This window comes from Myotis daubentonii, chromosome 2 (genome assembly GCF_963259705.1).
Source record: "Myotis daubentonii chromosome 2, mMyoDau2.1, whole genome shotgun sequence".
Lineage (NCBI taxonomy): Eukaryota > Metazoa > Chordata > Mammalia > Chiroptera > Vespertilionidae > Myotis > Myotis daubentonii.
The window spans coordinates 111,954,901-112,099,079 of NC_081841.1; the positions used below are offsets into that span (position 1 = coordinate 111,954,901).

Here is a 144,179-nt window from a genome sequence, read left to right on the forward strand (position 1 = left end):
GCACTCCTGCTTGCGGGCAGTAGCAGCTGTAGCTCTCCTGATCCCTGAAGCAGTCAAGTTGACCTTAGGACGGGACTTAACAGTATACACCCCCCATACAGTGGTCTCTCTTTTAAATACCAGGGGAGGCCTGTGGCTGTCTGACAACCGACTTTTAAGGTATCAGGCCCTTCTACTTGAGGGCCCAGCTGTCCAGATCAAGACCTGCCCTGCCCTGAACCCTGCCTCATTTCTCCCTGAAGAAGATGAAGCGCTTTTACATGATTGTGAACTGATAATTTTACAAACTTATGCGGCTAGAGAAGATTTACAGGAAAAGCCTTTAAGTAATCCAGACTTGGTTCTGTTCACTGATACTAGCTCTTATGTTGAGCAAGGAATCAGAAAGGCTGGATATGCAGTAGTTTCTTTAAAAGACACGGTTAAGAGCCAGCCTCTTCCCCCGGGGAATAGTGCACAACTTGCAGAATTGATTGCTCTCACTAGGACCTTAGAATTAAGTCAAGGAAAACAGGTTAACATATATACTGATTCCAAGTATGCTTTCCTAGTGTTACATGCCCACGCAGCCATTTGGAAGGAAAGAAGTTATTTAACTGCAAATGGGTTCCCAATTAAATATCACAAGGAAATTGACCAACTCCTGTCAGCTGTTTTTCAGCCAACAGAGGTCGCTGTCATGCATCGCAAGGGGCATCAAAAAGGAACTGATCAAATAAAAGGGGGAAATCAGCGGGCAGATGTAGCAGCCAAGGCTGCTGCCTGAGAGCCATGGAAAATTGTAGAAGCCCCTCTAGTCTGGGAGGATTCCCTATGGGATATTAAGCCCTACTACACCCAGAAAGAGAAAGAATGGGCTGACTCCCGAGGGTATGCTCCCCTTCCCACTGGATGGATACGGACAGAAGGGGATAAACTCCTTCTTCCTAAAGCCAATCAGTGGAAAGTTATTAGAACATTACGCCAGGCATTTCATCTAGGGGGAGAAAAGACCTATCAAATGATCCAGCAATTATTTATAGGAAAGGATCTCATGAAAACTACCCAACAAGTAGTCAGATCTTGTGAGTTATGCCAAAAAAACAATCCTAACAACCAAAAATGAGCATTACCTGGTTTTCAAAGAACTGGAGGATATCCAGGGGAAGATTGGCAGATAGACTTCACCCACATGCCAAAAGCTAAAGGATTTCTATGCCTTCTTATATGGGTAGACACTTTCACTAACTGGGTAGAGGCTTTCCCCTGCAAGACTGAGAAGGCACAGGAGGTAGTCAGGACCCTAATTTCAGAAATTATTCCTCACTTTGGACTGCCACATTCTCTCCAGAGTGATAATGGCCCCTCATTCCGGGCCCAGGTTACCCAAGCAATCTCAAAGGCCATAGGAATAAAATATCATCTCCACTGTACCTGGAGGCCTCAATCCTCTGGGAAGTAGAAAAGGCAAATGACATTCTGAAAAGACATATGCGCAAACTTGTCCAGGAGACCCACCTTCCTTGGCCGCTAGTTTTACACATAGCCCTGCTAAGAATCAGGAATACTCCCCAAGACCTAGGACTTAGTTCCTACAAAATGCTGTATGGCCATCTCTTCCTTACTAATGATCTCTTAATAGACAGAGAAACTACAGCATTAGTACAAGATATTACAGCACTAGCTAAATTCCAGCAGACTTTACAACAGCACTCTGAAGCTAGACCTAGAGATCCCCAGGTTCCAACCCTAACACCTGGAGATCTTGGGCTCATCAAGGCTTTACCTACCCACTCCACCACTATGAAACCGCAATGAGAGGGTCCCTGCCCCATAATTTTATCCACTCCCACTGCAATCAAGGTCAGTGGAGTCGACTCCTGAATACATTTGTCTCGAGTGAAGCTTTGGACACCAGCCCAGGAGGAGAATGAAGCTGTCTTACCATCAACTGAATCACCAGATTCCTACTCATATGAACCTCTAGAGGACCTGAAACTTCTCTTCTGAAGGGATCCTGGGAAGATAACGAGTGCCTGATAAGTACCATACTCTGCTATTTCTAAATACTCAGTATTTTAATCCTTTTTACAATTCTTATTCTGTCTTTTTATAAGTGTCTTCTAAACCCTGGGCTGGTACCTGGAGGAGACCTTCTCTGTCCTTACTGGGATCCAAAAACACCACAAGATACTCCTACTTATAGCCCCTCTCTGTAAACCTGGTATAGTAAATTTCTCAAGCCATACTAGCTCCCCGAATCCCTAACTACTAAGTATATTCAGAGTAAAACGTGTTAAATCTTGGTTTATAGGACAACCTATGCTACCACTATCACCAATCAAAACCACTTCCTCAGGCCTTAGTTTATACTGTTTTATTATTGCCCATCTTTAACCATTGCTTGTTATGTTTCATATTCTCCCATTTAGAAGCCCTAAAGCTACAACTGGTTCTCCACATGGAACAGCAAATGAAGGCGCTGCTACATCCATGTTCCATGGACCCTTAGTAGCCCACTTCTGATGGGACCCTGACTGCCGCCCCAAACTATGACCCCTTTGCCAGCAGAAAGACCCGGCATCCACTGTCCCCAGCAGTAGTTGGGGTTTCCTAATCAGAGGGGGGACTGAAGCAGGAATTTTAGGGGGAATATAGGCAGGATTAGGAAATTTTAGAATTGGGGTCCATGGAAAAAAAACAGGGCCACAGACTGGGAGAAGGCACATTTCCATAACACAAGGAAGACAGGTGCAGTTACATTTCCATAAGACAAGGGAACTAGAAGTAGCCAGGAAAGGTCTATATTTACAAAAAAGAGAAGGAAGCCCTTCATTCAGATGGAAAAGAAGAAAGCCAAGAGGGAAGGAGGGGGGAGAACCTCACATGTCAAAGGGGAATATTGACCAATCAGAGGGGATATCATGCACCAGGATCTGCAGTCTTTATAAGCCATAGGGAAAGGAACCCAGTGGGACTCTTCCCCCTCCCTACATGAGAGTCTGTACTTGTTCTTCAATATATCTCCATCTTTGCTATACCACTTTCTGTCCGTGGACTCATTCTTCGACAAAGAATTCGGGTTCCAGCCCAAAAATTCAGTATCAGTTATAAGTCAACAGTAAGAATCTGAGGAAATGAGCTGAGCAGGCCACCTGAGGAGCTCTTCAAGAGACTTCAGTCATTTCTGTCTCAAAATGAAGCTGAAAGTTGAGGCCTCTACAGAACCAAATAGGAAGAGGCAGAGATGAGCCATCTGCTCACAGAGATGGGGGTGTGGAGATGCACAGGAAATTGGCTTAAGACCAGAGGCTTATGGTGTGTGCCTTGAGCGCCTGATCCCGGCAGGGGGGGTGGGGGGGGGGCACACACACAGAAAAAGTATGAAAGAAAGAGGGGACTGGCCAGGAAGTCAAAGATCTCCAAAGGGAAAATGATACCACTGTAATGAGCCTAGTTGTTGAAGTATGGTAGCAGCCATTTCAGGTGGAAATTGTAGTATAACTCTAACCCTGTTGTTTGGCTTAACAATATAAAAGTTACTTTGATTTTCTAAATTGTATAAGTCATCCCATTCGATTAAATGCCTTATCGATTGAATGACTATCCCATTGATAGTTATCATACTGGTCTTAGAGAGCACATTCTTCTGTACCTGGAAACAGGACAGCACAATTACCCTAAATTGTTTTAGTGGCCACAAGTGGTGCGTTCCAGCTGCCTCGGTGGTCCTGAGACCAGGACAGCACAATTACTCTAAATTGTCCTGACAACTCAGTTGTCGGGAGACCCGAGGGCTCCAGATAATGTGTTTCTATCAACTCAGTGATCCAGAGACCCAAAACTGTAATTTAGATAACATGCCTAAGTTTAACCCAGGTTACCCAAGGACTCTAGATAATGTATTTCTGTCAATTCAGTGACCCCGAGACCCGAAACTGTAATTAACATGCTTAATTCTGCTTCTGTAATTTGCTTTTTTGTGAGCCAGGTGCCACATTCCAAACCCTGGGATGTAATCAATACCTTTGTGATTTTTGCCTATATAAGTCTGGTTTTGCCACGATCTTATTGCTATGAGATTTGGGGATGACCCCTCATAGTCCCGGATTGCAATAAATGTGACTCTTTAATTCGACTTCTTGAGGCGTCCTTCTGTGATTCGCGGGGTACATTACAACATTGTTAAAAAACTGGAAAGGAGCCAAATATTATAGGCATGTTATTTGTGCAGCTTTGCCAAGAAGTTACCTTAAACACATGCCCAATAAAGTCTGGGTAACATAGGGAAAGTATTTGTCTGTCAGTCACACCTGCAAACACAGGAAGATTTGAGAAACTTAAGTTCCTAAAGAAAAGAATTTACTCTCTTGCACTCGTGGTTCACACAGGACTCTTGAACTCTTGTTGCAGGGTGTCCCAGTTGACCCCAAATTCTATTAATTACATATTCTGCCTTAGCCTGGTCAGGACAAGCACAGGTGTCCGAGGGTCAGGATAACAACGTCCCCCTCGGATCTTTAAGGCCTAAGGCAACCGAGCCAAGTCATAAACATCAACACACAGAAACAGAAGTTAGTCTGCCATCACACAGGGGTTTACTACCACTTCCTAGTGGGTCCCAGCACCAGCACGGCCACCCGGCGATGCACACCGACAAGGACGAAGACCAAAACGGGAGCAGCCGTGACTTGGTCTCAGTCTCGGTGGAGCACCTCGGGATCGTCTTGCAGAGTGATGTAGAGTCCTCTCTCGGGCAGGCGACACTGAGTGTCAAAAGTCTGGGGTTTTTATGTGGTTGAGTAAACACGATGGTCCTTATCGGTGGCTGACGGCTGTGGTGTGCTATACTGGTGCAATATGGGTCTAGGGTACAAGTTCTGGGTGTTCACTCATTTGGAAAAGTACATTCGGGTTTTGTGGGTCTCACACTGGGTTACAACTTAATATTGAAATATGGAGGTCATTACATACTAATACAATCATAACTATAACACAGGGGGTGCCACTATCTTGGCCCACATGGCCCACATTCATGTGGACCCCACACAGTGGATTAATGGCGTATAACTAGCCTAATGCTGAACTGGACCCAGCTCCAACATGGAACGGAAACTCTGGACATTGGCTTTTCTTCTAGCTGCACTTCTTCCAGGACTGGAATAAGTGAAATGGGATTTTTGTTTGTTTGTTTTTAATAAATTTTTATTGATTATTACAGAGAGAGAGAGAGAGAGAGAGAAACATCAATGATGAGAGAGAATCATCCATTGGCTACCTTCTGCATGCCCCACACTGGGGATCGAGCCCGAAAACTGGGCATGTGCCTGATAGATCCTCCCTTCCCCCAACTGGTAGGCGGAGTATGACGTAACCTGCAGCCCGGAAATACCTGAGCGACTAACCATGTGCCTTATATGGACTATACATTGGACCACCAATCCACACCTGCCAAATACCCTAAGCCAGTGGTCGGCAAACTCATTAGTCAACAGAACCAAATATCAACAGTACAACGATTGAAATTTCTTTTGAGAGCCAAATTTTTAAAACTGAAACTATATAGGTAGGTACATTGTTATTAACTTAATTAGGGTACTCCTAAGCTGGCCTTTGCTAAAAACGTCCTCAATCTGATTGAGGTACGTTCGCTGAGGTTGACACCCGTCTTGTATACTTGTTTCAGATAGACGAGTGTGGATGGGAGAGTTGGAAGAGGTCGACCTCAGCGAATATACCTCAAAACAATGTACCTCTCCCATGCTGCATATCCCGCGGCCCGCCTGCGCCACATCTCCCGTCGCCCAACCGACCGACACCCCTCACCTCTTCTAAATAGACTGCCCAGGCCGAAAAACGACTTCTGCGCATGGGCCACGAAGTTTCAATCGCACTGTATGTGCACGCCCGCACGTGGTATTTTGTGGAAGAGCCACACTCAAGGAACTAAAGAGCCGCATGTGGCTCGCGGGCCACAGTTTGCCAACCACTGCCCTAAGCCCTTGTTCCTATATGGACCATACATTAAGCCACCAATCAGCATGTGCTGAGTACACTAAGCCCCCATTCCTTCCCATTCCACCCCTCAAAAGGCGTGCCCACCTCTGCACATGCTGCTGTTCTCCCCTTGCAAGACAGCCCGGCAGGTCCTTCTCCTCTAATAAAGCCTGTAGTCCTGGTTTTCGGCCTCTGTCTGATCTTTCAGTGCCCTGACCAAGAATCAAACCATGACCTCCTGGTTCATAGGTAGATGCTCAACCACAGAGCCACACCAGTCAGGCAGAAATGGGATTCTGGAAACCCAAAATCAGTCATCCTCCTGTACAAGTCTCAGAAAATTCTTTTTTGCAAGATATCTTGAGGACCCAACTATGATCACCCAGTGGGAAATGGGATATCCCACTCCCACTAGCCAGACATCCACACATTTCTCTGATAACAAAAGGAAGTGATCCTTTTAGGTAAGAGTATGAACAAACCAGAAGGTCAAAGGGAATAATAATGGAGGACCTGAAGTGGAATTTCTTTCTTATCAGAGTAACAAGGTGGAACAGAGTGGCTTGGGGACAGGGTGGCAGCTTATACTTCTGGTGGCATAACCTCAGGGGGTGTTAGGTTTGATCAAGCAATTGAGTTGATACCCCTCCTGATACTGGCTTTTCAGGTTATTTCACTATAGATATTCCCTTTGCTAAGACCACATTTCACTTGCGGTGACCACATTCCATTATCTCCCCTCTGGGTATGCATAAAGAAGTCTCCGCCCAGAAAAAAAAGCCTGCCAAAAGTCCTTTAAAAGCTGCTGACTCCCATCACTATTTGCTGGAGCCATCCAAGTTTAGCCACCTGGTATGTGGATGATCAAATAAATTCGTAATCCCTCACCATTCTGGTCTCCTGTGTTCCTCCTTTGGCAACCTTCAGGGGGGTACCACTTACATCAACTTGAGGCTAATGGTGCTTCCAGGAGGTATATAGTATGGTGGAGCAATGGAAGTACATATGGGATGGTCAGAGGTCCTACAGAAAAGCTGAGGATGCTTTTGGAGGAATTGAGACTAGCCAGGTATGGCAATGATTCAGATTCACAAAGTCAAACTAAAGTCTCCATTTTCTGGGCCACCAAGGCAAGATGGTGTTATGCCACCTAGCCAACTTGTCACTAGCCTTGGAGGTGTTAGAACTAAAAGCAAAACAAACAAAATTTAAATACAGGGGAAGGAACCAAGATGGCGGCATAGGTAAACACCGGAGATTGCTGCCTCGCACAACCACTTCAAAAATACAACTAAAAGACAGAACAGACATCACCCAGAACCACAGGAAGGCTGGCTGAGGGGAAATTCTACAACTAGAAGGATAGAGAAAAGCATACTGAGACTCAGAGGAGGCGCAGTGCGGAAAATACTAAGGTGTGGAGGTGCGCGTGGAGTGGGCTGGCGGCTGAGGGTGCGGTTGTCTGTTTCAATCAGGAGGGAGTCTCAGGCTCTGGGCTCCAGTTCCAGGTGAGTCTCTAGGGACCCAGACTCCAACAAGAGAAGTGGGACTGTCTGGCATTGGTCGGAACTCGAGGGCAGCTTTCTCTCCGAGGTTTGCAGTGGTTGCTGGGACTCTGAGAGGCAGAGCCTCTGGGGACAGGACTGAGAGCAGCCATAACTGCTCGCTCCGCCTGCCCTGTTGATTCTGTGCGACCCGCCCCGCCCAAGCCCTGCACAGAGGCATTTGCCGGATAGCCTCAGGCAAAGGCTAGATTAGCATCTCCCCAGAGGACAGAAGTTCTCCCACTGCAGACACAGCTGATTCTCACAGCCAGTTGGCCTGGAGGTCAAATCGCCCCCCAGCATTACCTACAACAATCAAAATTTAAAAACTATCAGTGGTCACATGGAAGAAATAATGTTTGTGTGAAGTTAGTCACTGACAGCTATTGATTATGTGGCAGAATATTAGAAACAGATCAGCAGTCCATCAATAGGAGACAGGGTAAGTAAATTATAGTACCCATTTATGGAGTGTTATGCTTTATAGAAATAGATGAAGAACTTTCTCTATGCACTGTAAAAAAAGCATCTCCAAGTGACATTTAATTTTAAAAAGAAAAAAAGCAAGACGCAGAAGTACACAGTATGCTACCTTCAATGTAAGTAGGTGTTATAATGATGTTATGGTCATAAGGAAACCCCTCTAATGTGTGGAAATCATTAATGTGTGAAATGTTTGCTGTGTAAAGACCCCAATACTCTGTAACTTCCAAAATGTGGTGAACGCCCCACTATCTTGATGTGAATTCCCTAACCAGTGGTTGGCACACTCATTAGTCAACAGAGCCAAATATCAACAGTACAACGATTGAAATTTCTTTTGAGAGCCAAATTTTTAAAACTGAAACTATATAGGTAGGTACATTGTTATTAACTTAATTAGGGTACTCCTAAGGCTTAGGAAGAGCCACACTCAAGGGGCCAAAGAGCCACACGTGGCTTGCGAGCCGCAGTTTGCCAGCCATTGCCCTAAGCCCTTACAGCGTAAACACCCTGCTCCTAGCAAAGGCACACCGTCTGGCCCACACTGATAAGACACAAGTTGTTTACTATCGGCTATATAAGCACAAGATTTTTCTCCAGTCATTATCTCCTGCCTGAGAGGAGGACTCCACATCACTCTGTGAGACAAGCCCCTGATTGACTGCTCTGCTGTGTGAGCCTGAACCAACTGTGGCCACCTGTCTGTCTCTGTCTTCGTCATCCGTCTTTCAGTGTGTATCGCCGGGTGGACTTTGCTGGAGCCTAGGACCCACTAGGAATAGGTAAATAAACCCTGTGTAATTGCATACTAATTCTGTCTTGTGTGTTCATGTGTTCCGGTTCAGCTCAGCTGTCTAGACATTGAAGTACCAGGGGATAGGCCATTATCCTGACTCCTGGTCATCTACGTTTGTCCCACTAAGTCTAGACAGATAATTAATTAATTACTTGGGGCATAATTGGGACAGTAGGGAAAAGAATAATGTTCATATTCATACTATGTTTACAAAAACTAACTCTGGAAGAATACACAAGAAACTAAAAATAGTGGTTAGCTGGTAAGGATAGGTGAGGGACAAGGTGGAAAGAATAGGAAGTAAGACTTTTTTCCGTAAGTATTTTTATGTTACTTTGATTTTTTCCCCCAACCATATTATTTATTCATGGTAGGCAGAAGGCTCCCTAAAGATGTCCACAACCTAATCCTTGGACCATGCAACTATGCTGTACTATATAACAAAGGGAAATCTGTAGATATCATTAAAGTCATAGACTTTAAAAATGAGGAGAGAAGAAAAAAGAAATGAGGAGAGACCTGGCCGGTTTTGCTCAGTGGATAGAGCGTCATCGTTGGCCACGGACTGAAGGATCACAGGTTTGATTCTGGGCAAGGGCAAGTACTTCGAGTGCAGGCTCGACCCCCAGCCCCAGGGCCCATGCAGGAGACAACCAATTAATGTATCTCACAGCAATGTTTGTCTCTCTGCCTCTCTCCCTTCTTTCCACTCTCTCTAAAAAATTAATGGAAAAATATCCTTGGGTGAGGATTTTTTAAAAAGAGATTACCCTGAAAAAATAAAAATAAACAAAATAAAATGAAGTTACCCTGGGTAGGCCCAATCTGATCACGTGGGCCCTGACCAGCAGGCACTCTCTCTGGCTAGAGTCAGAGAGATTCAACAGAAGGCAAACATTGGAAGTATTAGATGGACTCGGGTTGCTATTGCTGGAGGGACCACATGGAAAGCCTGGGAAGAAAATAGGCACCTCCTCAGACCACAGATTATCCTACAACTGACAGCAAGCAAGGAAACAGGGATGGCCACAACATGAGTTTAGAAGCAGACTATTCTCCAGAGCCTCCAGGCAGGCACCTTAATTTTGGCTTTGAGAGATGTGAAGCAGAGGACTCAGCTGAGCCCACTGGGTCTTCTAACCTACAGAAATTGTGAGAAAAAAATATGTGCTTTTAGGTTGCTATGTTTGTGGTAATTTGTTACATTAGCAATGGAAAACTATTCAATATTTTAAAAATTACTTTTTTTTATTTGGTGCTCAGAAAATCTCTTGCTTACTTGTATTTTTTGTTCCTTGAATGAAATTTAGACCTTGAGTCAAGAGGCCTGCAAAAAGTCAGGCTCAGTATCATCTACATCAAGTATGTCAAACTCGCAGCCCGAGGGCTGCATGTGGCCCACAACGAATATTTTTGCAGCCCAGCCAATATAACGGTATGTAAGAAATGTTTTAATAAAGATTTCCTAACTTAATTTTTACAATATTCTGTTATACATAATTATTAATAACAAACTATAACGTTCACTAATGACTGATTACTATAAACGTGTTGCATTCATTTCCCTTACACACCTTACGCACAGGCCATTTCTCTCCACTAATACCAGCAGCGAATATTTTAGCAGTCAATTGCCACGCCATTAGTCTTGGACCGACTTGTTTGGTGTGCGCAACAGGAAATATTTCACTTTCAGAGAACAAGAAAAATAGGTTTATTTGCATTACACTTATTAATTTGTGCAGTTATTCAGTGTCTGGTAAGTTAATGTTCAAGAAAAAACAATTTTTATTAAAATGTTCTATTTTATGTTAACAATTACTCATTTATTTCAGCCCTTTGTATTCAGCATGTCTGTATTGAAATAAACCTACGTTTCTATGAAAATTGAAGCTAAAAAAATTGGGTTTTTTGCGGCCCACATAAACTTAAACCTTGTTTATTTGGCCATGTTAGCCTTTGAGTTTGATATGCTTGATCTACATCTTCTAACACCCACTGTTGTTTCTATTGTGTCGATTCCTATCCATGACCCTGATCCATTCTCAAGAGAGTGTTCATGAAAGAATGGAAAAAAATTAAATACTTAGTTACACACACTCAAAGAGATATCACAGTCTATTATTTTGCCCAGGGGTTCTCAAAGTATGGGCCCTGGACCATAATCATCCGCATCAGCTTTAAACTAGTTAAAAATGCAAAATCTCAGACTCTTCCCAGATCTACTAACTAAAAACTCTGAGGGAGGTGCTCAGGTATCTGTGCTTTTACAACCCCCCAAGTAATTCTGATGCATGTTCACAGTTGAGAACCATCATGTGCCCTAGCCTGTTTACCACCTTCCTTTAAATGACTAGGATGCCAGATGGAGTTAGTAGAGGGGGAGAGGGGAAGCATTTCAGAAGGTGGGGAGGGTCCTAGACTTGTCTTTTCAGATCTCCAAGTGGCCACTACGTCTCAAGGGCTTAAGGTAACAACAGAAACTTTCTTGGTGTTGGTTAAGTACAAACATAGTGCTATTGTACCCTGCTAAATTAGATAAACTTGGCGAGTAATGAGGGAGGTGGCAAATTGCCCTTTCAAAGGATCAGCTGTCACACCACACCCGCAGACAGCCAGATAACACACTCTGCCTTGGAGTGTGCACTTTCCCTTTCCATGGAAGACTAGAGACTGTTTCCCTGGCTGGCTGAAATAGTGAAGACTGGCACAGGGCAGAGAGGAGTGGACCAGGGCAGAGCAGAGCTGTCTAGAAGGACAGGGGCCTGGCCTTCCGGCTGCCTCACAATCATGCAGATCCATAGCTGTGCTACATAACTGAGCTGTAACACTACTGAGCTGTTACACAGCTGTGCTGTATCAAATTGAGCTGTTTGCATTGAATTAAGTTTCCTTCTTTGCTGCACCCCAAATTAGGAATTTCTGTTGGTGTTGAATTGATGCCAATAACCATGGGTTAAAGTAATCAAACCTCCTTAAATTCCTAAGAAAAAGGAGCCTCAATCTGAGTTTCTCAAGAAATGCTACTTTGTTATATGAGATGAGATGTACCCTATTGTTTAGACCACTTTTAGTTACACATTCTGTTATTTTAAACCAAAAACAACCTGACAAGAGTATAACAGTCTAATCATGAATCCTGTTGCCAACATTAGGATACTTCCCTGGTTTCCACCATTTGCTCAATTCATTAACCATAGTTGAGGTGGATTTCTCATGTATAAAGCTACATTCAACCATTAAATATTGATGTTTGTTTTTAAATCTCAAGAGGTGAGCTCTTCCTCATCTTACCTCTAGAGTTTATTGTAAATTATATGCCCTAAGAACTGTATTACAAAAGACAATGAGGTTAACCAAGGAAACATATGACAAAGTCACAAACCTTGCCACAGCAGATGCACTTCCACTAGCAATCCTGGATTAAATTAACAAGCAAGCAAAGAAGGTCACTCTGTATAACCAACTAATGGTGGCCAACTCTAAAGACCTATGAAATGGCTTTGTTTGCTGCCAGCCTCCGCCCACTGGTTTGCTTTAATTAGAGAATTAATAGTCCCTTATGTCAGAAGGTCTACAGCTGCTTCAAGCTCACCCCACCCCAACACCTGGGGGAATAGTATTCAGTCACCTTATTGTTGGGGTGTAAAGGGGGCAGCCCCAAGTACTGGCCACTGGCCCATTATTGTGCCTAAAGCTTTACTCATTAACATTAGTTTCCACCTACTGAATACCCACCCATGTGCCTGGTGCCTCTGGCCCATTAGTAGTTTTAATCCCTAAAACTACTCTGATAAATAGGATAATTACAGTGCCCACTTCACAGATAGAGAAACCAAGGCTCAAAGAGTTCAAGTGAATTGCCCAAGACCAAAAGCTGACAAATTGCACAGTTCAATCTGTCTCCAAAGTCTGCCCTTTTCCTTACATCATACTGCACCACTGCCACTCAGATCTAGGACAAGGAGTCAGAACTGTCACCAAGCTATGAGCAACCTGGAACTGCAGCTCAAGGTTATCGGGACAACTGCTTCCTGCACTGGGGCTCTTAAACCAGAATACTAAGCCTAAGCCCACTTCTTAAGCCCCAGTTGGTGAAGAAAAACCATTCTGCGATGGTACATATTCTGAGATTTGTTATAGTCACCTGCCTAGGGAAGGCCCAGGCTGCTCCCAATCCACTTTCTGCCTCCTTTCTGCCTGTCTTCCACCCTGGAAAGAGACTCCCAATGACAGCCTCCATTATTTAGAGCCATGTGTTCTTGCCAAGAAGTTTTCATCAGGATCTAAGCAAATCTTTAAGATCTAACTTTCAGTTTACAGAAAATATACAGATAAAGAAACAAGTTAAATAACATAAAAGGGAAATAATTGGACAAATTCACAATATGAAATATTATACATTGAGAACTGATCTTTCTTTTCAAGAGTCTCTCAATGGATGGTTGTTGGTGCCAGTTCAACACTAATAGGAATCCCCAATTTGGGATGCAGTGAAGGAGGAAACTTTATTTAGTACAAAACAGCTCAATTGTGATATAGCTTGACTGTGAGACAGCATGGCTGTGAGAAGGCCAGGCAGCTCTGCTCTTGCTCTCTGGCCTATCTTGGTCTGCTCCACTCTGCTCCAGCAAGACATCTTTAGTGTTTCAGCTCAGCCAGGAAAGCACAATCCTCAGTCTTCAATGGAAAGGAAAAGTGCACGCCCAAAGCCAGAGGGGAGCTATCTTATATAGATAGAAGTCCCCACACCTGGTTCATGATTGGTCCATCCTCATGCAAATGAGGACTCCAAATTCTCAGTTTGATTAGACCAAAAGGCACTGTCCTGATTGGTCAGACTTGAGCCACTCTGATTAGTTGGTAAATAAGCTGATGGGGATATAGCTGTGTAGCTCCAATTGTATGGGGAAAGCCTCAGTCCTATTGGTTAAAATAAGGTTCCAGGAATCCTATATAATAAAGAGGTAATAAGCAAATTGACTATCACTCCAACACACAAGATGCCCACCCCCATGTGGACACAGATGGCCACCACAAGATGGCCAGCAGGGGAGGGCAGTCGGAAGGGACCAGGCCCGCAGGGGAGGACAGTTGGGGGTGACCAGCCTGCAGGAGAGGGCAGTTGGGGGTGACCAGGCCTTCAGGGGAGCGCAGTTGGTGGTGGCCAGGCCTGCACGGGAGGGCAATTGGGGGCAGCCAGGCCTGCAGGGAGGACAGTTAGGGGTGACCAGGCCAGCAGGGGAGCAGTTAGGCATCGATCAGGCTGGTAGGGGAGTGGTTAGGGGTGATCAGGCAGGCAGGCAGGCGAGCGGTTGGGAGCCAGCAGTCCTAGATTGTGAGAGGCCAGTCGGAAATCCCTGAAGGGGTCCCAGATTGGAGAGAGTGCAGGCTGGTCTGAGGGACACACACACACACACACACACACACACACACACACAGCTGTGAATGAATTTTGTGCACTGGGCCTCTAGTTTTCTTTTTTCTTTTTTTTTTTAATAAAAATTAATATTTTTTTCTTTTATTTTTTTATTTATTTTTTATTGCTTAAAGTATTACAAAGGGTATTACATATGTGTCCATTTCCCGCACCCTCCCGCCCCCGCCACCCTAGACAGTCCCCTAGCCTCCCCTATCCCCCAGTGTCCTATGTCCATTGGTTATGCTTATATGCATGCATACAAGTCCTTTGGTTGATCTCTTACCCCCTACCTCCTGCCCCCCAACCCTCCCCGGCCTTCCCGCTGCAGTTTGACAATCTGTTTGAGGCAGCTCTGCCTCTGTATCTATTATTTTTTTTCCCCTTTTTATTTTTTTATTTTATTTTTTTGTTGTTGTTGGTTTTCCATGAAATTAAATCTTTTTATTTAAGTGAGTCTTTTTTTTTTATTGCTTAAAGTATTACAAAGGGTATTACATATATATCCATTTTATCCCCCCGCCCTAGACAGTCCCCTAGCCTCCCCTATCACCCAGTGTCTTATGTCCATTGGTTATGCTTATATGCATACATACAAGTCCTTTAGTTGATCTCTTACCCCCCTACCTCCTGCCCCCCAACCCTCCCATGCCTTCCCGCTGCAGTTTGACAATCTGTTTGAGGCAGCTCTGCCTCTGTATCTATTATTGTTCAAAAGTTTATAATGGTCTCTATTGTCCATGAATGAGTGAGATCATGTGGTATTTTTCCTTCATTGACTGGCTTATTTCACTTAGCATAATGCTCTCCAGTTCCATCCATGCCGTTGCAAATGGTAAGAGTTCCTTCCTTTTTAGAGCAGCATAGTATTCCATCGTGTAGATGTACCAGTTTTCTAATCCATTCATCTACTGATGGGCACTTAGGCTGTTTCCAGATCTTAGCTATGGTGAATTGTGCTGCTATGAACATAGGGGTGCATATATCCTTTCTGATTGGTGTTTCTGGTTTCTTGGGATATATTCCTAGAAGTGGGATCACAGGGTCAAATGGGAGTTCCATTTGTAGTTTTTTGAGGAAACTCCATACTGTCTTCCATAGTGGCTGCACCAGTCTGCATTCCCACCAGCAGTGCACAAGTGTTCCTTTTTCTCCACATCCTCTCCAGCACTTGTCGTTTGTTGATTTGTTGATGATAGCCAGTCTGACAGGTGTGAGATGGTACCTCATTGCTGTTTTGATTTGCATCTCTCGGATGATTAGTGACTTTGAGCATGTTTTCATATGTCTCTTGGCTTTCTGAATGTCCTCTTTTGAAAGGTGTCTATTTAGGTCCTTTGCCCATTTTTTGATTGGATTGTTTATCTTCCTTTTGTTGAGTTGTATGAGTTCCCTATAAATTTTGGAGATTAGGCCCTTATCAGATATGTCATTGGCAAATATGTTTTCCCACACAGTGGGTTTTCTCGTTGTTTTGTTGATGGTTTCTCTTGTTGTGCAGAAGCTTTTTATTTTGATGTAGTCCCATTTGTTCATTTTTTCTTTAGTTTCAAGTGCCCTAGGAGCTGTATCAGTGAAGAAATTGCTTCGGCATATGTCTGAGATTTTCTTGCCTTTGGATTCTTCTAGAATTTTTATGGTTTCCTGTCATATATTTAAGTCCTCTATCCATTTTGAGTTTATTTTTGTGTATGGTGTAAGTTGGTGGTCTAGTTTCATTTTCTTACATATATCTATCCAATTTTCCCAACACCATTTATTGAAGAGACTATCTTGGCTCCATTGTATGTTCTTGCCTCCTTTGTCAAATATTAATTGAGCATATTGGTTCGGTTCGATTTCTGGGGTCTCTATTCTATTCCATTGATCTATATGCCTATTCTTGTGCCAGTACCAGGCAGTTTTGAGAACAGTGGCTTTGTAATACAACTTGATATCTGGTATTGAGATCCCACCTACTTTGTTCTTTTTCAGGATTGCTGCAGCTATTCGGGGTCTTTTTTTATTCCAGATGAATTTTTGGAAAGTTCGTTATAGATCTCTGAAGTATGCCGTTGGTATTTTAATGGGAAGTGCGTTGAATTTATAGATTGCTTTGGGTAGTATGGACATTTTAATGATGTTGATTCTACCAATCCATGAACACGGTATGTTCTTCCATCTGTTTATGTCTTCCTCTATGTCTTTTTTCAACGTCCTGTAGTTTTCTGAGTAGAGGTCTTTTACCTCTTTAGTTAAGTTTATTCCTAGGTAGCTTAATTTTTTCGGTGCGATGGTAAACGGGATTGTTTTTATAATCTCTCTTTCTGAAAGTTCACTATTGGTGTATAGAAATGCCTCAGATTTCTTGGGGTTAATTTTGTATCCTGCTACATTGCCAAATTCATGTATTAAGTCTAGTAGCTTTTTGATGGAGTCTCTAGGGTTTTGTATGTATAATATCATGTCGTCTGCAAATAAGGACAGTTTTACTTCCTCTTTTCCAATTTGGATGCCTTTTATTTCTTCTTCTTGCCTAATTGCAATGGCTAACACTTTCAGTACTATGTTGAACAGGAGTGGTGAGAGGGGGCATCCCTGTCTTGTTCCTGTTCTTAGGGGAAATGGTGTTAGTTTTTGTCCGTTGAGTATGATGTTGGCTGTGGGCCTATCATATATGGCTTTTATTATGTTGAGGTATGATCCTTCTACTCCCACCTTGCTGAGAGTTTTTATCAAAAAAGGGTGTTGAATTTTGTCAAATGCTTTTTCTGCATCTATTGATATGACCATGTGGTTTTTTTCTTTCAATTTGTTTATGTGATGTATCACGTTTATTGATTTGCGGATATTGTACCATCCTTGCATCCCTGGGATAAATCCTACTTGGTCATGGTGTATGATCTTTCTGATGTACTGCTGGATCCGATTTGCTAAGATTTTGTTGAGGATTTTGGCATCTATGTTCATGAGGGATATTGGCCTGTAATTCTCTTTCATTGTGTTGTCTTTACCTGGTTTTGGTATTAGGGTGATGCTGGCTTCATAGAATGAGCTTGGAAGTGTTCCTTCCTCTTGAATTTTTTGTAGTAGTCTGAGGAGGATAGGTTTTAGTTCTTCCTTGAATGTTTGGTAAAACTCCCCTGTGAAGCCGTCTGGTCCTGGGCTTTTGTTTGATGGAAGCTTTTTGATGACTGCTTCAATTTCTTCCATAGTTATTGGCCTGTTGAGGTTTTTAGATTCTTCCTGATTGAGTTTTGGAATGTTGTATTTTTCTAGGAATTTGTCCATTTCCTCCAGGTTGTCTAGTTTGTTGGAGTAGAGCTGTCCATAGTATTTTTTAACAATCATTTGTATTTCTGTGGGGTCTGTTGTTATTTCGCCTCTATCGTTTCTGATTTTATTTATTTGGGTCCTCTCTCTCTGCTTCTTGGTGAGTCTGGCTAAAGGTTTGTCAATCTTGTTTATCCTTTCAAAGAACCAGCTCTTGGTTTCATTGATTTTCTGTATTGTTTTTTTGGTCTCTATGTCATTTATTTCTGCTCTAATCTTTATTATCTCTTTCCTTCTGCTCACTCTGGGGTTTTCTTGTTGCTCTCTTTCTAATTCTTTGAGTTGTAGAGTTAGATGATTTACTACCATTTTTTCTTGTTTTTTGAGATAGGCCTGTAGAGCTATAAACTTCCCTCTCAGGACTGCTTTCATTGTGTCCCATAGGTTTTGGATTGTTGTGTTTTCATTGTCATTAGTTTCCAGGATGTTTTTAATTTCTTCTTTGATCTCATTGGTAACCCAATCAATATTTAATAGCATGCTATTCAGCTTCCAGGTGTTTGAGTATTTTGGGTTGTTTTTATTGTAGTTTATTTCTAATATTATGCCATCGTGGTCTGCGAAGACGCTTTTTATGATTTCAATCTTCTTGAATTTGGGGATACTTTGCTTGTGACCCAATATATGGTCTATTTTTGAATATGTCTTATGAGCATTTGAGTAGAATGTGTATTCCCTGGCTTTGGGGTGAAGTGTTCTGAAGATGTCTATTAAGTCCATCTGATCTAGTGAGTCATTTAGGATTGCTGTATCTTTGCTGATTGTTTGTTTAGAGGGCTTATCCAGTGCTGTCAGTGGTGTATTAAAGTCTCCTACTATGATTGTATTGTTGTCGATCTCTCCTTTGATATCTTCCAGGAGTTTTTTTATGAATTTGGGTGCTCCTACATTGGGTGCATATATGTTTACCAGGGTTATATCTTCTTGTTGTATTGATCCCTTTAGTATTATGAAGTGGCCTTCCTTATCTCTTGTTATGGCCTTCACTTTGAGGTCTATTTTGTCCGATATAAGTATTGCTACCCCAGCTTTCTTTTCCTTTCCATTTGCCTGAAAGATATTTTTCCATCCTTTCACTTTCAGTCTGTGTGAGTCCCTTCTAATGAGGTGGGTTTCTTGTAGACAGCAGATGTATGGGTCATGTTTTTTTATCCATTCAGCCACTCGGTGTCTTTTGTTTGGAGCATTTAGTCCATTTACGTTTAAAGTTATTATTGAAAGGTACTTGTTTGTAGCCATTTCTTTTTTGGTGTGGCTGTTTTCTTTCTGAGCTTTTTATTTCTTCTTTTTATACCAGTCCCTTTAGCATTCCTTGCATTGCTGGCTTGGTGGTGACAAACTCCCTTAGCCTTTTTCTGTCTGTGAAGCTTCTTATTTCCCCTTCAAGTTTGAATGATAGCCTTGCTGGATAGAGTATTCTTGGATTCAGTCCTTTGCTTTGCATCACTTTGTAAATTTCAGTCCATTCTTTTCTGGCCTGATGTGTTTCTGTTGAGAAATCATTTGACAGTCTAATGGGAGATCCCTTGTATGTGACTTTCCGTCTCTCTCTTGCAGCCTATAAGATTCTCTCTTTGTCCTGAACATTTGCCATGGTGATTATGATGTGTCTTGGTTTGGGTCTTTTCGGGTTCACCTTGTTTGGGACTCTCTGGGCTTGTGTGACTTTTTTCTTCCCCACCTCAGGAAAGTTTTCTGATATTATTTCTTCGAGTAGGTTTTCTAATCCTTGTTCATCCTTCTGTTGTTCTGGTACTCCTATTATTCGTATGTTGTTTCGTTTCATGTTGTCCCAAAGCTCCCTTAGGCTCTCCTCCTGTCTTTTAATTTTTTTCTCCAATTGCAGTACATTTTGGGTGTGTTTTGCTTCCTTGTCTTCTAATTCACTAATTCGGTCCTCTGCTTCTCCTAGTCTACTGTTGATACTTTCAATGGTGTTTTTCATTGCAGCTATATCACTCTTTATTTCTTCTTGGGTCTTACTTAAGTTGTTGATTTTTTTCATCTGTTTCTTCTAGCTTCTTGCATATGTTATTGATTTTTTCCTCCGTCCAGTTTATGAACTCTAGGACCCTTATTCTGAATTCTTTTTCGGTCATGTTGCATGCCTCTGTATCACTTAGCTGCTTTTCTGGCGAGTGTTCTTTTTCTTTCCTTTGGGGGTTTCTTTGTCTACCCATGTTTGATCTCACTGACATATCTAGACGTTGAGTCGTTCAGTGGCTGCTCCCTTGGTGGCAGTGACTCTTGGGCTGTGGTTGCTCTTCAGGCAGTTTCAGTAGCAGCTGCTTCTCAGTTGGCAGCAGCTCCTCTGGTGGGTGCTGTTCACAGCTGTGGTAGCTCTTCTGGCTGGTAGGGGGAGGTTTCACGTACAGCTGCTGTTCCTCAGACAGAGGGTGTGGTGCTCAGGGAGGCTGCTGTTGTTTGGATCTACTGCGTTGATTTAAAGGCACAAAATACAACACAACAAGGCACCGCGTACCAGGCACCACTCTGTGTTGTTTCTGGGATTCTAGTTTTCTTATAAGGGGTGGCTCAGATGGCAGAAACACAGTGCAGGCAGGCAGCTCAGTACAGGTTTCTCCCTGAAGTGTGGTTTGCATGAGAGGCCCCTGTTTAGAAATGGCTTCTAGGCTCCTTTTTTGTTTGTTTGTTTTTTGTTTTTGTTTTTGTTTTTCCTTTGTTTTTTAAAATTTTGAGCCTAGTTAGCCACCAAGAGCCCTTCTTAGTAGGTATCTCCCTCTTAGGGCTTACAAGTCAAAGACACTATGAAAGGAGAAGCAATTGTACTGGATTAAAATAAATTGAGAGAAATAAAAACAAAATGCAATGCATGAGCCTTGATTGGTTCCTGGTTTCAAGAAACCAGCTTCAAAAGATATTTGGGGGCAAACGATAACTTTAAATATGGCCTTATTATCAGATTAAATTAGATAATTATTTTGTTAAATGTGACAATGGTATCCTTACTTTCTGGAGATGTATTTGAAGGATAAAAGTCCCTATGTTTGTAATTTACATTAAAGTGATATATATATATATATGTATATATATATATATATATATATATATATATATGATAGGTGATAGATTGGTAGATAGGCAAATACATAAAAATGTTAACTATTGTTGAAACTAGGTGGTGGACATATGAATATTCCTTGTACTATTCTTTCTTTCTTTTTTTAAAAAAATATATTTTTATTTATTTCAGAGAGAAAGTGAGAAGAAGAGAGAGAAAGAAACATTAATGATGAGAGAGAATCATTGATCAGCCACCTCCTGCACATCCCTACTTGGGATGGAGCCCACAACCCAGGCATGTGCTCTTGACTGGAATTGAACCCGGGACCCTTCAGTCCACAGTCCAATGCTTTATCCACTGATTCAAACCAGCTAGGGCTATTCTTTCTACTTTACTGTGTTTATTTCAAATAGAACAAAAATGAAAAAGATTATAATAAAAGTTTACAAACTAAATGAAGATGACTATAGGATAAAGTCTTGAAGGTAGGCCTTCAAGTGTTCCCTACCTGGTCCCCTCTCTGAGGGTTCTGTCCAGCTGTTGGGCCCCCCTGCTGTTTCAGCCTGGACTCTGAGGCTTGAGTGAGCTCTGAGCTCCCTAGAACCAGATCAACAAGCACTGGAGGTGTACAACAATGCAGGATTTCACATTTGCATCTTGGAGATGAATATAAACATTTCTCCCATAAGGGCAGCCCAGGAGAGACAGACCCTCTACAGAAAAACAAGAGCCCCTCCTGAGCATCTCTCCAACATAAAAAGGAACAGAGTGAACAGCACAGCAAGAGATAAGTGTGTCAAATCAACATGTTGTACACCTTAAATTTACACAATATAATGTGTCATTTATATCTCAATAAAGCTAAAAAAAAAAAAAAGAAAGAAAAAGAAAAAGAAAAAGAAATAACACAGCCCTGGCCAGATTGCTCCGTTGGTTGGAGTGTCGTCCCATACTCCAAAAGGTGTGGGTTCAATGCCTAGTCAGGGTGCATATGGGAGGCAACTGATCAATGTTTCTCTCTCTCAAATCAATAAAACCATGTTCTCAGGTGAGGAGGGAGGGCGGGAGGAAGGAAGGAAGGAAGGAAGGAAGGAAGGAAGGAAGGAAGGAAGGAAGGGAGGGAGGGAAGGAGGGAGGGAAGAAAGAAAGAAGGAAAGAAAGAAAGAAAGAAAGAAAGAAAGAAAGAAAGAAAGAAAGAAAGAAAGAGAAAGAGAAAGAGAGAGAGAGGAGGGAGGGAGGGAAGGAGGGAGGGAAGGAGGGAGAGAAGGAGGGAGGGAAGGAAGGAAGGAAGGAAGGAAGGAAGGAAGGAAGGAAAGAAGGAAGGAAGGAAGAAAGAAAGAAAGAAAGAAAGAAAGAAAGAAAGAAAGAAAGAAAGAAAGAGAGGGAGGGAAGGAGGGAGAGAAGGAGGGAGGGAAGGAAGGAAGGAAGGAAGGAAGGAAGGAAGGAAGGAAGGAAGGAAGGAAGGAAGAAAGGGAGGGAGGGAGGGAGGGAGGGAAGGAGGGAGGGAGGGAGGGAGGGAGGGAGGAAGAAAGAAAGGCAGTAAAGTAATCAGCAGCAAGACTGGGCCCAGAAGTTAGAACCATTTACCAGGGTAGAAAGTCATTCAAAATGAGGTTAATAGTCCCCAACTCAATGAACAGACTTAGCACAATTTTCATAAAATACCAGCAAACAACTTTATGAACTTGACAAAATTACCACATAACTCATATGGAAAAAGTGAGCCAAAAATACAGGCCTGAAGAATATTTTTGGAGTTTGTAAGCTCCTTGAGAAGAACCATGCCTGGCTTGTCTATCTTTCCATCAAAACCCCCTTCAGTACAATAAGGTCTTATACACAATAGATACTACATAATTTTTTAATTCACTTGAAATAAGCAAACAACAAACTCAACCACAGAAGCCTAGCTGCCTGTGCTGACCAGACAGCCCTACATTGACATCCTTGTGAGGCACAGAGTAAGCAGGAACATCAGCAGCACAGAGAATCAAGGAGCACAAAAGCCGCAAAAGCCGGATTCCAAGAAATACAGCAACCAGATTAATCAGGGCTGGATTTCCAAATAAGGTGGTACAAATGCTTAAGTATGGACCACAGGGATCTGGGCCTTTAGGCATTTGCATATCAGATGCTGAGGCAAATACCACCTTCAATAAAGATTGGTCACTGCTGGAAATGTCCCTAGAATGCCAGCCATGGCTTTGGGGTTCAGTAGACAAAGTTTTGATTATTGGCTCCACCAAAAATTGGTTGTTCTTTGCGCATAACTTTCCTCATCTAAAATGGAAATTTGAATAAGAAAATGTTTAAATGTTTTTTATTGATTTTTAGAGAGAGAGGAAGGGAGAGGGATAGAGAGACAAAAGCACTCCCTATTGGAGATCAAGCCCACAACTGGGGCATGTGCCTGATTGGGAATTGAACCAATTGAATTGCTGATCTCTTTTTTTAAAAAAAAATAAATCTGGAGAACCAAGATGGTGGCATAGGTTAACGCCGGAGTTTGCTGCTTTGAACAACTACTTCAAAAGTGAAACTAAACGACTGAACGGACATCACCCAGAACCACAGGAACGCTGGCTGAGTGGAAGTCCTACAACTAGGAGGAAAGAGAAACGCATATGGACACTCAGAGGAGGCGCAGTGCTGAAGTCAAATTCTGAGGTGCGGAGTGTGCAGAGCAGGCTGGCAGCGGAGGGCGCAGTTGGCATTTTAATTATGATGTGTCTTGGTGTGGTCCTCTTTGGATTCCTTTTGTTTGGGGTTCTCTGCGCTTCCTGGACTTGTAACTCTATTTCTTTCACCAGATGGGGGAAGTTTTCTGTCATTATTTCTTCAAATAGGTTTTCAATATCTTGCTCTCTCTCTTCTTCTGGCACCCCTATAATTCGGATGTTGGTACGCTTGAAGTTGTCCCAGAGGCTCCTTACACTATCTTCATATTTTTGGATTCTTTTTTCTTTTTGCTTCTCCGGTTGGGTGTTTTTTGCTTCTTCGTATTTCAAATCTTTGACTTGATTCTTGGGATCCCCTAGACTGCTGTTGGATCTCTGTATATTATTCTTTATATTATTTCAGTCAGTGTATGCTTAATTTCTGATTGGTACTTTTTCATATCCTGGGGGTCTCACTAAATTTCTCGGAGATTTCTAGAAGATTCTTGAGTAACCTTATAACTGTGGTTTTGAACTCTATATCCAGTGTTTTGCTTTCATCTATTTCTTTTATTTGTGACTTGTTTCTTTGTCTCCGCATTTTGGCTGCTTCCCTGTGTTTGTTTCTATGTACTGGATAGTTGCTAAGTCTCCTATAGAGCCCAAGGCTCAGCCTCCCCAGTCACCTGAGGTGGACACTCTTGGTGCACCCCTTTGTGGGCTGTTTGCACAGTCTTTTTTTTTTTTATTGCTTAAAGTATTACAAAGGGTATTACATATGTATCCATTTTATCCCCCCGCCCTAGACAGTCCCCTAGCCTCCCCTATCACCCAGTGTCTTATGTCCATTGGTTATGCTTATATGCATGCATACAAGTCCTTTGGTTGATCTCTTTCCCCCCTACCTCCTGCCCCCCAACCCTCCCCGGCCTTCCCGCTGCAGTTTGACAATCTGTTTGAGGCAGCTCTGCCTCTGTATCTATTATTGTTCAAAAGTTTATAATGGTCTCTATTGTCCATGAATGAGTGAGATCATGTGGTATTTTTCCTTTATTGACTGGCTTATTTCACTTAGAATAATGCTCTCCAGTTCCATCCATGACGTTGCAAATGGTAAGAGTTCCTTCCTTTTTACAGCAGCATAGTATTCCATCGTGTAGATGTACCACAGTTTTCTAATCCATTCATCTACTGATGGGCACTTAGGCTGTTTCCAGATCTTAGCTATGGTGAATTGTGCTGCTATGAACATAGGGGTGTTTGCACAGTCTTGTTGTAGTTAACCCTTGATTGCTGTTGGTATCACTGGGAGGAATTGACCTCCAGGCCAACTGGCTGTGATGACCAGCTGTGTCTACACTGGAAGATCTGTTGCGCAGAAGACACCCTTATGGGACAGGACTTGCTGCAGTAGGGCTTTGGTTCTAACTGAGTCTGCCCCTTGAGTGCATCTCTTATGATGTGAAGAGTTGTAATCTGGTATGGTCTCACTCTGACCACTGGGTACACTGGCTCTTGGATCTCCAAGGAGGTGCAAAGTCAGCCACTGTCTGGGGCCACCCAGCAGGAGCTACAGAGAGATCTGCAGATTCCTCCTCTTTGTATGGGGTTTGGAAGTGCCCAGACGAGGCCCAGCTGTGAAGCAAGGCAGGCTGCTGCCGCCGGGCCTTGGGCCTTCTTTTGGAAGCTCTGGAGTTCTCTGACCCAGCTGCAGTTTGACAGGTTTTAGGTGAAAGGACAGGCCATTCATATGCAAAAGCCAATGGGCACAGCTTGGGTGGGGTTGTAAATTGGGCGGGGCAGGGTCTCTGAGAATCACCACAGCAGAGCAAACAGCAATGGTTGCCAGTCAGCCTTAAACAGAAGTCCCTGGTTCTCCGCGTCCCATGCCCCTGTGCAGAAACAATGATCGCTGCAAGCACCTCTGAGAGAAAGCCGCCCTCGCATTCCTGTCCTGATGCCAGACAGTCCAGTTTCTCCCTTTGTGTGCCTGGGTCCCCCAGAGTCTCGCCCACAACTGGAGTTCAGAGCAAGCAGGAGCTTGTATCTCCCTCCTGATTAAAAGAGCAGCACATCCAGATGCCAGCACTTTCTGCGCCTCCATTCCTCTTACCAGTCTCAATGTGCTTTCTTCACCTCTCTAGTTGTGGAACTTCCACTCAGCCAGCTTCCCCACGGTTCTGGGTAGTAGTTGTTCTGCCATTTAGTTGTGGTTTTGATGTGGTTGTGAGAAGTAGCAAGTATAGGTGATTACCTATGCCGCCATCTTGGTTCTCTCCTTGAACTGCTGACCTCTTGTTTCCTGAGTCAACACTCAACCACTGTGCCACACCAGCAGGGCTAAAGTGGAAATTTTAATAGTACCTCTCCCATAAAAGACTCCAATAAGATAATATAAATGCAAACCTACTGCCAAAATGCATGGTTCATATAGCAGGCAATCAATAAAAAATAGTAGGTAGCCCTGGCTGGTAAGTTTAGTGGTTAGAGCAGCAGCCCATGAACTGAAGGGTTGTGGTTCGATTCCCATCAAGGTGTTACAGGATTCCAGGGCAGGAGGAATAGGGAAACTGAGACAGGAAAGTTAAAACAAGGCCAAACAGTGTGGGCAATTTGCAGCCAGCTTGTAATTAACAAGCCATTATCTTCCCCAGCCAAGGACACAGAGCAAATGGCTAAAAAAACACAAAACAAAACCCTCCCTAATGAGAGAATGCAGAAAGGGAGGGGGAAAGGGAAAAGGAAAAAAGGGCAGTTTTACTCCCTAAGCAGAGAATCCAGCAGTCTCAATGCTTGGCACGATAAAGTTGCCAGGTGCTGCTCATGAATTCTGGGAAGGTCACAACAAAGTGAAAAAAGGGACCTTGAGAATTACGTAATCTGCACCAAAGTAGTCAGCAGAGGAATTTTGAGACCTACAGATAGGAGGGTATATTAACACCTCAGACCCCACCCAACTTGCTCTTCAGATTAGCTGAGAGCCCATCTGTGCTTCATGAGCCAGATGTATAGGTTTCCTGCTTTGCTTTTTCAATAAAGGTGCATGCTTAAATTGCTTTAATAGATTGGCTTTTCACAGCATAGTCAAGGTCTCTCGTATAAACTCATTTATATAAGAAAACAAGGATCAAGGTTGCAGACAGCCCTCTCCACTGACTCTGGGAGCTGTCCTGTCCGTAACACCTCTCTAGTGTTGGTGAGAGGTGCCTATAACAAACGGCATGTACCTGGGTTGCAGGTTCCATCCCTGGCCCCAGTCAGGGCCCATGTAGAGTCAACCACTCAATGTGTCTCTTTCACATCAATGCTTCTCGCGCTCTCTCTCTCTCTCTCTCTCTCTCTCTCTCTCTCCCCCCTTTTTTCCCTCCTTCCACTCCCTCTAAAAATCAATGGAAAAATATTCTCAGGTCAGGATTAACAACAACTGCAAAAAAATTGCAGGTATTATTGTTATGATTGCAAATGCAGTTAACAGGGCACTTCTAGGTGCAATCTACTAGAATAAAATGGTCAGCTTTCTTAAATATAAGGAAGAAATTCCACTATTACCTTTGAAATACATGTATTAGTCAGCTTAACGACTTCTTTTCCTATATTCTTTAAGTTTGTAAGGAGAAATGGGAAATGCATGACAGAATTGTCCTCTGTATAAGTTTTGGCCTACCAGCTCTATCAGGATCAGTATCAGGTCATATATGTTTTCTATATTCCTTTTAGTACAGCAATGTCAGTCACAGAGTAATTACTCAACAACCAAAGTTGTTAAATCAAACAAAATCCATCTGAAGGCAAAGAATACTGACTTTATTTTAAATAAAGTGGAGCTCAGGGAGCTTCTCTGGTTGGGAGGTGAGCATGGTGCAAGAGGTCTGGTGGAGAAGCCATTGACCACAGAAATCTGCACAGGAAACGCTAAAGAAGATGGTATCCTGGCTCTTCTTCCCTTTAGCACCCTTTGAAACAGGAATTTTGGGGGTGAAATAGGACAGGTTTAGGAAATTCTAGAAATTTTGAAAATTAAGGGGACCATGGAGGCAGCACAGGGCTGCTGAGCAGCAGAAGGTATATTTCCATAGAATAGGGAAGCTGAAAAGCTGCAACAGGTACATTTCCATAGAATGAGGGAGTTGGGAACAGCAAAAGATCTATATTTACAAAATAAAGAGAAGGAAGCCCTTCACCCAGAAGGAAAAGAAGAAAGCCCAAAGGGAATAAGAAAACAATAAGGAAGGATGGGAGAGAACTTCACATGTCCCATGTGAGGTTGATCTTTGAGCCTAGGAGTTACTATAGTAACCAGTCGAGGGAAATAGTGACCAATCAGAGTAGATATCAGGGCACCAGGATCTGTAGCCTTTATAAGCCATGGGGAAAAGGAACTCAGTGGGACCCTTTTCCCCCTCCCTACTTGGGAGTACATTCTGTGGGACTCTTTCCCTCTCCTCATATGGAAATCTGTACTTGTTCTTCAATAAATCTCCATCTTTGCTATACCACTTTCTGTCTGTGGATTCATTCTTTGATTCTGGAGGACAAAGGATCTGGGTTCCAACCCAAAATTCCATATCATTTTGACCTGAAAAGGGGGACATTTCCATAGCTTCCTTATGATGAAAGTTTTAACTGAAGCTACAGTTGGGGAATCTGGGTTCAGGGAAACAGTCATTCCAGCTGGCTGTGTTAACAACCACCATTAAGGGGTAATTTTATGGGGCTACCTGGTCTATGGAGAAGGAAATGAACTATAGAAAAATAAATGAACATTCTAAAAGGAAGAAAATCTGTAAACTAGAAAAGACCCCTGAGATGAGAGCCTCCAATCTATCACTTTACACAGGAAGGCCCAGAGAGGGTAAGTGTCTGGCCAGGAACACCTAACATGTTAGTAGCAAAGCAGGTACTAACTAGGAGTTAAGCCTCTGACCCCTTATTTACAGTTCTTCCCAGTCCAGCCAGCTCCCCCTCCTCTCCCCCCCCCCGCCCCCCGCCCCCCAGATAGTCCCTCTGCCTCACTGACTCACAGTTGAACAGACAGTCTCATTATTCCTCCTTCCTCTAATCTTCAAGTCAATCCTCCATAGCCTTCCCCATCCCCGCTGCCCTGTGGGCACCATATAGTCTGAGATGCATGAGACCTGGGCTCTTCCTGAATCCTTTTGGATGCTTAAATGAGCTGTCAGCCACCAACTACACTGAAGACAAGACAAAAGGCATTTGTGTTTCTTACACTCTCCCCAACTGCCAGGCCCAGTACTAGAGAAGCAGAACCTTTGTGCACCAAGGGGGCGTCAGAAAAAGTCCTCTGGGGGAGGAGAGAGAGGAAATTGTCTATGGAAGTCCAGTAAATGTTTTCATTTAAACAAACAAGCAAACATTTGGAATTGCACTGTAACTGATGCACAACTGTTTTCTAGATTTTCATGTGCTGGGAGAGGAGGTGTGTTTATTAACCTGGTCAAAAGACTGCAGGTAAGCCCTAACCGATTTGGCTCAGAGGATAGAGCTGTCAGCTTGCGGACTTAAGGGTCCCAGATTCGATTCCGGTCAAGGGCATGTACCGTGGTTGCGGGCATCCCTTCCTCTCTGTAAAAAATCAATAAAATATATTAAAATTAAAATAAAAATCATCATTATCCCCTAAAAAAAAAAAAAAAAAAAGACTTCAGGCTTTGCTGCCCCAGCCTTGTTCCCAAACCATTTAGCATGCAAATGAGACATAGGCACTGGGGCATGAAGGGGGGCACAAAGGGAACTGCCAAGTAACACTGCACAGGTCTTGAGCAGTTGGGGAAGGAAACCCAAATGGGGCTGCCCTGAAAGTGAAGGGAGGCACTAGGGAGAAGGGAGAAGGATGGGGCAGCCATCCCATTTCCACCAGGGACAATTTTCATTGGTTTGGTCTGGGCTGATACCAAGGCTAGGAGCTAGCTGGTTTGGTCCCCAAGGACTGTGCCAGCTCACATATGTGAGTACACCAGACTGGGGCCCAGCAGTACATGAGTCGGTGCCAATATTAACCCAGTGGGGCTACCTACCCAATAGTAACCACTGCACTAAGCCCAGGAGGGCATTGCAAAGGTGTTTGCATAACAGAAACTAGCACAGGAGACCCAAAGAAACCCTTCAGGATGGGTGGAGGGAGACTATACCTCCATAAGTCTCTGGTGGTTTTGCTTTGGTTTCAGAAAGACCAGGAGGGCCCCTGGCCAGGTTGCTTTTTCTCCTCCCAGCTGCTTCTGTCTCTCTCAGGCACCTGGACACAAAACAGCTGAGCAGATAAACAAGTCACCACCTGCTCCCTCCTCCCCCATGACACTGCTCCTGTCCCCAAGTCCCACCCCTTCTTTCTTGCACTCTCTCCCTCCACTCCTCCCTGAAGCTGAACTTTTCTAGCGGCAGCTGCTGCAGCCAGCTCTCTCCCCTCCTGTGCCTGTTTCCAGCAGTGCCCCCCAGCAGGGCCCCCCTCCGCCTCCTCCTCCCACCAAAGGCAAATGAGGAACATGTATACAGAGCCCTGGGCTCTCCCTCCTCCCAAAGACATTTCAAACAAAACAGTGTGCTTTCAGAAAGTAATTCCTGGAGCTTTGGGGTCCCCAAGTGAAATGAGTTTATGGCATCCACAGTCCTGGAGCCACTGTCTGGCCACTTGGCCCAGAGCCCCTGCACAGGAAAGCTGGAAGGAAGGGGTTAACCTGAGCAGAAACAGGAGGGACCTTGCTCCATTCCAAACTGAGGGAGGCAGAGCCTTAGGATGAGGGTGGCAGGAAGCAGCTTAAACCCTGAATAAAAGCCACCTTTCTAGTAACTGTGTGTGCACACCGGGTATGCTCATATTAACAAAATAAAGGTTATCACAACAGACTCTGGGTTTGATAGTCAGAAGCTCTGAGTTGGTGCTGTTTAATAAGTCCCCAGTGCCAATGGAAGGTTCCTGAGGGCCAAGATGGTGGTGGTTGGGAGGGTTGAATGAGGAACAGGTGACCCGGCAGTGCCTCCTCCCGGGGGAGGGGGGGGGTGCAGGGAGAGAGCCCCCAGTGGTTTCCCTGGCAATTTAGTTGAAATTTGGGTTACTATTGGCTCAACCAGCCTGTCTTTACCTCCAAGCTTCCATATTTCCTCAGATCTTTATCTTTACTGTTTGTTTGTTTTTCATTTTTATAAACCTTGTGTTGAGGGCTGACTTTTCAATAGATTACAGCAAGGGAGCTGCTCTGCTGCTATGAAATCCCGACCTAGAAGCAGATCCTCTACGAATGGTTTAGCACCAGGTTCCCCATGAACATGTGTTGCCTGACAGGTGAAGGGATGGCCCCCTTTCTGGCAGCACCCCGTTTTCCAGGATAAGGGGCTCTCCACACTGGCCCTGGCCCCATGCAAGGCGGGGCATGCCACACAACATGGGTGTGATGTGACGTCATGGCAGAAGACAGGCTATCTGAGGACAACTGAGACTCCGATTCTGACTTAGAGGCGTTCAATGGTAATCCCACAGATAGTAGCTTCGCCCCTCCCTTGTTTTGTATTCTCTGGGTTATAAAATGGAAACTCCAAATGGACAATATATAGTGGAAGTGGCAGGAGCAAAGGGGACCAAACAGTGATTCTGAGGAGGCACCTGTAGGCTCACTGGATGGGGAAGGAGGAGGAGTCAGGTGAAACTTCTCAGGAAGGAAGTTAGTGGACAGTTTTTGTAGAGCAGTGTTTCTCATCTTCAACATCACTGACATTTTGGGCCATGTACTTCTTTGTTGTAAGGGACCCATACATTGCAGCATGTTTAGCAACATCACTGGCATCTGTCCACTAGATGCCAGCAGCAGCCCTCCCTCAGTTATGCCAATCAAAATGTCTCTAGATACTGCCAAATGTCCCCTGGGAGGAAAATCAGGCTGTGCTCATAGTAGGGAGTCAGTAAAGAAGGCTAGAAGGATGGATGCTCACCCATACCTTTCTTCTTTTTTTTGTTTTGTTAATTCTCACCTGAGGATATTTTTCCAATTGATTTTTAGAGAGAGTGGGACGGGGAGAGAGAGAGAAAGAGACATCAATGTAAAAAAGACACATTGATTGGTTGCCTCCCGCACGCACCCCAACCAGGACTGAGGATCAAACCTGCAAACCAGATATGTGCCCTTGACCCCTTGACTGGGAATCTAACCCAAGAAAGACCCTTCAGTCCTCGACAGGGCTCTAACAAACTGAGCAACTGGCCAGGTCTGCGCTCGTTTTTTAAAAATTATTTTTAATTGATTTAGAGAAAGGAAGGGAGAGGGCGAGAGATAGAAACATTGATAACAGGGAAACATTGACTGGCTGCCTCCTGCATGCCCGCTACTGATGATTGAGCCTGCAACTCAGACATGTGCCCTGATCAGTAATCGAACTGTGACCTCCTGGTTCATGGACCAATGCTCAACCATTAAGCCACACTTGCCGGGCTGCCCTCATTTTTTGGCTCAACTAGTGAGCTTTATGCCCTTAGACAAACCATCTTCTCTCTCTGCAACTGCCTTTTTGTGCAGTATGGGAGTGGAATCCATGTTCTAAGTCAGTGGTTCTCAACCTTCCTAATGCCGCAACCCTTTAATACGCGGGGTACTCGTATGTGGGCGGACCCGCCTGGAGACGGCTAAAGGAGCAGTGTCTTGGTTCCTAAGACCATCGAAAATATGTGTTTTCCGATGGTCTTAGGCGACCCCTGTAAAGGGTATTCTTATGCCAAATGTTTGTTCTTTATGTATCTAAGATTACACATTGTCCCTAACAATAACTCACACAGAGCTCTTTGTAAAATCTGCAGACAAAGCAGCTCAAAAGGTATAAATACGGGAAGCTTCCTGTGTGACTTCACTCAGAGGTTTGGAAGAAACACCTCTCTCTGGACCATGCGCAATAAATGACTCCTAATTAATTAGCTCATTAAAGCGTCTCATGTCTATCCCGCTGATTTATGATACAACATAAGGTCCCTTCCAGCTATAAGCTCTAAGGTTCATGATCACCACAAAGTGATTAAATCAACTGGGTAGTCAGGGCATTGTAAAGTTCCATCTTACTGCACTATAAGCCAGCAGGATAATTCTCCACATATCTTTGTTAAGAACTATCATTGCCAAAAATATTTCATAAGTTCTTACCAAATGGAAAGCACTGTGCTAGCCACTGTGGGGCATAGAAAGAATTTCCCCCTTTCCTTCAAAGGTTCACAATCTAGTTAAAGAGAAAAATAATACCAAGAAAAGGTCATGAATGAAAAATGCCTCACATTCTCCAATGGCTTTGAAGTCAGGCAGGCTGAGTTTGACAACTGGTTCCACCACTATGAGCTCTCCTGCAAGTCACTTAATCTCAATTTCTTCATCTGTAAAGTGGGAATAATAATGGCACCTAGGCTGCAGGGTAATTGCAAGAGTTAAATGAATTTACACATGTAAGACAATTAGCATGGTGCTTGGCACATAATTAATTGCAAAACAAATTGTTTATAGCAAATTGTTATTGGATATTCTGCATAAGCACTGTGATAGGCCCTGGGAACATAGAGATGAGGAACAGGGCTCCTGCCTTGGAGAAGCTCACCAGATGGTAGAGAAACAAGTACCAAGTACAATGCCCTGAGAGGCCTGTGACACAGCCAGGTAGGAGGGGCATGGACACAGTGAAGGCTTATGGTCCTGACTACAGGACATTGAGTAGAGGTAAGTCTGTGCTGGATCTTGAAGCACAGCCAATGGTCTGCACCCAGGTTAAGGAGGTAGAGCATTCCTGGTGAGGGAACACATGTAAAAGAGCCATGCAATCTGTGCTTTTGCAAAAGTGAATGCACTTGAGCAAGGCTGAGTGTGTATAGGAAGAAGTGAGCCTGCACATTAGTTCCCAAAAGAAGGTATTTGCATAGGAAATGTTTCCTTTCTTAATCAGACACACGTTTTGACACACCCACAGGAAGCTCAGAGCTCATTTTTTAGGCTTAAATGTTATAGAATTTGCCTGAATCTAGGTTTTCTGGTGCAATTATTCTCTTCCCCTAGCTTCCTTTGCATTATGGACCTCAACCATTAGCCTGGTTTTTAGTTTTAGGGTATGGTACCATTAATTATAAACTGCCTTGAATCCTTTTTTTTTAATACAGATGGCATATAAATAAATAAATAAACTATATAATATGAAAGCATATGTATGAGAATGAAGTGAGAACCTGTAGGGTAAGCTCCCCAGGGTAGCAAGAGTTTGTCTTGTTCACATCAGTGTCCCCAGTGCCTAAGCCAGCACCTGGCACCCTATAGGAGCTCAATAAACCACTGCTGACTCAGAAAGTAACATTAGGGAATATTTCACCTGAAGGAATCCTTTTCCATAAGGCATACCAGGACTGAACTATGGGGCCATTTACTAGCCTGATCACATGTTGAGTTCCATATTGGACTTCTCTGTATATTGTCTCTTAATTGTTTGGGCTGAAAGCCTTGTTGCTCCAGCTAGAAGGCACACTATACCTCAGGGACAGATGCTTTGCCATATGTCTGTGTATCCCAGGACTGCACCTAGCACAGAGCTCATCCATCACAAAGCAACCTCCCCAAATTTCTGTGGCTTTAGCCTAATAAACACCCACAAATCTTTGTAGTTGAACAAAGTTGAAAACTGACCCCTCCAAGTCTGGCCATACATTTGACCATATAGAATATGGCACTTTCATTCATCCAGTTAGTCAATGAATATTTACTGAGTAAAAGAAGGAAAGAACTTTTTTAAAAGGAATCGTTTATTGACTTTTAGAGAGAGAGGAAGTGGGAGGGGGAGAAAGAAACATTGATATGAAAGTGTAATATCGATTGGCTGCCTACTAGAGATTGAGCCTACAACCCAGGCATGTGCCCTGACTGGGAATCGAACCAGCAACCTTTTGGTACAGCTAAGATACCCAGCCACACCAGCCAGGGCAAAAACTGTTTTTTATTGGGCCATGGTGAAGGCCTTGCACACATTTTTCTCAACAGCATTATTTGACCCCTTCACACAAAAGGTAGAGAAGGGAAGGAGGAGCTTCCAGCCTCCTACAAAAGGGACAGAGGCTCCTAAAAAGCAGAGATGGGGATGGTTAAAGCTGCTGCTCTTCGCACTGGGGAACAGTTTCTCTCTGCTATCACCAAGAGTCAGCGTCAGGCCAAGGACTGGGATAGGTCACACACGGAGTACTCATGTTCAAGCTGTGCTCAGTGATTTCTGTGAGCCCCTGGTCCCAAATGGCTTCTCACACACATTCCTTCCTTTATTTTTATTTTTCTCATCTCTTTTCTCTCTCTGCCTTTCTCAGTGAAAGGACTCCTTTAACAAGAGTTATCAGGTTTCAGTTGTCTGTATCCCAGGAAATTACAATATCCTTTCCCCTTTCTCTTTTTAACAACGATTACACATTCAGGGCAAGTTAGCTCCTGGGCCTGCCCAGCTACTGCTCAGTCACAGAATGGAAGCTTCTAAGCCTGCTCTCCCCTATTTTAAACCCCAGGGACTCTCCCACAGGAATTCTGAGAGCACCAGGCATCCTTGCAGAGGTGGATAATTCAAGCTGCTGCCTTTGGCCAGGCATTTGGCCACCAAGTCTCCTTCCACTCCATGGACAACTACAGCACGAGGGAAAAATGGGAAACACAAAGTTATTTGTGATCTGACTGCTATCATTTAGAAAGAGAAACATTTCCTCTAACTGTTTTGGCTCAGTGGATAGAGCATAGGCCTGCAAACTGAAGTTCTCAGATTTTATTCCGGTCAAGGGCACATGCCCAGGTTGTGGGCTCCATCCCCAGAAGGCAGCCCATCAATGATTCTCTCTCATCATTTATGTTTCTCTCTCTCTCCCTCTCCTTTCCTCTCTGAAATCAGTAAAAATATTTTTTACAAAAGAAAGAGAAACATTTCACTATATATACATCCAATCATTATGTTGTACACCTTATACTTACACAATATCATATGTCAATTGTAAATCAATTAAAGCTGGAAAAAAATAAAGACAAATAAAAGGCCCAGAGAATAGATGAATTATGAAAATATAGAAGAGGGGAAAAATGAGGGGAGAAGATAGAAGGGAGGGATCCCCATAAAGTCCCTTCAACCCTGGACTCTAGCTACCAAGAGTACAATGGAGGAAATGGGCTCTAAGGACAGGGCCCAAACAGGTCTTATTGAGAAAATTAGAAAAGATCAACATATTTATTATGGAAGTGTGGGAGACTGAGCAATGTTCACTGGATACAGCTCTGCTTTCCAGGACAATTGGGGCAAATTGTTCCTCAGTGTAAAGGTGCATACTGGGTTCCTTAATTTAAAAGGCCTAGGAACTGTGCCCTTTCCCACCATGCATGAGCAGTGGAGTTCATAGACTCATCACATATCGAAGGCTAGCATATCCAGAGCCCTCATTTTATGAGTGGGAACACTATGGCTGAGAGGTCATGTGATTTCCTAAGTTCACTCAGGAGCTGAATGATGGAAATCACTCTTTCTGGGGAGGTCTAGCCAGACACGTGTATCACCAAAGTAGCTCAGGGTGAAGGTTAGGGGCTAGCTGAAAATGGGAGGCTGTGTCTTTGGCTGTGATTCTGCCAGGGAATGGAAATACTGTAAGTGGTTACAGAGGGTGCAATCTGTTCCCTAGGAGATCGTGGGGGGCAGGGTGGTGAAGCTGGTTAATTTAGATGGGTGAGGGTGGGGGTAGGCAGGCACTGCCAAGCTTTCAGATCCAGTGTCATTCTGGTAAACAAGTGCAGCCTTCAGCTCCCTGGGGGGCCTGGGGAGCAAATGTGTGCATCTTGGCCCCTTTTCCAGCAGCTGTTTGCAGGATGATAGAGTCTCTCCACATTTCCCCAGCTCCCAACTCAGGAAGTGAAGATGCTGAGAATCTCTTCTCCGGCCTCCTCTCCAGCCTAGAGAGTTGTCTGCCTGAGCATTTCCTGGCCTAACTAAGATGGGTAATGAGTAGCTAAGAGGGAGGGGATAAATGCCCTAGGCAGCTTAGAGCTGGACAGTTTATGACAGGGGTGTCTGCAGTTGGTGACAATCTTAGGAAAGTTATTTCTCTGAATCCTGGGAAGTTGCATGCTGTTTTCACTGAGTGAGCCCCAAGGTAAGCACAGAGACTATTGTGTCTTCAGGGGGCCTGGCTAGGAATCCTGTGAGGGGATAGGTGAGTGGTGCTGAGGGTCTTGGGTGAGAGTTGATTCAAGTTTCAGAGCAGTCTTCAAACACCCAGGCTAATGCCCTTAACTTAGCCCCAGGCTGGGATGTCCTTGGCAATTCAATTTGACTCTCAGAGCTTGAGTTTGATATTTTCTCGCTTGAATGGTAGGACAGTGCACTGTGGGCAGTTTCCTAAGACCCTGTCTGGCTCAGAGTTAGGCAATTTGAGCTAGACACTGATCCTGACTCCCCTTCAGTCTTCTGTTAAGGTGCTAAAAATTGTGTCCTGGAAAATAACCAGATACTCTGGAAGCCAAGAATGGGCTTGGGGAGCTCCCAGGTAGGAGCCCTGTGGGAGAGGGAAAAGCTGACACCAGGCCAGCCATTCCAGAGTCACTTAAGGGCCAAAAGTTGATTGTTACCACCCCAACCTCTGTCACAAGAACTCAAAACCCACCCCAACCCTGCATCCACAGCCTCTGCACCCAGTCACCTTTTGCTTTTGCACCTGTGTCTGTTTTGTTTGTTTGTTCAGTTACTTTGCATTCCTTCATCAGTTGGCCAGGGCAGGGCTATGACATGTGGGAAGGAGCACCTGGTAGGGCCCAAGTTCTGAGGTTGAACACTGGAATGGGTTTGCTGCTCTAAAGCTGTGTGTGCTGCACCCATTTTTGGAGCTTTCTGCTGCAATGGTGGTGGAGGGGAGTAACAATGTGTGGGAACCACGACAGAGAAACCTGGTAGTCAAGGCTAATTAAAGCAAGAGGCCTTGTTGTCAATACGCCAGACTGTCCAAGGCAGGGGTCCTCAAACTACGGCCCGCCGAAAACATTTGTTTTTTTACTCCAAAATAAGATATGTGCAGTGTGCATAGGAATTTGTTCATAGTTTTTTTTTTAAACTATAGTCCGGCCCTCCAACGGTCTGAGGGACAGTGAACTGGCCCCCTGTTTAAAAAGTTTGAGGACCCCTGGTCCAAGGCCACTCTGTGCCCAGGCTAAGATACCATACACAGCTGCAAGGCCACAGTGATCTCACAGTATACTGTACCTTGCTGTAGCCAATATGATTGATGATGCCACTGTTGGCAACTAGCCTCTTTTGTGTAAGTAATCTTAAAAGTATCTTACTAAGGCCAGTGTGCTGGGCAGAGCAGAGGCTAGAGAACTCAGAGAAGCAGAAGCAGTAGGCAGACAGGATGTAGCTATCAGAGAGAAGAACTCAGACAGAGCTGAGTGCTGGTACTGCTATGATGTAAGGCTAAGAGCTCACAGAGAGCTCAGATATAGCTACCATGTTAACCAGCTAGAGTGTGCTGGAGAGATGGAGCTGGGAGAGAAGCTTGGAGGTAGTTACTATGTGAGGCTATAGAGACCAGCCAGTGCTGGGCAGGAGAGACAGGAGAAGCTGCTGAGAGCTTAGGTATCTGCGCAGCTGCTCAGGTAATAGCTGTGTATAGAGAGACTAATGCTGCTTTTGTGGGAAAGATATATCTATTTACCAGCCGGTGTTTGGCTGCCTGTCTGTATATGGGGCTTTGCTGTGAAGGACTGTTCTGTCTGATGGCTATATGGCCACTGGCTTCTGCAATAAAGACTCATTCTTATATTGTATACCCACAACTTCTCAGGGCTTCTCTGTCAGCCCAGCCACCGAGAATTGAATTGTACTCAGAGCACCAGAGCTGTGTCAGAGTTCTTGCTGTCTCTGTCACAGTGTCTAGGGATTAATAGCATGGGATTTAGCCTCAATCAAATCCAACTCTGCTGTTGAGTAATTCTGTGACCTTGAATAAGCTATTTCATGTTCCTGAGCCTCAGTTTCCTTAGCTGAAAAAAAAATAGAGGTAGTAATATCATTATCTTGGGAGGTTGTGATACTCTACATATATCCTTACATTAAAGCAGGTGAACATTCAGGAAGAAGCATCTGGCATCACCAATGTCAGGATAGAGCTTAGGGGGTTTTGCCTCCGAGCCAGTTACTGATTTCCCTCACCCCCATGTTTCTTTGAGTGAACCTTAAGAAAAGGAGAAAGTGCCCTAGCCAGTTTGGCTCAGTGGTTGCAGCATCAGCCCAAGGACTGAAGGGTCCCGAATTCGATTCAGGTCAAGGGCAAGTATCTCTGTTGCAGGCTCAATCCCCTAACTGGACTGGACCGGTTGAGGTGCATATGGGAGGCAACCAATCCATGTGTCTCTTTCACAACAATGCTTCTCTCTCTGTCTCTCCCGCTCCCTTCCACTCTCTCTAAAAAATCAATGGATGAGGATTAAAAAGAAAAAGAAAGGAAGAAAGAAAGAAGAAAGAAAGAAAGAAAGAAAGAAAGAAAGAAAGAAAGAAAGAAAGAAAGAAAGAAAGAAAGAAAGAAAAATAATATTAATGAGTTCCCATTGTCCATTGGGGGCATTCATACTTATATATTTCACTTAATCATTAAATTGTCTGTTGAGCTTTTGGGATATCAATGAGTAAACTGAGGCTGGAGCAGAAAGATAATAGGTAGTAAATTGCAGAGCGGATCATGCTATTATATTATCTACACTAATAAAAGAGAAAAATGGTAATTGGCGTACGACGATACCCTTTTCATTGGCTAATCAGGGCTATATGCAAATTAACTGCCAACTAAGATTGGCAGTTAACTGCCAACTAAGATTGGCAGTTAACTGCCAACAAGATGGCGGTTAATTTGCATATGTAGGCACAATGCAGGGAGGCGAAAGGGAAAGCAGGAAGAGGCCCCCTGACACTGACAGTGATCGGAAACCCAGGGGGGAGCTAAGAGCTGGGGGGCAGGGCAAAGGCAGCCCTGGGGCCGCCTTTGCCCTGCCCCCCAGCCATGATCAGAGAATCAGGTGCCTTTTCCGTTCTGGCCGGTGATAGTAGGAAGTAGGGGTGGAGCCAGCGATGGGAGCTGGGCACGGTCGAAGCTGGCAGTCCCGGGAGCTAGGGGTCCCTTGCCTGGGCCTAAAGCGAAGCCCACGATCGTGGGGCCGCTGCAGCTGGGGGTCCCCTGCCCAGGCCTGACACCTCTGCCGGAGGCCTCAGGCCTGGTCAAGGGGCCGATCCTGCGATTGGAGGGTGATGGGGGTCAACGCCTGAGGGCTCCCAGTATGTGAGAGGGGGCAGGCTGGGCTGAGGGACACTCCCCCGCCCCACACCCAGTGCACGAATTTCGTGCACCGGGCCCCTAGTAGATATTTAGGTTTGGAAATTTCAGAACAATACCAGCCTAGAGTGAGGAGGTGACCTGAATCTCAGCAGCTGTACCATGGTGCACAGCATCGCTTTCCAAAAGGGGATTGCAAAATGGCCTCCAAGAATGATTGTTTGGGGTGGCTGTCTCTCTTCCTATGGAGCACACATCCACTGACTTTTCAGTTCTGGAGCTAGTTGGTTCAATAATACCTTGTTTATGGTTTTATGCTTTGCTGTTTCCATTGTAGCAGTGTTTTCTGACAAAACGTACATTTCTTGAGAAGTGACCTCATTTTTCTCATCTGTAGGAAAACAAAAGTGATTCTATCCAATGGTGCTGTGATGTGGAAGTATGTCAGTAACTGAAAAATGCTCTCGCACTCCGCCAAGAAAAATTCAAAATGTTTTACAGCAGGTAGTGATAGTGGTGGTGTGTATATGTGAGGAAAACAGGGTACTTCCAATTCCATCCAGAGAGGGTATAAAACCCAATTACAAAAAATCCTAGCCTACTCATCAATGCCCAGGCCCCTCTCTAGAGAAACCCCTAGGCCTGGAGTCCCAAGCAAGATGAACCCCAAAAGACCCACACCAAGACATGTCATAATTACAATGGCAAATGTTAACAACAAAGAGAGAATCTTAAAGGCTGCAAGAGAGAGACAAAGAGTTACCTACAAAGGATCCCGCATCAGCTTATCAAATGATTTCTCAACAGAAACACATCAAGCCAGAAGTGAAAGGAATGAAGTATACAAAGTGATGAAAAGCAAGGGACTGAATCCAAGAATACTCTATCCAACAAAGCTATCACTCAGGCAGACAAAAAAAGGCTAAGAGAGTTTATCACTACCAAGCCAGCAATGCAAGAAATGCTAAAGGGAATGCTGTAAAAATAGGAAATAGAAAAGGAGGAAGGAACACAAGCATAAAGCTTAAAAATTGCTACAAACAAGTACCTATCAATAATAACATTAAACGTAAATGGATTAAATGCTCCAATCAAAAAACATCGAGTGACTCAATGGATAAGAAAGCATGACCCATATATATGCTGTCTACAAGAGACCCACCTCAGAACAAGGGACTCACACAGACTAAAAGTGAAGGAATGGAAAAATATATTTTAGGCAAATGGAAATTAGAAAAAATCTGGGATATCAATACTTATATCTGACAAAATAGACCTCAAAGTGAAGATCATAACAAGAGACAAGGATGGCCACTTCATAATACTAAAGGGATCGATACAACAAGAGGCTATAACCCTGGTAAACATATATGCACCCAATGCAGGAGCACCCAAATATATTAAAAAAAAACACTCCTGGAAGATATCAGAGGAGAGACTGGCAGCAATACAATCATAGTAGAAGAGTTTAATACCCCATTAACATCATTGGAAAAATCCTCTAGACCAGTGGTTCTCAACCTGTGGGTTGCAACCCCTTTGGCGGTCGAATGACACTTTCACAGGGGTCGCCTAAGACCATCCTGCATATCAGATATTTACATTACGATTCATAACAGTAGCAACATTACGGTTATGAAGTAGCAACGAAAATAATTGTATGGTTGGGTCACAACATGAGGAACTGTATTTAAAGGGCCAGAAGGTTGAGAACCACTGCTCTAGACAAAAAATCAGCAAAGAAATAGCAATCCTAATTGACTCACTAGATCAGAATGACTTAATTGACATCTTCAGAACATTCCACCCCAAAGCTACAGAATATATATTCTTCTCAAGTACACATGGGACATTTTCAAAGGTAGACCCATGTATTGGGACACAGGCAAAGTCTCTCCAAATTCAAGAAGATAGAAATCATATCAAGCATCTTCTCAGATCACAATGGCATAAAATAAGAAATCAACTACAATAAAAACAATCACAAAAATTCAAACACTTGGAGGCTGAATAGCATACTATTAAACAATGATTGGGTTACCAAAGAGATCAAAGAAGAAATAAAAAACATCCTGGAAACAAATGATAATGAAAACACAACAATTCAAAAATCTATGGGACACAGTGAAAGAAGTCCTGAGAGGGTAGTTCATAGCATTACAGGCCTACCTCAAAAAAATAGGAAAACCTGGTAATAAACCATCTAACTCTGCAACTTGAAAAATTAGAAAGAGAACAACAAGAAAACCCCAGAGTGAGCAGAAGGAAGGACATAATAAAGATCAGAGCAGAAATAAATGACATAGAGACCAAAAAAACAATACAAAAGATCAATGAAACCAAGAGCTGGTTCTTTGAAAGGATAAACAAGATTGATGAACCACTAGCCAGGCTAACCAAGAAGCAGAGAGAGGACCCAAATAAACAAAATCAGAAAGAAAAGAAGTGAAATAACAACAGACCCCACAGAAATATGAAGAGTCATAAAAAAGAAAAATACAATGAGCAATTCTATTCCAACAAACATGTCAACCTAAATGAAATGGACATATTCCAAGAAAAATATGACCTTCCTAAACTCAACCAGGAAGAATAAAAAAAAATCTGAATAGGCTGATAACTATGGAGGAAATTGAAGCAGTAATAAAAAAAACTTCTAACACACAAAAGTCCTGGACCAGATGGCTTCACAGGGGAACGTTATCAAACATTCAAAGAAGAAATAAAACCTATCTTCCTCAGACTATTCAAAAAATTCAAAAGGAAGGAACACTTCCAGACTCTTTCTACAAAGTCAGCATTACCCTAATCCCAAAACCAGATAAAGACAATACAAAGAAAGAGAATTACAGGCCAATATCCCTCATGAACACAGACGCCAAAATTCTCAACAAAATTCCAGCAAATTGAATCCAGCATTACATTAGAAAGATCATACAACATGACCAAGTGGGATTTATTCCGGGGATGCAAGGATGGTACAATATCCAAAAATCAATAAACGTGATACACCACATAAACATATTGCGAGACAATAACTATATAATAATATTCATTGATGCAGAAAAAGCATTTGACAAAATCCAACACACTTTCTTGATAAAAACTCTCACAAGGTGGGAATAGAAGGATCATACCTCAACATAATAAAAGCCATATATGACAAACCTACAGCCAACATCATACTCAATGGGCAAAAATTAAAACCATTTCCCCTAAGAACAGGAACAAGACAGGGATGCTCTCTCTCACCACTCCTTTTCAACATAGTACTGGAGGAACTAGCCATGGCTATCAGACAAGAAGAAGAAATAAAAGGCAGCCAAATTGGAAGAGAAGAAGTAAAATAATCATTATTCACAGATGACATGATATTGTACATAGAAAACCCTAAAGACTCCATCAGAAACTACTAGACTTAATAAATGAATTATACAAAATTAATACCCAGAAGTCTATGGCTTTTTTATTCACCAACTAGAGGCCCAGTGCATTTGTTCGTGCATGGTTGGGGTCCAGCCAGCCTGGACCCAATCAGCAGATCAGGGCCGGGCCTATCAGGAGGAGGAGATGGTGGGAGGTTGGCTGGCCAGCCGGCCTGCCCCAACTGGGGCCTGATCAGGGCCAGGCTGGCTGGGGGGAGCAGCCGCGGGTGATTGGCTGGTGGGCCCTGCCCCCAATTGGGGTGGGAGGGCTGATTGGGGGCTTGGACAGCCATGGGGAGGGGCTGTGGGCAGTAGGCTGGCCAGTCCTGTCCCGGATTAGTGTGGAGGGGCCAATTAGGGGCGGAGTTGCCTGTGAGAAGCCGCCACGGCTGATCAGGGTGGTAGAGGTTGATCATGGGTGGGGTCTGATGTGGGGAGGGGCTGTGGGTGGTGGGCCTGTTGGCCCCACCCCCAAATGGGGTGGGGGGGCCGATCAGTGGCCAGCAGACTGGGGGAGGGACCATGGGTGGTTGGCCAGCAGGCCCTACCTCTGAACAGAGTGGGGGACCTTATTGGGGGTGGAGCTGGTTGGAAAGAGGGGCCGCTGGCTGATCAGGATGGGGAGCCCATCAGGGGCAGGTCCAGGTAGGGGGAGGGGCTGCAGAAGGTTGGTTAGGGGGCGATCAGGGGCAGGGTTGGTGTAGGGGAGGGGCTGAGGGCTGATCAGAGTGGTTGGTGCCCATCGGGGACAGGGCTGGCCAGGGGGAGGGCCGCAGAAGGTTGGCCGGCCATCCCCACCCCTGGGTTGGGCCATTGCGCTGGCTGCAGTGGGCATCATAGTGACCCTCGTTTGGGTCATTATGGTATTCCAGTAGCTGGCTTTTTATATAGATAGATAATGAACTCACAGAAAGAGAAACTAAAAAAACAATCCCATTTGTCATTGCAAACAAAAAATTAAGATACCTAGGAATAAGTTTAACCAAGGAGGTAAAGAACCTGTACTCAGAAAAGTACAGGACACTAAAAAAAGAGATAGAGGAAGACATAAACAAATGGAAGAATATACCATGTTCATGGACTGGTAGAATCAACATCATTAAAATGTCCATACTACCCAATACAATCTATAAATTCAATGCAATTGCCTTGAATTTATAGATTCAAAGACCTAGAACAAACTCTCCAACAATTCATCTGGAATAAAAAGACGCCAAATAGCTGCAGCAATCTTGAAAAAGAAGAACAAAGTTGAAGGTCACTGGCCGATCAGGATGGGGATACCAGATAGTAAGCTATACTACAAAGCCACTGTTCTCAGAACTGACTGGTACAGGCACAAGGACAGACATATAGACCAACGGAACAGAAGAGAGAACCCAGAAATCAACACAAGCCATTATGCTCAATTAATATTGACAATGGAGTCAAGACAGTCTCTTCAATAACTGGTGTTGGGAAAATTGGACAGATACATGCAAAAAATTAAAACTAGAACACCAACTTATACCACACCCAAAAATAAACTCAAAATGGATAAAAAAACTTAAACGTAAGTCAGGAAACCATAAAAATCTTAGAAGAAGCCATAGGCAGCAAAAGAGCAGACATATGTCATAGCAATATCTTTACTGACACAACTCCTAGGGCAATGGAAACTATGGAGAAAATAAACAAATGGGACTACATCAAAATAAAAAGCTGCTGCACAGCAAAAGAAACCATCAACAAAAACAACAAGAAAGCCCACTGCATGGGAGAACATATTTGCAAATGTTATCTCCGATAAGGGTTTAATCTCCAAAATTTATAGGGAACTCATACAATTTAACAAATGGAAGATAAACAATCTAATCTAAAAATGGCCAAAGGACCTAAATAGATACTTTTTGAAAGACATACAGAAGGCCAGGAGACATATGAAAACATGCTCAAAGTCACTAATCACGGGAGAGATGCAAATCAAAACAACAATGAGGTACCATCTCACACCTGTAAGAATGGCTTTCATCAACAAATCAACAAAGGACAAGTGCTGGTGAGGATGCTAAAAAAAGATACCCTCTTGCACTGCTGGTGGGAAGGCAGACTGGTGCAACCACTGTGGAGAACAGTATGGCGTTTCCTCAACAAATTCAATAAGGAACTGCCATTTGACCCAGTAATACCACTTCCAGATATATGTCCCAAGAAAAGAAAAACACCAGTCAGAAAGGATATATGCACCCCTATGTTCCTAGCAGCACAATTTACCATAGCTAAGATTTGGAAACAGCCTAAGTGCCCATCAGCAGATGAGTGGATTAGAAAACTGTGGTACATTTACACAATGGAATACTACGCTGCTGTAAAAAGGAAGGAACTCCTACCATTTGCAACAGCATGGATGGAACTGGAGAGCATTATGCTAAGCCAGTGGTTCTCAACCTTCTGGCCCTTTAAATACAGTTCCTCATGTTGTGACCCAACCATACAATTATTTTCGTTGCTACTTCATAACTGTAATATTGCTACTGTTATGAATCATACTGTAAATATCTGATAAGCAGGATGGTCTTAGGCGACCCCTGTGAAAGGGTGGTTTGACCGCCAAAGGGGTCGCGACCCACAGGTTGAGAACCACAGTGCTAAGTGAAATAAGCCAGTTAGAGAAAGATAAATATCACATGATCTCACTCATTTGTGGAATCTAATGAATATCATAAACTGATGAACAAAAATAGATACAGAGACAAAGAAGCATTGAACAGACTATCAAAGTACAGAGGAAAGGCAGGGGAGGGTTTGGGGGGTAAGAGATCAACCTAAGGACTTGTATGCATGCATATAAGCATAACCAATGGACACAGACACTGGGGATGGGGGTGCTTAGGGCATGTGCAGGGGAGGCCAGGGGAATGTCAATGGGGAGAAAAGGAGACATATTGTACTATTTGTAATACCTTAAACAAACAAACAAACAAAAAATAGATCATACACCATGATCAAGTGCGATTTATTCCAGTAATGCAAGGCTGGTACAATATTCACAAATCAATAAATGTGATATATCATGTATATAAATCAAAAGATTAAAACCACATGATTATATCAATAGACTCAAAAAAAGCATTTGACACAATCCAAAACCATTTTTATGCATTATTTATTGATTTCAGAAAGGAAGGGAGAGGGAGAAAGAGATAGAAACATCAATGATGAGAGAGAATTATTGATCAGCTGCCTCCTGCATGTCCCCCACCAGGGATTGAGCCTGCAACCTAGGCATGTGCCCTTGACCAGAATCGACCTCAGGACCCTTCATTCTGCAGGCTGATGTTCTATCCACTGAGCCAAACCGGGTAGGGCTTCAACACCAATTTTTGATAAGAACTCTAGGCAAAATAGGAATAGACAGAGCATATCTCAACATAATACAGGCAATATATGGCAACCTACAGCCAACATCATACTTAATGGGCAAAAACTAAAACCATTTCCTAAGAATAGGAACAAGACAGGGATATCTGCTTTCACCACTCTCTTTTTTTTTAAAATATATTTTATTGATTTTTTACAGAGAGGAAGGGAGATAGAGAGTTAGAAACATCGATGAGAGAGAAACATCGATCAGCCGCCTCCTGCACACCTCCTACAGGGGATGTGCCCGCAACCCAGGTACATGCCCTTGACCGGAATTGAACCCGAGACCTTTCAGTCCACAGGCCGACGCTCTATCCACTGAGCCAAACCGATTTTGACATGCTTTCACCACTCTTATTCAACACTAGAGGCCCGCTGCACAAAATTCATGCATGGGTAGGGTTCCTAGGCCTGGCCAGCAATCAGGGCCAGCAGGGGCCTGCCTTCATTCTGCGTCATCCCCTGGTGGTCAGTGCATGTCATAGTGAGGGGTCGAACTCCTGAGGAGACAATTTGCATATTAGCCTTTGTTTATATAGGATAGTACTGGAAGTTCTCGCCACAGCAATCAGATAAGAAGAGATAAAAGGCATCCAAATTGGAAAGGAAGAGTAAAACTGTTGATATTCACAGATGACATGATATTATACATAGAAAACCCTATAGAAAACTACTAGACTTAATAAATAAATTTTGCAATGTGGCAGGATACAAAATCAACATCCAAAAATTGATGCTTTTTTATACACCAATAATGAACTCTCAGAAAGAGAAATTAAACAGACAATCCCATATAACATTGCAACAAAAATATTAAGGTACTTAGGAATAAACTTAACCAAGGAAGTAAAAGAGTTGGAAAACTACAGAACGTTGAAAAAAGTGATAGATAAAGTTATAAACAAGTGGAACAATATACCATGTTCATGGATTGGTAGAATCAACATAATTAAAATGTCCATACTACCCAAGGCAATCTACAGATTTAATGCAATCCCTATTGAAATACCTATAGCATATTTCACAGATCTAGAATAAATACCCCAAAAATGTATATGGAACCATAAAAGAACCTGAATAGCCACAGCAATCTTGAAAAAGAAGGACAAAGTTGGAGTAATCACAATACCAGATATAAAGTTATACTACAAAGCCACCATAATCAAAACCACCTGGTACTGGCACAAGAGCAAACATATAGATCAATGGAACAGAACAGAGAACCCAGAAATGGACTCAAGCCATTATGCTCAATTAATATTTGACAAAGGAGGCAACTACATACAATGGAGTCAAGACAGTCTCTTCTATAAATGGTGTTGGGAAAATTGGACAGATACATGTGAAAAAAATAAAACTAAACCACCAACTTACACCATATACAAGAATAAACTAAAGATGGATAAAAGACTTAACTGTAAGTCGGGAAACCATAAAAGTCCTAGAAGAAATCAAAGGCAGCAAAATCTCAGGCATCTCTTACAGCAATACCTTTTCAGATACATCTCCTAGGGCAAAGGAAACTAAAGAAAAAATAAATAAATGTGGCTACATAAAAATAAAAAACTTCTGCACAGCAAAAGAAGCCATCAACTAAACAAAAAGGGGCCCCACTGTATGGGAGAACAAATTTGCCAATGATTCATTTATAAAGGGTTAATATCCAAGATATATAAGAAACTCATACAACTTAACAAAAGGAAGACAAACATCCAATTTAAAAATGAGCAAAGGAGCTAAATAGATACTTTTCCAAAGTGGACATACAGATGGCCAAGAGATATGTGAAAAAAAATGCTCAAAATCACTGATCATCAGAGAGATGCAATTTAAAATGACAATGAGGTATCATTTCATCCCTGTCAGAATTGCTACCATCAACAAATCAACAAATGACAATTGCTGGTGAAGATGTGGAGAACAGGGAACCCTGGTACACCGATGGTGGGAAAACAGACTGGTGCAGCCACTATGGAAAACAGTATGGAATTTCCTCAAAGAATTAAATATGGAACTGCCATTTGACCCAGTGATCCCACTTCTAGGAAAATATCCTAAGAAACCTGAAACACCAGTCAGAAAACATACATGCACCTCTATGTTCATAACAGCACAATTTACAATTGCTAAGATCTGGAAACAGTCCAAGTGCCCACCAGGAGATGAGTGGCTAGGAAAGCTGTTGTATGTTTATATCATGGAATACTATGCAGCAGTAAAAAAGAACAATCTCTTACCCTTTGAGACAGCATGGAGGGACCTGGAGAGTACTGTGCTAAGTGAAATAAGCCAGTCAGAGAAAGATAAGTATCACATGATCTCATTCATATGTAGAATCTAATGAAAAAAATACACTGATGAATAAAATAGATCCAGAGACATAGAAGCATAGAACAGACTGGGGAATCTCAGAGGAAAGCCAGGGGGAGGGTTGGTGGGTGGGAAGTGATCAACCAAAGAACTTGTATGCATATATGCATAATCCATGGACACAGATAATAGGGTGCTGAAGGCCTAGGTCAGAGGGTGGGGGTGAGCTAGAAAGGGTCAATAGGGACATATGTAATACAACAATAAAGATTTTTTTAAAAAGAGAGAGCGAATAAAGCCTTATCCAAGACCTCTGACTCATTAATGAAGCAGTCATCCTTATACCATACATCCTGTGGTTCCTAGTCCATATACCTTTGGGCCCATAGTCCAGAAGATACTGAATGGTTTACAGTCAGATACCTTAAGGATGCCTTCTTTTGTATACCTGTATATCCTGACTCACAGTTTCTTTTTGCACTTGAAGATCCCTCAGACCTGTCTACCCAATAAACTTGGACTATTTTGCCCCAGAGGGTTAGAAATAGTCTCCACTTGTTTGGTCAGGCCTTAGCTCAAGATTTATGCCAACTTGAGCATCCACAGACTAGAATTATACAATATGTTGATGACATATATGGCTCTATGCTCCCCCAGAGGAAGCCTCCAAATAAGATATGAGAGCTTTGCTTAACTTCCTGGCAGAAAGAGGATATAAGGTCTCGAAGTCCAAGGCATAGCTTGGCCAGACAGTTGTAACATATCTAGGTTTAGTCCTGCCAAAAGGAACTAGGGCTTTGGGAGATGATAGAGTTAAGCCAATTTCTTCCTTTCCCCTACCCCGCACCTTAAAACACCTGAAAGACATTTTGGGCTTAACAGGACTTTGTAGATTATGGATTTCAAGGTATGGAGAAATTGTTGTCCCCTATACCAGATGATTAAAGAAGCTCAAAAAGAGAACTTAACTTTGCTGGAGTGGGAGCCAGCAACTAAATTGGCTTTTAAACAACTCAAGAAGGCCCTCCTTCAGGATCCAACAATGAACCTTCCCACCAGCCAATATTTCAATCTATATGTAATTGAAAGGGGAGGCATGGTGCTAGGGATCTGTATAACAATCAGTGAGATACCTGAGTAAGGAATTAGACATCATAACCAAGGGCTGGCCAGCTTATTTCCAAGCTGTAGCAATGGTAGCCTTGCTGATACCAGAAGCTACCAAACTAACACTGGGAAGAGATTTAACAGTCTTCATCCCTCATAATGTAGCCACTCTGTTAGCCTCTAAGGGAGGACTCTCACTTTTAGACAGCTGTCTCCTCAGATATCAAGCACTTCTGTTGAAGGGACCAGCTGTCCAGCTAAAAACTTGCCCCACTCTGAATCCAGCCACCTTCCTTCCTGAGGAGAGTGAAGACATAAGGCATGATTGTGAGCAGATTATGCTTCAGACTTACTCAGCCAGGGAGGACCTGAGAGAAACTCCCAGACCTAGTACTTTACACAGATGGAAGCTCCTTTGTGGAGCAAGGGATCCGAAAAGCAGGCTATGCAGTTGTAACCTTTGATACCACTATTGAAAGTGCACCCCCCTCTCCTGGGACTAGTGCCCAGCTAGCAGAGCTGATTGCCTTAACAAGAGCCTTAGAGCTAAGCCACGGTCAAAGAATTAACATTTACACAGACTCTACATACACATATCTGGTTCTCCATGCCCATGCAGCCATTTGGAAGGAAAGGCACTTCCTGACAGCTAATGGATCCCCTATTCAATATCTTAAGATCTGGAATACTATGCAGCAGTAAAAAAGAAGAATCTCTTATTTTTGAGACAGCATAGAGGGACCTGGATGGTATCATGCTAAGTGAAATAAGTCAGTCAGAGAAAGACAAGTATCACATGATCTCACTCATATGTGGAATCTAAGTAACAAAATAAACTGATGAACAGAGTGGATCCAGAGACATGGAAGCATGGAACACAGTGCAGAATCTCGGAGGGCAGGTGGGGGAGGGTAGGTAGGAGGTAATCAACCGAAGATCTTGTATGCATATATGCATAGCCCATGGACACAGACAGTGGGGTGGTGAGGGCCAGGGTGGGGGCAGGCTGGAGGGGTAGATGGGAGGAAAAAGGGAGACATATGTAATACTTTCAACAATAAAGATTTTAAAAATAAATAAATAAATTCCATGAGATCTATAGACTTCTATCAGCAGTCTACCTTCCCATAGAAGTGGTAGTTATATACTGCTGAGGACATCAAAAGGCATGAACGAGATTTCAGAAGGAAACAGGAAGACTGATTTAGCTGCCAGGGCGGCTGCTAGGGAGCCATTAACTAAGAACATGGAAGCACCTTTAATCTGGGAAGATTCTCTTAGAGAATTGAAACCTCAATACACCCCAGTTGAAAAGGAATGGGCCCTTGCGAGGGGATATTCTCTGCATACCTCAGGATGGATATAAACTAAGGAAGGTAAACTACTTTTGCCTGAGGCCAGTAGGTGGAAAGTTATTTAAACCCTACACCAGGCCTTTCACTTGGGGAGCGATAAGACCCACCAAATGATCCAGCACTTATTTACTGGCAAGAATATCTTGGAAAACCACCCAATGGGTCATTAGGGCCTATGAGATATGCTGAAAGAATAATCTCCAGCATAAAAAGCTTGCCCTACCTGGAACTCAAAGGACAGGAAAACACCCTGGGGAAGACTAGCGAGGGACTGCTGGCTCTGTCTTCCCCTCTCATCAACTATCTACATGGCAGCCCCAACCTCCTTACATGCATGGGCCAACTCCAGTCTATCCTTCCACTATAAGATATATGGAGGGCCCTCATTCCAACTCATGCATCTCAATGAACTTTATAACTTCCCAATCACAAAAACAACAAGAGGAACGCTCACAAGCAGAGCCATTCAGCTACTACAGTCATATTTAAACAACATAACTGAACACTCATCCAATGAGGTCCCCATCTTAGGACCAGTAACAACCAATACCATCCTAGCATATCAGGCACCTCTTTGCATCAACGGAACACTCCCTGCAGGAAATATTTTAGGACATCTTGATCAACACTTATGTAACTTTACTCTCAAACTACAGCCTTCCTCTGACTAGGCTAGCTTTTTCATCTCCCAAACAGTCCCTTTTCAGAAACTTGTTCAATTCTCAGCCAGGCCTACCATCTCAGCAACCTTCCCAACAATCAATATCCCTTTCCTGTGTTAGCTGTTTCCCATGGGAGAGTTGCAATTCACAATTGCAATCTAACTGTCTCGGACTTCCCTCCCACAGTCTCACACATTCTAAATTTTGGGTAAAGACAGAGGAAAAATATATTTTTTGAGAACACCACCACTAGGGCTACACAGGTCAATCCCAAAGGCTCTTTCCAGCCCTTCATGAGTCAACCTTGGATGGAACGTTCTCTGTTTAGGAAAATGAGAACAAGTTCACTCAGCTCTTCACCACTGAGAACAATTTCTGCTTAGAAAATCAGGGAATCTTCTTTCTGTATGGCACCAATACCTATCTCTGTCTCCCAGCCAACTGGACAGGGACCTGCACCCTAATCTATCTCACCCTGAAATAGACATTGCCCTAATAATCAGTCCTTTAAGGTTCCTGTCACCACTCACACTTGAACCAGGAGGGGCATTGTCCTTCTTCCCCTCCTTGCCAGTCTAGAAATAGCTATAGGCCTAGGCACTGGGATAGGGGACTTAGCAACCTTCCTTTCTCACTGTCAAAGCCTATCCAAAGACCTTGCAGATAGCTTAGAGGAAATTGCCCAAAATATTGTCACAGCACAGGACCAGATTCATTGGCAGCAGTTACTCCCAAATCAGAGAGGACTTGACCTCCACACTGCTGAGAAAGGGGGGCTATGTCTATTCCTAGGGGAAGAATGCTGTTTTTACGCCAACCAGTCTTATATAGTAAGAGATGGGGCCCAAGAAACTAGTTAATAGGGCCTCAAAAGTCCAATAACAAATTTCAAAATCCTGGATACTTGGCTACAGAATCTTATCTGGACCTCCTGGCTTCTACCCTTTCTATAATCATACTGGTTTTACTGTTTGGACCCTGCCTTTTAAACTTACTATATGCTTTATTTCCACCAGGATAGAAGCAATCAAGTTCCAAATGGTTGTGGAAATGTGACCCCGAATGTCAGCTCCCATCTTCCATGGTCCCTTAGGTCATCTACCTCCAATGGAGTCCTAACAATCCCTCTTCAGCAGGAATTAGCCAGAGTGGTCATCACCTCTATTCCCAACAGCAGTTGGGGGTCTCCAAATCAGAGGAGGGAATGAGGAGATAGAAGAGGGATAGGTAGTTAGGGATGAGATTATGGGAGGGGAGGAAAATAGGGAAGTTCAAGAATAAGAAGATACAGTTTGCTGACTAGTTGCTAAGGAACCCGGCTGGGCCAAAACCCAGCTAGGTGGAAGTTGCTGGAGCAACCCAACTGAGCAGGGAAAAACCAACACCTCTAGACAAAGCTTCCTCTACCCTTATACAGAGAGCTTCTGTGGAAGAACCAATCAGAAGCCAGCAGGGCATATCTATACCCCTAGACATAGTGCTTCTTAGGTTCCCTCCCTGCTAGAAAGAGTCTCTCTCAATAACCTTTGCTTTTGCTTTTGCTTACCTGTTTGTCCATGAAATTATTCTTCAATTTTGCAAGACAATGAACCCAGATCCAATCACAGCACTTTGGTTTTATCAGGGCCTTTTGTTTCCCATCCGACTCCTCCTTCTGGGTTTAATCCCCTTTTCTCTCCCCTTGTGGTCTCTAGTCCAGCAGCCTTCTCTCCTAGTGATCACTTTTCCAAATGCTGTCTTCTGTAATCAGCTCTGTGTAACACAAAGTGAAGGAGAAATTATCTAATGAGTCCACACTATGCAGACAGCCAAATAAAATATCCTGACACAATGAGTCCACTTCACTTTGTTTAATACTATCTGTCACACCATCTACATGCTGGGGTAACAATAGTGACTGAGAATTTTAGCAACCTCTCTGTATGTTTGCCAACTCACAAAAGGAAAGCTATTTAAATACTAGAGGCCCAATGCACAAAATTCGTGTAAGAGTGGGCCTTCCTTCCCTCGGCTTTCAGCACCAGCTTCCCTCTGGCACCCGGGACCCGGACTGGTTTCCCTCCAGTCCCAGCTTCGTCTGTAAAGACGTCCAGAATGATGTCAGGTCTAATTAGCATATTACCCTTTTATTATTATAGATACCTGCAAACAAACAGCACACACAAAAAGACTTTCTTAGAGTTGGTGTATAATTGTGCACTGAAATCCATTCTCAAAATAGGAACTTCTGTAGAAAATGGTGTTTGCATGGCAACCCCTGTATTTTATTCATAGATGTATCTTTTTGCAAAATACAGAGCCAGTATTGACTGGAACAGCTTTTGTAACTCCAAAGACATTGATATTCTTCTCTCTTGCGTTGTTACAAAAGTACAAACCAGGGGAGTCCTATAGAATAAAATGCAATAAGCATCGGTTGGGTGCTTAAGTCTGGTTAAAGATAGAAACCTTGTCTCCAACCTCACTATACTTATTTGCTGTTTGACAATATCAATCAGTGAATAGTTAATATTCTGCTTCAATAGTTTTAGAAAACACAAGTGATTTCAGTTGTTTTCTTGAACTGACAATAAGATTTATTATTTTGTTTTGTTTTATTTTAGAAAATAAATCAATAACACAGTACTTTCATCAATTTATAAAAATTTAACCATTAATATGGCTTTAAAATATATTTTGGAAAAATATTAATGTAAAACATGGAGACTGCCTTTTAAAAAAAAAAAAAAGAAAAACAAAAATAAATTGGAGGTTTTTCTGAAGAACATTTTCTAAGCCAGCATCTTTTTTCTTCCCATCCCTACCTCTGCTCTGCAGATAAAAGAAGAAAAAGGAAAAAAGAACTTTTTTCAAAGGAATTTTTTTAAAGGCAAAATTTGTTTACATTTTCCAGGGTACAGAATTCTAGGTCGGCATTTTTTTTCTCTCAAGGCTAAATATTTCACTCTACTCTCCTTGCTTGCATGGTTTGTGAGGAGAATTAGATATAATTTTTATATTTTCATTTATAGGTATGATATTTTTCCTTTGTCTTTTTTTCAGAATTTTTTCTTTAGTTTGGTTTTCTATAATAAAAATGATATGACAAGTGTAGATTTGGGGGCCTTTATCTTCATTGGCATTCTCTGAGGTTCCTGAATCTGTGATTTGGTGTCTACCATTAATTGAGGGAAATTCTCAGTCATTATTGTTTAAAACATTTCTTCTATTCTTTTCTATTTTTCTTCTCCTTCTGGTATCTCATTATGTATATACTAGGGGCCCAGTGCATGAATTTGTGCACCTTGAAAGGAACTGTGGGCCATGTGAGGCTACAGTAGGCACAGGGGTGGATCTCAGCCCATCCTCCGTGCCCCAGCCCAGCCCCTCCTGCCACGACCCCCAGTCCCCTGTCTGCCGGCAGCCCCACTCCCACTGCTGCCGCTCCCATGCACTGATGGGGCTGGCCCTGCTCGCAATGGCTGGAGGCACAAGCAATTGGGGCTGGCTCCAGCAGTGGGTGCAAGCGGAGCTGGCGCCATCAGCAGTTGCAAACAGCAGCTGCTGTCCCGATCACCCCTCAGGAACAGGGGGAGGTAGAGAAGCCCTGAGGGGCAATCAGGGCCAGCAGCCTCCGCTCGCACCTGCTGATGGCACCGAGCAATCAGGGGCCGGTGCTGGATGCTGGCAATGGGTGCAAACAGCGACTCCAGCTCCTGCAAAAGGTGTGAGCTGGGCCAGCAAAGGCAGCAGGTGCGAGCGCTGGGCAGGACCGCAGAGCGGGGGAGCAAAGAATTTTTAGTAACCACGAGAGGCTCACCCCATGACAGTGACAGGTGACCTGTCTTGGTCTGGTACTCCTGATCACCTGCTCCGCCATCCTGTTGCAGCCAACGCCTACCATGTTCCGCGCAGCCCCCCTGCTGGCCAGCGCATGTCATAACAACTGGTTGTTCAGTTGTTCCGCCATTCGGTCTATTTGCATATTAGACTTTTATTATTTAGGATTAGACCTTTTGTTGTTCTTTCACAGTTCTTGAATATTTGGCTCTGCCCCACCCCCATCTTTGTTGTCTTTGCTTTTCAGTTTTTGAGGATTCTACTGAGATATCCTCAAGTTCAGAGAATCTTTCCTCAAACTTATAATATTATGTCCATCAAAAGCACTCTTCATTTCTGTCACAGTGTTTTTGATCTCTAGAATTTCTTTTTGGTTCTTTCTTAGGATTTCCATCTCTCTGCTCACATTGCCCATCTGTTCTTTATGCAATCTGTTTTATCCATTAGAGCAGCGGTTCTCAACCTGTGGGTCGTGACCCCTTTGGAGGTCGAACAACCCTTTCACAGGGGTTGCCTAAGACCATCGGAAAACACATATATAGTTACATACTGTTTTTGTGATTAATCACTATGCTTTAATTATGTTCAATTTATAACAATGAAAATGCATCCTGCATATCAGATATTTATATTATAATTCATAACAGTAGCAAAATTACAGTTATGAAGTAGCAATGAAAATAATTTTATGGTTGAGAGTCACCACAACATGAGGAACTGTATTAAAGGGCATTAGGAAGGTTGAGAATCACTGCATTAGAGCCTTCAGCATAATAATCATAGTTGTTTGAAGTCCTTGGTGTGATAATTCTAACATCTGCCATGTCTGATTCTGATGCTTGCTCCATCTCTTTAAATTGTGGGGGGGGGGGATGCCTTTTGTTTGTTTTACATTATTGTTTTTTATAGCTGGCCATGATGTACTGGTAAAAGGAACTGCTGTAAATAGACCTTTAAGAATGTGGTGGTAGTGAGGTATGGATAAAGGGAAACATTCTGTACTCCTACTATCAGGTCAGCCTTTTACTAAGCATATGCCTCTGCACTGTGGACTTCACAGTGTATCTTTTTTAAAATATGTTTTTATTGATTTTAGAGAGTGAGGAAGAGAGAGGGATAGAGAGATAGGAACATTGATCAGCTGTCTCCTACATGCCACTAACTGGGGATCAAGCACGCAACAAGGACATGTGTCCTGACTGGGAATGGAACCAGTGAACTCTTGGTTCATGGGTCAATGCTCAACCACTGAGCCACATCAGCTGGGCAAGGTGTATCTTTCTTTAAAAGAATCTTTATTGTTAGGAGAATCCATAGGCAGCAAAAGAGCAGACATATGTCATAGCAATATCTTTACTGATATAGCTCCTAGGACAATGGAAACTAAAGAGAAAAGAAACATATGGGACTACATCAAAATAAAAAGCTTCTGCACAGCAAAAGAAATCATCAACAAAACAACAAGAAAGCCCACTGCGTGGGAGAACATATTTGCCAATGTTATCTCCAATAAGGGTTTAATCTCCAAAATTTACGGGGAACTCATACAACTTAACAAAAGGAAGATAAACAATCTGATCAAAAAATGGGCAAAGGATCTACACTTTTCAAAAGAGGACATACAGAAGGCCCAGAGACATATGAAAACATGCTCAAAGTCACTAATAATGGGAGAGATGCAAATCAAAACAATGAGGGATCACCTCACACCTGTCAGAATGGGTATCATCAACAAATCCACAAATGACAAGTGCTGCTGGTGAGGTTATGGAAAAAAAGGAACCCTCGTGCACTGCTGGGTTGATGAAGCTAATTTATTGATTTGGCAAGGGCTTATTGTTCCTGACAACCCTCCATATGATAAGGGGGCCTTCAGAATCGAAATAAACTTTTCAGCAGAATACCCATTCAAACCACTGAAGATCACAGTTAAAACAAAGATCTATCACCCCAACATTGATGAAAAGGGACAGGTCTGTCTGCCAGTAATTAGTGCTGAAAACTGGAAGTCAGCAAAAAAACAGACCAAGTAATTCAGTCTCTCATAGCACTGTGAATGATCCCCAGACTGAGCACCCCCTTCAGGCTGACCTCGACAAAGAATACTCCTAAGGTCCATTAAAAAAATCTGTAAGACTGCTAAAGAGTTTACAAAAAAATATTGGAAAAAGAGACCTGTGAACTAAAATCTGCCACAATTGGTTACAGCGAGTGTGAGCAGAGACCCTGAGCAATGCATTCAGACACCCCACAAAGCAGGTCTCTGTGGAAAAATGCCACAGGCCACCACCTGGCATTTGCTTGTGGCAGTTACTAACTTTCTACAGTTTTCTTCATCAAAAGTGGTCTTAGGTAATCTGTAAAGAAAGGGTTAAAAATTTAAGATGTTCTAAAAAAAAATCTTTATTGTTGAGAATATTACAAATGTCCCCCATTTTCCTCCATTGTTCCCTCCACCTGGTTCCCACCCCACTCCAGGCCTTCACCATCCTATTGTCTGTGTCCATAGGTAAGATCCTTGGTTAATCTCTTCCTGCACCACCCCCACCCCCTTCCCTCTGAGATTCATCAGTCTGTTCCATGTGTACTTGCCTCTTGTTCTATTTTATTCATCTTGGACTTTTTTTGTTGTTGTTAATCCTCACCCAAGAATATTTTTCCATTGATTTTTTAGAGAGAGTGGAAAGGAGAAGGAGAGAGAGAGAAACACCAATGTGAGAGAGACACATTGATTGGTTGTCTCCTGCATGCACCCCAACCATGTCCGGGGAACCTGCAACCAAGGTATGTGCCCTTGACCGGAATCGAACCCAGGATCCTTCAGTCTGCAAGCTGAAGCTCTATCCACTGAACCAAAATGGCTAGGGCTCATTGGCTGTTTTTTTTATTACATTCCCTAATCATTTATTTTGATTTTTAGATTCAGTTGTTGGTAGATATGTATTTATTGCCATGTTATTTTATTTCTTCTTCTTCTTCTTCTTCTTCTTCTTCTTCTTCTTCTTCTTCTTCTTCTTCTTCTCCTCCTCCTCCTCCTCCTCCTCCTCCTCCTCCTTCTTCCTCTTCTTAAAAAATACCCTTCAACATTTCATGTAATACTGGTTTGGTGGTAATGAACTCCTTTAGCATTTTCTTGTTTGTGAAGGTCTTTATCTGACCTTTATTCTAAATTGTACCTTTGCTGGGTAGAGTAATCTTGGTTGTAGGTCCTTGCTATTCATCACTTTGCGTATTTCTTGCCACTCCCTTCTGGCCTGCAAAGTTTCTGTGGATAAATCAGCTGACAGTTGTATGGGCTCTCCCTTGTGGGTAACTAACTGCTTTTCTCTTGCTGCTTTTAAGATTCTCTCTTTGTCTTTAACTGTTGGCATTTTAATTATGATATATCTTGGTGTGGGCCTGTTTGGGTTCCTCTTGTTTGGAACTCTCTGTGCTTCTTGGACTTGTAAGTCTATTTCTTTTACCAGGTAGGGGAAAGTTTTCTGTCTTTATTTCTTCAAATAAGTTTTCAATATCTTGCTCTCTCTCTTCTCCTCCTGGCACCCCCACAAAGTGAATGTTGGTTGCTTGAAGTTGTCCCAGAGGCTCTTACACTATCTTCATATTTTTAGATTCTTTTTTCTTTTGGTCTTCTGATTGGGTCCTTTTTCATGTCTTTAAATTTCTCACTAAGATCCTTAAAAGTCTAACTAAATCCCTTGAAGCTCTCATTAAGATCCTTGAGCAACCTTATAACCATTGTTTTGAACTCTATATCTAGTAGTTTACTTGCTTCCATTTCATTTAGATCTTTTTCTGGAGATTTTTTTCTGCTCTTTCATTTGTGACATGTTTCTTTGTCTCCACATTTTGACTGCTTCCCTGTGTTTGTTTCTATTTATTAGGTAGAGCTGCTATGTCTCCTGCAATTGGTAGAGTGGCCTTGTGTAGTAGGTATCCTGTAGGGCCCAGTAGCTCAGCCTCCCCAGTCACCTGAGCTGGGAACTCTAGGTGTGACCCTGAGTAGGATGTGTGCACAATTTTGCTTTAGTTGAGCCTTGATTGCTGTTGGCTTCTCTGGGAGGAATTAACCTCCAGGCCAAGTGGCTGTGAGGACTAGCTGTGACTACAGTGAACGAGTTGCTGTGCAGAAGACACTCCTATGGAGCAGGACTTGCTTTGCTGGGGCTTTGGTGTTCACTGAGTCTGCCCCTTCAGTGTGTTGCTTCTGGATGTGTATAGCTGTAATCTGGTATGGTCTGAAGATGTCCCCCGGGTACACTGGCTCTGGGGCCTCCTGGGAGGTGCAAAGTCAGCCACTGCCTGGTGACACCTGTCAGGAACTACAGAACCATCTGCAGATGGCTACTACTTGTATTGGGCTTGGATGTGCCCAAGTGAGGCCAAGCTGTGAAGCAAGGCAGGCTGCTGCTAGTGTTGGCTCTTGCTAATGCCACTGCTGCTTGTTTAAGAGATTTTAGGAAAGTCTGAAGCCTGAAAGAGAACAGGCTGCAAACAGCTTGGGAAGGGCTGCAAAATGGATGGGGCAGTGTCTCAGGGAATCACCCAGTTGGAACAAACAGTGTGAGCCACACTGATGGAAACTCAAATATGGCTGCCAGTCAGCTCTGCAATGGGGGAGGTCCCAGCACAGGAACAATGACCCCTGTAAGCACCCCAGTCTTGGAGAAAGCTGCCCCCAAGTTTTTGTCCTGATGCCAGACAATCTAGTTCTTCCCCAAATGTCCCAGGTTTCTTTCAAGCTGCCACCCCTGCTCTGGAGCCCAGAGGGATTGAGTCTGAGTAAGCCTGTGTTCCAGTCCTTTATGAGGAACTTCTGGGTCTCCAGTAGCCTCCGTGTCACGCAGCCACAATCCCTGCTGGTATTTATACCCCGAAATTATGGGGACTTTTCTTCCCAGCTCTGAAACCCTGGGCTGGAGTCTGATGTGGGGCTGGGACCCCTTGCTCCTCACAGGGGGCCTCCACAGCCACGCTATCCCTCCAGATTAAAAAAAATGCCACATGTGGGTGTTAGAACAGCCCATTCTGTGCCTTCACCCTTCCTACCAGTATCAATGTACTTTCTTCTTTACTTCTCTAGTTGTAGGACTTCTGTTCAGCCAGATTTCCGGCAGTTCTGAATGATGGTTGTTCTGTATTTTAGTTGTAATTTTGATGTAGTTGTGGGAGGTGGTGTGTATCAGCATTTACCTATGCTACCATCATGTGTTCCAATTCCAGGTATCTTTTTTTTAAAAACAACTTTTTTATTTTTCAATTATAGTTGATATATGATATCATATTAGTTTCAGGTGTACAACTCAGTGATTAGACATTTATATAACTTATGAAGTGATCCTCCTGTTAAATCTAGTACCCATCTGACACCATACATAATTATTACAATATTATTGACTATATTCTCTATGCTGTACTTTAAATCCCCATGACTATTCTGTAATTACCAATTTGTACTTCTTAATCCCTTCACCTTATTCACCCATCTCCCAATCTGCCTCTCATCTATGACTGTCAAAATGTTCTCTGTATCTACAAATCTATTCCTGGTATGTTTTTGTTGTTGTTGTTGTTTGTTTGTTTGTTTGTTTGTTTTAGATTCCACATATAAGTGAAATCCTATGTAATTTTTCTTTCTCTGTCTGATTTATTTTTTACTCAGCACAAAAACCTCTAGGTCCATCTATGTTATGGCAGATGGCAAGATTTCTTTTTCTTTTTTCTTTTTTTATGTGTGGCTGAGTCATATTTCATTGTATATATGCACCATTTGCTCTTTTTTAATATATATACTAGAGGCCAGGTGCACAAAAATTTGTGTACTCAGGGGGGAGGGGTGTCCCTCAGCCTAGCCTGTGCCCTCTCGCAGCCTGGGACCCCTCAGGAGATAACGACCTGCTGGCTTAGGCCTGCTCCCGGGTGGCAGAAGGCAGGCGCAATCCCTAGGTGTAGCCCCTGGTCGGGCTCAGAGCAGGGCTGATTGGGGAGTTGGGGCGCCGCCCCCTGTCATGCACAGAGCAGGGCGGATCGGGAGGTTGTGATGCCACCCTCAGTCATGCTCAGGGTAGGGCCTATTGGGGGGTTGGGGCACCGCCCCCTGTCACACTCAAGGCAGGGTCAATGGGGAGGCCTCGCAGCTCCGCTGATCCCGGTGCTGGGAGGCATATTACCCTTTTACTATATAGGATAGAGGCCTGGTGCACGGGTGGGTGCCAGCTGGTTTGCCCTGAAGGGTGTCCTGGATCAGGGTGGGGGGGTCCCGCTTGGGTGCCTGGCAGACTTCTCTTCCCAGCACTGGAACCCTGTGCTGAGAGTCCTGGTGTGGGGCTGGGAGTCCTGGTTGGTATTCTTGGGTGCACAGAGAGACTTGGGTTTTTCCCATTTTCCAAGGCTGGTTCTCCAGTGTTCCTGTAGGCCACCTTTCAGTTGATTCCTTCTCTGTTTGTATTATCCATAGTTGGTTCTTCACTTCTCAGGGACACTTCTTCAGCCAAGATATCCCTCTGCATTCTTAACTGCCACATGTGGATGTGGAACCAGCCTATTCTGACTCTCCATTCCTCCTACCAGTGTTGATGTGGCTTCTTCTTTATATTCTTGGTTGTAAGACTTCCATTCAGCCAGATTTCAGGTGGTTCTGAATGATGGTTGTTCTGTAGTTTACTTGTAATTTTAATATGGTTATGGGAGGAGGCAAGTACAACTTTTACCTACTCCACCATCTTGAAAGGAAGCCTTTCATGAGTGTTTTAAATTATTTATTTTCTTAGGTGAGACAGGATGGCTAGAGTGAGCTAGAGTTAGGTATTTCCCTTCCCTGGATAGTTTAGGGTCTGATACTACCTCAGAATATTAGGTTTAGGTTAACTCGGCCCCTGGAGGGAAGGCCATGTTAAGAAGAACAGAGTGTTCTGGCTAGTTCAAAATTATTTTTCCCATCCCACTGCCAGAAGCACAAAGGGATTATTCTCTATTTAATATGGGAATTCGCTTGAGCTCCTGGAGGCAAATCTCACAATATTTGGGGGACTGCCCTAAGACTGGGTCCCTCTGGAGTTTTGAACTCTCAGACTTGTCCATCTGAGCCTCCAGAAATTCATTGATTATAGTTAAGGCTTTCCTACCCCAACACTGATTTCCCAGGAAGGTTTCTGCTTTAAGTCTCTGCTCAGTAAGCTGGTCTTTGCCTGTCTTTTTTCCCCCTCTAATTTTTGTGGGCAGCAGTTTGCCCTGTGTCCCTCTCTCTCTTGCAGATCCAAGAAGAATTAGAGATTTTTCAGTCTGTTCAGCTTTTTACATATTGTTAGGACAGAGTGGCCACTCCTCCATTGAGGTTATATCAATTCAGTTGTTAGCCTATAAATTCTTGCTTGTCTCTCTGGTGTTTCTTTTGTTGTCTTGAAGTATTTTAGTCCAGTTTGAGTGCAAGGTGTAACTAAATGTGTATTAGCAAGCCTCAGTTTGCTTATTATTGATATGTTTTCTTTTTCATGCCTAAAGTTTTGCTTCTTATCTGCTCTAACCCTTATTTTCTACCCCCTATCTATCCAAAACTAAAATATACAAAACATCTAGTACTTAGGAAGGGAGAAAAAGACATGTGTGGCCTGCATCAAAATAAAAAAGGTGGCTTCATGTCTGTGCTTGCTTCCCCTCTGTATTTGTCAGAACCAACTATGGATAATACAAGCAGAGAAGGAATCAACTGAAAGGTGGCCTACAGGAACACTGGAGAACCAGCCTTGGAAAATGGGCAAAACCCAAGTCTCTCTGTGCACCCAAGAATACCAACCAAGACTCACTTCAGAAACAGTCTGGGTGATAAAACCCCTGAGGGCACTAGCTCTAGGGGACACTTGCCTCCATTCTGGAGATGGTCTCTAACCATCTCTACATCTGTGTGACACTCAGGTTAAGACTGGGTTAAACCAGATTATTTACCCTGTAGGAAGAGGGAATGCTGGTTCAGACTTCCATAGTGGAAGGTGGGATCCTTTCTCCCACCAGGACTCCCTCACTGAAAAAGACTCATAAATAGGATAGAGCTTTGGGAGTGGGAAACCAAAGCAATGACCCAAGTCCACTATAATCCACACTCTTATTGCCAGATATCCACATGCAGCCCTCTCCCTCTACTTAACATTTCCCAGGAGGAGATCCTGTGAGCCATATTCCTCCTTCTCCACCTTGTCTAGCAGGAAAGAGGGCTCAATGACCCAGCCAACACTTCAACTCCCATTTTCTTGTTTGTCTGATAACACTGGAGATGATATATCAGATAGCTATATGGTTTCCATTTCAATTTGTCTCTTAATGAAACATTCCTCTCATGGGTACTAAAAATGAAGAGAGCAGATTCATGGGGATAGGAGGCAAAAAAAAAAAATGTTAATGGGTCACTGGGTATAATTTCATCTAGTACCATCTCCTGGTTCTTAGCTCCTTGAGTTTCGACTATGGGAAGAACAAAACCATTTTTTGATCTTTGGTTCAGGGCACATGCTACATCCTGCAACCTAGCACCCCAATCTCTGAGAGTGTTATGTCTTTGATGGCCCATGCCACACCACTGTTGGATAATGAGACTTCTGGATAATGAGATATATGATAAGGGTATTGAATCTCATGGCAGTAATACATTGCTTGTTCCTTTTACTGTAAAATAATGTTGGCAGGACACTTTGGGGTTGTTTTAAGGCATTCATTGCCTTCATGATTTTTTGGTTAACAGAATCAAGGAAAACAAACACAAATCCAGGATAAGGCTACTGTTTTCTAATGAGGATAAATAGAGCCACTCTTTTCATGATGGGAGGGATCTAATGTAGTATAGCTGCCACCAGGTAGCTGGCTAGTCTTCCCAACAAATAGTACCATAACAAAGAGTTGTTATGCTGCAAATTGGCTTCACTGCAGTGGTAGGGTTAGGTCACCCATGTAAGAGGAAGTTCATGTTCTTGAGGCCATACACAATCTCTACTCCTGCCAACATGACCCTTTCTCCTGAGCCCACTGTGCCAGCTGTGGAGTTATGGAAAGGGAGCTCTCTGACGTCCACTGTGCAGATTATCTTGCCCATCTGATCAAAAGCCTTTTGTGATGTGGAGGCTTTTTAATAAGAATTTGTATTGGAGTCCTGGCTGGTGTTTCTCAGTGGGTAGAGCATCAGCCCACCCACTGAAGGGTCTCAGGTTTGATTCCTTGTCAAGGGCCCATACCTGGGTTTCAGATTCAATCTCTGGTCCCAGTTGAGGCACATGAAGGAAGCAACCAATCGATGTGCCTCTCTCACATCGATGTTTCTCTCTCTCTCTCTCCACCCCTCCCTCCCTTTCACTCTCTCTAAAAATCAATGGAAAAAAATATCCTGGGATGAGGATTAACAACAAAAAAATAATTTGTTTGGACATAAGCATACCACCCAGCAACTTGTCTCCTTGGGTTATTGAGAGGAATTGAAGAGCTTGTAAACCTGAAATGCACAGACACACAGTTTATGCTCAATAAATGGCAGTTATTATTACTAAAGAAAAGAATATGTACAATGTAAAAATAAGTCCTGAAATCATATTGAAAAAATCTGATAGGTAGAAAAATTAAGTATACTATTTGTATAGTGCATCAAACACTCAAAACAACTTTTACTAACTTAAATCAAATTCAATACTTGTTACTTTAATCAGAATAAAGTATTTTCATTTTAAAACAAAATCACAATGTCAGGTTAAGAGCTATGGTTGCCTTGAACTTTTAGATTATATTATATTCATGAATATATGTAAAGTATAGTCAAGTTTATTTGTGATACAAAAAAACTGCAAAAGGGAAAGTACACATTTTTTAAAAGGGAATTTTGTTTTGTTTTGTTTTGTTTTAATATATTTCTTTATTGATTTCAAAGAGGAAGGAAGAAGGAGAGAGAGATAGAAACATCAATGATGAGAGAGAATCATTGATCAGTTGCCTCCTGCACATCCCTACTGGGAATCGAGCCCACAACCCAGGTATGTGCCCTTGGCTGGAATCAAACCTGGGATCCTTCAGTCCACAGGCCAATGCTCTATCCACTGAGCCAAACTGGCTAGGGCATAAAAGGGAATTGTTTTGTAAGTTAATAATTTTCTTTCTCATAACTCTTTTCCTCCTAATGATCCAAAAGTGCTTGGTAGCAACTGTGGTCACCACTTTACCAAATGGGCAATAAATTTCATTAATAATCCAGTTGATAATTATTGCACAGTACATTGTGTGGGTTGTGGATTCAGAACAGAAAAGAAAATTGCTCCAGCTTCTATAGAGCTACAATCCAATGTGGATGAAACACAGTATGATGCTGACAGAGGCACATACAGAGCAATACAACAGGGGGCACTGAAGTTCTTTAAATATTATATGGGTGAGCAACTACCATTTCCTTCCCCTTAGTCTCTTTAAAAAGCAACCTCATTTCTAGAGAAAGGGAGGGAGTGCTCTAAGAGGACGAGTGTGAGGGGAAGGCTGAGCCAGGGATGCAGCACAGCTTGCAGAGTGGCCATGAGCAGGCCAGCTTGAAGGAGAGGGTTGACTGAGCTGTCGGGGCAGTAACAGAAAATGAAGGGAATAAGGCAGGAGGAAAGTCTTAAAGTCATGTTACGTGGCAAGGACACAGCTGGTCAAGAAAACTATAAGTCCACACTGCCCAGCTCCTAACATTACTGGGAGACCCCATTTCCTTGCTATCTCATAAATCACAGAATTTCCGAAATAAATTCATTTAATCACTCTCTCTGCTGTTATCACTAAAACCGGTTCATTGTCTCAGAGAGACTTTCCTAGTTGTATCACACATACTAGAGGTGGAAAAATGAAATGACACTAACTATAAACAGATGAATTGTCCGTTTGAAAACCCCATGACAATTTGTAGCGCTTTTCTCCAGCATTACAGATCTGCCCCCAAGAAACATCCCAATCATTTTCCTTCATCCTGACTGCCCTGTCACTTCACTGCAGGTTCACATTTGTATGTGTGTGTGCATGTGTGTGCAAATGCTACTCTAAATGCCTTGAATGCCCAAGGTTTATATGTTTTTTGTTTGTTTGTTTTTATTTAAGGAATTTATTGGGATGACATTGGTTAATAAAATCATATAGGTTTCAGGTGAAGGTTTGTATGTTTTAACTCCCCATATACATTATCATGGCTAGCAGCCACATAATTGGTTTCCAATAAACACTGGGTCAACATTTGAGAAAAATTTATGAGTAAAGGGTATCCTTGTGTGCTACTCCTTTGTTCTCTCTCTCTCTCTCTCTCTCTCTCTCTCTCTCTCTCTCTTTCTTTCTTTTGTTTTGTTGTTGTTGTTGTTGTTGTTGTTGTTGTTGTTGTTGTTAATCCTCACCCGAGGATATTTTTCCATTGATTTTTAGAGAGAGTGGAAGGGAGGGGGAGAGACAGAGAGAGAGAAACATTGATGTGACAGAGACACATCGATTGGTTTCCTCCTGCATGCACCCCAAACTGGCTAGGACGAAATTCCTTGCTCTTGATGTTAATGTTCCCAGCACTTTTTGTTCAGCCTAGAAATACCCCATTCATTGTCTCTCACACAAACCAGTTGTGACCTTTGAAGTGTGATATGAGGGGCTAAGCTTTTCTGCCTCCTTTCACCGATGCCTACAATTTAACCATGAGCTATTTTATTCACCTGCATTCAGCATGTTATTTTCCTGATACCCTTTATAAAGGCTTTTCTTTGAGCAGCAAAGAACACTGTGTCAGGAACCCAGGTGTGTCCTTGTAAAGCCTTGGGATCATGGAGCTTTGGGCAAGTCACACAAGCTCTTCCTCCACTCTGAACATGGGATGCCACCCAGAGATACCTGAGAAGCAGACCAAATAATGCAGCACAGTACTTGGCACAGTGCTTAGCATGGGGCCAGGGCTCCATCAATGGTAGCTTTCCTTGTAATTTCTTCAGTTTCTCATCTGTAAAATGGAACTTCCACTTACTTGTCCTGCCTGCTTTGTAAAGGTAATCCAAAAATTTGTCTTCATGCCCACCCTCCTTCAAGGTCAGTTTTCTTTAGTACCATTTTTAATCCCAATTCACAGTAAGAAATATATTTTACATCATGAATCCAGCATACACACATATCTAACTGAAGTAAAAGTTTCACTTGTAACTGTATAACTTTATAACTGTATTAAACAATACACATATTAGAGCATGCAGTTGGATATTTTCCATTCAATTTTATTTCATTTTCTAAAAAATGCTGGTTGAGACCCACTAAACACTCACATGACCAGTCTGAAATATATCACTCTATTATCTAGTGTGCAAAGAGAAGTTTTCTTCCAGATCCACCCCCTGAGTTATTTACTTGTAAGTTGTTCCTTGGTGCTGCTGGCTCTTCCATTTGCTCCCAGTTTTGTCCCTTCAGTCCCTTTCTGCCTCATCTTGCTCATACCCTCATTATGTGACACACGTAGACACAGCCTCCTCTATAGGCTGTAGCGTCCTCTGCTCAGGGCCCTCCTGTCCCCTTGTTTTCAGCATATGGCTAAAGATATCAAATATCTTTATTGAAGGTTTGAGCAACTAAAGAAAATTACATTGTATAAGAGAAAACAAAGGACACCACACCTAAGAAATCAGATCTCTCTTAGCCAAAGGGCCCCTCATATGCACACCCCCAGTCTTACTTAGCTCCCTACCCTGAGGATTGCTCCTCCTTACCAAAAGTGTATTCCCCACTCCCATCCTAAGAAACTCTTCTTCATCCTACATTTCAGGAAACCCCACCCTGACCAGTGGCTTGATCTCCTCCCAGGAAGGACAACGTCCTTTCTTCCACAGTCCAGTCCACATCAAGTGTTCTGGGACTTGACCCTTCAGGTCCCACTGAGAGGTCTGGGGATGGGGGGGGGGGGGGGTTATTCTATGCACTAAGTCTTGTAATGAGGTCCAGGTCAGTGTGAGCTCTGATTCAGGGACCCCTTTCCAATCTCACTTTCAATGTGAGTATGGTCACCTTTTCTCCACTGTCAGCAGGTTGCTGCTGTACCCAACACAGACTGGGGAGGCAGCTTAGCCTAAAACTCAGGAGGCACATTTCTCCTCAGAGCCAGCCCACTCACACTGTCATTCTGAAGTGTTCAGTTCCATTTTTTCATGTCCCTCCACACCTCTTCATCCTTTCCCCTTCTGACCATGTGCTAGCAAGACAGAGACCTTTGCTGGGTCACACATCCCAGATGCATCTTCCTTAGCTGTATTACAAAGCTACTGTTCTCAAATCAATAAATGTGATACATCACATAAACTGGCACAAGGTACTGGCACAAGAACAGACAGACAGATCAATGGAATAGAATAGAGAATCCAGAAACCGACCCAAACCACTATGCTAAATTAATATTCAACAAAGGAGGCATGAACATACAATGGAGTCAAGACAGCCTCTTCAATAAATGGTGTTGGGAAAATTGGACAGATACATGCAAAAAGATGAAACTAGACCACCAACTTACACCATACACAAAAATAAACTCAAAATGGATAAAGGACTTAAACATAAGATGGAAAATCATAAAAATACTAGAGGAATCCACAGGCAGCAAAATCTCAGACATATGCTGAAGCAATTTCTTCACTGATACTGCTCCTAAGACCTAGGGCAATGGAAATTAAAGAGAAAATAAACAAATGGGACTACATCAAAATAAAAAGCTTTTGCACAGCAAAAGAAACCATCAACAAAACAACAAGAAAGCCCCTGCATGGGAGAACATATTTGCAAATGCTATCACCAATAAGGGTTTAATCTCCAACCTTTAAAGAGAACCCATACAACTTAACAAAAGGAAGATAAACAACCCAATCAAAAAATGGGCAACTGACCTAAATAAATACTTTTCGAAAGAAGATAGAAGAAAGGCCAAAAGACATATGAAAACATGCTCAAAGTCACTAATCACGGGAGAGATGCAAATCAAAACAACAATGCAGTACCATCTCTCACCTGTCAGAATGGCTATCATCAACAAATCAACAAACGACAAGTGCTGGCAAGGATGTGGAGAAACAGGAACCCTCTTGCACTGCTGGTGGGAATGCAGGCTGGGGCAGCCACTGTGGAGAACAGTATGGAGTTTCCTCAAAAAACTAAAAATGGAACTCCCATTTGACCCAGTGATCCCACTTCTAGGAATATACCCCCAAGAAACTAGAAACTAGAAACACCAATTAGAAAGGATATATGCACTCCTATGTTCATAGCAGCACAATTCACCGTATCTAAGATTTGGAAACAGCCTAAGTGCCCATCAGTAGATGAGTGGATTAAAAAACAATGGTACATCTACACAATGGAATACTATGCTGCAGTAAAAGAGAAGGAGTTCTTACTATTTGCAACAGCATGGATGGAACTGGAGAGCATTATGCTAAGTGAAATAAGCCAGTCAGAGAAAGATAAATACCACATGATGTCACTCATTTATGGAATATAATGAACAACATAAACTGATGAACAAAAACAGATACAGAGACAGAGAAACATCTATCAGACCGTCAAACCTCAGGGGGAAAGTAGGGGTGGTTGCGGGTAAGGGGGAGAGATCAACCAAAGGACCTATATCCATGCATATAGGCCTAACCAATGGACACAGACAACAGGTGGTTGAGAGCATGGCGGGGAAGGGGGGGTAATGTGGGGATAAGGACACATATGTAATAACTTAATCAATAAAAATTTTAAAAAATATTCCTAAAAAATAATTTTAAATTAAAAAAATAAAAGTATACTTATTTTTAATAACTTAAAAAAACAACAAGGAGCATCTTAAGGTGTTTCTGGGTCCCAGCAAGGGCAGAGAGGTCTCCTCCAGGTTCCAGCCTAGGGTTCTAATGACACTGATGAAAAGACAGAATAAGAACTGTTAGAAAGATGAAAATAATGATTATCTAGAAATACCGTAGTATGTTACTTATCTGGCATTTGATGATTCTCTAGGATTTTTTAAAAAGAGAGGTTTCAGGTCCTCTAGAGCAGCGGTTCTCAACCTGTGGGTCGCGACCCCTTTGGGGGTCGAACGACCCTTTCACAGGGGTCGCCTAAGACCATCGGAAAACACATATATAATTACATATTGTTTTTGTGGTTAATTACTATGCTTTAATTATGTTCAATTTGTAACAATACATCCTGCATATCAGATATTTACATGACGATTCATAACAGTAGCAAAATTACAGTTATGAGGTAGCAACGAAAATAATTTTATGGTTGGGGGTCACCACAACATGAGGAACTGTATCAACCTTCTTAATGCCTCGACCCTTTAATACAGTTCCTCATGTTGTGGTGACCCCCAATTTCATTGTTACAAATTGAACATAATTAAAGCATAGTGATTAATCACAAAAACAATATTTAATTGTATGTGTTTTCTGATGGCCTTAGGCGACCCCTGTGAAAGGGTCGTTCAACCCCCAAAGGAGTCACGACCCACAGGTTGAGAACCGCTGCTCTAGAGGCTCACATGAGTAGGAATCTAGTAACTCAGTTGATGGTGATATAGCTTTTGTTCTCCTCCTGAGTTGTCATTCAAGGCTTACTCGAGACAGATGGCTCTTGGAATGGATGCTGCTGACCTGTTGGGAGACTTAAAGTTGTTTAAAGGGACTGCCCAAATAAATGAGGGCTATTCCCAAAAACCCTGGGGCAGCACTGTTTATGTTAGTTGACTGCTTTGATTATTAGGGTCTTCAAAGGCAAATAGGGACTGTGAGTTAGGATATAAGGGTATACGGATAAAGGTATCCTTGAAATCTAGTACTGTAAACCACTCTGTGTCCTCCAGAACCTGGTTAAGTAAAGTATGAGGGTTAGGGACAACTGGGTGGATAGGAATCACTGCCTTATTTACTAGTTATAAGTCCTGAACTAGTCCTCCTTCCCTGTTAGGCTCTGGTACCCTTAAGATGGGAGTATTATAAGGATGATAACAAGGTTTCAATAAACCTTGGGCTTCTGAAATAGATATCCTATTAGAATATTGAATCCTTCTAAAGCCTCAGGGTTGGGAGGATACTATCTCTGATGTGGATATGAGGCTTTCTGAAGGGTCAGGAAGGCATGGGAAAGGAACAACTTACCCCAGCTACACCCTAAAAGCTGAGAAAAATATCTCTTTATTGGCTTCCCAGACATGCCTGTAACAGCTTCAGCCTCTGAGGATAATTAACTAGGTTCTAAGAGGAGTACAGAGATGGTGGCTCCAGCACCGGGGAGGAAATTAATTTCCTTGTCCCCCACTGTCAGGCTTCCCCGGGGCTCCTGGGTGGAGGTGGCAGTCCTCTGAGGAGCCGGGTTGGGGGACCCCGAGCCCCATCAGTCCTCTTGGGCCAGCTGGGTTGCCAGCCCCGCCCCAAAGAACCTCCATCTCCAGGGGCAATCGACTTCCAGTGGTTTCCTTGATAAACAGGACAGGGCTCTGGTGGTTCACCACACCCCTTGGGACAGCTCCGGCCCATAAGTACACCCTGACTACAATTGTAGCAGGTGACTAGGACTGACTGTTAGTCTCCAGGCTCTGACTCTGGGCCCTTGCTCTCCTGAAGCGCAGCACAAAGAGTCTTAGTTTTGGCCTGGCTTTTTCTGTTTCTCCTTTTTCGTCCTTCTGGTCTCTATTATAGAACACAGAGGTGGTAACTTTCAGGAGATTCTTCTAAAGTACTCTCGGGACCAATAGCCAATTCTTGTAACTTCCTGATGTCTGGGACAGCCTGAGTGATAAATTTGTTCTTAAAATTAGTTGTCCCAATCCTAAATCTGGGATAATGTTGGTAAGCTTAACCAATGCCTCCCTGACCCTTTCTTAAAAAGCCAAGGGGTCTTTGTCAGCCCCTTGGTTAATGGTGGTTAATTTAGAGTAGTTGACAGGCTTTCTTTTATTATGTCTGAGCAGTGCTTTATTTTCTACCTCTCAGTTTCAGGATTCTATTGAGAGTCTACAGGGGGACTGCCTCCTGTCCTGTTAAGAAATTCTTGTGTTTTTCCGCCAGCTGAGCGCTGCTCCTGCTGCACCATTCTTGCACTGAGCTCCATGCTCCCGCTAAGGCAGCGCCTCCATCTCCTTCCAGCCACCATCATGATCATCTACCAGGATCTCCTCAGCCATGATGAGATGTTCTCCAATATCTACAAGATCTGGGAGATCATGGACGGGCTGTGCCTGGAGGTAGAAGAGAAGATGGTCAGTAGGACAGAGGGTAACATTGATGACTCACTAATTGGTGGAAATGCCACTGCTGAAGGCCCTGAGAGTGAAGGAACGGAAAGCACAGTAATCACTGGTGTTGACATTGTCATGAACCATCACTTGCAGAAAACCAGCTTCAGAAAAGAAGCCTACAAGAAGTACATCAAAGATGACATGAAATCAATCAAAAAGAAGCTTGAAGAACAGAGACCAGAAAGAGTAAAGCCTTTTATGACAGGGGCTACAGAACAAATCACGCACATCCTTGCCAATTTCAAAACTAGCAGTTCTTTATTGGTAAAAACATGAATCCAGATGGCATGGTTGTTCTGCTGGACTACCGTGAGGAAGGTGTGACCCCATACATGATTTTCTTTAAGGATGGCTTAGAAATGGAAAAATGTTAACAAATTGGTCAGTTTGGCTCTATCACCTGTCATTATAACTGGCTGCTGCTTTTTTTTTAAATTAAATCTTTATTGTTCAGATTATTACATTTGTTCCTCTTTTTCCCCCCCACAACTCCCCTCCTCTCAGTTCCTACCCCACCCTCCGCCCTCACTCCCCATCCACTGTCCTCATCCATAGGTGCACGATTTTTGTCCAGTCTCTTCCCGCATCTCCCACACCCTTTTCCCCCCCAAGAATAGTCAGTCCATTCCCTTTCTATGTCCCTGATTCTATTATGATCACCAGATTATTTATTCACTTGATTCTTAGATTGACTTGTTGATAGATGCATGTTTGTTGTTCATAATTTGTATCTTTACCTTTTTCTTCTTCTTCCTCTTCTTAAAGGATACCTTACAGCATTTCATATAATACTGGTTTGGTGGTGATGAACTCCTTTAGCTTTTCCTTATCTGTGAAGCTCTTTATCTGACCTTCAGTTCTGAATGATAGCTTTGCTGGATAAAGTAATCTTGGTTGTAGGTTCTTGGTATTCATCACTTTGAATATTTCTTGCCATTCCCTTCTGGCCTGCAAAGTTTCTGTTGAGAAATCAGCTGACAGTCGTATGGGTATTCCTTTGTAGGTAACTGAGTTTCTTTCTCTTGCTGCTTTTAAGATTCTCTCTTTGTCTTTTGCTCTTGGCATTTTAATTATGATGTGTCTTGGTGTGGCCCTCTTTGGATTCCTTTTGTTTGGGGTTCTCTGCGCTTCCTGGACCTGTAAGTCTATTTCTTTCACCAGGTGGGGGGAGTTTTCTGTCATTATTTCTTCAAATAGGTTTTCAATATCTTGCTCTCTCTCATCTTCTGGCACCCCTATAATTCTGATGTTGGTATGCTTGAAGCTGTCCCAGAGGCTCCTTACACTATCTTTGTATTTTCGGATTCTTTTTTCATTTTGCTTTTCTGGTTGGGTGTTTTTTGCTTCTTCGCATTTCAAATCTTTGCCTTGATTCTTGTGCTCCTCTGGTCTGCTGTTGGGAGTCTGTATAGTATTCGTTATTTCAGTCCATGTATGCTTAATTTCTAGTTGGTTCTTTATCATAACATCGAGGGTCTCATTAGATTTCTTGAGGATCTCACTACATTTATCGGCGGCTTCTAGACAGTTCTTAAGAGACGTTGAAAGTGTGGTTCTGAACTCCATATCCTCCATTGACAGTTTTGTCCTGTTTCTTTGTCTCCGCATTTTTTATGCTTTCTTGGTGCACCCCTAGTGGTCTTTGTGCACAGTCTTGTTGTAGTTAAGACTTGATTGTTGTCGGCAATACCGGGGGTGATTTGACCTCCAGGCTAACTGGCTATGAGAGTCCGCTGTGTCTGCAGTGGGAGAGCTTCTGTGCTGGATCTCTAGGGCGGTGCTAATCTAGCGTTTGCCTGAGGCTATCCAGCAAATGGCTCTGTGCAGGGATTGGGCGGGGCGGAACCCGGGGATCTACAGGGCAGGCCGAAGCAAGCAGTTATGGCTGCTCTGAGTTCCGTCCCTAGGGGCTCTGCCTCACAGAGTCCCAGCAACCACTGCAAACCTCAGAGAGAAAGCTGCCTTCTAGTTCCGACCGAAGCCAGACAGTCCCGCTTCTCCCGTTTGAGTCTGGGTTCCTAGAGACTCGCCCAGATCTGGAGCTCAGAGTCTGAAACTCCCTCCCGATTGAAAACAACAACCGCGCCCTCCGCCTCCAGCCTGCTCCATGTGCACTCCGCACCTCAGTGTTTCACTTCAGCACTGCGCCTCCTCTGAGTCTGAGTTCCTCCTAGTTGTAGAATTTCCACTCAGCCAGCCTTCCTGTGGTTCTGGATGATGTCCGTTCCGTCTTTTAGTTGTTTTTTGAAGTGTTTGTTCAAGGCAGCAATCTCCGGCGTTAACCTATGCCGCCATCTTGGTTTTCCCTGGCTGCTGCTTTTCATCCACACACCAAGACTAGGACAAATGGGACTGATGTTATCTTGAGCTCTTCATTTATTTTGGCCTTGATTCATTTGGAGCGGAGGCATTGTTTTTAAGAAAAAAAAACATGTCATATAGGTTGTCTAAAAATAAAATGCATTTAAATTCAAAAAAAGAAAAAGAAATTCTTGCTTTTTTTCTCAGAGCCTTTTATTCCCCTGGTATAAGTAAGAAAATGGTCATTCCCAAATTCTTTTGCTTTCTCTAGTATGCCTTGCTTTTCAGTGGCTGAGAAGGTCAGTTTAATATGAGCATGATGTCTCTATATCGCTATATGAGAGATTATACACTTGAATAAGGGTTTGGAAGACCTCAATATATTTGTCAGGGTCTTCCAAGAACTTTTCTAAATCACTTTAAATTTGTCTCATGTCCTGGGGTGAAAAGCAGATCTGGGCTAAAGTAGGACCAGATCCTTTATCTGTCTTGGGGCAATTTAAGGTCAGCTCAGCCCTGGGCAGGGATGTGGCCTCTGACTTTTCTTCTGGCAGATTTTGTGTTGTTATTGCCAGGAGCAAGGGATTAAGTTTACAATTTCTGCCTGTTTTTGGCTTGTCCTCTAGAGTAAAGAAAGTCTGGACATATGGGACTTCCAACCATTTATATTCTTCCTACAGAAGAGATCTAATTGTAGGATGGTGTTATACTTGAGGCTTAACTCTGAGGGCCAGCTTTCACCATTCTCCAGTTGGTATTGAGGCCAAATCTGAGTGTAGAAAAAAATCAGACATTACTTTTTCAAGGTTTGTGAGCCAAAATTATTCCAATTCTTTTTTATTTTTATTATTATAATTCTTTATTGTTTAAAGTATTACATAAGTCTCCTTTTTCCCCCATTGACCTCTCCCCGGCCTCCTCCACACCCAGCACAAACCCTCACCCCACCCCCCTGTCTGTGTCCATTGGTTATGCTCATATGCTGCATACAAGTCCTTTGGTTGATCTCTTACCCTCTCAACCCCACACGCCACACCCCCGCCCTGCCCTGCCTTCCCTCATAGGTTGGACAGTCTGTTCAATGCTTCTATGTCTCTGGTTCTATTTTTGTTCATCAGTTTATGTTGCTCATTATATTCCACAAATGAGTGAGATCATGTGATATTTATCTTTCTCTAACTGGCTTATTTCATTTAGCATAATGCTTTCCAGTTCCATCCATGCTGTTGCAGAGCAAATGGTAAGAATTCCTTCTTTATTACAGCAGCATAGTATTTCATTGTGTAGATGTACCACAGTTTTCTAATCCACTCATCTGCTGATGAGCACTTAGGCTGTTTCCAAATCTTAGCTATGATGAATTATGCTGCTATAAACATAGGGATGCATATATCCTTTCTAATTGGTGTTTCTGTTGTCTTGGAATATATTCCTAGAAGTGGAATTACTGGGTCAAATGGAAGTTCCATTTTTAATTTTTAGAGGAAACACCATACTGTTTTCCACAGTGGCTGCACCAGTCTGCATTCATACCAGCAGTGCAAAAGGGTTCCTTTTTCTCAGAATCCTCGACAACACTTCATTTGTTGATCTGTTGATAATAGCCATTCTGACAGGTGTGAGATAGTACCTCACTGTTGTTTTGATTTGCATCTCTCCCATGATTAGTGACTTTGAGCATGTTTTCATATGTCTCCTGGCCTTCTGTATGTCCTCTTTCAAAAAGTGTCTATTTAGGTCCTTTGCCCATTTTTGTATTGGATTGTTTATCTTCCTTTTGTTAAGTTGTATGAGTTCCCTGTAAATTTTGGAGATTAAACCCTTATCAGAGATAACATTTGCAAATATGTTCTCCCATGCAGTGGGCTTTCTTGTTGTTTTGTTGATGGTTTCTTTTGCTGTGCAGCAGCTTTTTAATTTGATGAAGTCCCATTTGTTTATTATCTCCTTAGTTTCCATTGCTCTAGGAGCTGTATCAGTAAAGATATTGCTATGACGTATGTCTGCTCTTTTGCTGCCTATGGATTCTTCTAAGATTTTTATGGCTTCCCATCTTAAGTTTAAGTCCTTTATCCATTTTGAGTTTATTTTTGTGTATGGTGTAAATTGGTGGTCTATTTTTATTTTTTTGTACATATCTGTCCAATTTTCCCAACACCATTTATTGAAGAGACTGTCTTGACGCTATTGTGTGCTTTTGCCTCCTTTGTCAAATATTAATTGAGTATAATGGCTTGGGCTGATTTCTGGGTTCTCTTTTCTGTCCCATTGGTCTATATGTCTGTTCTTGTGCCAGTGCCAGACAGTTTTGAGAACCGTGGCTTTGTAGTATAGCTTGAAATCTGGTATTGTGATCCCTCAAACTTTGTTCTTCTTTCTCAAGATTGCTGCAGCTATTCGGGGTTTTTTATTATTCCAGATGAATTGTTGGAGAGTTTATTCTAGGTCTTTGAAGAATGCCATTGGTATTTTGATGGGGATTGCATTGAATCTATAGATTTCTTTGGGTAGTATGGACATTCTAATTATGTGATTCTACCAATCCATGAACACAGTATACCCTTCCATTTGTTTATTTCTTCCTCTATCTCTTTTTTCAGTGTCCTGCAATTTTCTGAGTACAGGTCTTTTACCTCCTTGGTTAAATTTATTCCTAGGTATCTTAATTTTTTTCGTTGCAATGGTAAATGGGATTTTTTTTTTTTTTTAGTTTCTCTTTCTATGAGTTTATTATTGGTATATAAAAAAGCCATAGATTTCTGGGGGTTAATTTTGTATCCTGCTACATTGCCAAATTCATTTATTAATTCTAGTAATTTTTTTTATGAAGTCCTTAGGGTTTTCTATGTACAATATCATGTCATCTGCAAATACTGACAATTTTACTTCTTCTTTTCCAATTTGGATACCTTTTATTTCTTCTTGTTGTCTGATCGCGATGTCTAGCACTTCCAGTACTATGTCAAACAGTAGTGGTTAAAGTAATCATCCGTGTCTTGTTCCTGTTCTTAGGTGAAATGGTTTTAGTTTTTGCCCATTGAGTATGATGTGGCTGTAAGTTTGTCATATAGGGCTTTTATTATATTGAGGTATGATCTCTCTATTCCCACTTTGCTGAGAGTTTTTATCAGGAAAGCATGTTGGATTTTGTCAAATGCCTTTTCTGCATCAATTGATAAGATTATGTGTTTTTTTGTCTCTCCATTTGTTTATGTGATGTATCACCATTTATTGATTTTAGGATGTTGTACCAGCCTTGCATCCGGGATAAATCCCACTTGGTCATGGTGTATGATCTTTCTAATATGCTGGATCCTATTTGCTAGAATTTTGTTGAGGATTTTAGCATCTATGTTCATCAGAGATATTGGCCTGTAATTCTCTTTCTTTGTAGTGTCCTTACCTGGGTTTGGGGATTACGGTAATGCTGGCTTCAAAGAAAGAGCTTGGAAGTGTGCTCTCCTCTTGAATTTTTTGGAATATTCTGAGAAGGATAGGTTTTAGTTCCTCTTTGAATGCTTGGTAAAACTCCCCTGTGAAGCAGTCTGGCCCCAGGCTTTTATTTGCTGGAACTTTTTTTGATGGCGGCTTGAATTTCCTCCTTAGTTGTCAGCCTGTTGAGATTTTTTTATTCCTCTTGGTTGAGTTTTAGAAGTTCTTATTTTTCTAGGAATATGTCCATTTCTTCTCAGTTGACCAGTTTGTTGGAATAGAGTTGTTCGTAGTATTTTTTTAGAATTCTTTGTATTTCTGTGGGGTCTGTTGTTATTTCACCTCTTTCATTCCTGATTTTGTTTATTTGGGTCCTCTCTCTTTGCTTCTTGGTGAGCCTGGCTAGAGGTTCATCAATCTTGTTTATCCTTTCAAAGAACCAGCTCTTGGTTTCATTGATCTTTTGTATTGTTTTTTTTTTGGGGGGGGGGGGTTGTTTGTTTGTTTTGGAATCTATGTCATTTATTTCTGCTCTGATCTTCATTATCTCCTTCCTTCTGCTCTCTCTGGGTTTTTCTTGTTGCTCTCTTTCTAATTCTTTAAGTTGTACAGTTAGATAATTTGTTACCAGTTTTTCTTGTTTTTTGAGGTAGGCCTCTAATGCTATGAATTTACCTCTCAGGACTGCTTTCACTGTGTCCCACAAGGTTTGGATTATTGTGTTTTCATTGCCATTTGTTCCCAGGATGTTTTTAATTTCTTCTTTGATATCTTTGGTAACCCAATTATTATCTAATAGCATGCTATTTAGCCTCCAAGTGTTTGGATTTCTTAAATTGTTTTTATTGTAGTTATTGTAGTTGATTTCTAATGTTATGCCATTGTGCTGAGACAATCTTGATATTATTTCAATCTTCTTGAATTTGGAGAGACTTTGCCTGTGTCCCTTGCCTGTGTCCCAATATGTGGTCTATCTTTGAAAATGTCCCATGTGCTCTTGAGAAGAATGTATATTCTGTGGCTTTGTGGTGAAATTTTCTGAAGATGTCAATTAAGTCCATCTGTTCTAGTGAGTCATTTAAGATTGCTGTTTCTTTGCTGATTTTTTGTCAAGAGGATTTACCCAGTGATGTCAGTGGAGTATTAAAGTCCCCTACTATGATCATATTGCTATTGATCTCTCCCTTCCAGATTATTTTTTTATGTATTTGGGTGCTCCTGCATTGGGTGCATATATATTTACCAGAGTTATATCCTCTTGTTGTATCAATTTCTTTAGTATTATAAAGTGACCTTCCTTATCTTTTGTTATGGCCTTCACTTTGAGGTCTATTTTGTCCAATATAAGTATTGCTACCAGCTTTTTTTTTTTTCCATTTGCCTAAAAGAATTTTTCCATCCCTTCACTTTTAGTCTGTGTGAGTCCCTTGTTCTGAGGTGGGTCTCTTGTAGACAGCATATATATGGCTATGTTTTCTTATCCATTCAGCCACTCGATATGTTTTTATTGGAGCATTTAGTCCATTTATGTTTAAAATTATTATTGATAGATATTTTTTTGTAGCCATATATATTTTTGGTGCTTGTGTTCCTTCTTCCCTTTTTCTATTTTTTTTTCTTCTTTTTACAGCAGTCCCTTTAGCATTTCTTGCATTGCTGGCTTGGTAGTAATAAACTCCCTTAGACTTCTTTTTGTCTGTGAAGCTTCTTATTTCCCCTTCAATTTTGAATGATAGCCTTGCTGAATAGAGTACTCTTGGATTCAGTCCCTTGCTTTGCATCACTTTATAAATTTCTTTCCATTCTTTTCTGGCCTGATGTGTTTCTGTTGGAAATCATTTGATAATCTAATGGGAGATCCCTTGTACGTAACTTTCTGTCTCTCTTTTGCAGCCTTTAAGATTCTCTTTGTCCTGAACATTTGCCATCGTAATTACGTGTCTTAGTGTGGGTCTTTTTAGGTTAATCTTGTTGGGACTCTATGTGCTTGTGTGACTTTTTCCCCCAAATCAGGGAAGTTTTCTGACATTATTTCTTCAAATAGGTTTTCTAACCCCTGTTCCTCTTCTTGTCATTCTGGCACCCCTATTATTTGTATGTCGTTTTGTTTCATGTTGTCCCAAAGCACCCTTAGGCTCTTCTCCTGCTTTCTAATTTTTTTCTCCAATTACTGTTCAAATTGGGCTTGTTTCTCTGTCTTATCTTCTAGCTCACTAATTTGGTCCTCCACTTTTCTTAGTCTACTGTTGAAGCATTCCATCGTGTTCTTTATTGTAGCTATATCACTTTTGATTTCTTCTTCGTTCTTACATAGGTTGTTGATTTTCTTGTCCATCCAGTTTATGAATTGTATGACTCTTACTCTGAATTCTTTTTCTGACATATCTCATGCCTCTGTTTCATTTAGTTCATTTGAGAGGGGGGCCATTCCTCCTTTTCTTTCCTGTGGAGTTTGCTTTTTTGTCTCCCCATTTCTGCTGTTGCTGAAGGGTCCAGGCGCCCAGTTGTGCAGGGCCTGAGCTGCCGGTGATGGGCTTGGCAGGAGCATCACACATGCCAACAGTCAGAGGCTGGCTCAGGTGCCCGGGAGACGTGGCCACCAAGGTCCAAGTGGGGTCCACGTGCACTGACAGTCAGGGGCCGGCACAGGATGCATAGTAACTGTGCTGCCAGGGAAGGTAGGAGGGAGGGGAACTCATTCCAGGATTCACAGTAGCCTGAGACTGGTATGGGTGGAGTTGCCCATATCCATGAGTCTGCAGCTGCGGTAGCAGGTCTTTGTCCAGATTGGCTGTAGGGTCTCCGTTTTCATCTGAGGCCAGTCTGGGTGGTGGTGAAGCTGGGCTCCTACTCGCAGCAGCTCTGTCTTTTAAGATGGCATGGTTTCTGATCCAGCATCAGCCACCCTGGAGTGCCCACAGTGGTAGTGGGAACTCCCTGTCCAAGAGAGCCCAGTCCATCAGCCCCTAAAAGTCTTGTAGGATCTAACTTTTCCTTGCACGCACACACACACACACACACACACACACACCACTCCCCTTTTGCTCCTTCACACTTTCACACTCTCTCCTCACTGCCATCCTGCCAGCTGCCATCTTCCAATTATTCCAATTCTTGAGGATGTATCCTAAGGGCCTGTCTTTATGTAGTATAGATGACACATTTCCCATCTGGAAGAAAGAAAGAAGAAAGATAGAAAAATATAAAGGGTGTCCCAAAATTCACGCAAGAAGTAATTTTGATAGAAATAACAGGTTTATAATTAAAAATTGTAAATTTTTATTGATTCATAAAGTATACAGGATAGGGTTATGTATGGAATAGCATATCAGGCAAAATATCCACGACGTGTCACTGTTTGGTGCAGATTTTGGGCTGGAGGCATCATCGGACCATTCTTCTTTGAAAATGCGGCTGCTCAGGCAATAACAGTTAATGGTGCTCACTATCATGACATGATAATTCAGTTTTTTATGCCTAAATTGTAAGATATTAATGTGGAAGACATGTGGTTTCAACAAGACGGTGCCACATGCCATACAGCCCAAGAAACAATTCAATTACTGCATGAGTCATTTCCTGGTCCTGTAATTTCCCTTTTGGATGATCAGAATTGGCTGCTCAGATCATGCGATTTAATGCCATTGGACTTTTTTTCTTTGGTGTTTTTTTTAAAATATATTTTATTGATTTTTTTTACAGAGAGGAAGGGAGAGGGATAGAGAGTTAGAAACATCGATGAGAGAGAAACATTGATCAGCTGCCTCCTGCACACCCCCTACTGGGGATGTGCCCGTAACCAAGGTACATGCCCTTGACCAGAATCAAACCTGGGACCCTTGAGTCCGCAGGCCAAAGCTCTATCCACTGAGCCAAACCGGTTAGGGATGGGGTTTTTGAAGTCTAAGGTTTATGCCAAAAAGCCCATGATCACCCACGCCTTGAAGGAGGAAATTGAGCGCTGTATCAACGAAATTCAGCCACATTTATGCGAAATGGTCATGGAAAATTTCAACAAAAGAGTGCGTATATGCCAGCAAAGCCATGGAGGCCATTTACCCGATATGCTATTCCATACATAACCTTATACTATATATTTTATGAATCAATAAAAAATTTACAATTTTTAATTATAAGCCTGTGTTTTCTATCAAAATTACTTCTTGCATGAATTTTGGGACACCCTTTACAAGGATGACCAGCATCCTTGTACCCACAAAGGACGTTCTGCATCCATTGTGACTTTTTGGTCACAGACAAGGTGGCTGGGTGGACTAACCACACTTACCGCTGCGACTGATGACCCGAGCTCACAGAGAGGCCATCCCTACTTGATGCCTTCCTAATGCCTTCCTGATGGGGATGACTTGTATAATCTGTGTTCTTAGGCCCCTTGCTGTGATTAAAGTGCCTGAGATGGTTCTAATGTTTTTGAAGTACCTACTGAACTGAATTCCTCAGGGGTTTACTCTAGGACAGTGATGGCAAACTTATGACACATGTGTCAGAGGTGACACGCAAACTCATTTTTTTGGTTGATTGTTCTTAGGTAAAAGGCATTTAAATATCTAATAAAAGACAAAGATGCTAATTGACTGTACCTTCGCTACACCCACCAGCCCATCAGAGTGACTATATGCAAATTAACCCAACCAACATGGCGGTTAATTTGCATATACCGGCTGGGAGCGAAGACTGAAGACAATATGGAAGCATGTAAGCGAAGCACTGCAGAAGGGAGCAAAGTAGAGGTGGCGGAGACAGGAACGGAGCCAAGGCGGCGAAGGCGGGAGGCAGGAGGGAAACCAGCCAGGCGGCGGCGGCAGGGTGGGAAGGAAACCAGCTGGGCGGCGGGGTGGGAGGGAAACCAGCCGGTGGCAGGGCGGGAGTGAAGCCCCCCTTAGCAGGTTTCGCTCTCTTCTCTGCTTCGCTCCAGCTGCAGGAAGCCCTATTCTTGTAGGAATCTTCCTGCAACGGGCCTCTAGTATAAAATAAATATCAAAAGTATAAGTCTTTATTTTACTATGGTTGCAAATATCAAAAAATTTCTATATGTGACATGGCACCAGAGTTAAGTTAGGGTTTTTCAAAATGCTGACATGCCGAGCTCAAAAGGTTCGCCATCACTGCTCTAAGATGAGGACTTAAGAGAGTTTACACAGTACCCAGAACCCTGGTTTGGCCAATATTCAGGCATCCAAGGAAATACAAACAGCTCTGGTCCCACCCCTTGTATGCCCTCATCATTAAAGGATTTATCTTCTGCACTGATTTCTGGGGAAAGGATGGAATTTATTTCTGGCCATATTTAATACTTTAAACTCCCTGCTCACTGGTTTAACTCTTTGTTTTTACTGAACCTTAATTTCTGCTGTTTTACTTCCAAACCTCAGAAATGCTACCTCAGAGATTTTACCTTCTTTCAAACAGGGCAACCAACCTGGTTGCTTCCTAAAAAGAAATGCCTAGGAGAGGGACATGCTAGTTGACTTTGCAGGGAACAGTTTATGTAGAAGGTACACCTTCTTAGTTCATATTAATGGGAGAGGTTTTTTAATTTCCCCTTTTTAAGACTAGGGTTCACCTGTATATTTTACTTAGGTATGTTAGAAGGAGGTACCACCTTCTATATATACTTTTTGTTATTATTTTTAATTAATAATTCCCTGAAGTTCTACAAACCCTCATCCAGTTCAAAGATATGACCTGCTTAGAAGCCTGCAATTTAGAGTAAGTCAGAGTCCTTTCCATGGGTTTTTCTAAAAACATAAATGTACCAAAGTAAAGCAATGGCTGTCCAGATTTCAAAAGTGGCATGTTTATGGATTTGCTTAAAATGCAATTGATAAAAACCTTTACTTTCCTATAAGATATGACATTCTGAGACAACAACCTTTTAGTACAACAAACAATTTGTATATAAAGAGTAACATGTGGCACATGTCTTATTGAAGACAGTGTATTAAACATTGAAAACAATTTATAAACCCCAATAGATGAAACGCAAAACACCCAGAGTGTCACTGGCAGATGCAGAGAATTATCTCACTTGCCCTATGTCCCTGAAAGTTTCCTGTTTGACCTTGGCTCTGAATCTGTGATAGTTCTTCTCTGAAGCAAACTGAAACCTCTCTAACATTCAAAGTATATGTATTTAAATAGAATACTGTTATTAATTTTTATTTGACAAAGTTTCCTCATATAATTTCAAGTATATCGAATCGGTCTAATTTAGTTCAAAAATATTTCTTTTTAGGAAGAGAGAATAAATCTTTGCATCACCCCAGGGTCCTTGGGATGTCACAAAGCTATCTCTCAGTTAAATCTTTGAAATCTTACTTGGAAGAGCTGCCAAATACACTTAACCTAAAGATTATACAATTTAAACTGGTTTTAACATTAAACACATTAAGCGCCAAGCCTGTTTTGTCTTCCTTTCCGGAAAGTGTAGTGTTGGTCACCAGTGACTGACATGGCGCTTAACATTATAAGATTTGGTCCGGACCACAGAATTAATCCTTTTTAATTTGGCCAATAAATTGTTATATCCTAGTAATGCCACAGAGGCACAAACACGTACAATATACTTTGAACTGTAGAGAAAACGCTGGGAGGACACGCCTACCGCCCGCCCATTCCCTTGCACCACACCCCCATGAGCGCTAATCGGCCAACCCATGATTGCCCGCCCCATAGCCAGCCTCAGCTCCACTTTGGCCGGCCTTCTCGGGTTTGTGACGTCACAGGCAGGCGCTGCCTTGTGTAAGCCACGCCTTGGGACCACCCTGTCCTATTACTATGAATGCTGCACACGGAATGCTCAATGGTGGCGTGATGCTGGGCGGGGCTTTGCAACATTTCCCGCCCTGCCCCTTCCTCGAGCACCCGTGTGGGTTGGCAAAAGCCGTGGCCTCAACAGGCCGAATTAGTCTAGATTATGGGGTGCAGGCAAACAGACGCAGGAACTGGGAAGTCCTGGGTACATAAGCCTTGTCTTAAAATTAAATCTTAATGTTCCTCTGCTGAATATCCCCTAGTAACCTCATTCTGCTGCTTTGAAACCGAAAAGCTGCTTCTCAGAATAAAGCTGCCATTTTTTCCCATACCCCTCCCTTTTTGCTTCAGGTGGAGATGGAGGGAGATAAGGGCTTGTTAGTTATAGGCAGGCTATAAATTAGCTAGTGGTCTTTGTTTAAACTTCCCTAGGTTAATATTTCTTTTTTCCTTCTCGCCATCTCCCATTTATTTATTTAAAAAAAAAGTTTAATCATTTCGACATATGTATATATGTGCTTTAGGTTTTTTATTATTTATTTACTACAAATAAAGGTCAGGAATTGTTATCTTTCTTTTAAATGTTTTTTACTGTTTCGCTTCATTACTGCTGTGTATGTGCTCCATGTGAGTGACGTAGGTGCTTATGTAGGTGGATTCCAACTTATGGCGAAAATCGCATTACCTCGAGCGGTAGGAACGGATCTCCAACATAACCGTAGGACCTACTGTATTTCCAATCAATAATTCCTTCTGTGGATGAAAGGGGCCACATGCTGACCTGACAAGCTCAGGAGAAGCCTGCATGGCAGTTTTGCAGACTCGGAGACCTAAAGTAACCACAAAGGATGGTCTGAAATTAAACCTTAACTAAAAGCAGTTATGGTGGGCAGTTCATCCTAAGCCGATATCTTCACTGATAAGGTCAACCTTTACTGTAACTGAGCCTATCTGTCTTTTTGCATCTATGATAACATACCCTTGAAATGTCTGGGTAACTTGTGATTTCCCTGTATCTGGAGCCCCTGGGGCACAACCAGGTGTGCTAAACCCAGGACAGATGCAGCAGATTCTTTCATTTATCATGTTAATTGTTCCTGCACCCACCTAAGTATGTGTCGATCATTTTACTTTTTATCCTATCACAGAGGTTTTCCCCCACTTCACTTAATCCCACCTCCTTAAATGTGTCACCAATGAATTTCATGCATAAATACGGATGTAATCCTGCCATTCTCCGGAGCACTATCTCAATTCGTTGAGGTTCTGCTTCCCGGCATATGTCGACAGTTTGGCTCAAATAAACTCACAAAAATTCTTTACAGGTTTCAATGGTTTTTTACGTTAACACTTCAATAACCAAGAAAAGTGAGTCACTAGCATTCCTTTTACACACTTTAGTTTTAAAATAACGGAGTGAAAAAAGATATCTCACAACTCCAGGTTCATTTCACAGAGATCACAATAAAGGCAGGAAGCAAGCGACCAAGTAATGAATAGGCTAACTTAACAGCTGCATCTGGCTGTAATGCTGCTACGCACAGCAAGGGGGCCATGCTTATATGTCAGGAGTGGAAAACAGTTGGTTGGCCCCGCCTGTCTTAATTCTTGCCTAGAAGTTTTCCCTTAGGACCCTTACTAGAGAGGTCTGCACAAATGGAGACTGAGGAGTTAAGCTTAGTGGGATCTGGACTGTAGAGGCAGCAGTCTTACTGGCTGGATTCTATTTGACCTGATATCACTGAGATAGAGAGCAGAAGAAAAGGCAGATGATGGAGAGAGGGGAAAATCCCACTTTTTAGACGGTAGCCATGTTTAAGTGGCTGGCAGGTGTCCGTCAGCCTCCAAAATCATACAAGAGGCAGGAAAGGGACAGACTCGTGGGTACACTAATCATTCGACATGAAAAGGGTTGATTTACAAAATTCCTGGCCAATGCACCAGTATGATATGGGAAATTTGGACTGGAATGTATGATGTTCCCTTGGGCAGGATGGTTCCCAGACTTCTGTCCAATGGAGTCGAAGAATGAAACTACAGACGAAATGTGGTATAACAAAGGTGGAAATCTATTGAGAAACAAACACAGACTCCCACATGGGGAGGGGGAAGAGTCTCTTGCAACCAGATTTTAGAGACAGGAGAAGCAGCAGGGCAGGAGGAAGAGATAAGATAGTAGGAGAAGGCAGTAGGATCAAGTGGGGCATTGAAAAGTAAAGATGAACACTGACCAGTGGAGGATTGTGAGCCTCAATCCTAAAACCCACACTTGAACTCCTCACTAGAGTTATTGCCTCATAGATCCTGTGAAACCATTCTTTTGTTTACTGAGACCCTCCTAAGCATCTCCAACCAGGCCCAGAGCTAAATCCTGGAGTTTCAAAGACACAACCCTTGCCCTTGAAGAGCTTGCTATTTAATGGAGACAAGAAATGTAAACAGGAACAATATAGTATTATACATCTACTAGTGTATAGCATACATCTACTACCAAGAGGGTGGAGAAGAGTCAAGTAAGGCCTCATAGGAGAGGCATCTGGGTAGAATGCTGAATGGTGAAGAAGAGGCTGTTAGGCAAGGTGCTTGGGGAGAACTTTCAAAGCAGAGTATTTAAGGCCAGAGCACACAGTCTATTGAGGAGATGCCCTTGGGCCTGTGGAATGGAGGCAGTAGGTCAGGCAGAAAGATTGGCAGGGAACCTCTTTTGAAGACTCTTGTATACCATGATAGGGACTTAGGCCCTAACCCGTTGGCTCAGTGGATAGAGCATCGGCCTGCGGACTGAAGGGTCCCAGGTTGGATTCCGGTCAAGGGCATGTACCTGGGTTGCGCGCACATCCCCAATAGGGGGCGTGCAAGAGGCAGCTGAATCGATGTTTCTCTCTTATCGATGTTTCTAATTCTGTATCCCTCTCCCTTCCTCTCTATAAAAAATCAATAAAATATTTTTTTTTAAAAAAAAGATAGGGACTTAGGTTTATCTAGTGAGAGAGAGGCAATTATGCAAGCTATTAAGCAAGGGTTAGTAATGGTGTGAGATTTGCATTTTTGAAAGATCCCTTTGGTCTCTACATAGAAGATATGCCATAAAAGGGGGCAGTACTACTATTAAGAAATACTGTATTTGAAAAAAAAAAAAGAAATACTGTATTTGTACACAAATGAAATGGTATTGCAAATGTCAGAGCAGTGGTTATCTTCCATGGGAAAAAAATCTGTGCTGCAGGAAATCATACAGGCAGAGATCACTGAGGACTGGAATGATGGGCAAAAGGATTGATTGACTCATGATCTTATTTATCAGTCAGCACCTACCTCATGTTCTAGACCCTGAAACAGTAGTCTGGGTGATGCAGATTCATGAAAGGGTTTTTGGGGGGAGATGAAGATTGAAAGGGAAGAACCACTACAACAGAATTTGAATGTGGTTTTGAACAATGCATAGGAGCCATGTAAGCAGAAGAGAGAAACATACTGTCATATCCTTTGGGACTAACAGTCTTTTGTACAAATTCATGCTGGGTCATAGTAGAGAAGTTTTGGACTCAGGACTGGCTTCATGGCATGGTGTCTGTGGAAGAGATACTAGCAAAGCCTCAAATGTGACCTTTTCAGTGAGAGCTAACCTGGCTTCCTGGGCCTCACAAAGCCCAATCTTTCCAAAATTGGGGAAGTAATACCTTGTAACCACATTTCACTTTTGTATCACAAAATTCAAGAAAGGCAAGAACGCCCTCTTACACTGGGAAGCAAAGCTCATCTCTCTTGAGAGAAAAAATGAGAATTGTGGCTCTTAGTAGAAAGCCTAGATCTGTGCTGCCCAGCTCTGACCTCCAGGGTCATTTGTTCTCATCTCTATTATAGTGCCTATCACACTGCATTATAATCCTTTATTTAATAGACAAGCAATAATTTGATAATAAGCATCCTCAATGCAGAAATAGACCTAGGCATCTTGACATCTCCTCTAGGGCCTGCAACCTAGTATGTGCTCAAGAAAGTCAACATAGCCCTGGCCGGTATGGCTCAGTTGGTTGGAACATCATCCTGTACACCAAAAGTTGGCAGTTTTATTCCTGGTCAAGGCACATGCCCAGGTTTGGGGTTTAATCCCCAGTTGGGGCATGTGCGAGGCGACCAATTAATGTTTCTCTTTCACAATGATATTTCTCTTTCTCTCTTTCCCTTCCTCTCTCTGAAATAAGTTTTTATTTTATTTTTTTTAATGAAATCTTTATTGTTCAGATTATTACATTTGTTCCTCTTTTTTCCCCCCATATCTCCCCTCCTCCCAGTTCCCGCCCCACCCTCCACCCTCACTCCCCACCCACTGTCCTCATCCATAGGTGCACGATTTTTGTCCAGTCTCTTCCCACATCTCCCACACCCCTTTCCCCCCCAAGAATAGTCAGTCCATTCCCTTTCTATGTCCCTGATTCTATTATAATCAACAGTTCATTCTGTTCATCAGATTATTTATTCACTTGATTCTTAGATTCACTTGTTGATAGATGCATATTTGTTGTTCATAATTTGTATCTTTACCTTTTTCTTCTTCTTCCTCTTCTTAAAGGATACCTTTCAGCATTTCATATAATCCTGGTTTGGTGGTGATGAACTCCTTTAGCTTTTCCTTATCTGTGAAGCTCTTTATCTGACCTTCAATTCTGAATGATAGCTTTGCTGGATAAAGTAATCTTGGTTGTAGGTTCTTGGTATTGATCACTTTGAATATTTCTTGCCACTCCCTTCTGGTCTGCAAAGTTTCTGTTGAGAAATCAGCTGACAGTCGTATGGGTATTCCCTTGTAGGTAACTGAGTTTCTTTCTCTTGCTGCTTTTAAGATTCTCTCTTTATCTTTTGCTCTTGGCATTTTAATTATGATGTGTCTTGGTGTGGTCCTCTTTGGATTCCTTTTGTTTGGGGTTCTCCGCGCTTCTTGGACCTGTAAGTCCATTTCTTTCACCAGGTAGGGGAAGTTTTCTGTCATTATTTCTTCAAATAGGTTTTCAATATCTTGCTCTCTCTCATCTTCTGGCACCCCTATAATTCTGATGTTGGTATGCTTGAAGCTGTCCCAGAGGCTCCTTACACTATCCTCGCATTTTTGGATTCTTTTTTCATTTTGATGTAGTCCCATTTGTTCATTTTTTCTTTAGTTTCAAGTGCCCTAGGAGCTGTATCAGTGAATAAATTGCTTCGGCATATGTCTGAGATTTTGTTGCCTTTGGATTCTTCTAGAATTTTTATCGTTTCCCGTCGTACATTTAAGTCCTTTATCCATTTTGAGTTTATTTTTGTGTATGGTGTAAGTTGGTGGTCTAGTTTCATTTTCTTGCATATATCTGTCCAATTTTCCCAGCACCATTTATTGAAGAGACTATCTTGGCTCCATTGTATGTTCTTGCCTCCTTTGTCAAATATTAATTGAGCATATTGGTTCGGGCCGATTTGGATTCTTTTTTCATTTTGCTTTTCCGGTTGGGTGTTTTTTGCTTCCTCGCATTTCAAATCATTGACTTGATTCTTGCATTCCTCTGGTCTGCTGTCGGGAGTCTGTATAATATTCGTTATTTCAGTCCGTGTATGCTTAATTTCTAGTTGGTTCCCCAACATAACATCGAGGGTCTCATTAGTTTTCTTGTAGATCTCATTAAGTTTATCGGCGGCTTCTAAACAGTTCTTGAGAGACCTTAAAAGTGTGGTTCTGAACTCTATATCTTCCTTTGACAATTTTGTCCTGTTTCTTTGTCTCTGCATTTTGTTATGCTTCCTTGGTGCACCCCCTAGTGGTCTTTGTTCGCAGTCTTATAGTTAAACCTTGATTGTTGTAGCTAATCCCAGGGAGGGCTTGACCTCCAGGCCAAGTGGCTATGAGAATCAGCTGTGTCAGCAGTGAGAGAACTTCTGTCCTCTAGGGAGGTGCTAATCTAGCCTTTGCCTGAGGCTATCCGGCAAATGCCTCTGTGCAGGGCTTGGGTAGGGCGGGTCACACAGGATCAACTGGGTGGGCCGGAGAGAGCAGTTATGGCGGCTCTCAGTCCTGTCCCCAGGGGCTCTGCCTCTCTGAGTCCCAGCACCCGCTGCAAAGCTGGGAGAGAAAGCTGCACTCGCTCTGACCGAAGCCAGACAGTCCCGCTTCTCCCGTTTGAGTCTGGGTCCCTAAAGACTCGCCCGGATCTGGTGCTCAGAGTCTGCGACTCCCTCCCGATTGAAAACAACAACCGCGCCCTCCGCCGCCAGCCAGCTCCACGCACTCCGCACCTCAGAATTTGACTTCAGCACTGTGCCTCCTCTGAGTGTCCGTGTGCGTTTCTCTTTCCTCCTAGTTGTAGGACTTCCACTCAGCCAGCGTTCCTGTGGTTCTGGGTGATGTCCCTTCCGTCTTTTAGTTTTACTTTTGAAGTAGTTGTTCAAAGCAGCAAACTCCATCGTTAACCTATGCCGCCATCTTGGTTCTCTTGAAATAAGTTTTTAAAAATCTTTTTTTAAAAATTCAAGATTAGAAATGAATCACTATGTGCTGCTTACCCTAGTTCAGACTCCATTGCCTCTCCCCTAGATTAGGGCAACAACCCAATTAGGACAATTGGGAGTTTACCTCTAGTATGGCCTCTCTCCCTGCTGTTCACTACATGAAGAAGAGGCCAGAGTGACCTTTCTCTTCCCCTGCTCCACTTATTCATTCTGGTTGATTCTTGTATGTGCCCTGACCAGATAGCAAACCTGCAACCTTGGTGTATGGGACAACACTCTAACCAAGTGAGCTACCCTACCAGGGCAATTCCCAAAATCTTTAAGCTGACTAGCAAGGCTTGTATCTGGCCAGCTCAAGCTCAGGTCCCAATGTGCCTTTAGTTCACCCAGTGTGTCCTGCTGTCTTTATGGCCTCTGGTCATTCACACATGCAGGCAGCATCCTTAAATTCTCTCCTCATTTCATCTAGATAATTCCTTCAGGTCTAACAAACTGTCTTTCTATTGCCTTCACTAATCTTCCCAGAGGAAGTTAGATAACCCTCTATTCCATTTTTACAATGCTCTGTGCTTCCCCTTTAAAAACTTTTGTCACCTGAATTATAATTACCTGTTGACTTATCTGTATCTTCTATTCAACTGTGGGTCCTATAAGGGCTAGAACATTTCTGTCTTGTTCACCAGATTATCCTTAGAGCCTAACATATTGCTCGGCACTCAGTGTACAAAATGTGGAATAAAGAAATGGATTCTGCACTAGGTGAAAGAAAATAATATCTGCCAGCAGAAAAGGAGATGAAGGAGAAGGAAGAAAACATGAGAAGGAAAGGACATAACTAGAGTTCGTGGGTAAAGAAAATGGTGGTGTGAGTAAAGGGTAGTAGATCTGGGAAGAATCCTAAGAGTTTTGTTTAGACGTGTTAAACTTTAGGTTCCTGTGACATATGTGAGTAGAAATGACTAATAGGAAGTTGGAAATCAGTAAGGAAGAGAAAGCAACATGAAGCTAGAGCCTTAAGAGTCATACCAGGAGGAGATGAAGTGAGGACATGCAGAGTAGGGGTAGATCATACTCATAGAGGGAGTGACAGGAGCAGACCTGCAGGAGAGAGAGAGGAAGGGATAGAGAGAGAAAGTTCCCAGGACCAAGGGCAGGTATTTAGGGCAAGGAGGTCTTGGGCATTTGACAGGACAATAGGAAAGTCATGGTGGAGAATAAAAAAAACATCAAGGACAGAAGATGATTGTTGGAGCAAGGCCCCCAATGGCTGAAAGGAGCTGGGCATGGGGCACAGGTGGCAAGATTAGCTCTGGAAAGGAGTAAGGACACCTATTCTACTTCTGAGTAAGGCAGGAAGAAAGAACAGATGAAGAAACAGATACACAGATGTTGGAGGAGGAAAGCCAAAAGAATTCATGCCTGAAAACTTCTCTTTTCTCGGTGCAATTGAAAGTTATCTCAGCTAAGAGTCTAGGAGTCTAGTTCTGGCCCTACCAGTCATAGACTGTGTGCCCTTGGACTATTCACAGAGTAAATCTCCCCAGGCCTCAGCGTGCTTTGAAAACAACCCCATTCAACCTGATAATTCAACAACCTCATTCACAGAGACACTTTGTTTTCATAAACATTTATTTGCCACACAACACAAATTTCAGTTAAGTTATCTAAACCTTGAAGCCCAACAAGTTCAGGGGACAATAAAAAAAAAGGCACAGGAGTTTGCCAGTCTCATAGTTGAAGTGCACTAGACTTGCTATACAAAGAGTTTAATCCTCATATTAGCAAAAGGTAAGCACTGAGTGTATGGCTTATTAATTCTTATTATCTCTCCAGTGAAGAACTCTACATGTAGAGTAAAATCTGCTTTGAATGAATTTAATAATTTATTAATTTGCACAACAAAAAATTGTGAGCACTCACTCTGTGCAAGGCACTAATATGTGTTAAGGACATCTCTGTAGAGAGGTGAACATAAAACCAACCTGCACGGCTAAGCCAAGCTAGGAGATTAGAGTGTAGTGTTCATTGTTCAGTAGATATAGAATGTGAACCACACATACAATTAAAAAATTTCTGGTAGCCACGTTAAAGAAAAAGAATGGTAAAGTTAATTTTAATGTTTTTTAAACTCAATACAGCCAAAATATTATCATTTCAACACATAAGAACTACTTAAAACTAATAATAGATATTTTGTTCTTCTGCTTTTCAGAGTAAGCCCTCAAATCCTGTGTGTATTTTATGCCTACAGCACATCTCAATTTGGACTAGCCAAATTGTGAGTGGCTCCTGGTGACTCCATTGAACAGCACAGTTTTAGACTATCTTGAAGTTTTTGGGTGAATACCAAAAGGCAACCCCCAAATGCACTGCCTCCCCTGGTGCCTGTCAGAAGGGATGAAGTAGAGCACTTCATGACCAAGGAGGAAGACTGGCCTCATTTAAAACCCCATTCCACATTCACCCTGATCCTGCACAGCCAGAGGAAGAGCTGTAACCTCAGCCTGTCCAATCTCAACAACAATTACCAAACCAAACTTCCTCCCAGAGGATAGAAGCAAATATAGTTATTGTCTTTCTTTTTGGGACCTACAAAGCTTTTTGTTCCATGCCTTAGAAGTTTGGTTACAAATAACTTGCAACTGTGAAACTGTTTCCAGGCTTCTTCAGTCTCATTGGTTGGCCACCCCCTCACCCTCACTGCCACTATATTTACTCACAGAAGGGGACATCTAGGATTTCTTTTCTTTTTTTTCCCCAGCATCCTTTCCTTTGCAGAAATGCCTCATCCCACTACCCCCATTTCATCTAATTTTGGTGGGGCTGTCAACTTTAGGGGCAAGTTCTCATGCAGGTGGGAACTTGACCCATCCCCAAGCCAACCAGATGCTTTCTCCTTGTATTTTAAATATTGAGCAGAAGCAGAGGGGCTAAAGTCAAGTTGGAACCAGAGCCTGAAATCCACTTAAGTGCCTGTCCTTTCAAAGCCTGATTGTTCAATTCTTCCTTTGATTCTGTGAGCTAGCCTTTCAACACCCACTTCATTTCCCCTTCTTTTTTTTTACCCCTCAAGCTAACCAGAATCCATTTCTGTTGCTTACAACCAATTAATCCTCACACAAAAATTTATCTACATATACATACCTACATACATGTACACACATAAATACATGTACATATTTGCCTTCTGTCACATATATGCATATATGTATGTAGATATAATATTTTTTACTCATATTTTTTATATTTTTATTTTTTAAATTTCATATAACTTTTTTTTAACTTTATTGTTGAAAGTATTACATATGTCCCCTTTTTCCCCCATTAACCCCCTCCAGCTCACTCCCTCCCTTGCCCCAGGCTTTTACCACCTAATAGTCCCTGTCCATGGGCCATGCATATATGCATACAAGGTCTTTGGTTGATTACCTCCCACCCACCCACCCTCCCCCTGACTTCCCTCTGAGATTCTGTGCTCTGTTCCATGCTTCCATGTCTCTGAATCCTCCATTCATCAGTTTATTTTGTTACTTAGATTCCACATATGAGTGTGATCATGTGATACTTGTCTTTCTCCGACCAACTTAATTCCCTTAGCATGATACCATCCAGATCCCTCCATGCTGGTTTCTTAGGATATATTTCTAGAAGTGGGATCACTGGGTCAAATGGCAGTTCCATATTTAATTTTTGAGGAAACTCCATACTGTACCTCCTTCAGGGTGGGGGTCCCCACTGGAGTGCCTGGCCAGACTGGATGAGGGGCTGAGGGCTGTTTTCAGGCAGGCCAAGCCTGCAACTGAAGCTCCCAGTCTCTCCTTTTTTTTTTTTATTCTGGGATTTATTTACCTTCTGTAATTGAAACTTTGTTGGGGCTCCAGCTCCGAGGCCAGCTGGCTGAAAGCAGGTATCTTTGGTTTGTTTAACTTCTATAATTGCAACATTGTTGCATCCGGAGCTCAGAGCTGGGCTGCGGCAGGCGGGGAACCTTGGCTTCCTCCATCGCCGGAGCAACCAAGCCTCATGTTCGCTTCAGCTGCGTGGCTGAGAGATTAGCAATAACAGGAACCCTTCAGTGCTACTCCTAAGTTAGAAGGACACAGGGATGAGGTGATGTAACCAGTCTGATTGGGATAGGGGGACCCTGGTGTGCATTTAGGGTCCCCTAGGCTTAGCCTGCCATCAGGGCCAAGTCCGCCGCCCCATGACACCTTGCATGCTCCACGGACGCTGCCGGCGCCCTGCCCCATGATATAGATGGATTAGGTTACTTCTTTCTCTTTGACCTAGAAAAACTTTAATTGATGAATCTGTATAGAAGTTGCATGTATGCTTAACTTCATGATCAGCCTATGACCTCTGGGTTCTCACAAAAGCTTGGCTTCTCTGGTTGAGCCCATTTCCAGCTCTCATCCTCTCAAGTCAGAGCAGGACAAGAGGGCACTGAATTATTTGGGAATGGTCCTGACATTCAGTTGTCATAATTATCCTTGTGTCACAACTAGGTTGGGTGTTGAAAAGGCGTGTGATAACTCCTGGTGTCTCCCAGGCTCCTCTGACATGTTATGCTTCTCTCCAAATTCTACTTATTCTTTGAGTTCCCAGGAAACACCAACACCTTTCCCAGGAATGAATGTGAACCCTTTCTTCCTCTGGGCTTCTCTTATTAGAATAAGTTGCTGCCGAGGCTGTCTCCATAGTTGGACTGAAAATCCCTGGATAACAGGACTGTGTCTTTTTTATCCCTGTAACCTCTGTAGTACCCAGAGTGGTGCTTTGTACTAGTGCTAGTACATAATTAGTGTCTATTGAAATAAAATGGGGAGGATTTTGTATGATTTTAAGGCACTGGGGCTGTTATGGACCAAAGGTTTATGGCTCACCAAAATCCATGTATTGAAACCCCCAGTGTAATTGTATTGGTAGGTGGGAACTTTGAGGTGATTAGATCATGAGAACAGAGCCCTTATGAATGGAATTAGTATTCTTTTAAAAAAGGCTCCAGGGAGTTGTCTCCTTTTTGCCATGTGAGGACACAGCGAAGAGATAGCCATCTACTAAGCCAGGAAGTGAACCCCCACCAGAATCTGCTGGCACCTTTATCTTGGACTTCCAAGCCACCAGACCTGTGAGAAATAAGTTTCTGTGGTTTATAAGCCACCTAATCTCTGGTATTTTGTTATATTAGCCCAAGCAGACTAAGAGGATCATATCTGCAAACTTTTGTGCCAAGCTATAAAGACTAAAGTGTAAAATGTACTGCTGGAGAAAAAAATGGCAGAGGTATAGACGGACGTGTCCTGTGCCTTGTCCCAAAGCAGATAAAGGTGAGCAGCTGAAATGGGTAACATACAGCCCAAATAAGCAGAGAATATTCAGCTGAGAGGCAGTATGCAGCCGGGAAAGGCGGAAGACTCCCAGAGAAAGGGGACAGTTGGAGACTGCGGATGGAATCTCTCCCAGAGCACCCGCTCAGCGGTGGAAACCACGCCATCTTGAGTGGCTGTTAATGGAAGCGCATACATCCAAAGACCCAGAATCCAGAGATCAGCTGCTAACCCGGAAACACCAGATCTGGGAAAGCGCGACTACGTGGAGCCTGCTTCTCCACATGGAAGGGTCAGATTTCACCTGAAGCAGAGAGAGAACTACATAACCAAACACCTGGAGAAGAGAGATCATGGGGAGACCAAGAACCAGCCTGCATATGAAAGAAAAACAGGCATCACCAGAAAAAGAAGTAAACTAAATGGAGGCAACAGAGGCAAGCAACCTGTCAGAAAAAGAATTCAGACAAATGGTCATAAGGTGGATGAAAAGAATGGAAGACAAATTCAACAATATGTGTAAGAACCAAGAGAAAATGAAGAAAAACCAAGAAGAAATGAAAAATGACACCACTGCTATAAAGAACACAATAGAAAGCATCAACAGTAGACTAGAAGAAGCAGAGGACCACATCAGTGAGTTAGAAGACAAGGTAGGAAAAAATACCCAAGCAGAGCAGCTTCTAGAAAAAAAAATTAAAAAGCAGGAGGAGAGCCTAAGAGAACTCTGGAACAACACGAAATGAAGCAACATCCTCATAATAGTGGTGCCAGAAGGAGAGAAAACTGAGCAAGGAATAGAAAACCTATTTGAAAAAATAATGACAGAAAACTTCCCTGATATAGGGAAGAAAAAACTCACACAAATCCAAGAAGCTCACAGAGTCCCAAACAAAATAAACCCCAAAAGACCGACGCCAAGGCACATTATAATTAAATTGGCAAACACCAACAACAAAGCAAGAATCTTAAAAGCAGCCAGAGAGAGACAGAAAGTCACCTACAAAGGAGCCCCCATCAGACTAGCGACTGATTTCTCAACAGAAACACATCAGGCAAGAAGGGAATGGAATGAAATATATAAAGTCATTCAAAGGAAGGGTCTGAATTCAAGAATACTGTACCCAGCAAGGCTACCAATCAAAATTGAGAGTGAAATTAGGTGCTTCACAGACAAAAAAGGACTCCAGGAGTTTATTACCACCAAACCAGCAATGCAAGAAATGCTAAAGGGTCTGCTGTAAAAAGAAAAAAATAGGAAACAAAGAAGGAACACAGGGGTAAAGAATAAAAATGGCGACTAACAAGTATCTATCAATAATAACTTTAAATGTAAATGGATTAAATGCCCCAATCAAAAGACATAAGGTAACTGAGTGGATAAGAAAACATGACCCATATATCTGCGGTCTACAGGAAACCCACCTCAGAAAAAAAGACGCACACAGACTGATGGTGAAGGGATGGAAAAAGGTTTTTCAGGCAAATGGAAATGAAAAAAAAGCCGGGGTAGCAATACTTATATCTGACAAATTAGATCTCAAATTGAAGGACATAAAAAGAGATAAAGAAGGACATTTCATAATACTAAAGGGAGCAATCCAACAAAAAGAAATAACTCTGGTAAACGTATATGCACCCAATATAGGAGCACCCAAATATATAAGAAATCTTCTGGAGGAGATCAAGGGAGAGATTGATAGCAATACAATCATAGTAGGGGACTTTAACACCCCATTATCACCATTGGACAAATCCTCTAGACAAAAAATCAGCAAAGAAACATCAATTCTAAATGAGTCACTAGATCAGATGGAATTAATTGACATCTTCAGAACATTTCACCCCAAAGCCACAGAATATACATTCTTCTCAAGTGCACATGGGTCATTTTCAAAGATAGACCATATATTGGGTCACAGACAAAGTCTCTTAAAATTTAAGAAAATTGAAATCATATCAAGCATCTTCTCAGATCACAATGGCATAAAACTGGAAATCAACTACAATAAAAACAATCCAAAAAAAATCAAACACATGGAGACTAAATAGCACGCTATTAAACAATGACTGGGTTACCGGAGAGATCAAAGAAGAAATAAAAAACAAACAAACAAAATTAAAAAATCATGGCAACAAACAACAATGAAAACTCAAAAATCCAAAACCTATGGGACACAGTGAAAGCAGTCTTGAGAGGGAAGTTCATAGCTCTACAAGCCTACTGCAAGAAACAAGAAACAATGAGAATAAATTACCTAACCCTACAACTCAAAGAGTTAGAAAGAGAGCAACAAAAAATGCCCAGTGTAAGCAGAAGGAAGGAAATAATAAAGATCAGAGCAGAGATAAACGACATAGAGACCAAAAAAACAATACAAAAGATCAACAAAACCAAGAGCTGGTTCTTTGAAAGGATAAACAAGATTGATGAACCTCTAGTCAGGCTCACCAAGAAGCAAAGAGAGAGGACCCAAATAAACAAAATCAGAAATGAAAGAGGAGAAATAACAACAGACACCACAGAAATACAAAGGATTGTTAGAAAATACTATGAACAACTCTACTCCAACAAACTAGACAACCTGGAGGAAATGGACATATTCCTAGAAAAATACAACCTTTCAAAACTTAACCAGGAAGAATCTAAAAATCTCATTAGACCAATAACTATGGAAGAAATTGAAATAGTCATCAAAAAACTCCTAGCAAACAAAATCCCAGGGCCAAACGGCTTCACAGGGGAGTTTTACCAAACATTCAAGGAAGAAATAAAACTTATCCACTTCAGACTATTCAAAAAAAATTCAAAAGGAAAAAATATAAATAAAAATAAATAAATTCAAAAGGAAGGAACGCTTCCCAGCTCATTCTATGAAGCCAGCATCACCCTAATACCAAAACCAGATAAAGACAACACAATGAAAGAGAATTACAGGCCAATATCCCTCATGAACATAGATGCCAAAATCCTCAACAAAATTCTAGCAAATCGGATCCAGCAGTACATCAGAAAGTTCATACAACATGACCAAGTTGGATTTATCCCAGGGATGCAAGGATGGTACAATATCCACAAATCAATAAACGTAATACATCACATAAAAAACTGAGAGATAAAAACCACATAGTCATATCAATTGATGCAGAAAAAGCATTTGACAAAATACCACACCCTTTCTTGATAAAAAAATAAATAAATAAACTCTCAGCATCCACTGAGAGTGTTTTATCTTTAAATAAAAGATAGGATTAGAAGGATCATACCTAAACATAATAAAAACCATATATGACAAACCCAGAGCCAACATCATAATCAATGGGCAAAACTAAAACCATTCCCCCTAAGAGCAGGAACAAGACAGGGATGCCCCTTTCACCACTCCTTTTCAACATAGTACTGGAAGTACTAGCCATTGCGATCAGACAAGAAGAAGAACTAAAAGGCATCCAAATTGGAAAAGAAGAAGTAAAACTGTCCTTATTTGCAGATGACATGATACTGTACATAGAGAACACTAAAGACTCCATCAAAAAATTATTAGACTTAATAAATGAATTTGGCAATGTAGCAGGATACAAAATTAATACCAAGAAATCTATGGCATTTCTTTACACCAATAGTGAACTTACAGAAAGTGAGACTAAAAAAGCAATCCCATTTACCATTGCACCAAAAAAATTAAGACACCTAGGAATAAACTTAACTAAGGCGGTAAAAGACTTATACACGAAAAACTACAGGACACTGAGAAAAGAGATAGAGGAAGACATAAACAGATGGAAGAACATACCATGTTCTTGGATTGGTAGAATCTACATCATTAAAATGTCCATACTGCCCAAAGCAATCTATAAATTCAACGCACTTCCCATTAAAATACCAACGGCATATTTCACAGACCTAGAATGAACGCTCAAAAAATTCATCTGGAATAAAAAAAGACCCCGAATAGCTGCAGCAATACTGAGAAAGAAGAACAAAGTAGGTGGGATCTCAATACCAGATATCAAGCTGTACTACAAAGCCACTGTTCTCAGAACTGCCTGGTACTAGCTCAAGAACAGACATATAGATCAATACGCTCAATTAATATTTGACAAAGGTGGCAAGAACATACAATGGAGTCAAGACAGTCTCTTCAATAAATGGTGTTGGGAAAATTGGACAGATACATGCAAAAAGATGAAACTAGACCACCAACTCACACCATACACAAAAATAAACTCAAAATGGATAAAGGACTTAAATGTAAGAGAGAAACCATAAAAATACTAGAGGAATACAAAGGCAACAAAATCTCAGACATATGCTGAAGCAATTTCTTCACTGATACTGCTCCTAGGGCATCGGAAACTAAAGAGAAAATAAACAAATGGGACTATATCAAAATAAAAAGCTTCTGCACCGCAAAAGAAACCATCAACAAAACAACAAGAAAGCCCACTGCATGGGAGAACATATTTGCAAATGTTATCTCTGATAAGGGTTTAATCTCCAAAATTTACAGGGAACTCACACAACTTAACAAAAGGAAGATAAACAATCCAATCAATAAAATAGGCAAAGGACCTAAATAGACACTTTTCAAAAGAGGACATTCAGAAAGCCAAGAGACATATGAAAACATGCTCAAAGCCACTAATCATCTGAGAGATGCAAATCAAAACAACAATGAGGTATCATCTCACACCTGTCAGAATGGCTATCATCAACAAATCAACAAACGACAAGTGCTGGAGAGGATGCAGAGAAAAGAGAACATTTGTGCACTGCTGGTGGGAATGCAGACTGGTGCAGACACTATGGAAGACAGTATGGAGTTTCCTCAAAAAGTTAAAAATGGAACTCCCATTTGACCCAGTGATCCCACTTCTAGGAATATATCCCAAGAAACCAGAAACACCAATCAGAAAGGATACATGCATCCCTATGTTCATAGCAGCACAATTCACCATAGCAAAGATCTGGAAACAGTGCCCATTTCCCATCAGCAGATGAATGGATTAGAAAACTGTGGTACATCTACACAATGGAATGCTATGCTGCTGTAAAAAAGAAGGAATTCTTACCATTTGCAACAGCATGGATGGAACTGGAGAGCATTATGCTAAGTGAAATAAGCCAGTCAATGAAAGAAAAATACCACATGATCTCACTCATTTATGGATAATAAAGACCATTATAAACTGTTGAACAAAAATAGATACAGAGGCAGAGCAGCATTGAACAGACTGTCAAACTACAGCGGGAAGTCTGGGGAGAGTTGGGGGGCGGGAGTGGGGGTAAGAGATCAACCGAAGGACTTGTATGCATGCATATAAGCATAACCAATGGACATAAGATACTGGGGGGTAGGGGAGGCCGGAGGAATTTCAAGGGGGAGGAAATAGGAGACATATGTAATACTCTTTAAGCAATAAAAAAATTTTTTTAATCAGTTTCAGATCTAAAACTTTATGATTCTATCATTAACCAGGTCTATAAAACTCTTCTACAGCTTTACTGAAGTATTGCTAACAAATAAAAATTGTATATATTTAAGGTATATAACATGATGACTTGCTACATGTGAAATGAGTACTACCAAATTAACACATCCATCACTTCACAGTTACCTTTCTTGTGGGGTGAGAACACTTAATATATAACCTCTTAAGAAATTTTAAGTATATGGTACAGTGTTATTAACTATAGTCACCATGCTGTACATCAATCCCCATGTAAAACTCTTTAGTTGACTTAAGCCAAACTTAATAAATTTTAATGATTAAATTCTGTTTTAGATTTGTTATGTTCAATTCAAAGGAAAGCTCTTACTGAATCACTAAGAAGTAACAGTACATCTTGATTATGGGGAGGCCTTCCAATGCCTGCTTTCAATCCCAGATTTCAAATGCATGGCTCACCTGCTCTTCCAAAGCCGCCATGCAGGTGAACACTGACATGCCACTTTTAGAGAAGACATGTGGCAGAGAGGAAGCTTCCCTTTGCTCTGATTTAAGTTTCCTCCACCCTGTCATGTTGATATCTTGTCTGTTTCTAGCATTTGATCATCTCTTCAGAACCAGGTTAGTTGACTTTTTCTTTTCTCTTTGCTTGTTCAGATAATAGCCTTGTATCATCTTCAAAGGGATTAGGTTACTTCTTTCTCTTTCACCTAGAAAAACTTTAATTGATGAATCTGTATAGAAGTTGCATGTATGCTTAACTTCATGATCATCCTATGACCTCTGGGTTCACACAAAAGGTCATACAAATGAAGGTCTGGAAGAGAAACAAGATAACATCTAATAACTTAGTGGCCTCTGTCTCTGACTAATAACTTTGGACTCTTTAACGAATGCAGCCTGTTATTAAGAAGCTCAGAGTTTTAATTAGGGCAGGATGACTTATGTATTAAGAGGGGATTAGCAGTTACTCTTAATTTTCTCTGCAAATACTCTAATGTGTAAGGAAAGGAAAATAAAAAATAAAAAGGGCTGAGAAGTATCAGACCCAGTGGGTATTTTGTTGTTTATTTGTATCTTAAGTTACTTTATTTTAAATGTTTTTAATAATTTGAGAGAGAGAGGAAGGGAGAGGGAGGGAGAGAGCTAGAGATGAGAGAGAGAGAGAGAGAGAGAGAGAGAGAGAGAGAGAGAGAGAGATCGGTTGCCTTCCTTACATACCCTGGCTAGGGACCAACCTACAACCTGGACGGTAATAGAACCTGCGACCTTTTGGTGCACGGGACAACCCTCAACCAACTGAACCACAATGGCCAGGGCATTAAGTTGTTTTATTTTTAAATCAAAGAGCAATTTCTGGATGACAATACCATTACTTCCTTTTAAGAGTTACCTTATATAGCAAAGGAACCACCAAACTCAAATAGCACAGCAAGCTGGTTTGAGATAAATTGTCTTTTTGTTGAGCAGTAAAATGTATCAGAAAAGTTAGCTGAAGAATAAAACAGCTCTTTTCTAATACTTTCTCTGTGGTATTCCAGAAACTGGCACTGAAAATAATTTGAGGAGCTTATGAAACCTTACAAAAGTAAGAAGCCCTGATGTTTGTTGATGAACAAATCCCACCCTGATTTTTTAAAATATATTTTTATTGATTTCAGAGAGGAAGGGAGAGCGAGAGAGAGATAGAAACATCGATGATAAGAATCATTGATTGGCTTCCTCTTGTATGCCCACTACTGGGGATTGAGCTTGCAACTCGGGCATGTGCCCTGACTGGAATCAAACCTGAGACCCTTCAATCCGCAGGCAGATGCTCTATCCACTGAGCCAAACTGGATAGGGCCCACCCTGATTTCTTGAGGATGTTTCCTGGTTTCTTTCCTCTACAATCAGCCAAAAATTGCTGTGTAACAAATTACCTGAAACTGCCTGACCAGCGTAGCTCAGTGGTTGAGCGTGGACCTAAGAACGGGGGCTGGAGGAGAGGCCGGGAGGGTGTCACGGTTTGATTCCCAGTCAGGGCACATGCCTGGGTTGTGGGCATGACCCTTAATGTGGGACATGCAAGAAGCAGCCAATCAATGATTCTCCATCATTATTGATGTTTCTATCTCTTTCTCCCTCTCCCTTCTTCTCTGAAATCAATAAAAAATATTTTTTTTTAAAATTTACCCAAAACCTAGCTGCATAAAACAATAAATGTTTATTTTCTCACATTTTCTAAGGGTCAGGAATCCAAGCATGGCTTAGGTGGTGATTCTGGCTCAGAGTTACTCATTAGGTTGTAGTCAGGATGTGAGCTGGGTTATAGTCTAATCATATAAGTGACATCCCATCATTTTTGTCCCTTTTGTGAATGAAGGATTGGAGGCCAAGGAAGGTAAGTTAATTTACCTAATTGCTTCCATCTTGTCCTTGCAGACCTGCCCTGATCATTTTCTGGAGACTGTTCTGCAGGGTAGGGATAAACTTTCTGGAGTTTGACATAGATTCGCTGTGCTCTGACTTGCTGGCTTAAGTCAGAAAACTCAATTACTATTACCAGGCAGTGTGGTAGAGTGGAAAGGGCAGGTGCTTTAGATTCAGACAGCAATGGGTCTAAATACAGGCTTTACCATTTCTTACCTGTGTGACCTTTGTTACTTCACTTATAAATAGGGGATAAGCATAGCCAATGGACACAGACACTAGGGGGGTGAGGGCATTTGTTGGGGGGTGGGAGTGGCGGGGAGAAGTCAATAGGGCAAAAAGGAGACATATGTAATACTTTAAACAATAAAGAATTAAAAATAAATAAATAAAAAATGACGAGGCATCACCTCACACCTGTCAGAATGGCTACCGTCAACGAATCAACAAATGACAAGTGCTGGTGAGGATATGGAGAAAGGAAACCCTAGTACACTGTAGTCATTATGGATAACAGTATGGAGTTTCCTCAAAAAATTAAATATGGAACTGCCTTTGAACCAGTGATCCCACTTCTAAGAATATATCTTAAGAAACCTGAAATACCAATAAAAAAGAATATATGCACCTCTATGTTCATAGCACCACAATTTACAATAGCTAAGATCTGGAAAGAGCCTAAGTGCCCGTCAGTAGATGAGTGGATAAATAAGCTGTGGTACATTTACACCATGGAATACTATGTAGCAATAAAAAAGAAGTATCTCTTACCCTTTGAGACAGCAAGGAGGGACCTAGAGAGAAACATGTTAAGTTAAATAAGTTAGTCAGAGAAAGACAAATATCACATGATCTTACTCATATGTGGAATCTAAGTAACAAAATAAACTGATGAATGAGTGGATCCAGATACATGGAAGGATGGAACAGAGTGTGGAATCTTGGAGGGAAAGTGGGGGAAGGTGGGTGTTTGGGAGGTAATCAACCAAGGACTTTGTATGCTTATGGACCTTGTATGCCCCTAGACACAGACAATGGGGCAGTGAGGGGGGGGGGTTGAGGGGTGCAGGGTGGAGAGGGTCAATGAGGGAAAAGAGGGAACATATGTAATACTTTCAACAATAAAGAATTATTAAAGAGCAAAAAGAAATCAAAGAAATACAATTTACTTTAAAGAAAATGTAAGAAAGTAGTGGTACAGGATTGGGTCACTGAAATCATTGGATAAAGGAGTTTCAGGGAGGGAGTGGTCAAAAGTGCCAGTGTTGAGTACATGTCACGGAAATGAGAATCATTCATGATATGAAAGCTGAAAGTGATATCCTATCTAATAAAAGAGAAATATGGTAATTAGCATACGACCGCTACCCTTCCCATTGGCTAATCAGCAAGATATGCAAATTAACTGCCAGCCAAGGTGGCGGCCGGCAGCCAGGCAGCTTAAACTGAACATGAGGCTTGCTTGCTTCAGTGACGGAGGACTGCAACGTTCCCCACCTGCCTTGCCGGCCTCTTAGCCTGCAGTTTAAGAAACATTGTAACAAATATAGAAGCTAAACAAAACCCCAGAAACCAGCTTTCAGCGAGCCGGGATCTCGGAGCTGGAGTTATACATTGTTTCAATTATAGAACCTAAACAAACCAGATACCTGCTTTCAGCAGCAGAGAGAGGCTTCAGAGCTGGAGCCAGAGCTAAAGCTGGCCCAGAATAAAAAAAAGAAAAGAAGGAGCAGTTGGGAGCTTCAGTCACCCGTGAGCCTGAAAAGAGCCCTCAGCCCCTCACCCAGACTGGGGACCCCAGTGGGGACCCCCACCGTGAAGGGTGTGTGACCAGCTGCAAACAGCCATTACCCCCTCATCCAGGCTGGCCAAGCATCCCAGTGGGGACCCCCACCCTGATCTAGGACACCCTTCAGGGCAAACCAGCCAGCCCCCACCCGTGCACCAGGCCTCTGTCCTATATAGTAAAAGGGTAATATGCCTCCCAGCAACGGGATCAGCGTGACAGTGGGCAGCGCCCAAACCCCCTGATCGCCCTGCGGCTCTGTGTGTGACAGGGTGCGGCGCCCCAACCCCCTGATCGGCCCTGCTCTGTGTGTGACAGGGTGCAGCGCCCCAACCCCCCCACCCCACAGGCCCTTCTCTATGTGTGATGGGGTAGAGCCATAACCTCCCCATCAGCCCTGCCCTGAGTGTGACAGTGGCAGCGTCCCAACCCCCTGATCGGCCCTGCTCTGTGGGTGACAGGGGGTGGTGCCCCAACTCCCCTATCTGCCCTACTCTGTGAGTGACAGGGGGGAGCTCCTCAACCCCCTGATGGGCCCTGCTCTGTGCGTGACAAGGGGCAGCGCCCCAACCCCCTGATTGGCCCTGCTCTGTGCGTGACAGGGAGCGGCGCCGCAACCTCCCCATCGACCCTGCTCTGAGCCCGACCAGGGGCTGCACCTAGGGATTGGGCCTGCCCTCTGCCACCCGGGAGCAGGCCTAAGCCAGCAGGTCGTTATCTCCCGAGGGGTCCCAGACTGCGAGAGGGCACAGGCTGGGCTGAGGGACACCCCCCCCCCGAGTGCACAAATCTTTGTGCACTGGGCCTCTAGTTTTGTATAATAAAAGGCTAATATGCAAATAGACCAAATGGCAGAACAACCGAACAACTGGTCTCTATAATGTGCACTGCCCACCAGGAGGTGTGTGTGGAACATGGTGGGTGTCAGCTGTGGTGGGATGGTGGAGCAGGTGAGCGGGGCCACCAGACCAAGGCGGGCTGCTGGTCGCTGCCTGCCGGAGCAGAGCGAGCCTCTGGTGGTTACGGAAAATTCTTTGCTCCTGTGCACCACGATCCTCCCCGCTTCCCCCAGCACTCACACCTGCTGCCAGCACCGGCCCCACTCGCACCCACTACCAGCGCTGGAGCCACCACTCGCACCCACTGCCAGTGCAGGTTACACTCGCACCCGCAGCTAGCGCCGGAGCTGCCGCTCACACCTGCTGCCAGTGCCCAGCACTGGTCCCAATTGCTTGGCGCCATCAGCGAATGCGATATGCAGCTGCCAGCCCTGATTGCCCCTGAGGGCTTCTCCACCTTCCCCTGCTCTTGAGGGGTGATCAAGGCAGCAGTCGCCGCTTGCACCCACTGACGGCACTGCCCCCACTCCCACCTGCTGCTGGTACCAGCCCCAATTGCTCAGTGCCATCAGCGGGTACAAGCAGGGCCACCAACCCTCTGCCTGGGAGCAGTGGTGGGAGCAGGGGCTTCCATCAGACAGGGGACTGGGGGCCGCAGAGGGAGGGGCCAGGTGGAGGCACAGAGGATGGGCCAAGACCCGCCCCTGTGCCTTTCGGCCCACAGTTTCTTTCAAGGTGCATGAATTCATACACTTGGACCGGCGTAGTTCTAAAATAAGGCTCTGATTTCATAATGTTGTGTTATGTACAGGCACACACTCTGCACTGGACTATTTTATCTGCCCACATCTCTTTAACAAGGTCAATCAAGCATGATAAGGAGATTTTCACTTGGGATTGTTCTGGAAACAGGGTGGCTAATACATTGGTCACCAGCCTTCTCTGCCATCATCTCAGATCCCTTGAGCTCTTTCAACCTGCCATTCAGGTGGCTGGAAAAGAATGCAAGCCAAAACCCAACTGTCCAACAAGAAAGCCTTTAATGAAAGATTAGAATCATCTAATGAAAGCTTCAGTTCTTCACTTTAACTGAAAATGGTATTAGAATCAATGGAATTTAAACAGGTCCTAAGAAGCACTGAGAGTTCTATTTCCCACTTATTAAGATAACAGAATATCACCCTACAAGGGCAGTTGAAGACTACTGAATTTTTAAGTAAATTTATATCAGGACACTGGCTGATATATCTTATTCTACTCAGTTATCTTTGTGCAGAATTCAGACATACCTTTTGTTTGTCGGGCAGACCCCCACCTAGCCTTCCATTACCCAGTTAAGGATTCTTTCTGACTAATGTAAAGCATGCCCAGGACCTCTGACTTGTACTTCATTATGGTGACTCTTCACCTTTCCCATTTCAAACTCAGGTGTAGAATCTCCAAGTCTTCAAGTCATGTGTCTTTTCAAAAAAAATTTTTTTTAATTGATTATAGAGAGAAAGGAAAGGAGAGGGAGAGAGAAACATTGATCAGTTGCCTTCTACACACCCACAACCTGGGTGTGTGCCCTGATTGGGAATCAAACTGTGCACAGAAGGGTGCTCCAACCAACTGATCCACACAGGCCAGGGAAAATCCGTATGTCTTTATGTTATCTTACCATCTGTATTGTTTACACCATCCCCTATAATATGAACTAGTGCAGCCACTCCTTCTTAGCCCATTTATTTTATTCAACATTTATTGAGATCTTGCTATGGGACCAGTACTGTTCTAGTTGAAGGTGAACAATAATCAAATACTTATGTAGTTTGTCAGATGGTTATAAATGATATGAAAAAATAATAAGCAAGTATAAGGGAATGGAGAGTAAGACGATGCTGGAGCTATTTTAGAGAGAGGGGTCAGAGAATGAGGTAACATTTGAGCCAAGGCTCTAGCAAAGTGGAGGATCCAGACACGGAATATGTACACTCTGATTAGGTTATAAACTGCTAAAAAAAGGGGGGGGGTGTTATTCATTTCACATCTCTCAAAACATCTACTGCTCTGTCTTGCACTAAGTAGTTTCTCAGTAAATACTAGGGGAACAGTTATTTGGGAGTGGGGAAGGGACCTATTCCCTGTTACAGTGGACTAAAAACATGTGTTGCACAGAAACTTTCTTTAGAGGGAACTTTATTATAATTAGATATACTCAGTATTTTTATATAGGACATGAATGATCATGGATTTGAAAACATTTCATTATATTTTAATACAGAACTCTTCTTTGTAGCAATAATTATTATAATAAAATTTTAGCTATTGAATTATCGTTATTAGTTAGAATTTTGTACATTTTATTACATACTAGAGGGCCAGCACATTTGTGCACGGTTCGGGTCCCTAGGCCTAGCCTGGCCTCCGTCGAATAGCCTCTGTTGCCCTGTGATGCTACGTGAAGCTCCCTGCCCCAGGATGCTCCTCGGTCTCCCCCCTCCCCCTGGCCCCTGGACTGCTCTGCGAGGCTCCCCCCACCCCACCATGCTCCACAAAATTCCCTCTGCCCCACAACTGCTCTGTGAAACTCCCCCCACCCCGCAACTACTCCGCAAGGCTCCCCGACCCTTAAACTGCTCTGTGAAACTCCCCCCACCCTGCCACTGCTCCGCGAAACTCCCCCACCCCCCGACTGCTTTGTGAAACTCACTGCCGCCCAGTGACTGCTCTGCTAAGCTTGCTGCTGCCTGCAAAGCCCACCGCTGCCGCCACTCAACAGTCCCCAGTGCCGCCCCAACCACCACCCCTGCCATCATGGCGTGCGGCTCAGGGGCCAGGGGAGGGGCGGCGACCAAGAGGTGCTCCATGCACTTCATAGTGACCAGTCATTCGTTCAGTCATTTTGGTCATGACGGCACCTGGCTTTTATATATTAGGATAAATTCCGTTAAATTTTTCTGTCTTTCTTATAAAAATAATTATTTCAAATAGGCAATACATTTATAACATTTAAAAATCAGAAAGTATAAATAGGTACACAGTTTAAAATCTTCCTTTCCACTGCCCAGTTCCCACCCTCACTCCTAACACATACACTGCTATTACTGGTATCTTGTATCCCTCCAGAGTTTCATTATCTACACTAATAAAATACAAACATGCAAATTGACCGTACCTTCGCTACACCTTAAGCCACACCCACCGGCCAATAAGAGCAACTATATGCAAATTAACCCAACCAAGATGGCAGCCAGCAGCCATGGAGCTGGAGCGAGCAGGAGGCTTGGTTGTCCCAATGATGGAGGAAGCCAAGCTTCCTGGCTGGCTCTGAGCTCCACTCAAAGCAACAAAGTTTCAATTATAGAAGGTAAATAAACCCCAGATACCTGCTTTCAGGTGGCCGTGGCTGCAGAGCTGGAGCAAGCAGGAGGCTTCCCTCCTGCCTGTCCTGGCCAGCTCTGAGCTCCACTCCAGGCTACAAATTTTCAATTATAGAAGGTAAATAAATACCAGAATAAAAAAGAAAAAGAAAAAAAGGAGAGGCTGGGAGCTTCCGTCACCGGGGTTGGGCAGCTTGGCCAGCCTGAAAATGGCTCTCAGCCCCTCACCCAGATTGGCCAGGCACTTCAGTGGGGACCTCCCACCCTAAAGGGGGTGTGGTCAGCCTGAAAACAGCCATCAGCCCCTCACCCAGGCTGGCCAAACCTCCACGGGGTGAGGGTCCCCACTGGGGGGGTGCTTGACCAGCCTACAAACAGCCATCAGCCCCTCACCCAGGCTGGCCAGGCACCCCAGTGGGAACGCCCACCCTGAAAGGGCTGTGGCCAGTCTGCAAACAGCCATCAGCCCTTCACCCATGCTGACCAGGCACCCCAGCAGAACCCCCACCCTGATCTGGGACACCCTTCAGGGCAAACCAGCCAGCCCCCACCCATGCACCAGCCCTCTATCCTATATAATAAAGGGGTAATATGTAAATTGACCCTAACAGCAGAACGACTGGGAATGACTGGTCACTATGACACACACTGACCACCAGGGGCCAGATGCTCAATGCAGGAGCTGCCCCCTGGTGGTCAGTGCGCTGCTGGCAGGTGGACATCCCCCGAGGGCTGCTGGGTTGCCAGAGGGATGTCTGACTGCCAGCTTGGGCCCAATCCCCCAGGGAGTGGGCCTAAGCCAGCAGGTGGACATCCTCCGAGGGGATCCAGACTGCAAGAGGGCATAGGCCGGGCTGAGGGACCTCCCGAGTGCACAAATTTTTGTGCACCAGGCCTCTAGTGAGACCCTCGATAAATCTAGTGAGAACCTCGAGGACCACCTAGAAATTAAGCATACACTGACTGAAATAAAGAATAATATACAGAGATCCAACAGCAGACTAGAGGATCCCAAGAATCAAGTCAAAGATTTGAAATACGAAGAAGCAAAAAACACGCAACTGGAAAAGCAAAAATAGCAAAAAGAATCCAAAAATATGAAGATAGTGTAAGAAGCCTCTGGGACAACTTTAAGCATACCAACATCCGAATTACTGTTCCCCTAGTATTTACTGAGAAACTACTTAGTGCAAGACAGAGCAGTAGATGTTTTGAGGGATGTGAAATGAAAAACACACCCCCCCCCTTTTTTTTTAGCAGTTTATAACCTAATCAGAGTGTACATATTCCGTGTCTGGATCCTCCACTTTGCTAGAACCTTGGCTCAAATGTTACCTCATTCTCTGACCCCTCTTTCTAAAATAGCTCCACCATCGTCTTACTCTCCATTCCATTATACTTGCTTATTATTTTTTCATATCACTTATAACTATCTGACATTCCAACCAGTAGGTTAGCTTGCTGCTGGGGTCCGGCCAATCGGGACTAAGCAACATGGGCCGAATATGCCCTGGAGCCCACCTACAGTCCCTCTCTGGCTGGCTAACCTCCCACATCCCTCCCCAGCCCTGATTGTGCACCAGTGGGGTCCCTCGGCCTGGCCTGCATCCTCTCACAATCTGGGACCCCTCAGGGGATGTCAGAGAGCCGGTTTCAGCCCGATACCACAGGCCAGGCCGAGGGACCACACTGGTGCACGAATTCATGCACCGGGCCTCTAGTATTTTATATTTTGAAAGAAGTTTGGGTTACAGAGGTATGTACATTTGTCAAACCTCATTGGCTAAAACACTTAAGGTTTATTTATTTCACTGTATGTAAATTTTACTTCTGAGCCCTGGCCAGTGTGGTTCAATGGATAGAGTGCCAGCCCATGTACCTAAGAGTCCCAGGTTCGACTCCGGTTGGGGCACATACCTGGGTTGCAGGTTTGATCCCTGGCCAGGGTTGGGGTGCGCAACCAATTGATGTGTCTCTCTCATATCGATGTTTCTCTCTCCCCCTTCTATCTCCCTCCCTTCTATTCTGTCTAAAAGTCAATGTCTTCAGCCTGGTCTGTGTAGCTCAGTGGTTGAGTGTCAACCCATGAACCAGGAGATTGTGGTTCAATTCCAGTAAGGCACATGCCTGGGTTATGGGCTCCATCCCGAGTAGGGGGTGTGTAGGCGGAAGCTGATCCATAAATCTCTCTCACCATTAATGTTTCTAACCCTCTCCCCCTCTCCCGTCCTCTCTCTAAGATATTTTAAAAATGTCCTCGGGCCATGGCCGGTTTGGCTTAGTAGATAGAGCATCAGCCCATGGACTGAAGGGTCCCAGGTTCGGTTCCAGTCAAGGGCATGTACCTTGGTTGCAGGCTCAATTCCCCACTGTGGTCAGGGCAAGTGTGGGAGGCAACCAATCTAAGGGCCTCTCTCACATCAATGTTTCTCTCTCTCTGTCTCTCCCTCTCCCTTCCATTCTCTCCAAACACCAATGGGAAAGTATCCTCCAGTGAGGATTAAAAACAGCAAAAAAAATGTCCTGGGGTGAGGACTAATAAAAAAAAAATTACTTAAATAAAAAGAACCATGACCTAGCCCAGTGGTTCTCAACCTTCCTAATGCTGTGACCCTTTAATACAGTTCCTCATGTTGTGGCGACCCCCAACCATAAAATTATTTTCGTTGCTACTTCATAACTGTAATTTTGCTACTGTTATGAATTGTAATGTAAATATCTGATATGCAGGATGTATTTTCATTGTTACAAATTGAACATAATTAAAGCATAATGATTAATCACAAAAACAATATGTAATTATATGTGTTTTCCAATGGTCTTAGGCGACCCCTGTGAAAGGGTCATTTGACCCCCAAAGAGGTCACAACCCACAGGTTGAGAACCACTGCTTTAAGGGATGAGTGGGTGTGAGGGCTATGTTTGTTGGAGAAGGTGAGAGTCTAGTAGACAGGTAGGTTGCCATCAGCTTGTAGAGAGCCTTGCAAGAAGCACTAAAGGGTTTAGACTTTATCCAGTATGCAGTGGGTAGTCAGTAAACATTTTAAAGCAGGGAAATGACAGGATCAGATACATGGAAACAAAGTGGGAAGGTTTGCCTGAAGAGAAGAGCCTGGAGGCAAGGAAGCCAGTTAAGACACAATTCCAGGTATCCATGGAAGAAAAGTGAGCAGCAGGCAGTGAGGGTGTGGGTGGGACAGAAAAGAGGCAGTTGTAGTGGAGATTTTCTTCCTCCCTATTATGTTATACAGGAGAAACAAGCCTAGAAGGATAAGTACAAAAATATGAACAGTAATCTGTGGGTAACAGTATCACAGGCAATTTTTCTTTTTTACATGGTGGTATTTCTGAAGTTTTACACATTAACATATATTATATATTGTCATATTATTATTTATTATACTAGAGGCCCGGTGCACAAAAATTTGTGCACTCGGTGGCGGGGGGGTCCTTCAGCCCGGCCTGTGCCCTCTCACAGTGTGGGACCCCTCGGGAGATAACGACCTGCTGGCTTAGGCCTGCTCCCGGGTGGCAGAGAGCAGGCCCAATCCCTAGGTGCAGCCCCTGGTCGGGCTCACAGTAGAGCCGATTGGGGAGTTGGGGCGCCGCCCTGTCATGCACAGAGCAGGGAGATTGGGAGGTTGTGATGCCACCCTCAGTCACGATCAGGGTAGGGCCGATTGGGGGGTTGGGGCACCGTCCCCTGTCACACTCAAGGCAGGGTCGATGGGGAGGTTGCGGCGCCACCCCTTGTCATGCACAGAGCAGGGCCAATCAGGGGGTTGGGGCACTGCCCCCTGTCACTCACAGAGCAGGGCCCATCAGGGGGATTGGGGCTCTGTACCCTGTCACGCACAGAGCAGGGCCCATCAGGGGGTTGGGGCACTGCCCCTGTCACGCACAGAGCAGGGCCAATCAGGGGGTTTGGGCGCTGCCCCTGTCACACTGATCCCAGTGCTGGGAGGCATAGTACCCTTTTACTATATAGGGTAGAGGCCTGGTGCATGGGTGGGGCTGGCTGGTTTGCCCTGAAGGGTGTCCTGGATCAGGGTGGGGGTCCCCGCTGGGGTGCCTGGCCAGCCTGGGTGAGGGGATGATGGCTGTTTGCAGCTGGTCACACACCATTCAGGGTAGAGGTCCCCACTGGGGTGCCTGGCCAGTCTGGGTGAGGGGTTGAGGGCTGTTTTCAGGCTGGGAGTGACTGAAGTTCCCAACCGCTCCTTTTTTTCTTTTTTCTTTTTTTATTCTGGGACAGCTTTAGCTTGAGGCTTGGCTCCAGCTCTTAGGCCTGAAAGTAGGTTTCTGGCCTTTGCATACAATGTTGCGAATCTGCTGGCTGAAGTCCCACGGTATCTGTTACAATGTTTGAAACTGCAGGCTCAGAGGCCTGCAGCCGCAGGCGGGGAACATTGGTTTCCTCCATCACTGAAGCAAGCAAGCCTCATGTTAGTTTCAAGCTGCCTGGCTGCCGGCCGCCAACTTGGCTGACAGTTAATTTGCATATCTCGCTGATTAGCCAATGAAAAGGGTAGCGGTCGTACGCCAATTACCATGTTTCTCTTTTATTAGTGTAGATTGTATATATTACTGTGATTAGAAAAAGTAAATACTACTTTTTAAATGACATATGCTCAGTATAGAAGACTTTTTTATTCTTTTTTTATCATTAAATCTTTATTGTTCAGATTATTACAGTTGTTCCTCTTACCCCACCCCCACCCCCCATAGCTCCCCTCCACCCAGTTCCCACCCCACCCTCTGCCCTTACTCCCCGCCACTGTCCTCATCCATAGGTGTACAATTTTTGTCCAGTCTCTTCCCACACCCCCGACACCCATTTCCCCCGAGAATTGACAGTCTACTCCCTTTCTATGCCCCTGATTTTATTATATTCACCAGTTTATTCTGTTCATCAGATTTTTTATTCACTTGATTTTTAGATACATTTGTTGATAGATATGTACTTGTTCATAATTTGTATCTTTACCTTTTTCTTCTTCTTCCTCTTCTTAAAGGATACCCTTCAGCGTTTCATATAATACTGGTTTGGTGGTGATGATCTCCTTTAGCTTTTTATCTGTGAAGCTCTTTATCTGATCTTCAATTCTGAATGATAGCTTTGCTGGGTAAAGTAATCTTGGCTGTAGGTTCTTGCTATTCATCACTTTGAATATTTCTTGCCACTCCCTTCTGGCAGCATAGTTTTTGTTGAGAAAGCAGCTGACAGTCATATGGGTACTCCCTTGGAAGTAACTGACTGTCTTTCTCTTGCTGCTTTTAAGATTCTCTCTTTGTCTTTTGCCCTTGGCATTTTAATTATGATGTGTCTTGGTGTGGTCCTCTTTGGATTCCTTTTGTTTGGGGTTCTCTGCGCTTCTGGGACTTGTAAGTCTATTTCTTTCACCAGGTAGAAATTATTTCTTCAAATAGGTTTTCAATATCTTGCTCTCTCTCTTCTTCTGGCACCCCCATAATTCAGATGTTGGTATGCTTAAAGTTGTCCCAGAGGCTTCTTACACTATCTTCATATTTTTGCTTTTCCGGTTGGGTGTTTTTTGCTTCTTCATATTTCAAATCTTTGACTTGATTCTTGGGATCCTCTAGTCTGCTGTTGGATCTCTGTATATTATTCTTTATTTCAGTCAGTGTATGCTTAATTTCTAGTTGGTCCTTTTTCATATCCTCGAGGTTCTCACTAGATTTATCGAGGGTCTCACTAAGTTTATCTGCGGTTTCTAGAAAATTCTTGAAAAACCTTATAACCGTGGTTTCGAACTCTATATCCAGTAGTTTGCTTTCCTCTATTTCTGTCATTTGTGACCTGTTTCTTTGTCTCCGCATTTTGGCTGCTTCCCTATATTGATAGAGTGGCTTTATGTGCTAGGTGTCCTATAGGGCCCAGTGGCTCAGCCTCCCTAATTACCTGAGGTGGACACTCTCGGTGCACCCCTTTGTGGGCTTTATGCACAGTCTTGTTGTAGTTAAATTAAGCCTTGATTGTTGTTGGTATCACTGGGAGGAATTGACCTCCAGACCAATTGGTTGTGAGAATCAGCTGTGTCTACTGTGAGAGAACTTCTGTGCTGGAGACACTCTTCTGGGGCAAGACTTGCTTCAGTGGGGCTTTCCTGCTCACTGAGTCTGCCCCCTGAGTGTGTCCCTTATGGATCTGAGGAGTTGTATTCTGGAATGTCTCACTCTGACCACTGGGTACACTGGCTCTTGGGTCTCTAAGGAGGTGCTAAATTAGCCTCTTCCTGAGGCTACCCTGCAGGAGCTACGGAGAGATCTGCAGATTCCTCTTCTTTGTTTGGGGTTTGGAGGTGCCCAGATGAGGCCCAGCTGTGAAGCAATGCAAGCTGGTGTGGACCTTAGGCCTTCTTGGAAGTTCTGGGTCTCTCTGATTCAGCTGCAGTTTGTTAGGTAATTTTCAGGTTGCAAAGGGCCAGGCCATTCCTATGCAAAAGCCTCTGCACACAGCTTGGGTGGAGCAAGGTCTCACAGAATCAACAGGGCGGAGCAAACAGCTATGGCTGATCCTGAACCCTGCCCTAAGAGGCCCCAGATCTCAGTATCCCACGGTAATCGCTGCAAGCACCTCTGAGAGAAAGCCGCCCTCGAGTTCCGACCAATGCCAGACAGTCCAGTTTCTCCCCATATGAGTCTGGGTCCCCAGAGACTCACCCGGAACTAGAGTTCAGAGCAGTCGGGAGCTTGTGTCTCCCTCCTGATTGAAAAAGACAACCGCGTCCTCAGTTGCCAGCCCTCTCCGAGTGCACCTCCGTACCTCTGCACTTTACTTCCACATCTCCTCTGAGTCTCGGTGTGCTTTTCTCTTTCCTTCTAGTTGTAGAATTTCCACTCAGCCAGCCTTCCTGTTGTTCTGGATGATGTCCATTTTGTCTTTTAGTTGTAGTTTTGAAGTGGTTGTGCGAGGCAGCAATTTCAGGTGTTTACCTATGCCACCATCTTGGTTTCTCTAGAAGACTTTAGAAATACAAAAATGTGGGGAAATTTTAAATCACCCACAAAAATGCTTATGTTTTAACATTAATGGTAAAAGTTTACAAAATTATATATTTTTATTAAAATAACTTATGTTGAAACTGCTGAAAGGAAATATATCAGCATATTAATAGAAGTTATTTCTGGTAGTGGGATTATTGGCAATTTTATTTTATATTTTGTTTAGTTTATTGCTAAATTTTCCACAATTAGTATTTATTTCTTTTTTTTCTATTAAAATTTAAATTTACTGCCTTTTTTCTTAGAAAGATTACACATGCCCTGGCCAGGTAGGTCAGTTGGTTAGAGTATCCTCCTAATAGGCCAACATTCTGGATTTTATCCCTGGTTAGGGGACATACAAGAATCAACCAATGAATGCAGAAATAAGTGGAACAACTAATAGATGTTTCTCTCTCTCTCTCTCTCTCTCTCTCTCTCTCTCTCTCTTCCTCTCTCAAATCAATAAATCAAATTAAAAAAATAAAGATAACACAATCATAATAGACTATTTAAGAAATGCATAAAAGTGAAAAGAAGGTTGGGCATCAGTTTTTATACAACCTAAAGAGACTCACAATATTTTTGTTATGTTTCCTTAAAAATTATAGTTACTTTAAAATTTTTTTACTTTTATTGATTTTAGAGAGCGAGGAAGGGAAGAAGGAGAAGAGAGAGAGAGGGAAACAAAATTTCTTGTTCCACTTATTTATGTATTAATTGGCTGCTTCTTGTATGTGCTCTGCTCAGGGATTAAACCCACAACCTTAGTGAATTGGGACAACGCTCTAACCAACTGAGCTACCTGGCCAGGGCAACATAGTTACTTCAAAAACAAAACAAAAACATTTACTATGTATCAGGAATACTACACTTATTTAATCCTCACTATAAAACTTGAGATATAGAGAAATTAAGAAATTTGCCCAGCCATTGTTGCTCAGTGGTTAAGTGTCAACCTGTAAACCAGGAGGTCACAGTTCGATTCTCTGAGTCCCAGTTAGGACACATGTGAGTGTTGCTGGCTCAATCCCCATGGTGGGCATGCAGGAGGCAGCCAATCAATGATTCTTTCTCATTGTTGATGTTTCTATCTCTTTCTCTCCCTCTCCCTTCCTCTCTGAAATCAACAAAAATATATTAAGAAAAAGAAATTAGCCCAAGAGGAGAAAATTGTGAATGATAGAACTGGGACCTTGTATTTTTTTTTTTGAAAAACAGCTTTAATATATCATTTTCATATCCTTATATATTATTTTAAAATGAAAAAATTACATTTGTTTATTTAAAAATCACAGAACACTCCAGTTTCAAGGGAAAAAAAATCACTGTTAGCATTTGAGCTACTTTCCTGCTGTGAATGTTATCTTCCATAATTGAGGTCTTCTTTCTGAGACCTCAGAGAAAGAGAAAGGCTCAGTTAGGTCCAGGCCTCAAAGACAATGAAAATGGACTCAGAAGCACAGCAGAGTCCAGTGTACAAGTGGGGAAGGAAAACTAGGGGAAGAACTGAACAGAATTCAAGGTCAGGGAAGAGGAGTCAGGGAAGTGACTACTGATGGCTCTCTTCTCTGTAGTACATGAGGTCATCCACTGTGAGTGAGAAGGCAGACCAAGGTTGGACAGGGTCTTGAGGTATATGGGGGCAGGTTAGAACAGCTGCAATGGGTATAGCTCCTCCATCAAGAAACAGCCAAACAGAAACTGTTCTCAGATGTGAGCCTGGACTGTAAACAACTGCACAGAAACAGTTAATATTTTTATCTCACACAGCTTGCGGAACATGTCCCTCTCCTCCTACATGCCCTGTTTTGCTTTGTTTTGTGTACTCTATATAACTTTTACTGTCAAAGTCTGGGTTGCAGTAAAATTTCACCAGCTGCCTGCCCTCCCCACTACCTCCTGTGTAGCCAGTCTACAGGCTGATGGGACCCGCCAGAAAACTTCACCAGTTAGCCACCACCAGTGTGCACGTAATTCCTAATAAACCCATGTCTTTGGAATCGACAAACAATATGTGAAGGTATTCTCAGACCTCAGCACTCTTCAAAACAGGCCCTTCATGTCCTGACTCCAGGTATGCCTTTATCCTTCTTCTTCTTCCACAACAACCAAACGTCCACTGTACACACTCTGGACCACTTGGCTATTTTATGCCACTGTGTCTTTGCTTTCCCCTTCTCCATCCAGCTGGCTCTACATTCTTCAAACTGCACTGAAGCAACCCCTAATTCAGAAAGAATTCTCTGGTGTCTTACTTTAGTTTGAATTTGCTTTATACCACATTGTGACTACACTTAAAACTGTAATCCTTGATTTATTTGTTTGCTTTCCTCTCTAGATTTTGTCAAAAACTCTGGCTTATTGAACTTCATAAATCTAAGTCGAATACTATGCATGGCACAGAAAAGGTATTAAATGATTTTTGGTTTTGCTTTGGTTTTACTTACTACACTGGAAGTGCTAAGAATATATACAAATGTTCAAATTGACTGAATAGTGGAACAACTGAACAATAGGTCGCTATGACGTGCGCTGACCAACAAGGGGCGTGTGCTGAACATGGTGAGTGTCGGCAGCAGGCAGCAGAGAGCGGAACATGGAGGGCATTGCCACGACGGGATGGTGGAGCAGGTGAGCGGGGGCGCCAGACCAAGGGGGGCGCCGGTTGCTATCATCAGGGTGAGCCTCTGGTGGTTACTGAAAATTCTTTGCTCCCACATGCCACAGTCCTGCCAGGCACTTGGACCTGCTGCCAGCACAGGCCCTGTTCGCACCCACTGCCAGCGCCCAGCGCCAGCCCCAATCACTCGGTGCTGTCAGTGGGTGAGTGGCGGCTGCTAGCCCCAATTGCCCCTCAGGGCTTCTCCACCTCTCCCTGCTCCTGAGGGGCAATTGGGGCCGGCAGCCACTGCTTGCACCCACTGCTGGTGACAGTCCCAATAGCTCCACGCTGTCAGCAGGTGTGAGCAGCAGTGGTGGGAACAGGGCTGCCAGCAGATAGGGGACCAGGGGATGCGGTGGGAGAGGCCAGGCAGGGGTGTAGAGGATGGGCTGGGACCTGCCCCTGTGCCCACTGCAGCCTCGCAGCCCACAGTTCCTTTCAAGGTGCACAAATTTGTGCACTGGGCCCCTAGTACAATTATAAACAATCCAAACCTTGGTACTGCTATAATTAATTAATTAACTAGTTAATTAATTAACTCTGATTAAATGAACTTGGAGTATTACTTACAAAAGAGAGAAATCTTAGAGTGGCAATAACTCAAGTCTTAAGGACTTATTAGGTAGAAGAGAAAGTAACACATTTTTATCTTGCTCTTAAATTAAGAATCACTGAATAAAATTTACAGAGAGGTATATTTTGCTTCTTTGAATAATTAGAATTGATCAAACTATAACAGTCTGGCTGACACTATGGTGACAGTGATCAAGTAAAGGCTTACAGCATCCTTCCATGGTGGAGGTTGACCTGGAGAGTCTTTAAAGCATCTCTAGACCACGAAAATGTGATTTACTTGTAACTCCCACTCCATTCGGTGGTTCATCTTGCAAACCACCTTTGTATAGTGGTGGTCATCTCACTAACAACTTCAAGATTTAATATATACCATTTTCTCTAACTACTTTCTTTTCTTTCATTGCCTGTCCCTATTATGCATAAGCACACCCAGAAGCTCAGTTATACTCTTTTTAAATACATTTCTTATTGTTGATAGTATTACAGATATCTCACATTTTCCCCCTCTTTACCCCCCTCCTCCCAGCACCTACCCACCCCTCAGGTCCTCATTAACCTATTGCCCATACCCATGGGTATGCATATAAGTATATATAAGTTCTTTGGTTTATCTCTTCTCGTCCCCCAATACCACATCGAGGTATGTCAATCTGTTTCATACCTCCATACTTCGGGTTTTATTTTATTGGTCAATTCACTTTGATCATTAGATTCCCCATAAAAGTGAGATTATGTGATATTTGTCTTTCTCAGATTGCCTTATTTCAATTAGCAGATTTTGTAGTCCATCCATGATGTCCCAAAGGTTAAGAGATCCCTCTTTTTTACAGCTGCATAGTATCCCATTCTGTCCCACAGCTTTTTTATCCATTCATTTACTGATGCGCACTTGGACTGTAACGAAATATTAGGTATTGTAAATAGTGCTATGAACATAAGGGTGCATATATTCTTTCTGACTGATGTTTTGGGGGGGGTTAGAATATATTCGCAGAGTGAAAACGCTGGGTCAAACAGAAGTTCCATTTTTAATTTTTTGAGGAAACTCCATACTGTTTTCCATACAGGCTGGACCAACCTGCATTCCCACCAGCAGTGAATTAGTGCTCCCTTTCCCTACATCTTCACCAGCACTTGTCTGTTGATTTTTTGATGGTAGACATTCTGACAGGTGTGACATGATATCTCATTGTGGATTTAATTTGCATTTCTCTGATGATTAGTGACTTTGAGCATTTTTTTATATGTCTCTTGGCCATGGCAATTCATATGTCCACTTTAGAGAAGTGTCTATTCAGGTCTTCTGCCCATTTTTCAATTGGATTGTCTCCCTTTTGTTGAGTTGTATGAGTACTTTACATATTTTGAATATTAACCCCTTTTCAGATGTATCATTGGCAAATATGTTCTACACACCATGGGTTCCTTTTTCATTTTGAAGGTGGTTTCTTTTGTTGTGCAGGAGCTTTTTATTTTGATATAGTCCCATTTGTTTATTTTCTCCTTAATTTTCTTTGCCCAAGGAGACGTGTCCGTAAATATATTACTATGTGAGATGTCTGAGATTTTACTGCCTATGTTTTCCTCTAAGATTTTTATGGTTTCATGCCTTACATTTAAGTCTTTTATCCATTTTGAGTTTATTATTGTGACTGGTGTAAGTTGGTGGTCTAGTTTCATCTTTTTTACATGTGTCTGTCTAGTTTTCCCAGCACCATTTGTTGAAGAGACTGTCTTTACTCCATTGCATGTTCTTGCCTCCTTTGTCAACTATTAATTGACCGTAATGGTGTGGGTCAATTTCTGGGGTTTCTGTTCTGATCCATTGGTCTATATGCCTGTTCTTGTGCCAGCACCAGGCTTTATGGTATAGTTATAATGGCTTCGTAGTATAGTTTGATATACAGTGATGTGATCCCTCCTACTTCATTCTTCTTTCTCAAGATTGCTGCAGCTATTAGGACTCTTTTATGATTCCATATAAATTTTTGGAGTTTGGGGTAAGAATACACACTTAAATGATGTTAAGTCTTCCAATCCATGAACATGATATATGCTTCAATTTATTTGTATCTTCCTCTAATTGTTTTTTCAATGTCCTATAGTTTTCCAAGTACAGGTCTTTTATCTCCTTGGTTAAGTTTATGCTTCGGTATCTTATTTTTTTGTTGTTGCAATGGTAAATGGAATTTTTTTTTTTTGGTTTCTCTTTCTGAGAGTTAATTATTTGTGTATAAAAATGCAATTGATTTCTAGATGTTGATTTTGTATCTTGCTACCTTGCCAAATTAATTTATTAAATCTAGTAACTTCCTGGTGTTTTTAGGATTTTCTATGTACAATATCATGTCATCTGGAAATAATGAGAGTTTTGTTTCCTCCTTTCCAGTTTGGATACCTTTTATCTCCTCTTGTTTGGTTGCTATGGCTAGGACTTCCAGTGCTATGTTGAATAAGAGTGGTGAAAGCAGACACCCTTGCCTTGTTCCTGTTCTTAAGGGAAACACTTTCTTTTTGCCCATTGAGTATTATGTTGGCTATAGGTTTATCATCATATATGGCCTTTGTTATGTTGAGGTATGATCCCTCTATTCCCACTTTACTGAGAGTTTTTATCAAAAAAGGGTGCTGGATTTTTGTCCAATGCTTTTTCTGCATCTATTGATATGATCATGTAGTGTTTATCTTTCAGTTTGTTTATGTGATGTATCACATTTATTGATTTGCATATATTAGACCAGCCTTGCATCCCCGGAATAAATCCTACTTGATCATGGTATATGATGTTTTTAAAATATTGCTGGAGACAACCAACGTGGCGGCATAGATAAGTACCTGAACTTGCTGCCGCGTACAACCACATTAAAACTACAACTAAAAGACAAAACGAATAGCATCCAGAACCACGGGAAGGCTGGTTTAGTAGAAATTCTACAACTAGAAGGAAAGAGAAAAGCGCATTGAGTCCGATAGGAGATGCAGAGGCATGGAAGTGTGGAGGTATGGAGGTGCACGCGAAAGGAGGTGGCAGCTGGGTACCTTGTCTTTTTCAACAGGGAGGGAGATACAAGCTCCCGACTCCTCTGAAATCCAGTTCTGGGCAAGAATCTGGGGACCCAGACTCATATGGAGAGAAACTGTACTGTCTGGCATTGGGCCGGAAAGTGAGGGCGGCTTTCTCGCAGAGGTGCTTGCAGGGTTCCTTGTTTCTGCGCGGGGCCGAGGGACATAGGGACCCAGGGACCTATGGGGGAGGGCTGATGGCAACCATTGCTGTTTGCACCGCCCAGTGACTCCCTGAGACCACGCCCCACCGAATTTACAACCCCACCCTAGATGTGGGCAGAGGATTTTGCATACTGATGGCCTGGCCTTTCTCCGCCTAAAAACCTGTCAAACTGCAGCTGGGGCAGAGAAAACCAGAGCTTCCAAAAGGCCTAAGGCTCCTCAGCATCCTGCATTACTTCACAACTGCGCCTCATCTGGGCACCTCAAAACCCCAAACAAAAGGAGGAATCTGCAGATCTCTCTGTAGCTCCTGCTGGGTGGCCTCAGGCAGTGGGTTACTTTGGACCCCCTTGGAGATCCAAGAGCCAGTGCACCCAGTGGTCAGAGTGAGACATTCCAGAATACAACTCTTCACATCCATAAGAGACACACTCAGGGGGCAGACTCAGTGAGCGCCAAAGCACCACTGAAGCAAGTCTTGCCCCATATGGGTGTCTCCAGCACAGAAGTTATCCCACTGTAGACACAACTGGTCCTCACAACTAATTGACCTGGAGGTCAATTCCTATCAGTGATACCAACAGCAATCAAGTCTTAACTACAATAAGACTGTGCACACAGCCCACAAAGGGGTGCACCAAGAGTGTCCACCTCAGGTAATTAGGGAGGCTGAGCCACTGGGCCCTATAGGACAACTAGCACACAAAGCCACTCTATCAATACAGGGAAGCAGCCAAAATGCGGAGACAAAGAAACAGGTCACAAATGACAGAAATGGAGGAAAGCAAACTACTGGATATAGAGCTCAAAACCATGGTTATAAGGCTACTCAAGAATCTTCTAGAAACCTCCAAGAAATATAGTGAGATCCTCGAGGATATGAAAAAGGACCACCTAGAAATTAAGCATACACTGACTGAAATAAAGAATAATATACAGAGATCCAACAGCAGACTAGAGGATCCCAAGAATCAAGTCAAGGATTTGAAATACGAAGAAGCAAAAGACACCCAACCGGAAAAGCAAAAAGAAAAAAGAATCCAAAAATATGAAGATAGTGTAAGGAGCCTCTGGGACAACTTCAAGTGTACCAACATTCGAATTCTAGGGGTGCCAGAAGAAGTGAGACAGCAAGATATTTAAAACCTATTTGAAGAAATAATGACAGAAAACTTCCCCCACCTGGTGAAAGAAATAGACTTACAGGTCCAGGAAGCGCAGAGAACCCCAAACAAAAGGAATCCAAAAGAGAACCACACCAAAACACATCATAATTAAAATGCCAAGAGCAAAAGACAAAGAGAGAATCTTAAAAGCAGCAAGAGAAAAACAGTTAGTTACCTACAAGGGAGTACCCATACGACTGTCAGGTGATTTCACAACAGAAACTATGCAGGCCAGAAGGGAGTGGCAAGAAACATTCAAAGTGATGAATAGCAAGAATCTACAACCAAGATTACTCTACCCAGCAAAGCTATTATTTAGAATCGAAGGTCAAATAAAGAACTTCACAGATAAGGAAAAGCTAAAGGAGTTCATTACCACCAAACCAGTATTATATAAAATGCTGAAGGGTATTCTTTAAGAAGAGGAAGAAGGAGAAAAGGGTAAAGATAAAAATTCTGAACAACAAAGTGACAACAAATACATATCTAACAATATGTGAATCTAAAAATCAAGTGAATAAAAACTCTGATGAACAGAATAATCTGGTGAATAGAATAGAATCAGGGACATAGAAAGGGAATAGACTGACAATTCTCAGGGGGAAGGGAGTATGGGGGGTGTGGGAAGAGTCTGGCCAAAAATCATACACTATGGATGAGGACAGTGGGGGGCGGGGGTAAGGGTAGGGAATGGGGTGGGAACCGGGTGGAGGGGAATTATGGGGGGGAAAGAGGAACAACTGTAATAATCTGAACAATAATGATTTATTTTTTAAAAAAATATTGATGGATGCAATTTGGTAATATTTTGTTGAGGATTTTAGCATCTGTGTTCATCATTACAGGATGTTGGCCTGTAATTTTCTTTCTTTGTAGTGTCTTTATCTAATTGTGGAATTAGATAATGCTGGCTTCGTAAAAAAAGCTTGGAAGTGTTCCTTCCTCTTGAATTTTTTGGGATAATTTGAGGAGGATTGGTGTTAGTTCTTCTTTGAATGTTTGGTAAAATTCACCATTGAAGCCACCTTCTTGCCCTGGCCAGTGTGCCTCAATTGGTTGGGTATTGTTCTCTGCACTGACAGGTTTCCAGTTCAATTCCTGGTCAGGGCACATATCCAGGTTTTGGGCTCAATCCTTGGTAGGGGGTGTGAAGGAGACAGCACTCACATCGAAGTTTCTCTCTCTAAAAATCAATTAAAAAAAAAAAGGATTCACCAACTTCTGAATGGCACTGAAAATTGAGATACTACAAAGCTATTTGATCTGGCATCAAGAACAAAAAGAGATGCCACAATAAGATAGGCCAGAAATGAACACTTCAGAAATTTAGAGAGAAATTTTGGAACAACACAGCATAAACATGGACTAAGCAACCCAGAGATAACAAGAGAGCTGGTTCACAGATGAAGTTTCTAGAATAAAACTAAAGAAGAGTTCTTTAGTGGGCAATAAACTCTGGTGAGGTTGAGTCAGGAATCAAAGAGGATGCCCATGGTGAAAAAGATTCTGCTCCTAACACATATGGTGTTAGGAAACCACCCCAGCTGTGGCTCCTGGGCATTTAAGTCATTAAGTAGCTTCTCCATGTAGGAGTAGAGATCCAGGGCCACTTTCTGACCCCAAAGCCAGGCTAATTTTAGAAGTTATAGAAAGTGAATTAGCCTGACTTTGGGAATGGGTGCATTATGGAATGCAGCTCGCTAATGAGAAAAGGTTGTGTGTGAGAGTGTGTCAAGAATTTGTGGGGTATCTAAACTTCAGCTATACACAGGCAACTAAAGTGAGAAAACAAGGTTATATTCTACTCCAGCTCCAATTTGATTCTGGGACTGAAACAGGAGTATCCAGGTCAGGCTGATAGGCAAAGGGAGAGAATGGGCAATCTAACTAGAAGGGAGAAGCAGCATAATCCAGTAGAGAGAAAACCAGATGAATAATTAGATTTGGATTGTAGTCCTAGTTAGCAGTGATTATGAAAGAAGCCACATTTTTATGTGTCCCATCCCTTCCAAGGTTCAAATAAATCAGATTATGAGTGTTTGCAGCTGATCATTTGAAACTTGCTATGTATTTTTCAAAAACTGTGTTATAAAAAGCTGTTTACCTGGTGTTAGGGCCTGGTTCCATCACTATGTCCGGGACAGGGACCCCAGTGGCTGAAATAATTTTCCACAGGTCACAACCTCTTTGTTGAGGGACTCCTTGAGTTCCCGCAACTTGCTGTGCAGCAGAGCTTGACTTTCACTCTCACATCCATGGAGTCAAAGAAAGTCAGGTAGAGCTGCAGGACTAAGCAACCCAGAGGCAACAAGAGAGCTGGAGCAAATTGACAACCTAGGTACCAAACTATATCATATCAGTGAGGGTCAGAAAGTGACTCTGGATCTCTACTCCTATGTGGAGAAACTACTTAGTGACTTAAATGCCCAGGAACAAGCTGTCTTTGTCAACAACATCCTACAGAATGCTCAAGAACCACTGAGGCCTATAACCACCGTGTTGCCAAGGAAACAGCCCAAAAAGGGCAATGCTGGATTCAGAAGCTTACCATCTTAGTTTCCAAGCAACAGGCCAGAAGATAATCCCATAGCCTCATATAGCACAGGTACTATTTTCCAGCTGCCTCATTTCCTCCAGGACACCCTATAAACCTTGGGACGTCAAAACAGTCCTATGTTTTATGTTTGAAGCACTTAAAAGTTTTACCCATTTATGGGGAACCAAAGGAACGTATGTACAGCAGGACTCAGAGGATTTATTATAGTCTTGCCTCCTTCCAAGAAAGCTACATAGTCAAGGCCCACCTCTACCTTCAAGACTAGTTAATTAGAGAGGGGCTTCTTGTTGCATGGCCGATGGTTGAGTCCTCAGTAGCATGTCCTTTACTTGTGACTTCTCATTTTCCTGTTTTCATGGAGGATCTGGAAAGAGCAGGAAAAGCCAATGGGAATGACCCATATACCCTCCTTTGTGGATTTTACTGGCTTGAACACAGTAGCAGTCTTGCTAGAACCATTTAATTCAATAAATGCTTAAACCATTAAAAGAAAAAAAAGTGGTTAGTTTCTCCTATCCTCCAGAAACCTATATAAATCCCATCATAGCTGAAATTACTGCATATTTTGCAAAGTACAGTTGACCCCTGAACAACCCTTGGGGGGTTAGGAGCATTGACCCCCTGCACAGTAGAAAATTCGAGTGTAACTTTTGACTCCACAAAAACTTAACTACTGATAGCCTTACTGATAACATAGTCAACACATACTTTGTATGTTATATGTATTATATACTCTATTCTTATATTAAAGTTACCTAGAGAAAAAAAAGTTATTAAGAACATCATAAGGAAAAGAATAATGTTTATTTATAGAACTGTATATATTTATTGTAAAAAATCAACATGTAAGTTGACCTGCTCAATTCAAATCTGTATAATTCCAGGGTCAGCTGTATAAATGTTTTTGCAACATTAATTAATAAGCAAAACTGATTAGCCAAACTAATTATTTTTTAAAATATTTTATTATATAAAGTTATACCCAAACTGTGCTTTATTATTTCCTATACAATGCTAAATACTTTAACTTGAAGATATTTGTAAAAGCAATACATTTTAGAAATTCTGGGAAAAATTCCACTAGCTATAAGCTATTTAAGTACTGCTTACAGAAACTATCAAAGGATAGCCAACATCATGTAAACAGCATACACTTTAATAAGAGACAGAAGCTTAACATACAGAATGCTATGTTTTTTATTCACTGATAAGCTAAAATTCCATTTCTAGATGTTTTTTCTTCTTGTGCACTTCATTTGTTTTATTAATATGCAAAGCCCTATAAAGGGTTGCTTAACCTAGTCCTCAGACCCAATCCATCTTCATGTTGACTAATCTGAAAGTAATGAAGTTTGGCAGTCTCTTTGTTAGATAAAACTACATGAAACCAAGCACAAAGACTGTTCTTAAGGTATTTCTTTTCTTTTTAAATAAATCTTTATTGTTCAGATTATTACTGTTGTTCCCCTTTTTTCCCCCCATAGCTCCCCTCCACCCAGTTCCCACCCCACCCTCTGCCCTTACCCCCCCCACTGTCCTCATCCATAGGTGTATGCTTTTTGTTGCCGGGTCATACACATGGAAAATGTAGCTATTTCCATCTGCGACATGTCCCTGTGTTCGGCCACACAGGGACCGTCTCAACCTCACAGGGGCCATCGCAGCCTCACAGGGACTGTCTCAGCCTCACAGTGCCCGTCTCAGCCTCACAGGGGCCGTCTCGGCCTCCAGGGACTGTCTTGGCTTCACCGGGGCCGTCTTGGCCTCACCGGGACTATCCCTGCCTCACCGGGACTGTCTCGGCCTCACAGGGGCTGTCGCAGCTTCGCAGGGGGCACCGCATCCCACGTTGGGGGTGAAGGTGAGAGTCAGAAGCTCTTCTTGCTGTCTCTCCTGCTGCTCCCTTGCATATCGTTGATGTTGGAAGTTTCTGAGAGCAGTCTGCAGGTGCTGGAAATCATACTTTAACTGGTCAACACGAAGTTTGGTATTCTGTCTTTTGTTGGGCTGCTCCTTGTTGGACAAAATCTCCAGGCGTTTTTGCTGGCTGAATATCTGGTATGCTTGCTTGGATTTTGTTTTCTACTAAGTGCACAGACTGCTTGTCTGCCATCTCCCGGCATCCCATGTGAGACTGGATCTGGTGGATCTGTTTGTGCGTTTGCTGGTACAGCGGTTCCATGTTGCCAGCCCAGCTGGGTCTGGTTCCGGCTTCCTCCAAACCTGATTCTGCTTCTTGAGTGTGTCCCTTATGGGTGGGAGGAGTTGAAATCTGCAGTTTGTTGGGTTAAGCTGCAAAAGCACAGGTGGTTCCTTTTGTGCCACTGGCACAGCTTGGGTGGGGGTGTAAATTGAGTAGGGTTGGGGTCTCAGGGAATCACCAGGGCGGAGCAAACAGCAATGGCGTCTCCGCGACTCCTCGCCTCTCCGCAACTCTGCATCTCTGCGTCTCCGCGAACCCGAGTGCCAGCGAGCAGCTCCGTGAGAAAGCCGCCCTCGCTTTCCAACCCACTGCAAGGCCGTCCCGCCTCTCCCCATAGCGGTCTGGGACCTCAGAATCCCACCCCAAATAAGCTCATTGGATTCGAGAATTTGTAACCCCTTTCGATTGAAAAAAACCGCACATCCAGTTGCAGCCCGCCTGGCGGGACTCTGTACCTCTGTTCTTGGCGCCTCTGCATATCCTACTTAGTCTCAGTGCTCTTCTTTCTTTCCTTCCACTTGTAGAACTTCCACTGGGGCAGCTTTCCCATGGTTCTGAATGATAGCTGTTTTGTCTTATAGTTGGTATTTTCAATGTTGTTGTGGGAGGTAGCATGCACAGGTCTGTACCTTATGCCGCTATCTTGTTCTTCCCTTAAGGTATTTCTTGATAAGATATTTTAAATGTATTTTAGAGAACTGTTTCTCAGAAACAACTGTGATTTTATTCTTGAAGCATTCAAAGTGAACAACATTCCCAAGCTATCTAGTTTTTCCATTGACTAACCTTTTCCTATAGAAACAGTTCAAAATTTCCAGAATAAAAAATTCCATCTTCGGCTCTGGCCAGGTAGTTGGTTAGATACACCAACTGATACACCAAGTTTGCTGGTTCAATCCCTGGTCAGGAAACATACAAGAATCAACCTATGATTGCATAAATAAGTGGAACAACAAGTAAATGTTTGCCTCTTTCTGTCTCTCTCTTTCTCCCTTCCTCTCTCTCTCTAATCAATAAATTAAAAAACATTTTAAAAATTCTATCTTCTATTGGATAAGGTCCAAACCAAAACAAGGTTGTCCTTTTAAGATTCTTCAGTCCACAGGCCAATGCTCTATCCACTGAGCCAAACCGGTTCCTTTTAAGATTCTTGACTTTGGGCACCCTCTTCAAGATAATCTGTGGGATCAGAGAATTTATTGTGTATCTTTTCAAATTGAAGCCATTTAATTGGAAGAGAATATGGAACTGAAGGATGTATATATGAAAGAGAATTACTTCTTGGCATTCTTTTTTTCGCCAGAGTTCAAAATCTTTTTAATAAGAAGAAAAGAAGATTAAAAATGGCAGCAGAGTAAGTGAATGCTGCATGGACACCCTCAGAGGACCAAACTAGAATTACAAGTAAAATACAGAAAAACTTCCTGAATAATCAACAGAAGACTCGCTAGAGAGAACCCAGCTAACCAAGGACTAAAAGTGGAGACTGCATAGAGACTGGTAGGAGGGACAGAGATGTAAAAGGGCTGTCAGGGCTCCCATAGATAGCCAATGAAGTTCTGGAAAGATATCTCAGCTGTCGGGGGGGGGGGTGCCACTGAAGATGCTGGGGTCTAATCCCCAAGCTGGTCCCCCAGCAGAGAGCACCAGAACTGAGAAGGGTACCACATAACCTCTGGCTGTGAAAAGCAGCAGGGTTGCCAAAACCGGTTTAGCTCGGTGGATAGAGCGTCGGCCTGCAGACTGAAGGGTCCCAGGTTCGATTCCGGTCAAGGGCATATACCGTGGTTGTGGGCACATCCCCAGTAGAAGGTGTGCAGGAGGCAGCTGGTCGATGTTTCTGTCTCATCGATGTTTCTAACTCTCTATCCCTCTCCCTTCCTCTCTGTAAAAAATCAATAAAATATATTTTAAAAAAAAGCAGCAGGGTTGCTGTCTGACAGGGACAGATGACTAGAAATGCAGGCACCCTCTTAAAGGGCCAATGCACAAAATTCCCTGTGCAGCCACCCACCTTGTGCTCCAGCAAAACGAGGGCAGAAGGGACTAGATTTCTGTGAGCAGAAGCCAGGATCAGGGACTCTTTGGTTAGAGCTCAAAAAGCAGACACCCCGGTTTCCTGTATTGAGTCATTTCCTCATGCAGTGGAAGTCATCTTTCTCATGCAGACATTTGCCATGCAGGCAACCTTGCCTGGGGGAAGACAATTGATCCACCCTATTGGAAAACACCTTGCCCCATGGTGTGGAGTTGCTGAGGCCCATTAAGAGACTGAGAGTAACAATTAGCATCCAGACAGAGGCAATTGCCCCACCCTGTTGAAAAAAACTCTTGCCAAATCTGTGGATGATTGCCTGAGGCAATTAAAGACAAAATCCTATCTGTCTGTAGCAGAGGTGGTCTCTAGAGGTTTTGAGTCTTCATCTGCTCTAATTAGAAACAGCGCCTGACACTGTCCTGCACTAGAGATTAACAGGTGTAGCAGATCTACCTAATACAAAGTCACAAACCAAAACAGGCAGCCAAAATGAAGAGATAAGGAAACAACCCCCAAGTGAAAGAACTAGAGAATTCTCCAGAAAAACAGATAAATGATATGGAGATAAGAAATTTATCTGATACAGAGTTCAGAATAATGATGGTAAAGATGCTCAACAGCATTAGAAAAGATATAGTAACTATGAAAACAGAAATTACATAGCACAAGTAAAGAACACATTGGAAGGAATACACAGCAGATTAGGGAAGTTGAGGATCGAATCAGTGAATTAGAAGACAGGGTGGAAAAAGATCACTTAATCAGAGAACCAAAAAGAAAAAATAAATAAAAAACAGGAGGACAGCTTAAGGGAGCTGTGGGACAATGTGAAACGTAACAATATTCGAATAGCAGGTATGCCAGAAGATGCAAAAAGGGACAAAGGAACAGAGAAGGTGTTTGAAGAAATAATGACAGAAAATTTCCCTAGCCTGGTAAAGGAAAAAGTCACACAAGTTCAGGAGGCACAGAGAACCCCAAGCAAGAAGAACCCAAAGAGGCCCATGCTCAGACACATCATAATTAAAATGCCAAAAATTAAAGACAAAGAGAGAATCTTAAAATCAGCAAGAGAAAAGCACTGTTATCTACAAAGGAGTTCCCATAAGGCTGACACTTGATTTCTCATTAGAAACTCTATAGGCCAGAAGGGACTGTCCTGAAGTACTCAAGGTAACGGGAATCAAGTATCTGAAACCAATATTACTATATCCAGCAAGGCTACCCTTCAAACTAGATGGTGAAATAAAGAGCTTCCTAGACAAAAAAGGGCTAAAGGAGTACGTCACCACCAAGCCAGCATTACAAGAAATACTAAAGGGTCAGCTGTAATGAGAAGAAATAGAGAGAGAAACCTAGGCATACAGAATTAAAATGGCAATAAATAAGTCCTTATCAACAATGACCTTAAGTATAAATGGATTTTATAAATGCTTCAACCAAAAGGCATAGGGTAGCTGAATGGAAACAAAAACATGACCCAACTATATGCCATCTACAGGAGACCCACTCACAGGATGAGAGTGAAGGGATGGAAAAACATTTTCCATGCAAATGGAAATGGAAAAAAAACCTGAAGTAGCAATACTCATATCTGACAAAATAGACTTCAAAATGAACTCCATCGCAAGAGACAACAAAGGTCACTCCATAATACTAAAGGGGGTCTATCTTATAAGAGAATATAACCCTGGTAAACATATATGCACTCAATACAGGAGCACCTCAATATATATATAAAAAAAACTTCGAGAGGACTTTAAGGGAGAGATCGATAACAACACAATCATAGTAGGGGATTTTAACATCCTGCTGACTTCACTGGATACATCTTTCAGACATAAATTAACAAGGAAACAGTGACTCTAAAGGAAACACTGGATTAGATGGATTTAATTGACAGTTACAGAACATTTCACTCCAAAACTGCAGAGTATAAATTCTTCTCAAATGCACATGGATCATTCACAAAGATAGACTAATATGTTAGGACACGAAACAAGTACCTATAAGTTCAAGATGTTTGAAATCATATCAAGCATCTTCTCAGATCAAAGTGGAAAGAAATTAGAAATCAACAACAGTAAAAACACCCCAAAAACATTCAAACACATGGAGGCTAAATATTATGTTATTAAACAATGAATGGGTTACCAACAAGATCAAGAAAGACATAAAAAACTTCCTAGAAACAAATACCCACAACCACCCCAAATTTATGGGACACAGCAAAAGCAGTCCTGAGAGGAAAGTTCATATAGCACTATAGGCTTACCTCAAAAAACAACAACAAAAAATCAACAATAAACTATTGAACCCTACAACTTAAAGAACTAGAAAGAGAACAACAAGAAAAGCCCAGAGTAAGTAAAAGAAATGAAATAATAAAGATTAGAGCAGAAATAAACAAAAACAATACAAAAAACAACAACAATACAAAAATCAATGAAACCAAGAGCTGGTTCTTTGAAAGGATAAACAAAATTGATGAACCATTAGCCAGACTCATCAAGAAACAAAGAGAGAGGACCCAAATAAATAAAATCAGAAAGGAAAGTGGAGAAGTAAACACTGACACCACAGAAATACAAATGATTATAAGAAAATACTATGAAAAATTATATGCCAACAAGCTGGACAATGTGGATGAAATGGACAAAATCCTAGAAAAATACAATCTTCCAAAACTGCATCAGGAAGAATCAGAAAACCTGAAGAGGCCCGTAACAACTGAGGACATAGAAGCAGGAATCAAAAAACTCCCAGCAAACAAAAACCCAGGTCCAGACCGATTCACAGGGGAGTTTTACCAAACTTTCAAAAAAGAACTAACAACGATATTTCTCAAACTATTCCAAAAAATCTATAGAAAGGAACACTTCCAAGCTCTTATTATAAGGCTAGCATTATCCTAATTCCAGAACCAGATAAAGACACTACAAAGAAAGAGAACTACAGGCCAATATCCCTGATGAACATAGATGCTAAAATCCTCAAAAAATATTAGCAAATCAGATCCAGCGATATATTAAAAAGATCATAAACCATGACCAAGTGGGATTTATTCCAGGGATTCAAGGCTGGTACAATATTCACAAATCAATAAACGTGATACATCACATAAACAAATTGAAAGACAAAAATTACATGATCACCCTCGCTGGTTTGGCTCAGTGGATAGAGTGTAGGCCTGGGGACTGAAGAGTCCCAGGTTCAATTCCAGTCAAGGGCACATGCCCAGGTTGTGGGCCCAATCCCCAGTAGGAGGCAACCAATCAATGATTCTCTCTTATCACTGATATTTCTAACTCTCTCTCCTTCTCCCCTCCTCGCTGAAATCAATAAGGATACTTTTTAAAAAATTACATGATCATATCAATAGACACAGAAAAAGTTTTCGACATGATCTAAAATCCATTTTTGATAAAAACTCTCAGCAAAGTTGGAATAGAGGGAGCATATCTCAACATGATAAAGGCCATGTGTGACAAACCTATAATGAACATCATACTCAATGGGCAAAATCTAAAACCATTTCCCTTAAGAACAGGAACAAGACAGGGATGTCCACTTTCACCACTCTTATTCAACATAGTACTGGAAGTCCTGGCCACAGCAATCAGACAAAAAAGAAGAAATAAAAGGCATCTAAATTGGAAAGGAGGAAGTAAAACTCTCATTATTTGTAGATGACACGATACTGTACATAGAAAACCCTAACGATACCATCAAAAGACTACTAGGTTTAATAAATAAATTTGGCAATGTTGCAGGATACAAAATCAATACCCAAAAATCAATGGCTTTTTTTATACACCAATAATGAATTCTCAGAAAATTAAACTAAACAAACAATCCCATTTACCATTGTAACAAAAAATTAAAATACTTAGGAATAAACTTAACCAAGGAGGTAAAAGACCTGTTCTTGGAAAACTACAGGATGTTGAAAAATAGATAGAAGAAGATATAAACAAGTGGAAGAATATACCATGTTCATGGATTGGTAGAATCAACGTCATTAAAATGTTCATACTACCCAAGGAAATCTATAGATTCAGTGCAATCCCTATTAAAATACCAACAGCATATTTCACAGATCTAGAGCAAATTCTCCAAAACTTTATATAAAATGAAAAAAGACCCTGAATAGCTCTAGCAATCTTGCGAAACAAAAACAAAATTGGAGGTATCACAATACCAGATTTCAAATTATACTACAAAGCCACCATATTCAAAAGAGCCTGGTACTGGCACAAGAACAGGTCCATAAATCAATGGAACAGAGCAGAGACCCCAGAAATTGACCCAAGCCATACGCTAAATTAATATTTGACAACGGAGGCAATAGATTCAAAAGATTCTCTTCAATAAATGGTTTGGGAAAATTGGACAGATAGATGCAAAAAAAAAAAAAAAATGAAACTAGACCACTAACTTACACCATACACAAGAATAAACTCAAAATGGATAAAAGAGTTAAATGTAAGTTGTGAAACCATAAAAATCCTAGAAGAAATCATAGGCAGCAAAATCTCAGATATCTCTTGTAGCAATATGTTTATGGGTATATCTCCTAGGACAAAGGAAACTGAGGAGAAAATAAGCAAATGGGACTAGATCAAAATAAAAAGCTTCTGCACAGCAAAAGAAACCATCAACAAAATGAAAAGGGAGCCCATTGTATGGGAGAACATATTTGCTAATGATACATCTGATAAAGGGTTAATATTCAAAATATATAAGGAACTCATACAGCTTAACAAAAAGAGACAAACAATCCAATTAAAAAATGGGCAACGGACCTAAATGGACACTTCTCTAAAGTGAGTGGACATACAGATGGACCAGAGTGCAGAATCTCAGAGGGAAGGCGGGGGAGGGTGGGTGTATGGGAGGTAATCAACCAAGGACTTTGTATGCATATATGCATGGCCCAAGGACACAGAGAATGGGGCAGTGAGGGCCTGGAGCAGGGGGCGGGGACAGGCTGGAGGGAGTTAATGGGGGGGGGGGAAAGGGGACATATGTAATACTTTCAACAATAAAGAATTATTTTTTTTAAAGTAATAAGAAGAAAGGATCGCCTGGCTGGCATGGTTCAGTGGTTAAGCATCGACCTATTAACCTGTAGGTCATGGTTTGATTCCTAGTCAGGGCACATGCTCAGGTTGTGGGCTTGATCCCGTGTGGGGTGTGCAGAAGACAGCTTATCGATGATTCTCTCTCATCATTGATGTTTCTCTTTCTCCTTCTCCCTTCCTCTCTGAAGTTAATAAAAATACATTTTTTTTTTTTTTTTTAAAAAGGCAGGATTTAGGGTTAGTTTTTGTAGTCAAGGCTGGCCAATACCTCTGGCACAACTGGAACTCTTGGCCCTCAGAGTACACACTGAGTTCAAACTTGGTGTTTGCTGGCCCTTGCCCAAATGCCTATACAGGCAGTCCTCAGGTTATGTCGGACTTGATGTACATCGTTTCGTGGTTACGTCGCCATCTCCCATTTACAGTATTTATAAAAAAAAAAAAAGTTCTGTCATTTCGACGTATGTACAGATGAGCTTTATGTTTTTTTATTATTTATTTACCACAAGTAAAGGTCAGGAATTGTTATCTTTCTTTTAAATGTTTTTTACTGTTTCACTTCATTACTGCTGTGTATGTGCTCCATGTGAGTGACTAGGTGCTTATGTAGGTGGGTTCCAACTTATGGTGAAAATTGCGTTATGTCATGCCGTAGGAACGGATCTCTGACGTAACCCGAGAACCTACTGTACATCTCCTGGCACTGGAGAACCAGAGAGCATGACGGTGCCACAGTCTTGGAGGGAGTCTAGGGCTAGCTCATCCAAGGTGAGGACCTTGCCCCTGGTGTTGAAGGGTGGGTTCCCAGGGCTGCTCACACACTGTGTGCACACCTTCAGTTTGAGCACCTCCTGTACATGCATATCCTGGGTTATCACCCCTACAACCACAGTGGTTTTGCCCTCCTGGCCAGGAAGCTTCATCCTTCGGATCATCAGGGGAAGAAACACAGGTGACTGGTTGATGCTACTTATGAATAACTTCTTCAGCACCACTTGGTTGAAGATGGAATTGGTTCATACGGTCATAAACCTGTACAGCTTGATCAACAGTCTTAGGTAGATGTCCTTATTCTTGGGTTACTTGTGCCCAACCTTTCAGTCTGTTGTGGCTGACATGGACTCCCAGGTCCAGAAAGGGAGAACTGCTTCATGGCACCTTCAGTGGCAGTAGCCCACAAACAGAAAAGAAGCAAGAGAGAGAAAGGAAAAAAAGGAAGAGCTGTGTATGTTTTTAAGGAATATTACGCAACTAATGTTTAGAGGATGAAAAAATTGGCCAGGCTGGAAAAAGGTAGGAGTGAGATACCAGTTTGAATTAGCAGTGGTTCTCAACCTTCTGGCCCTTTAAATACAGTTCCTCATGTTGTGACCCAACCATAAAATTATTTTTGTTGCTACTTCATAACTGTAATGTTGCTACTGTTATGAATCATAATGTAAATATCTAATATGCAGGATGGTCTCAGACGACCCCTGTGAAAGGGTCATTCAACCGCCAAAGAGGTTGCGACCCACAGGTTGAGAACCGCTGAATTAAAGGAAGAAAGGAATGGGGAAGGGACGAGTGTCTAACATCTAGGTCAGTGATGGTGAACCTTTTGAGCTCGGTGTGTCAGCATTTTGAAAAACCCTAACTTAACTCTGGTGCCGTGTCACATATAGAAATTTTTTGATATTTGCAACCATAGTAAAACAAAGACTTATAATTTTGATATTTATTTTATATATTTAAATGCCATTTAACAAAGAAAAATCAACCAAAAAATGAGTTCGCGTGTCACCTCTGACACGCGTGTCATAGGTTCGCCATCACTGATCTAGGTATTGGGGTCAGCAATCTAGATTCCAGGAGATTAGGCCAGAAACACAGTCAGAAAATAGATCTGAGGCTGTTAAGTCTTAAGGGAAAGGTGGAACAAATGTTCAATGCAAGGTCAAAGCTTCAGGGTATCAGTTCCAATAGAGGCAGCGGCAGGGGTCAAAATGTGAGATTCTAGTTAGAACCCAAACTCAGGGAACATGGAGGCCACACTTTCAGCCAGACCCAAGACATGTAACAGTCATTAGCTGCTCGGACCAGGATTGGTTCCAGACTGTGGGTGAAAGCTGGGGTGAGTGGAGAGCATAGTGAGGAAACCAAGCAAAAACTATAGAAACTGAACCAGAGTTAGAGGATGTATAGAAAGAAAGAAGTCTAAAGTTGATGTACCTATCCATATGAACACTGAGAAGTGGCCCTTAGAAGAAAAGTTAGAAGGCAAATCACTCACAGGGGAAGAAGGTACACAGGAAGAGACAGGGAGAAGTCTGTGACCACCACCAGGGGGGCACCTCCAGTTCCAAGACAGATTTGTTGATTTATAGCAGTACAGGGACACACTGGTGTGCCACAAGAATTCTTAAAACATGCTAACCTGACTACATAGCCACTGACCTGTTTTCCCTTAGATTGTCAAAGAAAATGACAACAGCCAACACAACAATAGCTGTCTGGTGTGAATGCCCTGTCTTGAACCATAAATATGTAGGTCATATAATAGAGTTGCATCTTATTGGTCACATCACATAATAAGGTTGCATATGATCGGTTAATTCTTGGTACCACAAATCCTTATACTCAAGTATAGACACCTGATTTTGTTGTGTTTTTTTTGGATTTTTTTAATCCTCACCGGAGGACACTTTTTCCATTGATTTTAAGAGAGAGTGGAAGAGAGAGGGAGAGACAGAGAGAAACATCGATGTGAAACACATAGACTGGTTGCCTCCTGCATGCACCCCGACCAGGGCCCGGGCTAGGGAGGAGCCTGCAACTGAGGTACATGCCCTTGACCGAAATCTAACCCAGGATGCTTAGGTCCACAGGCTAATGCTCTATCCACTAAGCCAAACCAGCCAGGGCTAGACACCTGATTTTTTAAAGTCACTTTGGAGCAAAAAGGGTAGGTAATTACTATTATTATTATTATTATTATTATTATTATTGTAAATAAATCAAAATTAAATCTTTTTTTGGTCAGATTGTCAAAAAAACATATTTCTTGGTTTCCGCAGAATTTTAGTAATTATGTGTGCCATGAGATGAAAAAGATTGAAAATCGGTGATTTACAGGATTGTGGAGGAGAGAAGAGGACAACAGAGTAGCCTTCCTTCAAGTGGAGGTGGGAGGAATATAACCAGCATTCAAACATACTAGAGTAACCAAAACATGCTTTCTAGTATTGTTAACGTTCTCTAGGCACTCTTACGAAGCTGGCTAATGACACCAAGCTGGCTAGTAAGAAGAGGCCAGGTAAAAAAGGTTAAACAATGATAAAAGATAAAGGCAAGAATGAAAAGACGGAGGAGAACCAGGAAAAAGAAGGTGAGGAAAGAACAGTCAGGATATAATGGATTCAAAACAAATGTTAAAGGAAAGCAGTAACCCTTTAATAAAAGAGAGGCAAGTGTTGTGGAAGGTCAAACCAATATGTGAGGAAATGAAGAAAAACAAGGAAAAACGTCCAATTCAGGTTATGTGATTAATTCCACAGTGGCTTGTCACCTTTTTACATCTCATCTATTAATAGAATATCTACATAGTAGCTGTGCTTTAGAAACACACCAAAATATACCCTCTGCTCTTTAGATGTATGCCAACTTTTGTCAAAGATTAAAATATATGGTAGAATTTGAGGATGAATTTTAAATAATTAATAGTTCCAGGTAATAAAACAGCAAAACTGCAAACCTTGGGGCTGTTTCTACACAGAGGTGGGGTGAGGGTGGGGGAATATTAGAAGATGAAGTATTTTGAGAATAGTTGATTCATAAAAGATACACTGAGATATACATTTTCTTTAAGAAGTTGGGTTTTTTTTTAAAATGCTGCCTTATAAAAACAAAACAGGTTATTAAAACTACCAGAATAAAGAGAGGGAGAGGTGAGAGAGAAGTACCCAGACTCCAAAATCTATCACATAATGTTCAATACGTTTGCCATTCTCTCCAGACTTTACACTGCTCAAAGGTAGAAGAGGATCTTTGGTTTCATCACTATACACTTTGTGATTGTACCTGTCACTCAATAAGTACTTGATTAATTTGGGAGAAGCATCAGGGGCAGTGCTTCCTGTCTGAGAGGTGAAATACAGAAACCAGCCAGCTAAGCCCCTTTGAGACTTGAGTAGAATGCAATAAATACGAAATTGCAGTGATCGGTACAAATACCTGGGCATTCATTGTAGTTTTTCCAAATTTCTGGTCAGTTTTGGAGGTGATTTTCCCCACTTCAAGCTTAGAATTCTAACATACTGTAGACTGAAACATTTCAGCGGTTCTCAACCTGTGGGTCGCGACTCCTTTGGGGGGTCCAACGACCCTTTCACAGGGGCCGACTAAGACCTTCGGAAAACACATACATAATTATATATTGTTTTTGTGATTAATCACTATGCTTTAATTATGTTCAATTTGTAACAATGAAAATACATCCTGCATATCAGATATTTACATTACGATTCATAACATTAGCAAAATTACAGTTATAAAGTAGCAACGAAAATAATTTTATGGTTGGGGGTCACCACAACATGAGGAACTGTATTAAAGGGTCCCGGCATTAGGAAGGTTGAGAACCACTGTTCTAGAGTCTTCTCTTAGCCTAAGGCGTGCAGGTCTCCACCCCCAACACAACACACTCCTCAGATTATCTCCCTTTCCCCACCCACCACCTTTCTCATTACACTGTGACGGCAGCTTTTCTGCAGCCAGGGTAGTTGTAGGAGTCCAAGCGCGTCTTTTTTTTTTTTTTTTAAGCTTGTCTTCTTTAGGGCGGTCTTACATGTCCGTTTCCGGGGGTGATGGGAGGGGGTCGCTCTTTCCACACCTCTGCTGATTGGTGCCTCCCCTACCCAACCCTTCCTGCTGCCTCCATCCTATTGAGTTCCAGCTTCACCAGCCCCATCCACCTTCCCTTGGAGAAAGCCAGCTCCTTCGCATAAGGAGCTTCTTAGATGGAATAAAAGTGTTAAATAACACGTGGAAACCACTTAATTTCTCTAGGACTTAGATATCTGCTGAGCACAGTCCACTGGTTCTCCTGTACTACCATCAGCACCAATAACATCTGACCTCCCACGTGCGTCTTTCAGGATCTAGCGTATTCTAGCCTCAGAAAGAACCATCCAGCGGGCCCTTTAAAAGAATGTAACCACTACGGCCAAGTTGGGGGTGGGAGAGAGACCCTATTGTCCTTATTCATCAAAGTCATTAAACTCCTCAGCCCCAGACACCTGAGAAGCGGAGTGCATCTCAGAGCAGTTCATAGGGTGCACCTCGCTCCCTTCTACATACAATTCTTTCTTGGGGCGCTCAGTTCCCTCTCCCCTCCCCCTCTCTTCCCGTGCAGCTGTCCGGGGCCGGGGGTGGGGGCGGGGTTGTTGTTGTGGTGGAGCAGCCCCGCCCCCTCCTCGTGGCGGCCCCTCCCCCGGCCCTCGCTCGGCCCTCTCCCCGCCCCCAGCCCCATCTGTTTCTGCTGGCTGAGATGATTACATTGTACCGGGCTGGGGCGGCCACAGCCACAGCCGCAGCCGCAGCCACAGCCGCGGGATGGGGCGAGGGCGCGGAACCCGCGGACAGCGGGAGCAGCCGCCGCCTCAGTGACTGAGTCCTAGCCGCCGCCCCCCGCGCGCTCGTCCGCCCTCAGCTCATGCACCCGCCGAGCGGCGGCAGCAGCCGGAGAAGCAGCCGTCCCCGCCCCCGCCCGAGGAGCTGAGGCCGGAGTCCCGGCGGGCGGGCGGGCAGCGTGGGGCCGCAAAGAGCGCGTCGAGCACGGGGCCGGCGCTCCCGCCGCCACCGTCGGGAGATGTGCCCCGAGGAAGGCGGTGCGGCCGGGCTGGGCGAGCTCCGCTCCTGGTGGGAAGTCCCGGCCATAGCGCACTTCTGCTCGCTCTTTCGCACGGCGTTCCGCCTGCCCGACTTCGAGATCGAGGTGAGTGGCCGCGCTCGGCGCCCCTTTACCCTGCCCGGCGGGGCGCCCGGAATTCCACGCGGGAGGGAGCGGCGCCGGAGACGCGGCCAGGCGTCGGCCCCCAGCAGAGGGCTCGGCGGGGGCGTGCGGCGCGGACTGGCCGGAGGCAGGAGTCTGGGCTCGGGACGTTGCCGGCGGCCCCCGCGCGCACCGCGCCTGCTCCGGCGAGGCGAGGCGGACGGGCGGCGGTAGGGCGGGGGGAACTCGCTTTTGTGGGAGTGGGACCGCCGCTCTCCTCGGGCTTCAGGAGCTCCCTCTGGGGTCGGGGAAGCGGCGAGCCAGCTGCTGTGGCGGGATGGGGTGCCGGGCGAGGCTCGCCCCCACCTCGGGGGCGCCTTGGGCTAACTCGGGGCGGCGGGGACTGGGGCCCGGCTCGGAGCTGCGGCGCTGCGGAGGGAAAGTTTAGGACTCCGCTATTCTTTAATAGCGCCTTTCCCCTCGGCACCGACGGCCCTCTTTATGCGGGGACCTCGAGAGCTCTTGGAGTCGATTTCGCCATTATCTCAACGGGCGATCGTGGAGGAGGAGGATGGCTCCGGTCAGGCCGAAGGTGCTTTCACACCGAGGCTTTGTGAGAGCCGCACGCAGACCAGGGGTCGCAGCAGCAGGGCTGGTG

General features: G+C 42.9%; 1 protein-coding gene and 2 pseudogenes across 4 annotated transcripts in view; all 3 read left to right on the top strand.

Moving 5' to 3' along the window:
- The first annotated feature begins 4,625 nt into the window (after positions 1–4,625).
- Positions 4,626–57,837, top strand: LOC132225868 (ubiquitin-conjugating enzyme E2 L3-like; annotated as a pseudogene).
- Positions 57,838–72,677: 14,840 nt separating this feature from the next.
- LOC132226294 (translationally-controlled tumor protein-like) lies at positions 72,678–73,288 on the top strand (annotated as a pseudogene).
- Positions 73,289–143,062: 69,774 nt separating this feature from the next.
- Positions 143,063–144,179, top strand: part of LOC132228215 (chromatin remodeling regulator CECR2) — a 240,285-nt gene continuing 239,168 nt past the window's right edge. For all 4 annotated transcript variants that reach the window (XM_059684234.1, XM_059684237.1, XM_059684235.1 and 1 more), the window contains exon 1: positions 143,063–143,524. In XM_059684234.1, coding sequence (XP_059540217.1) covers positions 143,399–143,524 — 126 coding nt within the window. In that variant the 5' untranslated portion in view covers positions 143,063–143,398. The remainder of the gene's footprint in view (positions 143,525–144,179) is intronic.